Here is a 131131-nt window from a genome sequence, read left to right as displayed (position 1 = left end):
CCCCCTACCTAAGCCTCCCTGTGCCTTATCCCCTAACTGCCCCCTCCTGAGACCCCCCTACCTGTACTCTGACTGCCCAAAACCTTACACCCCCAACCCCTAGACAGCCCCCCCCCGAACTCCTGACCCATCCAACCCTCCCCCTGCTCCCTGTCTCTTGACTACCCCCTCCAGAACCACCCTGCCGCTTCTCTGACCCCCTGGCCCCCTTACCGTGCCGCTCAGAACAGAGTGCTGCAGAGCAGCGCGCTCGGCAGCAGGGGGAGGGGAGCAGGGTCCGTGCTCCAGACTGCCAGAGGCCCGAGGCGAACAGCCGGCCGGCGATCTGCGAATGCAGGGAAGGGGGGAGGGAGGGAGAGAGAGGAGGGGAGTGGTCTCAAGTTGCAGGGGAGTGGAGGGGGAAGTGGAGGAAGGGCTCTGGCTGCCAGAGCCCCGTGCGAGTGGCACGATCTGGCCGGCTGCCCTGTAAGCCACGCACGCTCTGCATGGGGGGGGAAATCCGGACATTTACAAATCCCCCCCGGATGCTATTTTTAACTCAAAAAAGCCGGACATGTCCGGGGGAATCCAGACGAATGGTAACCCTAGTGTTGGCAGACTCTGCTGGCTTTAAAGGCTATGCATCCCTAAGCTGTATAGTGGAGGTTGGAAAAATGCCTGCAGAAATGCCTAATATTTAGTGAATACCCAGGGAAGACATTTGTGTCCATTTTTAACATGCAAGAGGCAACATAAGTTATTTTTAGCATGCAAATGCCTTCTTTTGCAATTGAATGAAGGCTACATAAAATGTCAAATTTAGGGAATTTTGCATTTAGGGCTAATTATCATCAGTGACTTGCAATGTGGATAAAAACTTTAGTAATGTGGATCTGCGTGGATCTGTGTGGCCAGTTGTTAGCTATACGATAAAGAAAAAATTATGTCTCTAAGGCTAGCAGGATGGATGACTTCACTTCAGAGAGTTTCCTAAATCTTTAACATGTTGTATACATTTTAAATAATCTTAGAAAGAGGATACCATATCATTATCCTTTGCTTATGTATTTTGATCTTAATAGAAACCTAAACAATTTGCTAATAAACATAAATCATGACTAAATTGAATTTCTGAGATTTTATTTTAACTTACATTTAACGAGACATAACTAGCTCACAACTGGAACATACCTTCTGTAAGAACAAAAACGTCTTAAGGAAAGGTCATAGTTAAACTATCGGCTCTCTTTGAGGCAGGGACCATGAGTAGTTCTGAGTCTGTACAGCACATTGCACAACAGGGGACTTATCAGAGCTTCTGCACACTATCAAAATATAAGTATACAATAATAATAATAAGAGTGTATATATTTGAGTGGTCATATTTCGTCATGACTAAGGCCCTACTTGAATCGTGGGGTCATTGTCAAATAATTGCAGCTGAGTTGCAGACAAGACATGGAAAATGGACAAAAAGTAATAATGGGCCTTTATTAATTGCAGTAATTTGGAAAAGCCAAAGAATATGAATTTGTTTAAGAAAAATTTGCTGGAACAATATAAACACTCAAGTATTATGTTATGCCTGCTCATTTTTTTTGATAACCAGAAATTTTGCTGCAACTATATTACAATTATTAATGCGCAGGGCTGACAGCGGGAGCCCCAGATGCCAGCCACCTAGGGCTGACAGCGGGAGCCCCATCATGCACAGGGCTGACAGTGGGACCCCGCCCATCAGCCACACAAGGATGACAGCGTATGGCAGGACTCCTGCTGTCAGTCAGCCAGCTGACAAAATTGCAGTGGAAGCCTAATATTGTGGGATTTACAATTTCCGCAATATCACAGATTAAGTAGGGTCTTAGTCATGACTTTTTTAGTTAAATAGCTTCAAGAGTGTGATGCTGTCTTCAGATATACAGAGTACCCAAAACCAGAAAACATGTCTGAGAAGACTCCACAAAAACTTGGTGCTGTGCGGGGATGCCAGTATCCTTCAAATTATAGTAGGTGAGATATATATGTGTTCTACATCTGTGAAAAGATTTGATCAGAAGTTTGGGGATGGGGGAAGGGTTTTCAGCTCAGCACTTACATACACACCCCATTAGAATCTAGTGTATCAAGAGCATACTATGTTCTATGTCCTTTAAAGACCATAGAACCTCTTTAGGGGCCAGATCTTGCACCCACTGGTGTATGAGCAGGATATAGATACACATTAAACTTGGGGCTGTCCATTGCTTACCTATTATTTTACACATTTCCCAATTAACACAGGACTCAGTTCTGCAACCCTTACTCACACTGAGCAGTGCTTACTCTCAGGAGTAGTCCCATTGAGTGCTACTCATTGCCATAGTCAATAAGTGGGATGCCCCTGCAGTTGTGAAATAACAAAGAGGGAGCCCGGTTTGCTACCCCAGTCATCTATGGTGAGGGGAGTGTGTTCAGCTGCTGTTTCCACCTCTCAACTCCATTTCAGACAGCGCCACTAGCACCAGCTAGAAGGAACTCCTTCCCTGAATTCCGATAGCACTCAGTAGGCACGGAGCCTAGCCAAGATGTTGATCTTTGGCCAAGCAATGTGCCCTCTGTGTAAGAGGATCTGGACTTGGTTCAAAGGAAATTGTAGATGGTCAGCATCCTTCAGGGACCAGGACTTTTTTGTATAAAAGCTTGTGAAACTACAGGTATTCTTCTTATTCATGTAACCGTCTACTTTTATTTTTAATCTTGCTTGAGTTATATCCTACAGCAGGGAGTTAGCCCAGCTTACTATATGTTGGATTCAAAGTAATGAATGTGATTTTATATACTGAAGGACCAGATTATCCCTATGCAAGGAAAAACTTGCACAGGGACTAGGAGGTTTTCATGACACCAAATTTCCATCACAATGTTCCATTTGATGGGTCTGGCTTCTGGGAATGGTTGGGAGTAAGACCCACCAACCCAGTGGGTATCCCAAGATCTGTGAGAAAATTCCATAAATCTTGAGATATCCATGGAGAGAGTGGAAATTCACACAAAAGGCTCGGTATCTGAGACGATCAGCTTTAACGCTCATCTGGAAATGTGTGTGTGTGATGCCACAAGGTGCAGCCATCACCCACCCCTAACATGTATGCGCAGACCCTCAGATCCCAAGCTCTGCAGACTTGGAGTGGATGGATTTAGATGGAATTGGGTGACAGAAGGGAGCATCTTGCAGAGCCATTACTATCCTCTTCTGCCCATCCTGTCCAGGGTCTGTTAATTTTGCTTCCATTTGTTCATTTTAGTGGAAGACTTCAGCAGCCTGTACTTGAGGGAGTTCTGTATGCAGAGAAAAGAAAATATACTCTCTGAGGGTGGTAGAACTCCCTGCAGATTCTGTCCTTTAAAGTAGATTTTGCAGATTGGAGTATACGGATCTGGCTGTGGGCATGCATTTCTAGAGTCAGACAAATATTACCAAACATGGTCAGTGTTCAACCCATGTGCATGGCTATTTATGGGACTCTAGTTAAGTGTTTTGGGGGCTGCTCTGCAGTCTGTTCCACCGGACCCCAGTAGAATGAATTTCCTACTCATTTCTTTTTTAAAAATAGCATTATTTATCAAACAAAAATTACATGGATATCATCTCTATGTGGCATGCATATATTATTTTACAAAGTTTACCATACTTTCTTTACCAGACATAAAATAACCATAAACATAGACTGGGAAAATAACCATAATTAGCATCTTATGAAGAATAAACAATCTTCTAAATCATCTGCTTAATGTGCAGAGTCCAAGCATCTTAGCCAATACATTTGTGACAAAGAAACACACTAGACACAATACAGAGGTCCAGTAATTATTATATATTATTCCATAATGAAGCTTGTAGCATGAGTAAAGGGGCGGGGAGGGATAGCTCAGTGGTTTGAGCATTGGCCTGCTAAACCCAGCGTTGCGAGTTCAATCCTTGAGGGGGCCATTTAGGGATCTGGGGCAAAAATCAGTACTTGGTCCTGCTAGTGAAGGCAGGGGGCTGGACTCAATGACCTTTCAAGGTCCCTTCCAGTTCTAGGAGCTAGCTAGGATAAAGCAAGAGGCTAAAAAATGGTGTGACAGCCCATGCATCATGTTCAATAACAGGTGTGCCATGAAATGCTGCCATGTGCACACCTCTCACATGTTGTTTAAGCAATTCTATTGTCACAGATAGAGTGTGGCAGTCATGCCTAGTGGGTGGAACCAGTCAGGCCTAGTGGGTAGGGCCAGAGATGGAATTGGAAGCCAGGAACCAAAGCCAAGGTGCAGGCGTAAGAGCAGAATCTGTCATAGCAGCCAGCTGAGGATCCACCTAATTGCCCAGAAAAGTCTGGAGGGGACACCAAGAAGTGCACCTCGACCAGTCAGGGACCCTGGAAGCACTACCAATCAGGCCCTCCATGGCTGTCACAAATCCTGTGGCATTTGGCTTCACAAGCATCACAGCCTGTCAGTTGCTGGTCTGCTGTGGCTGGCAACAGAGAGGCTGTTAGTGAGGAACCAGCAGTTGCAGGTTCTTCCCTTTGGATCCTTACATCTATTCTATTGCATTCTCTAACAGTTGGAGCCTGGAAGGAATAAAGCATATGGAGTTTAACGCTATTTTGTCTGCCGCATTTGAAAAACTATTTTTATGGATAACAACAATCCATTCATTGATTTTTGCACCAGAAGTTCATGAGGGAATTTCACAAATCTACAGGATGTGCCAAATCCAGGTGGCTTTAGCTGCATATATCTCTCAGCTTTTCATCAGTAGATCTCAAACCACTTTCAAAGAAGGTCAGTAATCATTATCCCCATTTTAAAGATGGGAAAATTGAGGAACAGAGAGGTGAAGTCACTTGCCCAAGGTCATCCAGCAGGCTAGTAGCAGCCAGGAATAGAACTCAGGTATCTTGAGTCCTAGTCCAGTGCTCTATCCCTTAGGTCACACCAATTTAAGTACTACAGTTTACATTTGTCTCTTTAAAAACATGTATAAAACACTAACATGAACCAGATAATTACCATATAGGAGGGTCCAGGACTTATTCTCCACTCTCCTCCCCAGCTCCCCTCTAGAACAAAAAATCAATTATTTATTCACACTTTTTGAGATCTATTACCTTCTCAGTATGTGCAGCCATCTGCCATCAATGGCAGTTTTGCCTGCATATTGAGAGACTAGAGCGTTTAAAATTGGTTCTATCTCAGAGAGCAGCAAAGAAAACTTTAACTTTCTGTCCAAACCATGTCCCTTTTGGATATCTGTCATTGCAAATTCAGAAGACCCGTGGATCTGGTAACTTGCACTTTTTGGAAGATGGTACAATATTGGTGGATGATGATGTAAAGTCAGAGACTGCTATCAGTTCCTGAAATACTTAAGAATACTATCAGGGACTTTAGCTGAAAATGTAAGTGAATTGGAAGTGTGGAGAGAGCTTTTACAAAATCTAAATGTCCTAGAACTGTTTTAAGGAAACTATTTTTCATTTCAGTAAAACGATTTTTGTTTGAATATTAAATATGCAGTGTTTGCAACTCCCACATTGCAGCACTGTGCTAGTGCATGAGAACTGAAAAGCAAAATTGCCAACTGGCCAAATCCTACTCCCACAGAAACTAATGGGAGTTTTACTATTGACTCCAGTAGGATCATCACTGGTCCAGAGGGCTGAATAGAAATAAAAGGAAAAGTGAGTCATCTGTTTTCATTGCCCTTGCTGAGTGAATTGCAAACAGAATCTTGGATATTTAAAATTCTTTCAGTTTTATCCATCGAAGGTGCTCCTAGTAATACAGTTACGCAATATACATGATTTTTAAGCTGACAGTCTCCCTTTAATGCTCTATGTTTTCATTACAATATTGCAGTATGGATCTAGGGCAGAATCAGGCCTGGATTAATTCAATTTTGTTTATTTCAGACTTGCTGTTTGCGTGTGTTTTCATGGTTATGACTGAATTAGAAATTCAAGCTCTTTTTGGAAGATGAATGCAAACACGAGTTGAACTCTGTTAAAACTCTTAATATAGTCCTTGCTCGTACACAAGGAATTGTGTCAGTTACTCAGCTGAAGATTCTAAGAGTGTACAACAACTCAAGGGTTGCTCAAGTGTTACAAAAGGTAATATTACCCATGCAGTCATCTATATTGCAATAGGCAATGTATACAGCAATGAGCAACTACAATCTACTGGATTGCGAATGGGTCTAGAAATGAAAATACCTAGGTTCTTTTCCCATCTCTGCCACTTACTCACTGTGGATTAAATTCACCCATGTGCAGAGGGCTGGTGTCCAAGGTCTATGTATCACTTAAAATCCAATTAAGTGGGTCTTAAAGGGTGCATTGTGCTGGTCTTATGCATAGGAATGAGTTTCACCCTGTGTGAACCTGAGCAAGTCACTTAGTTTTTTTATACAGTAGAACCTCAGAGTTATGAACACCAGAGTTACGTACTGAGCCGTCAACCACACACCTCATTTGGAACTGGAAGTAGGCAATCAGGCAGTAATACACACACACACACACACACACACACACACACACACACACACACACACACACACACACACACAAGCAAGTACAGTACTGTTTTAAATGTAAACTACTAAAAAATAAAGGGAAAGTTTCAAAACAAAAAGTTGACAAGGTAAGGAAACTGTTTCTGTGTTTGTTTCATTTAAATTAAGACAGTTAACAGTAGCATTTTTCTTCTGCATAGTAAAGTTTCAAAGCTGTATTAAGTCAGTGTTCATTTATAAACTTTTGAAAGAACAACCATAATATTTTGTTCAGAGTTATGAACATTTTGGAGTTACAAACAACCGCCATTCCTGAGGTGTTTGTATCTCTGAGGCTCTACTGTACCTCACTCTATATGGAAAATGGGAATAATAATGTTTGCTCACCCTTGTAAAGCACTTTGAGATATGTGGAAAAGCACTATAGAAGGACAGAGAGAATTTTTGTTATGTTGCAGATTATTCACAGGAGGACCATAATGGTGACTTGTCATGAATCTTAATTTGCATAAAATGCCACAGATTGCATCTGCCCTCATTTATGGGAGTATATCATATGGTGTAAAGGTTTCAGCATGCAGTGCTCTGTCTGACTGGCCTGCCTCACATTAAGACAGAGTATTGCATGCTGGGACTTGTAGATTCTACCTGTCATACCATTTTTGTACAGGTGGGATTGATCATAGACCACATTGCAGAACTCTGCAGCCTGCATTTGCCTAGAGACTGCATTGTTTGCATTATCACTGTCATATAGCATTCTTTGCATCATTTCTGGCAGCACTCTCACTACAAATGACATCACTTGCCCAAATCTGCTCTTATTGCAGTAGCTGGCAAAATTCCTATGGACTAGAATGGGAGCAGGATTGGATCCAATAAGGTGAATACACATCTCTAATTACACTGTCAGAAGCAAATGGTCATGATTACTATCCAGCAGTCCAAAGTCTGCACAGGAGGCTGGTGGTATTTCAGAGTGAGCTGACTAAAATAACATCTAAAGATTTAAGAGAGACAAGATGGGTGAGGTAATATGTGTTATTGGCTCAACTTCTGTTGGTGAAAGAGACAAGCTTTCAAGCTCCACAGAGCTCTTCCTCAGACAAGTTTATTACCTAAAACAACCTTTCAGGGTTACCCGAAGAAGAGCTCTGTGGAGCTTGAAAGCTTGTCTCTTTCACCAACAGAAGTTAAGCCAATGACAGATATTACCTCACCCACCTTGTCTCATATCCTGGGACCAAGATGGCGGCAACAACACTGCAAACTTAAAGACATAGAAGTTACATACAACACCAAGTAAAGATGATAGTTTGAGGGAAATCAAAAGTAGGCAGAGCCTAGTGTGTCCACCTGTGAGATACTTCAGGAATTCAAGAATGAAATTTTGTCAAACTGCAGGAACACTTGCAGTTCTTACTGTAGAAAAAGATCTCTACTGATCAAAAAAAAAATGTGATACAACCATTGGAAGCTAGTAGATTGTTATGAATATTTCCAATTAAAATTCCTGTGTTTACTTCATTTCCCCCAACATTCTTAGGAAAGTTGATCTGCCGAAACAACACTCTGAAAAATGTTTTCTACTCATTGCATACATTTTTGAAAAAGGGGGTTGCTGTGTTTCAATGTGTATGAGTCAATGTTACTGAATGTTTATCAGAATGCCACTAAATAAGCTATGTGAAAAGCGTAAAGAGCTTGGAGGCAAAAAAGAAACAGTTTTAGAGGTAGTAGGTACCACTTCTAGTGTAGGACCTGTACTGAAGTTAGTTCCTTTTCAAACTTAGCAGTGAAACAATTAATAAAGGAACCCATTAAGGTCTGATTGTTGCTGCTAAAAAGGAAGGTTGAATTTCAGTCCTTTGAAGTAACTGAGAATGATTCAGGCCTCATTACAGAGATATAATCTACATTCATACATTTATGTTAGTGATTCAAATCTATTGGGACAGATTGAATTCCGTTAAATAGTGCATCTTTCCTGTGGAACTTTTCTCAGGCTTTCTCAGGCTAACCTAAGAGGTGACCTAACAATACAAAGTAGTGGGGTATTTAGGGATTCAACTGTGCTATAAAAGAAAGGCTATACAGAAAGTAGAAAAAGGAATGAGATATAATCTAAAAAGCTATGTCAGCTTTTCATTTGGGCTCTGTTTTGTAAATGCCCTCCCTGTCATCACACAGCATAGAAAAGGACTCTATCTGTTGTAGTGGTTTTAAGTACTGCACTAAGTATTGCACCTGCCAGAACCAGATTTAATATGAAACTTCTAAAGTTGCAATTTTTATTTTTGATTCATGCAACCAAGCAGAAGTTATAAATAGGTCTAAGCAGAATTTCTCACCTGAGCAGAAAATTCAGCTCTGAGGCTTTAAATAATATTTTAAGTAAAGCCTTTTTAGCTTCCAGTGATATTTTCTCTTCCCAGTGCAGAGAAACTCTAAAAAAAATTGCTGCATTTTGTGACATTTGTTAGCCCAAAGGGCTATAATATGATGGTGTCATCAAATGTACAATTTAAAAGACATGTATTTTTAGTTACTTGTCATTTTAAATTTTTTGAATCAGCTGAACTTTTGGCTGAAACACAAATCCCGCAGAAACCCTATACCGTATATTTCAGACATTGTGGGTAACCCAGGTATAAAACTATGAGCTAGAACATTGAAATTAACATTGTGACCACATTAAAGTTGTCAGCCATTCATGATAGAATAAACTTTTTCTTTTTCTTTTCTCTTTAAGATTAATAACTACAAAAATAAATCCTAAATCAAATTAAGCCCCAACATTTTCTGAAGCCTTTACCACAGTGAAAATATGAAGAATAAATATTCTGAAGTAACATAAACAACACCATAAAACATATTGATTCCAGCATTAAATGGTTCCATTTTTAAGGTTGTTTAAATGTCACCCGCAGAATCTAAGCACATAAATTTAAGAGCTGACTCTTTTGCCACTGAGTAAACATCAAAATTGGAGAAAATCATTTCTAATTTTTTACTGTGAAGTTAACAATATACTAAAGAGCCCAGCCTAATGAATCAGTCTAATTTTATACCTATTTGTCTTTTATGTATTTTCTGCTGTTCAAGGTAAGATTGATTCCAAATGCACAATATAATGGCAGAGGCTGTTTTCCTACTGCATTCTATTGATCAGCATTATTTCCCTTTGACTATGCCTGTTTCAGACAAGTTCTATGTTTATGCACAGGATAACCCATTTTGTTTCCACATAATGTCAGTTTCCCTCTGTAATCTATTCTCTTACTTAATAGTCTTTCGTTATCTTGCATTTTATACGGATTGTTTTACATTAGTGAATGCTCATGCACAGTTTAATGTCTTGTGTACCGACTGTCCCTAATCACGAGCAGGGACACTCCCTGGTCCCTTATTAAGGTATAAAAACATAGTGCATCACACAGGGATGCCTGTTAATTGTTGGTTAAAAAAAAACCCACAGAAAACCATTCAGACAGATTTTATGGGGAAAACATTGCAATCCCCATAAAAGCCCATTTTGCTTTGAAGTCCGACGCGTGATTCAGTCAATGACTCATGTTAGTAATTAGAAATTATAGGTCATTTAGATCCCCGATTTCATTTGAGACCAGGAGGGTGAGGGGAGATAAATCTTGAGAGGCTTAAAAGGAAGAGCAGGCTAAAGTGTGAACTTTTTATTTCAGCAACGGAAGCGAGAAATCAATGGTACATTAAAGGGGGGGGGAGAGACCTCCAGGGAAGCTGGCAAAGGGGAAGGAAAGGGAGCTAATTGTGTCTCTTCCCTTTTACTCTCCTTGACCAACATATAATCTTACTTTTCAGGGCTTGTCTGCACTATATTCTTCTAACCAGTCTCGCCCCCGATCCCTTCTCTAACCCAGGAAGGGGGGTGGGAGAAGTCAGCACAGCACAAGCTCCAGGTGGTTCTCTCAAGCACTTCACTGCCAAAAAAATAAAATAAAACCCTGCGCTAGAAAACAAGCATTAAAAAAAAAAAGGAAGAAAGGAAAGAAGGGGGGTTTCCCTAGAGTGGATTGGTTCAGCCTGGAAGACAGGGAAATTAGTAAAGCATGAGTCTCCAAGCCATGCTGGTGGCCAGCACTCGGAGGAGAAGAACGCTTTAGGAGCAATTAGCAAAGAGCTGAAGCCTGCTGCTTCTGCTGCAGACGGGGAGGAAGCAAGGGCAGTTCCGTCCGGAGGCTCCCTCCACAGCAGGCATTTGCTCACTCCAGCTGCAAAAGGGTTTCAGATGTCCCACCGCTGCTTGACCCCCTGCAAACAAGGGTTGACCACCAGAGGCACATCCCACCTCTTGCTTGTAATCACTGACATACACTGAGGCTACAGCTTCCAACCTGTTTACAACCAGACGGGGGAGAGAAGTTGGGATTTCTCTCTCTCTCTCTCTTTGGAGTTTTTTTTTTTTTTTTTTTTTTTTGGGTACTTTCTGAAGGATTCAAAGCAAAACAAAGAAACTGCCTCCTCTGGGCTGTCAGTGAGAAGGGACGAGTTGTACAACTGGCTTGCGCTTTGCCAAGGAAAGGGGGTGGGGAAATCAGAAGAAGGTGCAAAAGCCATCAAGTGTGTGTGTGTGTGTGTGTGTGTAGGGGGTGGGCTTGGGGCAAGAAACCCCTTCCAGTACCCCCTTGGGTTCTAGTCGTTATTTATTTTTGCTATCGTTTGTTCACTCTGCTGTCATCTATTTTTCAGACCTTTCTGCATCTAAGATGGTAAAGAAAGGAGGGAGGAAGAGAACGAAATAACCACGGGGAAGCCTCAGACCAGGTTGGGGAGGGGGGGTGAGAATAAAAGGAGAGAGGATTAACCACCACCACCACCACCACACAAAAACCCCACCAACTTTCTTCTGTGAGGGAGGACTCGAAGGATTAAAAAGGCAGCAACTTCTGAGGCGATTTGTCCCGAGTTATGGATGTTGGTGCACTCACTTCAGGCCAGATCAGAGCTCAGAGGGCTCTAACCAGAAGCAGCAGCCACCAGCTCTCCACTTGCCTTTTACCAGGTTTTACCCTTCCAGTATGTTTCTTCTGGTGAGACATTTTCCAGCGCCCAGCGTTTCAGTACAATGTGCAAATGGATACTGACAAATGGTGCCTCAGCCTTTTCCCACCTGCCTTGCTGCGGGTGCTGCTGCCTATTCCTGCTGCTCTTCTTGGTGTCTTCTGGGTCTGTCATCTGCCAGGACATGCGGTCCCCGGAGGCCACCAACGCGTCTTCTTCATCCTCCTCCTCCTCTTCATCCTTCTCCTCTCCTGCCAGTGCGGGGAGGCACGTGCGGAGCTACAATCACCTCCAGGGAGATGTGCGCTGGAGGAAGCTCTACTCTTACAACAAGTACTTTCTCAAGATTGAGAAGAACGGCAAGGTCAGCGGGACCAAGAAGGAGAACTGCCCGTACAGTAAGTACTGATTCCCCGAGAACTGAGCGCCCAGAGGGAGCCTAATCAATATCACCCCTCCCCCCCAGAAAAGCCCTACACAACCAGGACAGTCACCCCACTACTAGTGCATCTCGTTTGCTCACATGCCACCCCCCACCCTGCCATCCAAACTTTTAGTTCTCAAGAGCACTTGCTTGGGAAGGTGACAGGGAGAGGTGGGGTGGTGTCTCTTTGGACTCTGCTCGCTGCATCCTTCTCCTATCTGCACATCTCATCTCTCTCCAGAAATTTGTTTTGCAAATGGTTTGAGTGAACACAATTGGTTTCCTGGGCTGGCAGAAAAGCAACTTAGAAAGATTTGTAAAGGGGGGAGGGAGGGTATTTTCTACTGAGTCTGAAAACAATTATCCCCTGTCATTAGAATGGTTTGATGTGAACTCTAGTTTAAAACAATACATTGATTCCCCGCCTCCCTTTAAGCCCCACAAGATTTATCTACTTCTCTCTTCCCCGCCCCCCATCCTTCCACTCCCCATCCCGTGAAAAGTGTTTTTCTGGTTTTGATTTCTGTCCCTGCATGTTGTTGGGTTTTGAGCGATTGCAGCCCATGAAGTTAACTTTTAAGGCACCACTGCTGCTATTTGTCTTTGCCCTGCCTTCTCTCTGGTAACATGATGCTCATGTCTGCGTTGTCAATAGCATATGTGCTGCTTTGTGGTGTCCTGTTGTACTCTTTTCTTCGGAAAGCTCTCATATTGCAGCACTGCTATACTACTATTGCATCGTAAACATCTGGGGCTGTACTCATACGGACCTCACACACATTTCATTGTCATCGTTTCTTAAAGAAGAAATATTTTCAAAGTAAAAGTCACAAGGCAGTTTCAGTGGCTGTAGTTTACCCCGTAGAGTGAACGTTTCTCTAATACTAATTAGGCTTCTAGTAATATTATGTCTCTGGTAATATATTTCTGGTAGTCAGTCTTGAGAAATGTAATTTTTGTGCAGGCAAGAAAATGAATAATCTCAAGTGGAGTGGGGTGGGGAACTGTAGTAAATACCAATGTACAGTACATTGTAATGTAATCTTAAATGCCAACACCCGTGTGTTGGAAAGGTAGTCTGTGCTATACCAATGTTTGAGAAAGCTACTTTATTTGATCCTACCGGTGAAGAGCAGCTGGTTGGGCTTAGGTTGTTTTTGTAAATCCAAATATACCTAGGGATATATGCCCTGCTAAACTAAAAATAAATGGGTAGCTAAATGAGAGCTGCTTGAAACAGTAAGTAAAGTACAGAGTGTGGTTTGGCAGGATGCCATGTTATATGTTTAAAAAAAAAGATTACAGTTAATTCTCTGGTACTTGTATTCTTTCTTTACACCTCCATAATATGCATTTTTTTTCATTTGAGTTCTTGTGTCATTGCTTCCACTTGCTACAGCTAGCAACTTATTTTCATATTTTATATTATCACAAGTGTTAATTCTGCAGTGTTAGACCTATGTTGTAATGCTTTAGGGGTCAAAGCAGATTGGCTTTACCATGTAGTCTTTTAATTTTCATAGAAAATAGTTTTATGAGATACAATTGTATGCTGAAGACTTCATTTTGGTAGGTTAGCCTGTACATCTAACTGTTACCATTGTTGTACCATGTTTCTTAATAGTGCAGAGTACTGTGCTTCTCAGAAATGTTTCTAAATGTGTACTCCTCTACTTGTAAAATAAATAGGTTTTGTGTGAGCATATTGCTTCAGGAAGGGAATGGGAATTAATGTCTGATTCTGCAGACATTAATGCAGGTAAGTAACTTTATTCAGGTGAGTAGTCCTATTTTAATCAGTACAACTATTCATTTGTATAAAGTTACCTACATGTGTAAGTGCCTACAGGATGAGTCCCTAACTGAGGAAAGAGAATAAAAGGAAACAGAAACATACACATGATCAGAGCCCCAATCTTACAGTCCTTAGGTAGGAGCAACTCCCCTTAATCTATCTGGCATTATGCCTAGGACTTTTTGTTTTTCATCTAACACATAATAAAATTAGAAGGTAGTTGATATTCTTGTTGGCACGTCATAGATATTTTCAGATTTGCAGAATGTTTGTCCACAGTGCCAAAAATTAAATAAAACATAGATTTGTTTACCTGTTTTCCCCCCCATGCACATAAGAACAGCCATACTGGGTCAGACCAATGGTCCATCTAGCTCAGTATCCTGTCTTCTGACAGTGGCCAATGCCAGGTGCTTCAGAGGGAATGAACAAAACAGGTAATCATCAAGTGACATAAGTCAAGCATTAATTCAGAACTACAAAATAATTATAGCTTGTTATCAGCAAAGTTTACATAAAGTAAATGAAGGGCACAGTTTCTTCAAAATGAATAACTTGAGAGTGCTTAAATGAAGCACAGTACTGGAATACCTTTAAAAAGAAAACCCATCTAGATATATAATATTTTAGTAAATATTTAAGTTTTTGCTATCAGATCAAAAAAGAGTCAAACATCTACACTGCTCTTTAACTACATACCAATGCAAATTAAAATGTCTTCATGAAAGTGCACAACTGTGTTAAATGATCCCCACCTATGTTGCCTTGAATTTCAAGAACATCCATATCAAAACATTGTAAGTGAAAAGCATAGGTTCTGTGAATCATAATTTAACATCTGGCTATGTAATCAGAACACCACCATGATCTCCAGACGGACTGAGTCAGTGGCAGTATTTTGTATCATCATTAAAATATTGTCTAAATGTGTAATTACATGTGACTAAACCTCTGCCATACCTAAGGAGTAAGCCATCTAGCCAGCCCATCAAATTGTAGTCTGTTAAATATTAGGGTGTTTAACCTCTGAAATAAGTTCCTCATCCAAAATCACATTTCCCTAGACAAATAATGATTACTATTGACACACATGGCTTTATTTTTTAAATATGTTAATTTGGGGATTAACTTCTTTCACTCAGATGATAATATTTAAAAGCCAGTTATACTACAAAAAATGTTATCTACGGGGCTGCAAGCTTCTGATATGCTGCGTAATTAGACAACAGTTTTAATGGCTGCTTGCCAGTGAAATGCTATGAAGTAAAAGAAACAGTCGGAGAAAGTCAGGATAAACCTTCAGAAAGTACAATTTAGTTTCCAGTTCCTAAAATGGCTCAAGAAGCATTCATAGCTTTGATCTATAAATATTATATAGTATGCACTAAATAAAGGTTTACTTTGGCAGATGTTTTCCAACTTGATTACACCAGAACTGTTACCTCAGCCTTTACATACCTCCAGGATAACGGAACGGGTGAATGATGACTATTCTGCAAGAAGTCTGGGGGAGCTTGCATAATTTATCATAGCTGGAGTATATCTGTCACTAGATATACATAGTATAGTTTAGGTTTTGTTTTATTATTCTTTACATCTAGAGCTTTGCCCTTGAAACTCTACCACTCAGCACTAGTTCTTCTTACCTCAGTGTTGCAGCTGCAAGGTCCTCTTGCTACAGCTCCTGATAAGTTCATTTCTAGAAGTGAATAAAACAGCTGTAGTGCTCTCCAGTGACTGTGAGCATGTGTGAAACAAAAGCCCTGAGTAATTACAAAAGTATTGCCTATAACTTGACATCTGAGATGGCTAAGAAGAGTTTTGAGCTTTTAGCATATGTAAAGATAGAGGCATTGCTGTGTGTAGACATATGGCCCAGTTGCACCTTACTGGAATTAGTGGGATTGTGCAGGGCTAATGGAGAGTGAATTTTGGCCCATATAACATATGATGAGTTGGCTAAGGTAAACATACATTAAGTCTTTTTAGTATTACACTGTCCAAAACAATAAAAAATTGACTAAAGAGTCAACTGTCTGAAGGCCTTGAAGTATGCAAGATATGAATGTTAATAGGGATAGCAGTAACTAGGGAAGAGGGTAAAATATGAACTGCATAGTTATTAAGTCCTGCAGCCTAATAGAAATTGCAGAACTGGGCTTGCTTATTTATTTATTTATTTATTTATTGAATTAAATCTATGGGCCTAGTCCAAAGTTCATTGAAATCAATGGAAGATTTCCCATTCACTCCCGTGGGCTTTCACTTTCAGTAAGGCTCAATGTGCACAGTGCTGTACAAAACATACTGTAGAAGGTGGCACAGTGACCACCACAAGGAACTTACACTCAAATTAGGCTGGCACCATAGGGGTTTCTGAGCTAGTGTGAACGGATTCAGCTATATTTAAATCAGTGGAATCACACTGATTTACAGCAGATGAGATTGTATCTTATAGTATACCTACTTATTGACTTCAGTGGGCCCTTGTAGTCTTTGCACTGACTTCAGTGAACTTTGGATCCGATATATAATGCACAAAGAAAATCTACATCAATGTCACCTATGTTAACAGTGGCACATTAGATTAAGGATACATGACTATTTAAGAAAAATCTACTAATTTCATTGTCTCTTGTAATTGTTTACAGCTGACAAGCCAATGTTTAACTGTTCCCAGGTGTAATAAAACCATTTAATTTGATTGTAAATAACAGTGAGATAGCTGCAATAAGATCAGATGCACAACTTTAAATAGAAGACTAGAACATTGAGCAAACAGTGCTGTCTTAATACTGGATATTATTAAAACAGACTGTATGAGATCACTTTAATTCTTTCAGAGTTAGTTTAGTATATTAAACAATATTTTTTTTAAATGAAAGACTGCTTTCCAGGATCATGTATTTCCCTGGTATCACTTTTTGCAAAGAGTTACTACATGTTGTTGACAGTTCAAAAAAATTTTTAAAAAATTGACCTCAGGAAATCATATACTGCTTCCTAATAAATACTTTTGTTTCCTGGGAAGGAAATCTATATATTTTTATTACTTAACTGGTATCTCATTTAAGTCTAGGTTGTTCCTGGAGTTCAGTTACATAATTTATAACCATCAGAATACAAGCACAGACACTTGGGATTTATGTATATGGAAGGAATTGTATTATTTAATGTCTACATGACACTCTCCTGTTACCTTGATTGCATTCCCACCATGTGGACCCTCCACACCGATAGTGTAGCCTTATCATAAATTTCTTAACATTTACAGTTGTAAGGAGTCTTTTTTTTTCTTTTTGTCTTCATAAATCTGATTTATAACCACTTGCGAAAGAAGACTAAGACAGCATTAGGTGGGGATCACCCTGACAACCTAAGAAGAATATGAGACCAAGGACAAGTAAGCTTACATATTCCACACTGCTATTTCAGTCTTAACTTGGTAAGGACTGTAATATGTGGCTCAGGGCAGTATGAAATTTCTCAAACATGTTCCACTATAGTGTAAGAACCTCTGTCTTGAAATAAGGCATTTTAAAATGTTTTCAAGTGCCCTTCTTGAGTCTCCAATTTTATGTGCCCAATCCAGCTCCCATTAAAGTCAGTGGGGGTCTTGCCACTGATTTCAGTGGGAGTTGGATCAGGTCCTGTAGGAATAAAATTTTCGCTCGTCTACAGAGCCTTATCTGTTGAAGGAAAGCTTATATTTGCAAGCCATGTCTTTCCACCCTTTGTGTCTTCTCAAGATAAGCTATTGGTGGTTCCCAATTATTTTTATCACATTGAAGATTCGTGAATGTTAAACACAAACAAGGTAGAACCTCCTTCATGTGAGTGCTAATGGAAAAAAAATATTGTGTTTTTTCTCAAAAGTTTTCCAGCTGAGGAGGTGGAAATGGTGTCAACAAAGTCAATAGAGAGATTAAGCAGCCACTATGGGAGTAGTTCTAGAGTCTATCCATTTTTCTCCTAAGCTTGACTCAGAGACTTTAATTACTCAAAAAAATGTATTGAATTAAAATTACAGTTCACACACAAATCTAATGTCATCAATATTCTGTGCAGCTGCAGCAAGAAGTGGAGTGTTAAAGTGCATTGTTCCAGGGTATTTTTTTAAATCTTATTTCTAAAGACTTTTATGATCTCGTTTGCCTTTAAAATAGTACAAATGTTCCTTATAGTTGTATAATTCCAAAATTTGTCAACATTAATAGTGGATATTATCTTGTTGGAATTAAATGAAAAATTGGCATCACTCACTCCAGGATATGAAACACAACTTCTTTGATGTGTAATGGAGGGAGGATTTACAAATGGACTCTATACCAATATACTTTAATTTCTATGTTGGCATATGCACTATTATTACTAGTCAGACCATGCATGGCTAACAAAGAGATTATCCTTCTCTTACCCCAAAGCTTTATTTAATTGAAAAAAAAAACTCTCCAGTATTTTAATGTCTATGGCTTCTTATTATTTAGATGCTTTATTTTTTCTGTTGAATCAATGGTATTTATTACTTGGTTTTGTGGACTGGGAAAATCATTTTCTCACAGTACTAGTTGCCTTTGTTGCTAGTGCCAACTCATTGTAATGAACAAAGAGGCTTTACAATATGGAATAAAGAAGAAATCAGACAGAAAACATGCCATCCAAAGCTTTAAGAAGAAATCAACCTGTTTCCTGGAAAGCCGTCTCTGTCTATAAACACCAAAATCCTCAAGGAAAAAAGTTGTGTACACTTTCATCATTGAATGGATTATTAAAACTGAATTAATTATTTGAGGGGGTACAGTTTTACACAAATGTGAGTTTCAATTAATTTAAATGTGAGCCAGGTCACATGCAAAACAATAGCTTTAAAGGCACTCTTTGCTTTTAAATCAGGTCACTTTTGTTCTTTCTTTGAACATTCTGTTCTAATTGGAACAGTAAATCAAAGAAAACACTTAAAGTATATTCCCATGTAAGGTGGAGAACTGGACAATACCTTTTTACTGCTACTAACACGTGCATCCAATTATTGCTTGATAGATTCATAGTGTAAGTAGTAAAGCATTACCTTATTTTATAGTTAGGCTAAAGAATTATTAGCCTATCTCCTTACATGTTTAGCTCTAAATAATCTGTCAGTATTGTATATCTTCTGTGATTAAGGAGGAATTTTCACACACTGGGGCAAGTTTCAAAAATTAAACTATGCTGAAACAAAAAGCTGTTTAATTTTTCCCTAACTTTCCACATAGTGTTTCTCTTGATGCTTGTTTGCAGCAACAATTTGTAAGAGCAACTGCTGCTTACCAGCAACATTGCCTCTGGGAACACTTTCCCTAATGTGAAGTGTCCACTCAGCAACATAGCCACCACATAAGAGCAACATTTGTGACATTGTGACGTTACATACTCCGCTTACATGCATCATTTTTGTGTGTGGTAAATGCCAAGACAAAATGCCAAGAAGTTTCTAACTGAAAGAAAAAGTACAGATTATTCAAGACTATCCAATTCCAGGGGCTACTCAAAAACAAGTTGCAGTCAAGTGGGAGTTGCACAGCTCGGTTGCATGCAGAATATGGAAGCAGAAGGATAATTTTTGGCTAAATACGAAGTCGGACAGCTGAATAGCTGCTGTAAGAGTGGGTGTGAAGGAAAAGCCCCTGATGTCGACCAGCTCTCTTTATACGGTTCAAGGAGAAGAGGACACAGGGATCACAGCTTGCTGGACCCACAATCAAGGAAAAAGTCCTTCAGCTTGCTGCTTCATTTGGATTAAACGATTTTGACAGTTGGTTTACCAGATGGAAGAAACGCTTCAATGTCACTTTCAAAGAAGAGCATGTCAAAAAGCAGTGGGCGGACAAACCAGCAGCTTAGCAGTGACAGTATGAAAAACTTCCTCACATTCTTGAAAAGTTTTCCCTGCTGACATCTACAGTGCTGATGAAACAGGACTTTATCTGAAAGGCTCTGTGACAGAGGACATGTAGGGAAAAAAATTAAAAGCAAGAAGGAGGGAAAGCTTCAAAGGACAGGGTAACTGTGCTTGTCTGTGCCAACACGGATGGGAATGACAAATGGCGGCTGTTCATGATTGGGAAGGTAAAATGACCTAGATGCTTTCTGAAGGATTTCAGGAAACTTCCCCTCAGTTATGTCAGTTCAGGAACTGGCTGGGTCACAGGTGAGATTTTCATCAGCTGGCTAAAAAAGTGGGATCGTCAGCTTCGCTCGCAGAGCCCTAAGAGATGCCTCTTATTGGATAACTGCTCTGCACACCCCAAGGAGTAGTTCTCACGAACATTCAGCTGGAATTCTTACCCCCTAACACTACATCTTTGATGCAACCTATGGATCAAGATGTGATTAACAACATGAAGGGACATTACTGATCAAAAATCACAAACCGGATTATTGTTGCTCTTGATGCGGACCCCAACAGTCCTGAAAACTAAATTTGCTAGCTTGCATTCATCTTGTTGCTGAGGCATGGCAAGATGTAAAGCTGACAACAATTTCCGACTCTTTCAGGAAAGGCAAATTTGTTGTGCTAGCGGAAGGTGTGCTAGACAAGGCTATTGAAGAGTTTGACAACCCCCTGAACGATGTTCCACTGCCGGTCAACATGGAAAAAGAGGACTTAGTAGCTGCTGTGGATGAGGATTTGCTCATGTTCAGAGAGCTAACCAATGAAGAAGTACTGAGCGCTGCTGCAAGGCCAGAGAAATAAGCTTGGGTTGATGAAACATATCATAATCGAGGCAATAATCAAGAGAGTGAGGATGATTTTGATGACAGTCCACCGCTGACAAACTCCAAACTATTGGAGGCTTTGCACACACGTTGGCACTTTTCACAGCTAGAAGGACTTGGTGATAGGGTCTACAGGTCTCTTTTGGGACATTGAATCACATCTTCAAAACAAAATTGTGACTGAGAAGAAGCAGGGCAAATTAACAGAGTTCTGGCACCAGAAATGAGTGAGTTGCTCTATTCTTAATTTACAATTTGATACTCACTGTATAAATAGAATACACTTTGATGTGGAATATACTTTAATTTAGGTTATTACAGTATTAGTACTTATTTGCATAGCAGACATCCTCATCCAGGGTGACTTACAGTGCATACAAAGTATTACAGTTAAGTGCGAGTACAAAATACGTTTACAAGTAAGAGCAAGAGACTGTGTTTGTTGTCATGGTTGATGTTTGATCTTAAAACATAAAAATAAAACTTGATACTTTAATAAGTTAACTCAATTAATACCACTTTTTGATACAATATAGTAGTAGGCTACAAATGCAGAATATATATTAATGTAATACTGTAGCAATAATAATAATAAACATACATCGCATTGTTGCCATGATAGATTGTTAGCATGTACTGTAGCTGTTTTACATATCAAAAAAAGCAGATTGCCTTTGGTCAGACGACACTCCCCATAACAGCAGCAGCCTCTTCACAGCAATATAGGAAAGAGCACAAATATGTTCCTACTTATGAGTATCTACTCTAATGAGTGATTTTCTCTTTTGCCTTGACTTAGCAATGTTGAAAATCTACCATTGTGTGAAATCCTACTTAAGGGACTGGAGTTGCTCTTCGTTTAAATGCAGAGGTGCTGGAACTAGGGGTGCTGCCACATTCCATGGCTTGAAGTGGTTTCCATTATATGCAGTTAGGTGCAGTGGCTCTCAGCACTCCCATTATACAAATTGTTCCAGCACCCCTGTTGAAACATATTGTTCCCGACACATCATCCCACTGGGGGCTCAAAGGGATGTTGCCGTGGAATGATCAAACGGTCTCAAGAAAACAGTGTAGAACCTGGGGAAATGTAATATTTTTGTAGGCTCCCCACCCACCCCCACAAATTTTGCAGCTGCAGAGTCTGCGTGTGTGGAGGGCGAGGGACGTATAGCCAGCAAGGTAGGGCATGGAATGTTTCATATGCAGTCACGAGGCAGGTTTGTTGCAGATAAGGCATGTCACTTTTTTAATAGCACAAATACTCAGCTCAGTCTGAGTCTCCTAAGGCTTCTGGAAACATCTAGTGCATACTGGACATGCTCAAAGAATTAACACAGGTATTGGTACAGTCAATTTCATACTAACTGAATTGAGCTAAATCATTATAAGATAGGTGTAAACCAGTTTAAGTGTGTCCACATTGGGGTTTGGACAGGTTTAACTGAATTGATGTAAAAAATTATTTTAGTTAAACTGGTTCAATTTTTGGGTGTAGACAAGGCTGAGTTTGAGAAGGATTCTGGAAACATTTTGATATACACTCAGAATGATCTGAGGCTCAACACCGACAGACCCCAGTCAATGTTGGCTGGGATCAAACCTAGGACCTCTGGAACTTAATGGATGAGCCAACAAATTAATATTGCTTAGCCAAGGCTCTAGTAGACTCATCCATCTCTAGCTGGTTTAGGTTGCCACTAGAGGGGGACAGAGTGCCACACCAAGCAGGTATGGGTTACATTAGCACAGTCACTCAGATTATTCTAACATAACTGTTTTTATAAATTAAAAATATGTGAGCTACTGTGCTAATTAGACACCACCCTCACCCTGAACGTGTGAAGTCACAAACCCGTAACGGATGTGTACAATTTCTTAGAGCAGGGGTCGGCAACGCGGCTCGCCAGGATAAGCACCCTAGCGGGCCGGGCCAGTTTATTTACCTACTGACGCAGCAGGTTCGGCCGATCGTGACTCCCACTGGCCGCGGTTCGCTGTCCCGGGCCAATGGGGGCGGTGAGAAGCCACGGCCAGCACATCCCGCGCCGCTTCCCGCTGCCCCCATTGGCCCAGGACGGCGAACCATGGCCAGTGGGGGCTGCGATCGGCCGAACCTGCTGTGTCAGCAGGTAAATAAACTGGCCCGGCCCGCTTGGGTGCTTACCCTGGCGAGCCGCGTGCCAAACGTTGCCAACCCCTGTCTTAGAGTAATGTGGCTGAAATTGTATTCACTGCAGCTTCTGTACATGCCACGCAGTGATAGCCAGTATTTATGTAGGCTCTGGTCCATCCACACACAATGGGGAATTGGATTGTTCCTTTTCCCCAGAATCTGTGACAATATGCACTATTGCTATGTCCTTCTACCTGTAGCTGATGTCACAACTTCAGTATTATGAGTACTGGTGAGATGAAATACACAAACTGAAAGAAAACACCTTGGTTTAAATACACTGCCCTAGAAGTTATCAGCTATGTAGAGCATTCACAATCAAAAATCGTTGCTAGAAGAGTTAAGGTTGAATTTTTTTCAGTGCAATGTAGCCAGCACTCCTAAGTTTAATATCTTTGTTTACAACAATCTATTAATTTTTAGAAAAATGAACAAACTTGGAAATACTGTGTGAAAATGAAGAGTAAAGTCTGTTCCCCACTGCCACAGAACCCGTATCATTCACTATCAACCCATACACACAACTTTAACATTGTCCCATTGTTTTTGTCTGTAATGGAAATATTCTCTACACTGTTGCGATTGTGTATTGTTTGTTAAAGTGTAGTAAAGTTTTCAAAAGAAGCACAATCCTTCAGTATACTAAGTTATGTCAGAGTTCTGCAAAGTTTCTGACTAGTTAATATGATGGTGGAATAGAAGAATCTTTTTTTATAAATGATCTGTCTAGTGTTATGAAATATCTTTATTGTGTAAGCCTTACTAGTTTGTATATTCAGGTATTTTAACTACATGTGTATCAACTATGATATATATTTGTAGCGAGTAATGAAGTATATGTTAGTCTTCCAATGTATGGGAAATGGATCAGTTTAATAGGAAATGGAAGTTTAAGGCCCTAAGGAGGGGAGACTTTACCTGCAATTCTAGGCTGCTGGAAGTGCCAGGAATGGATTCCAGAACTGAGTGCACGGAGCCTTTTGTTTCCTATGCTTTCAGTGACATCCCCTTTCCCCCTCTGGGTCCAAGCAGCACGGAGCAGGTAGCTGTCTGATTCAAATGCAGAGAGCAGAAGAGCCAGACCTGGGGAGGAGGGCCAGCATAGATTTGGACAAGGAGCTTGGGGGTGAGAGAGGCTGACTGGAGGCCACTGAAGAAGATTGAAACTGGGAACCAGGGGACAGAGGAGACTAGAGCTGATTGAGCAAGGAGACTGGGACTGGGAGCGGGTAGGGGGAGACTTGGACAGGCTGAGCAAAGAGACTGGGAGAGAAATGGGAGGGACTGAGAATGAGTGAGCATGTATGGGAGAAACAGATTGGATGAGAAGCTGGGCAAGGAAATTGGGACTGGGAACTAGTTAGCTGGGAGACCATCCTTTCTCTTCCTCCAATCCCCTGCCTCATTTACTACAACCTTCCAGGTTCTGCAACAAATGAACCAGTGGGCTTACAAATACCAGTCTCCTTCACTATATAACCAAGCTTCAACCCCAGAGCGGTTCCTCCTCTGCACTGACTGAGGCAGGATCCTGTGGAAAAAAATTGTATGTGATGATGTAATTAGAGACTGTGTCATACTGCATGTGCACAAGGGGGTAGAATTAAGGTTGCTTAGGCAGTCTTAATTTGGGCATTTCCTAACTTTTCACTGCTTGACTTTGCAACCTTAATGATGTTCTTTTAACATAGTTTTTGTGTGTGTAATATAGAGAGAGACCGAGGTGAAGACTTCAATATACTGTTTTATTACATTATGTGCATTTATTATTTCAGTCCTGCAAACAGTTAATCAAGATTCCCATCTAAGTACACAAACTGCCAGGAGGTTTATTTCTTTTCAGATCATTCTAAAGATGAGATGAAGTTAGAGGTCACAAGAGGTGAATAATAGCTTTCAATGCAATTTGCAGACTTCAATATCATTGACTTCTGAGGAAGTAAACAACAAGGGATTTACTGTCTCATCAAATGACCATTTTTAGGCAATCATGAGCCAAGATTTTCTTTTTGTATATAACCATACGGATGATTTTTTTTCATGGTATGATTTATGTTTTCAGACAAGTAGTTTAGGGATATTAAAATGATGTTGGGGAAAGGGAAACAAAGATCTCTGAAAGTGAGGGAAATTGCCCTAAAGTATCAAATAAAACTTGGTAACCTCTCTAACTGCTTCTGCTTCACAGCTTCACTCATTCAATGCACTGTGCAGATCATTCAATTACATTGCATAGCACAAACTAACAATACATGCACTCTCTTTAGTCAAAATTAGTGCAATACGTTGATTTATTGATTACACTGCTCTACAGCCAAAATGCTTCTGAAATAAATGTAGTCAAACTTTACTAATTCTGGGTCACTGAGAACGAAAATGATCCTTAAAATTGTTGATTGGCTCTAGTTTTCAAGATATGCTATTGGGTCAGTATATACGACCCTTGACTTGGGAATGGCGGAGGATAAGTGAGTTATAAAGGGAAGGGATCTCAATTTAAATCAGAAATGACTAAAATACATCTTTGACTGGATCTATGAATAAATCTATGACTGGGTTTGGACAGTACTTGCTTTTTAGGCAAAACAATGAATGATGCAATCTGAAGCTGGTATTGTGTCATACATGATATGAATTGCATCATGTTATTTATTCCTAGAAGTCATGGATGATGCAATCATAACGAAGCTTACATCACTCTGCTGAACAAATTGCCCTATATCAGCTCTAGAAATCATCTAGTGTCGTGCTCTCTTATTTGTCAGTGTTTGATTTTGCAAAGGGACACATTTCTGTTTAGCCAAAGTGAGCAGAGATGCCTCCTACTTGTGTGAACAGTGCAGATAACTTCTGCTATGTTTGTGGTGAAGTGACTTTTGCATCACAAAAGCGCAGTATAACCACTATGGTTAAGAAAGCCTATCACCTTTATTTTGGCTGCAAAATTGGAGATCAGGACAACACATGGGCCCGACACGTATGCTGCAACACTTGTGCAACAAATCTTTGCCAGTGGTTGAACAGGAAAAGGAAATCTATGCCTTTTGCAGTGCCAATGATTTGGAGAGAGCCAACAGATCATACCAACAATTGTTACTTCTGCATGGTGCCTCCAGTTGGGAAAGGTGTGTCAAAGAAGAAAAAGTGGACTGTATTATCCAAACATTCCATCAGCTATACACCCAGTACCCCCCGGAGAAGGACTGCCGGTTCCTGATGCACCAGAATCATTCTCACTTGAGTCAGACGAGGAAGAGGAAGAGGATGAAACTTCTGGTCCTGAACCATCAATGTCACAGGACCCACATTTTCTCCCATCCTCCTCCTCTGAACCACACCTCATAACACAAGGTGAACTGAATGACCTTGTCAGGGATTTGGAACTACCCAAGAGTAAGGCAGAGCTGTTGGGTTCCAGACTACAGCAGTGGAATCTCCTGGCAGGTGATGTTAGGGTTTCCATGTTCCGTGACCGTCAAAAGGATCTTGTCTCATCCTTCTTCATGGAAGGTGATCTTGTAGCCTGCAACAACATCGATGGTGTGATGGCAGCCCTCAACATCATTCACGATCCAGATGAGTGGAGACTGTTCATTGATTCATCGAAGACGAGTCTTAAAGCTGTTTTACTGCATAATGGCAATGTTTTGCCATCAATTCCAGTTGGTCATGCAGTCCATATGAAGGAAACCTATGACAACATGAAACAACTTTTGAGGTGCATAAACTATGACCAACATCAATGGCAGCTTTGTGGCAATTTGAAGGTTGTTGCTCTCTTGCCTGGTCTGCAGACTGGATACACAAAGTACTGCTGTTTTCTCTGCGAATGGGATAGTCGTGCAAGAGATTCCCACTACATCAAGAAAGATTGGCCACTCCAACAGTCATTGGAGCCTGGGAGGAAAAGTGTTCAGCATCCACCACTTGTTGAATCAAGGAAGATTTTGTTACCACCCTTACACATCCAGCTGGGTCTGATGAAGAACTTTGTCAAGGCCATTGACAAAACACAAGCAGCTTTCAAGTACCTCTGTGGAAAATTTCCAAGGTTAAGTGAAACTAAGATAAAGGAAGGTGTCTTTGTTGGTCCTCAGATTCGTGAATTTCTTCGAGATGATGCATTTGACCATGCACTGCGTGGCAAGGAAAAGACGGCATGGAAAGCCTTCCAGTTAGTGGCAATACATTTTCTCGGAAACAACAAGGCAGACAACTACAGGTTGTTGGTGGAAAACCTCCTAAAGGCATACAAAAGCCTTGGTTGCAACATGTCACTAAAGATACATTTTTTGCACTCTCATCTAGATTTTTTTCCACCGAACTGTGGAGCAGTGAGCGACGAGCACGGCGAGCAATTTCACCAGGACATTGCAACATTGGAGAAACACTATCAGGGCAAATGGAGCCCATCAATGCTTGCAGACTATTGCTGGACAGTGACAAGAGATTCTCCATTTAATGAATAAAAGAGACAAGCCAAGAAGCGCCGAGTAGACACTGAATAGGACTAAACTATGTACATAATAGTTTTTTGCCTTTTGTTTCATAATAAATTTTATTTATATAACCCTTTTGCTGATTTTTAAAGTGTTACATAAACAGGAGAGGTGAAATATTATCGTGTAAAGCAACCATAAACACATGAAAAGACCTAGGTTTACAATTTATGATTAAAACTCTACTATCTACACAATATACATAGACGTAAAATGTAAAAACTTAAATATCTTAGAAACAGTAGCCAATCAGTTGTTTTAATTGTCATATTTGAATTCAGCACATCAAAATACATAATAAATAGCACATTTTATCTCTGAAGCAGACGACTTCTCAAAAACTGTAGACCAGTGTTATAGGATCAGCTTCTTGTATTAGCTGGACATAAATACAAACATCAACAATATAATAGCCAGTGACCAAACAGTATAGCTACAGATGCAAATGGGTCTTGTCTTTATAACAAGGTGAGCCCAAATCTGATTATACAGTACAACAGTGTTACATTCATGACAGACAAGGTGTGCTAAACATCAGAAATGGTTGTATCTTAAAGACCTACATTTGGGATGTTTCAAGACTAGATCTTAATTCTGTGGGTTGGGCCTCTCTGTAATTATTATAAAACATTTCTATAAAAACATAAATGTAGACGCTTTAGAAAATATGCCATGAGCACAGCTTCTGTCTGTTTCCCTTCCCTATATACTCCTATATGTTTTAGTCACAGGAATTTGATCATGACATCAATTTTTGACAATGTTAGGCTATTCCAAATCAGTCTACACCTCCTTGAAGTGCTAAATATATCTTAGAGTTGGGGTCTCCCTTTTTTTCATTATTGTCATCATGCCTTTGGCATCCTAGGGCTTTATTCTTTTGGCTGAATTTGCCACAATTGAATATACTTTTACACACACACACCCTCTACTTGCCTTCTCTTATGGCACTTACGGTATAACTCTTCTTTGAAATGACAGTCCTCTAGTTTATAATCTATTTGACTGCAGTGAAAACACTTACAATAAGATTATTCAGTCTGACACTTGGCTAATGTAACATTAATCTGGTGTACATCACTCTTGGTCATTTCTTCTACTTCTCTTGCTGCAGTCTTCATTAAAATAGACACATCTGCAGCTGGAAAACACGGAAGATCAACTTCCGTTTCTCTGTGTCTTCATGCCTCAGACCACACACCAAACAATCCATCCAGATTTGCTCAAAATATATCATGCTTGCTTAATTTCTACAGTTCTACCACACAGTCACTTGTGGACTCCACATGTTGCTGATTCTGCTTAAGCAACAGGAAATGTTTTGCTATGATAAGAGGATTTGGAGACAAAGACCTTGTAAAATACCTATAATAATCTCTGTGAAACTCTGCTCTATTGACTTCATTGGTTTTGTGAGTGTACGCAATAATAGATCATACAGGTAAACAGGGGTGTTAGCTTTTGTATCTGCTGTGCTATTAGCATAATAAAATCTGCTCTAGTCTTTCAACATATAATTCATCATAGGGATCCATATGTCCAATAAACCAAGCCACCCTGCATAGGCTCAGAAAGATATTTAGTGCTGCTTGAAATAAAATATTACAAAATTGCTGCTTCACTGACTAAGGAAGTGTCAACAGCGATCGCTTATCCCAGAATCCCATCCGTATTGCCAGTTTGTGTCATTTGTAGGCTTTCTTGAAGGGAAGCTGCCGGTGTAAGGCCCATACTCACACCAGGAAAGTCTTGAACGATATTGACAAGCAAGAAGATCAGTACACAGGAACATCCTGTAACTTGCTATTACATTATAGGCAATGTAGCAAGTGATGCCTATGGTTAAGGTGGCCCAATGTTTCCCATTAGATGCGCAAGGGGGCTGAACTGAGGTACAAGGAACCTTAAGTCTGGTATTTCTTAACTTCAGAGTGCTTGACTTTGCAACCTAAATGTTCTTTTAATGGGTTTTTTATTTAATAGATGGAAACGCCCTTAGAAACAGCTCTATCACTTGTTACAATACATTTACAATACAGCACCAACAGGACTTTGATCCACGTGTTTTCTGCCTTTCCATAGTAAACAGTCAGCCACAGTCAATATAGTAAGTACCATGTTACCTCTGCTAACTGATGAAAATTGCTTTTCTAATTAAATTAGGATAAAGCCTCACAACTACAGCATAAGCATTATCAGCTGCTATCCATACTGTTTTCTAATATGTCATTTGTGGACCTGTTCACAAAAAACCCCCTCAGAAAATGTATATGCCATTCCATATCTGCTTTTTCATTGAAATTTCATTTTTTGCAAAATCTTCCTACCTGCTGTAGTCACACGTGTACATGAATAGGGATGATTTCTGTTCAAGTTATAGTCTATACTGTTAACCAACACTTAACAACAGTAACACAAGCTACTGTACTTTATGGGCCTAATCCTGCTTGCCTTACACACACAAAATGCCCACTGATCTCAGAGGAGGTTTTATATGACTAAGAAAGGCAACGTTTGGTCTTAAGAGTGCTTTCCCTGTAATCAGGATGCCACAGCCATGCAACAAGCATTAATCAAAATGTGTTCAGTTGAACTTGGCAGTATGTAACAATTGACACTAACCACAATCTGCAGCATATTAGCAATGTGGCAGGCTCGTTGAACTGATCGTTCTAAAGCAATATGCCTGGGGTTAAAAAAATCAAAATGTCTACATAGGGTTTGAGATAACAATTTGTTATATCCTGCTGAGCTACATCTCAGCCTGTATTTGGCTTAGTTCCTTTACATGCTGCCATTTTATGCTCTTTCCTGGTATCAAATGCTCATAAGAGACTGGAATTTTCCACCACAGAATTTATTTTCATGTAAAAGCTTATTAAATGCCATACTAACTGCCAAAGTAATTTTTTTTTCTTTCATTGAATTTGATGCAAGAACATCAGAATTACCAGACTAGAATAGACCAATGATTCATCTAATCTGATATAGTGTCACTGATAGTGACTAATGCCACGTAAGTGTAGAATGAATAATGGATCAAACTGTGCAAAGCTATAACACCAGGGACAATGACCCCAACTAACAATTTTTATGCCCTGAGACATGAGATTTGACAAACTTTAAAATGGTTTTTCTAGCTTTCTAGTGCAACCTGATCATACTGTAAAGCCCCAATTTTATTAATATAGATCTGATGCACAACCGGTTATATGAACCATTTTCCTGCTGCCAATTTCTTCTTTCTGTCATGACTTCACTCCTTCAACCAATGTTCACACAGCTGAACAGGTTTGAAAAGACAGAGATTTGTCAGGAAAGGAGAGATGGAGTTATATCTGTTACCATTCATTATATACATTATCCTTGAATGACTAACTTATACACTCTACCTACTGTAATTCTGAGATGTTCAATTTTATGAACATTTTGATTTTATGAAGTATTCAATCCCCAATTAGTTCATAAAATCGGGGTTATACTGTATACTCAATATTATTTGTAAGGGAATTGGACTCCCTTGAATGGGAAGTCATGGTCTGAGTGAACATAGTTTTTCTTCTGAAACATACTTCTCATAAAAAACATTTGAAATATAATATTAGTGTAGTAAGGAAGAATTATCTACCTATTAAGTATTACAAACATATAAATTAATTTGTCTACCCTATTAAGTAAAATATATTGGTTTCATTTTTTAAAATTATAGGTTATGTATTAGATGCCAATAAAGTTTTCTAGCACTGCTAAAAAGTAGACTAATTTTCACGGGAAGCTAATTTTCATCTCACTTTTTTTGATGATTCAGTATATCTGTCCTACTTGTATGCAACCAGCAAAAGCCAGAGAGATAGTCTAAGCACTAGCTTTTACAAGTTAAATTTCTAAAATTCCCTGGAACTGTAAGTTTTGTATCCTGTGCAGGGCTGCCCAGAGGATTCAGGGGGCCTGGGGCAAAGGAATTTTGGGGGCCCCTTCCGTAAAAAAAAGTTGCAATACTATAGAATACTATATTCTCGTGGGGGCCCCTGCGGCCCTGGAGCAAATTGCCCACTTGCCCTCCCCCAGGCGGCCCTGGGAAAAATAAACATTTAAAAACTTTCCACATCTCGGCACAAACCCAGTTTTGAGAAAACTTCTTTCCAGGTCACCTTTACAAGGTATCACTGGTTCTCAGCATCAGCTAGTGCTAAAAGGCACTAAAGCTCATTAAAAGGGTTGGACAAATATTTTTGGAAAACTTTTTTTGGATCGAAAACTAGGGGTTTTTAAAAAGCAGAAAAAAATCATGGACAATGTCTGCTTTCCTTCAAAATTTGTTGTGGTTTTTTTTAATTGAAAAGCTGAAATTAGTCTGCCAAAACTTGAACATGGTTTGGGGTTTCAGAAGTGTGTGGCCAAATATTTGCTGCTTGCTGTGTTTGATTGATTGATTGTTTAAAGAAACAATAAAAAAATTCTGCTTAAAAAAAAATCCAAAACTTTTGAACCACCTCAGCTTGTGACCAAATGCCTGAGTCCATCCAGTCAGAGATTCTTCCAGGTTTCAGATTCTCTGCTGGCTTCCTTGAGTTATATCTGTCTCCATAACTTTGGGTTCATTTAGATTAGAACATAAGAACATAAGAATGGCCATACTGGGTCAGACCAAAGGTCCATCCAGCCCAGTATCCTGTCTACCGACAGTGGCCAATGCCAAGTGCCCCAGAGGGAGTGAATCTAACAGGTAATGATCAAGTGATGTCTCTCCTGCCGTCCATCTCCACCCTCTGACAAACAGAGGCTAGGGACATTATTCCTTACCCATCCTGGCTAATAGCCATTAATGGACTTAACCTCCATGAATTTATCTGTTTCCTAGAGACTGGCTCCATGGGGTCCCTCACAAACTGGAGACAGTTACTGTGGGTTTGTCTTTAGTATAGCTTATGTACATACTCCATGAATTGAGCATTTGAGCTTGTTCCAGAATCTGGGATGAGCCTATGTGGTGAAAACTGAAATGCTCAAAATAGCACATGCATATGAATGGACACGGGGTGCTAAAATTAAATTAACCCAGGGGCTCTCAAACTGGGGGTCGGGACCCCTCAGGAGGTCACGAGGTTATTACTGGGGGTCGCGAGCTGTCAGTCTCCACCTCAAACCCCGCTTTGCCTCTAGCATTTAAAATGGTGTTAAATATATAAAAAAGTGTTTTTAATTTATAAGGGGGAGTCGCACTCAGAGGTTTGCTATGTGAAAGGGTCACCAGTACAAAAGTTTGAGAACCACTGAATTAACCACTCTGGAGCCTCGAGGAATGCAGGGGAGGGGGGAGTCTCCCTTGGTAGGGTTGGGAAGGAGGTAGATGGTGTATGATATTGCTCTTCTCATGTGATCCCTCCCCCATGGCTCTCTTGGCTCTATCACTGTTAATCTAAAGTGGCTAATTTTAAATGAAGCTACCCTCCCCTGACATGAATCTCCCTATGGCACTGAAATTAAATGTAGACTATAATTTGGCATTTGAGAAGTGAAAAGGATGGTAGCTCTAAGGGAAAAGATAACAGCTTGGCTCATTGTGTTAAATAGCTGTCTGCAAGCCTCAAACTGCTGAATGAGCAGTTAGGGTAGGGAAGGCTGTGCCTCCCCAAAGAGTCTGGCCCCTATCCGACACCCACCCACTTCCTGCCCCCTGACTGCCCCCCTCAGAGTCCCCGACCCATTCTGCTCCTTGTCCCCTCACTGCCCCCCAACCACCACCCCGGGACCCCACCCTCCATCAACCTCCCCGTCCCCTTACTGCCCTGACCCTTATCCACCCCCACGATCCAACACCCCTGGTTTCCCGTCACCTGACCGCCCCCCCAGCAGTGCTGTCCAGGGCCGCTCCTGGGTTACTGCCTCCTCTCCCCTCTCTTGGAGCCTCAGCGTGCCACGTCAGGAGCTGCCCTGGCCCCTGGACAGCGCTGCAGTGGCGTGGTTCCAGTGGGACCGGAGCTCGCAGCCCCGCCCCCTTACCACGTGGCTCTGACTCAGCGGGAGGAGCTCAGGCCCCGCCGGAGCCAGGCCATTGCAGCGCTGTCCAGGGCTGCTCCTGACGCAGCGCACTGAGGCGTCGGGGGATGGGGGAAGGCGGAGGCGGGGCCGGGGGCCCCTGTGGGGCCCGGGGCCTGGGGCAAATTGCCCCATTTGCCCCCCCCCCCTCGGGCGGCCCTGATCCTGTGAACCTGTGAAGCTTAATTCAACCCTTCACACGTTCATAGATTATGAGGCTAAAAAGGACCACTGTGATCATCAAGCCTGACCTCCTGTGTAACACAGGCCATAGGACTTCCCTGAATTAATTCCCATTTGAACTAGAGCATATCTCTTTACAAAATTCTTCATCTTCATATGTAGATACATTGAGTTTCTTGCAGATTTCAGAGAAGAACAAGGTCCAGTCACCTGTATATGAATTTTCAAGATCCCATGACACTTTTCATGAAAGTATTGGTGTTTGCCTCGGTGTTCTTGGCCAAAATTACGTCCTTCTCTTCTGGGTGGCTGCATTCTCCACCACGGTGACTAAATCTCAGTGGCATTGTATAAATTCCAAGACTGACGCTGCAAGTCTTCTGTACGCGGAACTCCTATCACATACTGGCAAATATGCAGTGATAACACATGGCTAATAGAAGGCCTGCAGGGATGAGTTTTTCCAAAGGAATCCTTAAGGGCATAGCTATTTAAGTATGTTCTTGCATATTTCACAAGAGGTCCTTGCACTGCTGATATAGGATCGACTTCAAGGCCTTGCAGAATCAGGCTCAGTCTGTAAAACTCAGAATAAAAAGTGCTATATGTTATCATTCCATTATTTGAGCCCATGACTGAATTCCTTCAAAGGACAATTTATTGTACATATTCTCTTGCCATAGGGTACTTCTGCTTTCAGATGGAGCTGTTTGCTGTCAGATAAAGGCTGACAAATGTTTCAATGATTACAGGATGTCTAATAATAATCCCAGCATTTAGTCAGATAAAGGATTTTCCTCCTTTTTGCGTCCCAGTAATGAATTCTAGCTAACATAACCTGGTATCAGTTTTTTGGCATTCCTTATACTAAGGGTAGATTTGTTTTCTGGTTTTGAAGGAGAGCTGATATTCACAAGTCATATGTCACAAGCCACTAAAAGTGTCAGAACCCCATAGCAGGCCCTTGGTGGCTTGTTAATCTCTCCTTTTTAAAGGAAACAGACTAATTCACTTAAATATAATGAGAGCCATGCCTGGTATACCCTACTTTCTAAACAGTGTCAGCTATACAAGACCTGCCTTATTTCATCACCTTTTTTGGCTCCAGCAATTAAACATTAAGCTAAGAAGCATGGTTTTTTCTTTTTGTTTGAGCTATTTCAGATGTCAAATATGTGAAAAATGGAGGATACAGTTTTTGTAATGGAAAAATATACAAATGTTTTGGGAGGTTTTTCCCACCCTAAATTATTGTCAGCATGATGTAAAAGATAAACCTGGATGTTAAATGGAGAGACCAGATGTATGTCTAACCTTTTGCCCTCGTTATTCTAATTGGCTTCCATTAGGAGAAAAAGAAGTTAAAATAGCTCTAAACAAAAATAACTGATGGTAAAATAAACTTTTCAACTGGATTAGAGTCCTTTATTAAAAAAAGAAAGTATTGCAGTATCCTATACTAACGGTCCAAAATTCTACATTTTATAATAGTGATACTGTTGTACTTTGAGCTATTATGTTAGAATACTCCATGTTTAGTTTTCATGAGATGGAGGGGGCAGCAGGATCCCAAGCAACAGTAAAAAAAAAAAAAAAAAACACACAGATCAAAATGTTCAAATCCGAAAGTTCCAATCTGGGTTCTTAAAGTAAATAAATAGGTGCCAAACTATAGATTTAGGCGCCCAGACTGGAAAATGTTATAGTTCCTTTCACTTTCAAAGTGCTCTGGAAACATTAAGTGTTTAATCCTCATGACAGCCCTGTATTATTTCTCTTATTTTACAGAGAGGGAAACTGAGGCAGGGTGTTTAAAGGGTAGAGCCTGCCACTCATTTTCCTTCTATGTAGTACCTTATTTCACAAGAACTCCCAATGATTAGGGCTTGGATGTCTCTGGATAAAATGTGCTCTTCCTTTCCCTTTTTCCATTAACAAAATGAATGTTGATGACTGGTTACTCAAATGATTATAACTTCCCAATGCTTTATGTAGTACATTTGGTTTGTCTTACATATTGACAGTGTCCTATAACACCTTACAGAATTATATACTACATGTACAAAGTTGAAATATAGAAACACATAAGTAGAGGGAAAGAGAAATGAGGAGAGAAGGAAATGTGTCCAGATGATTTTGAAAACAGATGAAGAGTCAATACGAGAAAGAAGTAGTGGAATGATGTTCCAGATAGAGGGAGCTGAAGAGAGTGTCTTGAACTAATGGTGGCAAGGCTGTATGAGAGTAGTGAGAGTAGATCAGTGCTAGCTAAGGGGAGAAGGAAGGAGGGGAGCAAATATCAGTCCATCAGATGTCCTGGGGAAGTCCATGGTAGATCAGAGTTTGTTTTAGCATGAAAGCACAGAATAAGATAAAATGTATTCCAATTTATTATTTTTAAGTGCTGACAGTGTGCTTAGCACTGGTCAGTAGATAGATTTCAAGACAGCCCATGCCCCAGTTACCGCACACTCCAGAAGACAGGCATAGACTACAAGATGAATTGGGAAATCCAGAAGAAGCAGTTACCTTAGCTACATTATTTTTATCCCTTTTTGCAGTTGTTTGTTGATTTTTTTTTGCAAGAAGAGTGGATTCTTAGGAGGGATTTAAACAAGGGAGAAGGTGAGGTCACAGTGGGGTAAAAAGGTCATTGCTTGCATTGAGGGAAGCAGCATGAAAGAAGGTTTGAAAATGAAAGAAATAAAGAGGGTATTGAGGCCAGGAGAGTAAAGGGCTAGAGGGAAACCTCATATAAGATGATATCCAAGATTTAGATTGGAGAGCATTTGTATAGTGCTTCGAAGATGACTTTCTTCTGACAGCTTCAGCTAGGACAACTGTGACATTGCTAACATAAGCATTCCCTTGCTAGAAAGTGTTTGCCCATAATCCCTTATAGTGCTCTGATCTGATATCACTTAGAATAGTGGAAGGAGTTGGCTTTGTCTGTGAAATGTTTCTGTGACCCAGGGCTGGAAAAGAGAACAATGGGTGAGAATCTGCTGCTGAGACATTAGAGAAAGCAGGTTTTTATTTTAAACATATGTGTTAATCATGATTCAAAATGAGGACCAGGGAGAAAAATCTTGAGGTGGCATAGAAGGGCCAAGGAAGAAAATTATTTACACTGTAAACATACCATATGAATTAGTCATGGCTCAGAATGGATGGGGAGTGGGTGAGTTCAAGCTTTACATTTGTAAAATTATGGCTAAAAAAGTTGAGATGAGTTTTTCTTTTGAAGTGGAATAGTGAAGGGAAGATTTGTGTCTGTGTGTGTTAGTGAAAGAAAGATTGGGGCTGTTTAGAATAGAGAGGAGATGAATCAGAGGGTTCATGATGAAAGTACCCAAAATAATGAATGGTATAGAGTAAGGAGATCAGGCACTTCCATACACTCTGTCATAATACCAGAACAAAAGGGCATTCAGTGAAATTGAAAGGCAACACATTTTAAACCAATTAAAAGGAAATACTTTCCCCCACAATGTACAGTTAGCATGTGGAACTCATTGCCACAAGTTATCACTAGAGCAAAACATTTATCAAGATTTTTTTAAAGGACTGGACATTTATATAGATAATGAGAACATCAAAAGTCATAATAGAAAGGTTAAAAATAAATGTTTGAGAGGGATAAAAAAATCTCATGCATCATGGCATAAACCAACCTCTAATATATGGAGTTTAGGAAGAAACTTCTCCTTAGGGGAAGGTTATCCCATAAGGCAAACTATCCTGATGCAAAGGAAATATAGGAAGAATAGTAGGAGGTCAATATGGCTCTTTAATGACCTAAAAATGAAAAAAGGAATCCTAAAAAAAAGTGGAAACATGAACAAATTGCTAAGGAGGAGTACAAAAAAATAGCACAAGCATGGACAGAGAAAATCAGAAAGGCAAAGTGGTTTTCAACCTTTTTTTCATTTGTGAACCCATAAAAAGTTTCAAATGGCGGTGTGGACCTCTTTGGAAATTCAACCTGTGGTCCGTGGACCTCTACCATAGAAATCTTGGACTGAAAACTGACTGAACAGAATTCAACTATAAATGTTGCATGTGCTTGGCACCACATTTGATGCAGCGTGAGAAAGGGCACTGAACTGTGGGCTTCTATGATAACAACAGCACTTCTGGGTTTTGACCTGTAGGCGGGGTATTTTGATTAATCGGAAAAATGGAAGGCCTTTTCTGGGATCTGAAACTTTATTTTCATAGTCACCTTTGGCAGACCCTTTAGACATAATCTGTGGACCGCCATGGGTCTGCAGACTACAGGTTGAAAACTGCTGAACCACACCTACCAAGGGATATAAAAGGCAACAAGGAGGTGTTCTTTAAATATATTAGGAGTAAGAGAAAAACAAAGGGACGTGTAGGTCCTATGCTTAGCAGGGAAGGAGAGCTAATAACTGATGACATCAAGAAGGCTGAGGTGTTTCATGTTTGTTTTGCTTCAATCTTCACTAGAAAGCATAATGGTGACCAGCTACTCACCACAATTAATATTAACAATAAGGGAGAAGGAACACAATGCAAAATAGGAAAATAATAAGTTAAAGAATATGTAATTAAATTAGATGTATTTAAGTTGGGAGAGCCTGATCAAATTCATCCTAGGGTGCTTAATAAACAAGCTGAAGCAATCTCAGAACTGCTAACCGTTATCTTCGAGAACTGGAGAAGGGAAAACCTAGTACCTGTCTTTAAAAGGGAGAGCAAAGAGGACCTGGGGAATTATAGAAAAAATCAGCCTAACTTCAATACCTGGAAAACTATTGGAACAAATTACTAAGCAATCAATATGTAAGCACCTAGAGGATAATAGGGTTATATGGAATAGCCAGCATGGATTCGTCAAGAACTAATCAAGCCAAACTAACCTAATTTCCTTCTTTGACAGGGTTATTGGCCTAGTGGATAGGGGAAGCAGTAGACATGATATATCTTGATTTTAGTAAGGGTTTTGACACAGTCCCACATGACCCTCTTATAGAATCATAGAATCATAGACTTTAAGGTCAGAAGGGACCATTATCATCGTCTAGTCTGACGTCCTGCACAACGCAGGCCACAGAATCTCACCCACCCACTCCTGTAACAAACTCCTAACCTATGTCTGAGCTATTGAAGTCCTCAAATCATGGTTTAAAGACTTGAAGGTGCAGAGAATCCTCCAACAAGTGACCCGTGCCCCACGTTGCAGAGGAAGGCGAAAACCCCCCAGGGCCTCTGCCAATCTGCCCTGGAGGAAAATTCCTTCCTGACCCCAAATATGGTGATCAGCTAAACCCTGAGCATGTGGGCAAGACTCACCAGCCAGACACCCAGGAAAGAATTCTCTGTAGTAACTCAGATCCCACCCCATCTAACATCCCATCACAAGCCATTGGGCATATTTACAACTAATAGTCAAAGATCAATTAATTACCAAAATTAGGCTATCCCATCATACCATCCCCTCCATAAACTTATTAAGCTTAGTCTTGAAGCCAGATATGTCTTTTGCCCCCACTGCTCCACTTGGAAGACTGTTCCAGAACTTCACTCCTCTGGTGGTTAGAAACCTTCATCTAATTTCAAGACTAAACTTCCCGATGGACAGTTTATATCCATTTATTCTTGTGTCCACACTGGTACTGAGCTTAAATAATTCCTCTCCCTCCCTGGTATTTATCCCTTTGATATATTTATAGAGAGCAATCATATCTCCCCTCCGCTTTCTTTTGGTTAGGCTAAACAAGCCAAGCTCTTTGAGTCTCCTTTCATAAGACAGGTTTTTCATTCCTTGGATCATCCTAGTAGCCCTTCTCTGTACCTGTTCCAGTTTGAATTCATACTTCTTAAACACGGGAGACCAGAACTGCACACAATATTCCAGATGAGGTCTCAACAGTGCCTTGTATAATGGTACTAACACCTCCTTATCTCTACGGGAAATACCTTGCCTGATGCATCCCAAGACCGCATTTGCTTTTTTCACAGCCATATCACATTGGCGGCTCATTGTCATTCTGTGATTAACCAATACTCCGAGATCCTTCTCCTCCTCTGTTACTTCCAAGTGATGCGTTCCCAGCTTATAACCCAAATTCTTGTTATTAATCCCTAAATGCACGACCTTGCACTTTTCACTATTAAATTTCATCCTATTACTATTATTCCAGTTTACCAGGTCATCCAGATCTTCCTGTATGATATCCGGGATCCTTCTCTGTATTGGCAATACCTCACAGCTTTGTGTCATCCGTGAATATTGGCACATTCCCACTTTTTGTGCCAAGGTCAGTAATAAAAAGATTAAATAAGATTGGTCCCAAAACCAATCCCTGAGGAACTCCACTAGTAACCTCCTTCCAGCCTGACAGTTCACCTTTCAGTATGACCCATTCTAGTCTCCCCTTTAACCAGTTCCTTATTCACCTTTCACTTTTCATGTTGATCCCCATCTTTTCCAGTTTAGCTAATAATTCCCCATGTGGAACCGTATCAAATGCCTTACTGAAATCGAGGTAAATTAGATCCACTGCATTTCCTTTGTCTAAAAAATCTGTTACCTTCTCAAAGAAGGAGATCAGGTTGGTTTGGCACAATCTACCTTTTGTAAACCCATGTTGTATTTTGTCCCAATTACTGACCTCAATGTCCTTAACTACTTTCTCCTTCAAAGTTTTTTCTAAGACCTTGCATACTACAGATGTCAAACTAACAGGCCTGTAGTTACCTGGATCACTTTTTTTTCCTTTATTAAAAATAGGAACTATGTTAGCAATTCTCCAGTCATACGGCACAACCCTTGAGTTTACAGATTCATTAAAAATTCTTGCTAATGCGCTTGCAATTTCATGTGCCAGTTCCTTTAATATTCTTGGATGAAGATTATCTGGGCCACCTGATTTAGTCCCATTAAGCGGTTCGAGTTTGGCTTCTACCTCCGGTGTGGTAATAGCTGCCTCCATATCCTCATTCCCATTTGTCATCCTAACATTATCCCTAAGCTCCTCATTAGCCTAATTAAAGACTGAGGCAAAGTATTTGTTTAGATATTGGGCCATGCCTAGATTATCCTTAACCTCCACTCCATCCTCAGTGTTTAGTGGTCCCACTTCTTTCTTTGTTTTCTTCTTATTTATATGGCTATAGATCCTTTTACTGTTGGTTTTAATTCCTTTTGCAAGGTCCAACTCTACATGGCTTTTGTCCTTTCTCACTTTATCCCTACATATTCTGACCTCAATAAGGTAGCTTTCCTTGCTGATCCATCTTCCACTCCTTGTAGGCTTTCTGCTTTTTCTTAATCACCTCTCTGAGACGCTTGTGTTGTCAGATGCTACCGGTGTGGTGCTCTGCTTTCTCCTATGTTGATATCACTCGGCTGCGTGCGTGTGTTCCCTGTGTGCAGTCCCAGCTCTGCAGATAGCTGACACAGCAAACCCGACGAGAACCCCCAATGACCACAGACTCTAGTAAGGTATGAAGGCACCTCGGCCAGGTTTATTGCGACCCTGACACAATTGCAGTTCCCCGCAGATTACTCAGTCTAAGGGGCATACTACAAGAAAGTGCCGCTCGGCAATGGATTCAGCTCAGTCAGTGGCGGGACTTTCCACTGCCCCCTTGGCCGGACAAAGACACCACCCCAGGGATACATTCTTATACACAGGTACAAACAAGTTACACATCACTACTGACGTATTGAGGTGCAACCCCTCTACACAGCAAGGTACAACCCCTCTACATAGTAAGGTGCTGCCTCTCACCTTGTACATGTTGGTTCGATCAAAACAACTCTATCCATCATTTTACCCTTTTGCCCCGTCATTGGGATGGGTCGGCCTGTTCCTTGTGTGTGGAATGTACAAGTATGTGAATGTTCTGATATCTGGTGTTCAGTACCTTTTAGGTATGTCTCTTTTTGCAGCATCAGCCCTTTCCTTGCCAGCTTCTGTGAGCAAGGCCTGCCTCTGGCTCACAGCTTAACTTTGCTTTATGTTAGCAAAGTCATGACCATTACTTTAGTTCAGGCCTTAGGCCTCACACCGGGCCTCTGATACCAAGGTTTATATCTCAGGGCCTCCTCGTACTACAGCTTGCTCATCCAGCTTGGTCTACAACTCCTGCCTCTGAATTTTTTTCCCTTTCTTAGGATCCAGGCTTCTGATAGTTTCTACAACTTTGACTTGAAGTAATTCCAGGCCTCCTCCACCTTTAGATCCACAGGTTTTTCAGTCCAATCCACTTCACTAACTAATTTCCTTAACTTTTTTAAGTTAGCCCTTTTGAACAAAAAAAAAAAACCCTAGTCACAGATCTATTTTTGTTTATCCTTCCATTTAGTTTGAAATGAATTAGCTCATGATTGCTCGAACCAAGGTTGTCCCCTACAACCATTTCTTCTATGAGATCCTCACTACTCACCAAAACGAAATCTAAAATGGAATCCCCTCTTGTTGATTCTGCAACTACTTGGTGAAAGAATCCATCTGCTATCGCATCCAGGAAAATCTGAGCCCTATTATTATTACTAGCACTGGTCCTCCAGTTTATATCTGGGAAGTTAAAGTCTCCCATGGTCACACAATTCCCATTAGTATTTACTTCATTAAAAATATTAAGAGGTCTCTATCCATATCCAAATAGGATCCCGGCGGTCTGTAGCACATCCCAAGCACTATTCCAGGGGAGGCTCTAGTAGCTTTCTTCCCCAGTGTGATTTTTGCCCAGACAGACTCTGTCTTATCCATTCCATTACTTCTTATTTCTTTTCAGTCTACCTCATCATTGATATACAATGCTACTTCACCACCTTTGCCTTTATTTCTGTCTTTCCTAAACAGCACATAGCCTTCAATACCTGTACTCCAGTCATGACTACTATTCAACCATGTTTCTGTTATCCCTATAATATCTTCACTTCCTGCACCAGTAGCTCTAGTTCCTCCATTTTGTTACCTAGGCTCCTCGCATTAGTGTACAAATATCTTAATTTTTGCTGTTTGGCTTCGCTCACATTGTTTACCCGATTAGGCACAGACATTCTAGTGCCAGTATCACCTGTTAGACTGGTATCTACACTACCCTTTCTCCTTATGTCCATTCTCCTACCCACGGCTGTATCTTTTCTTACTTCATTTTCTTCCCTCTCAATGTTAAAAGCTGGCGTGGAGATTACCTGGACATCTCCCAACCATCTCCCCCAAATTCCTAGTTTAAAGCTCTCTTAATCAGTTGTGCCAGTCCATCCTAGAAGTCTATTTCCCTCCCTACCCAGGTGAAGTCCATCCCAAAAGAACAGTCCTCTGTCAATGAATGCTTCCCAGTGGCCATACATCCCAAAGCCCTCCTTATAGCACCGCTGCCTGAACCATCTGTTGATCATCATAATCTTGTCACACCTTTGTTGCCCTTCTCTAGGAACAGGTAGAATCCCTCTGAAGATCACCTGAGCCTCGATTTCCTTAAGCGTCTTCCCCAGCCTGGCATAGTCTCCCTTGATACATTCCAGTGAGAATCTAGCCATATTATTTGTTCCCACAGGAAGGACAATCAGTGGATTCTTTCCCACTCCCATTAGGATCCTCTTCAGCCTCAGGTCCACATCCCGTATCTTAGCACCTGGCAGACAGTACACCCTTCTGTTCTGTGGGTCAGCTCTGGTTTCAGGCCTGTCTGTTCTTCTCAGTAAGGAGTCCCCAATCATGTAGACTTGCCTTTTCCTGGTGATGGTACGATTCTCCGGTCTATCCCCTGTTCCCTCTGGCTGCAAGTCCTCTCGATTCCTAGTCTCCCTTGCAATCCTCTGCAACCCATCCCATATCCTCCTGGGGCTCATATTTGGTGTTGTTATCTCCATTGACTCTTCCCCTCTTCCTATAGGATTAGTGGCTTTTCTCTTCTTCCTTGCCCTCCCACCTTCAGTGACCACCTGCTGTGCCCCTTCTTCATTTTCCAACTCCGCAAACCCGTTCCTGAGCTCTATTTCTCCTTCACTAGCCTGTCTTTTCCTCTGCCTGGCTTTCTTAGTCACATGCCTCCATTGTCCACTTTCCTCACCCAGCAGTCTCCCCTCAGAGTTCTTTGGTCCTGCTTCCATCTGCAAGTCTGAGCTTTTCCCTTCAGCCTCCTCATGTCTGTGCTCCATCATCCACTGGAACCCCCTTCTAAACTCAACCAGAGTTTCCACCTGCATCTCTAATCCCCGGATCTTTTCTTCCATCAGCTCTACCAGGCAGCACTTCATACAGACGAAACTCTTTTCAGGTACCCCCTCCATGATCATGTACATGTCCCAGCTTCCACATCCAGCCATCTTCACTGTGTCTTCCACTGCTTGGGTCACTATCACTGCTGCCTCTGTATCTGTCATAGCCTTCTCACCTAAGTCCTGTTAATCTGGGAAACACAAACCAAAGCAAAACACCACCACCAGAGCAAAACTAACCCCCAACGAGCACCAAGACACTGCCAGAACACCACACACTCCCTTCACTAGCCTGTCTGTTCCTCTGCCTGCCTCTTAGTCTTTCCCCAAACTCCCCTTGTAAACTCCCACTTAAACTTCCCTGTTTACAGCTCTGTTTGTTGGCTCCTGTGCCACTGCAACTGTCTGCATGAATGTGGTTTAGATGCCATTACTGTACGGTGGGTACACAACTGGTTGAAAGACTGCACTCAAAGAGCAGTTATCAATGGTTCGCTGTCAAACTAGAAGGAGATATCTAGTGGGGCCCTGCAAGTCTCGGTCCTGGTTCCAGGACTGGTCAATATTTTTATTAATGACTTGGATAATGGAGTGGATCATATGCTTATAAATTTGCAATTGACACTAAGCTGGGAGGGGTTGCAAATACTTCGGAGAACAGGATTAGAATTCAAAACAACCTCGACAAATTGGAGAATTTGTCTGAAATGAACTGGATGAAATTCAGTAAAGACGACTGCAAAGTACTATACAAGGAAGGAAAAATCAATTGTAAAACTACAAAATGGGGAATAACAGGTGAGATTGTAGTACTGCGGAAAAGGATCTGGGGGTTATAATGGATCACAAATTGAATATGCGTCAACAATGTGATGCAGTTATGAAAAAGGCTAATATAATTTTGCGGGTTTGTTAACAAGAATGTCATATGTAAGACACAGGAAGTAGTTGTCCCATATACTGACCACTGGTGAGTCCTCAGCTGGAGTACTGTTTTCATTTCTGGGCACCACACTTTAGCAACGATATGGACAAATTGAAGAGAGTTGAGAGGAGAGAAATAAAAATTATAAAGGGTTTAGAAAACCTGACGTATGAAAAAAGGTTAAAAAAATGTGCATGGTTAGTCTTGAGAAAAGAAGACTGAGGGAAGAACCTGATAACAATTCTCAAATAAATTAAGATCTGTTATAAAGAGAATGGTGATCAAATGTTCTCCATGTCTAGTGAAGGTAGGACAAGAAGTAATGGGCTTAATCTGCAGCAAGGGTGATTTAGGTTACATACGAGGAAAACTTTATAACTATAAGGATGAGTAAGCTCTGGAATAAGCTTTCAAGGGAGGTTGTGGAATCCCCATCCTTGAAGGTTTTAAGAATAGGTTAGACGAACACCTGTCAGGGATGGTCTAGGTTTATTTTGTCTGTCCTCAGCACAAGGGGCTGGATTTGATGGCTTCTTGAGGTCCCTTACGACCCTACATTTCTATGATTTAATAGTTCTATAACTTTATTTCTTGCACTTTCCTCCGAAACAGCCAGTATTGACCACTGTCAGAGGCAGGATGCCAGGCTATACAGATGACTGGTTTGATTTGATATGGCAATTTCTATGTTTCCTAACCATGGCTCAGAACAGGGACCAAGACTTCCTTGTGAGGGGAAAATAAGAACTGTATTAAAAGGGGCACTATAGGTTGAAAATCATAGATTTACTGAGACTTTGAACAGAGAGGCAGTGGCTCTATATATAAATTATACATCCCATAATCTCAGTTCTTTATCAATTGTATTTCTTTTTTTCTTGAATTTGGGAAACCAAAGTAGCCAAATTGCTCATGCTGTGATTTCAGTTTCTGCCAGATATATCTTTTCACTACCTTATAAAAATACTCTTTGGGGCCAACCAAGGAGAAAATACTCATTGATTTGTGGGCTGTGCAAACCCTGAAAAGATGCCAGCTTTGCAGCAGGCTAAAGTGGCCAAGGGAAAAGACCAGCTTGGGATGGAGAGAAAGAGGACATAAAAAACTAAATCAAGTACAAAAAACCCCAACTTTGTTCTGGGAGCTGCAGAGCAGCTTGGTGGTAGGGGGAGCACTACGGGTAGGGGGAGCACTTCCCATCTCCTGAGTTCTGTCCAGGTAGCTATCTTAGCACCATCACCATCTCCTCCTTCTTTGCACGAACCCTAATATTGGACTAATACAGCCCACAAGAATTCCTAAAGCCCTATTGTTGGAACTTTTTGAAATTATTGAAACAAAATGTTTCAGTTGATCCAAACTATCTCTCCTCCCCCTCCAGATTCTCAATTTGTGAAAAAAATTTAAGAGTTCAACTTTTCATCCTGATTAGAGATGGGAAATTTTTCAAAATCTCAAAATTTTTCCCAGGATGAGAAACCCATTTCCCACACACCTCTGATAAGCTTACTCCACAGAATACCATCATGTATTTTGTATATGCCACATATTTTACACAAAGACTTTTATAAAGTGTGATGGAGTCTTTACAAATTGTATTGGAGCTATTTTGCAAATCCCTTTTTTAATAAAGCCAAGCGGGCTCAGTGTGCAACTGTACTGGACTCTGGGAGGAAGAGGAAAATTATAACTAATGAATTTTAAAAATCTCTTAAAGTTACATGGAATTACTTTTGCAGATAAAAAAATGATATAATTGTGAAGTCCAAAAAACTTGGGACTATCTAGGGATAGAAGCAAGTGCTACGTATCCTTTTGGGAAGTTGGGAATGGACCCTATCTGACGATATACTGCTGTCATTCATTACTAGTCCTCATGGTTCATCAAAAAAATCAGACCTTAACCATATCACTGGTCAAGAACTGAGTATTACCCAACTCAGATTAATGTAATATTGAGGTGGAAGATGCAATATATGGGATTTAGAAAGAAACATTTTTCCAGTAGCTCACGTACAATACTAAATTAATTAATGGATGGTGGGGAGAGGTTAATTGCTGAGCGTGTTGCAATGGTAGATGTAGTCCAGGCAGAAATGATTAGGGAGCAAGTGAGTGAGTCAAAAGTGTGTGAAAAACTAATTTATCATGGCTCTGCAATGTATCACATGGATATCACCCACATCATAAATGTGGCACAAATATTTTTGTACATGCTGTCCCCTAATCTTGAAATCACAGCACTGGAAGGTGTTTGTTTGTTTGTTTGCTTTGGTTTGTTTTTTCATTTTATGGCTAGAGTTGGGTGGAAAATGATTTCCCTATCCCACAGAAATTTGAGATAGTGAAATTTTTCCTATCCCAAATGGGGATGAAAAGCCAAAATCTCAAAAAAAATTGTAAACCCCAAATTTGGAGAAAAATATTGTTTTGGGTTGGTTGAAATGTTTAATTTTAGTAATTTTGAAACATTTTTCAAAATGAGTTTAAATTTTGAAATGAAAAGGTGTTTTGAACCAGAAAGGCATAATTTTTTTGTTTAGAAAATGTTGAAACAAAACATTTGATTATCTTAAAAGTGTTTTCCAAACAATTTTGGAGTAAAAAAAATGGTTGAAATGGATCATTTCCCCCAAACAGTTTTGTTTTCGATGAAACAGCATTTTCCAATGAAAAAACATTTTGGTAGAAAATTGCTAGCCAGCTTCATTTAAATTCAAAGTACGAAGGAAACTGGAGAGTGAGCAGATGCAACTCTGATCCGTAGTATATGGTATTTGTCCCAAGCATAATCAGGCTCCTAATGGATTACCGTACCCAGTGCTGAAGTGAACACCAGAATTGGCACTAACCGGCAGCTCCGTGCCCTTGTTGGCAGCCTTATTGAAGAATTCAAGGAATGCATTGGCACGGTGATTGAAGTACGCTCAGTCCTCGAGAGCTGGGATGAGGCCCATTGGAAGGGCATTGTGGGGAAGCTTGTATTACCCTTTCTCAGACTGTAGATAGCCTGTGGCCTCAAGACGTCAATTTCTAGTACTGTCCAATCATCGTGTTTCACAAGCACTGATATTCCGTTTGTGCTATGGATTTGGTTGCATGTTTAGGCTTAAAAATGTTAAAGTGTGTCCATGCAGCAATATCTGCACAAACTTAAATCCTTGGCTTGGATTTGTACATTTGGCTTCTTTACACCTACAACTCAGGCATGTGCAAAAGTAACCATGCTTATTAAAATGTGGGCCATTATATCTATTTTGTGTATGATTGATATGTTTTCTTTCTTTTATTTATAAAATAATTTAAACGGGAGAATCCTTACCATAAAATGCCTACCTTCTGCAATGTAACTAATTTATTTCCAACCAATTTAAGGTCAGGTTGTGGCCTGCCCTGTGTGCAACACAAGGGAGTAAAGGAGCATAAGGCAGCTGCTCATTCCTCTACTTCCAATGCATGGGGCAAACAAGCTCCACAGAGTGGCTTGCTCCATACCCCCAACATGCCCAATGGTGAAGTTACATTGGTGCACTGAGGAATGTATCTACCACCAGGTATAGACTTGTTATGGTTTATTCCCTCCCAAGAGGAGCAGAGCAACTCCAGGGTTGCTTCAGGGACCACATAACAACACACTGCCCCTTACTCTGGGCAGATTGCAAACTGATGAGCTAGCCTTTAATTTTATAAAACTGCATATTTTTCATGGAGAATAAAGAACATAACACATTTTTACCAAGAGCAACAATGTTAATTAATCTTTGCACGAACGTGTTCTGCATGTTGCCACCTATTTGCATTTGATATGATCTACACAGGTATATAATTTCTGTTGGGAGGGGAGGAAGGAGAGAGAGGAAGACAACACCTAGTTAACAAATGCTTTTTTTCCTGTTGTGACAGATCTTTTCCATATAGAATTTCCTGAGGCCAATAGGCACAATTTGATTTGTTCATGACTTTTGATATAGATATATCAACAGGAGATATTCTCAGCATGCTGACTTTTAAAGATGTCATGGGTAGAGTGAGGACCATTACAACTGATGTGTGGAGATAATGGACAACATATGTTTTTTTGGGCAGGGGTTCGGGGGGGAGGGTTTCTACTGTCTATATGTCTGGCTTTAATCATTAACTTCTACATGAAATGTTGCAATTGTTGTTTGAGAGAGCTGTTACACTCTTCCACAGAATGGGACTGTGGATTATAGGTGAAACTGCATTAAGAGGCTACAGAGGTTAATTATGCCTGAAAGTTTCCAATACTATCCACATCAGTTGACACTCCTAGTTTACTACATAAACAATCTGGGGGAAGCTATCATTAGCAAAGCAGGAAAGCAGCCAGTTGTCTGTACCCTGCACTATCTCTTTGGTTTTTGAAGCTTCTTTCTCACATGGCCCTCTACTACAGATGAGTTAGTGTGTATTCAAACAAGTATGTCAGTCAGCTATGTACTCTCTGTGGCATTGTAACAGCATCTCTTTTGTATGCACATGTAATAAGAATCTCAAACATCCATCAAAACATTTAATACGTTTAAAGTTCCACTCTATCAGCCCCTGGCTTGAATTAAAGGGACATGACTAGATTACAAATTGGCAAATTTAATAAAAATAGGTCAAAGTAATTTTGTGTACTACACCTGCACTAGAGTTTTCTTGACAATTTTTGAGGTTAAATAATCACATTTTTCTATTTTACAAAAGTTATTTTCTCTCCTTTGATGCTGTGTGAAAGATCCACACAAACAAGGAAACTGACTATATCGGTGGAAATAGTCCAAGTGGCTATACAAAAAGTGTTATTAGTGTGAACAGTAAACAAACTGATAAATCACATAAAATGTTTTCACTGATCTTTCAGTTATAATTATGCTAGAAGTTAGTTGTAACAACAGAAGGTACAACATTTTCAGATAGAAGAGCAGTTTTTAAAATGATGGTATCCCTTTAAGGCTGTTTAATTTGAGTTCCAAACTGCATTGAAATCCATTATTATCTCTGTTTAATACAGAGAGAAATGTGTATTTATCCCCCTTTCGCAGACATTACCCCATCTCTTTTATCACTCATTTTCTTGCAAACTAACACAGTTTTCTTTTTTTTAATGGAGTGGGGGCAGTTTTACACTTCTGAGAGCAGAAGAACAAGTTGGGGAAGGGCTTGGAAGGTCAGCCAGGGAGTTTAAAGTGTGGCAATTCACTTCTGTCTCACCTCATTCCTGCTCCTTCAGAGCAGCAGCACAATAATCTTTTAAATCTGTTTGATTTGGCTCACATGCTTGAACCAACTTGGACATTGTTTGCATGGAAGCCACCTTGAATTAGCCTGCATAAGAGCACAGTGAAAAGAATCACAGAACACTCAACAATTCTCCAGCTTTTGGATAATTAACTAATAGAATTTCCAAAGAATTCCTTTACACTAAAAATAATGGATCCATTGAGTTAAAAAAAATGAATTAGAAATAACAATATAATGTAAAATGCTCATTATGCTGAGATATGATGTGGGACATTTTTAGCTGTCAAAATGTGCTTAGAAATGTATAACAAATGCCAGCGTGATACTGTGAATTATGAAAAGGAAAAGGTGCAAGTTCTGCTATGCACCGCTGCCAGTAAATGTCTACTTCTGTTTATACGTTATTACTACAAAAACCAAGATAAGATAGTTATTAGCCAAATGTTGTACTGTGCTGTCCAACTTTGGTTCCTGAATTAAAAACCATGAATGCCAAAAAATGATGTTTACAACATCTACTATGTTGTGTAATAAAGGAGTGTTAGGTAGTGCAGCTAATGAAATTATTAATCTTAATGACTTGGCAGCGTGGTGTTAAATTGAGTTTAATACTGCTCTCATGGAAAAGATCTTAGTTCATATTAATTGAAAAAGACTCCAAACGTTGTTGATATTATAATGCCCAGGATGAACAATTATTAGTTTTAATAATAATTTGCTAAGAAGACAACTTGCAAATCATTTGCTTTATAACAGAGGTGTCCAAAAGTGCAGCTGCCTGAAATATTACTCTTGATCACCCTTATTTTAGTATAGGGGGAGGACTCTGGCAAATACTGGCCCCAGTATACAAAGACAGCTCAGATCCAGATGGGTGCATACTGAGATTAGGGACTTGGAGACCACACTACATATTGAGGTTTGAGGGCCAGATATTCAGTGGCATATGTTGGCGTAGCTCCGTTGAAGTCAGTGGAGTGATTCATACCGACCAAGGCTTTGGCCCTGAGAGTGGTTGCTATCTGTTCCATGTTGTGCATATTGGGGGCCCTGTTCTGCAAACCCTAATTTAAGTAAGTAGTCCCTACTTCCACTAATAATAATGTCATTCCAGTCAATGGGATAGTCCTTGTGAGTACAGACTACACAGCATTTGCATGACTAAGAGTTTGCAGGATCAGATCTGGGCTCTTTGCAAGCTGTCAAGTGACACCCTCAGTTGAACAGTCTGGACACCCCAACTTTCATGATACGTGTGTTGTCGATTTTCCCATTATCAAGATGGCCAGGCAAGTGTTTCATAAGTACATTTTGATTAAGAATGTGGCAAACAAACTCCATTCCTTCTCTCATTGGTATGACATCTTGTTGGATGCTAGCACTCAATCACTCATTGTTTGAACTCAGGAAATTGAGTTGCTTGTTATATTTATTTGTTTATTTCATTATCACAAATGGGAATCTCTCTGAACTTATACTTTGCAAGTCAGAATGATGTCTAGAAAAAAAACCTAGATCAGTGTCTTAAAGATATGATCTAAACTCCAGCAAGTCAAGGAAAGAGATGCTGTTTTTTAAATAGAGCTCTGTAAAATTTGCCAGTTGTAGTCATGTAAGCATTTTCTGTGCTATCGTTCTGTCAGGATGTATGCCTCTCCTTCCTCCAAATTTTGGTTTTTACCTTGGGTTTTGATTGTATCCAACCCCTTAAAGCCAAACTCAGTCAAGATTTTGTGCCAAAACCAAGAATTTGGCATGATTCCCATCCAAAGCAAAAATGTCAGCCTGGGTTCACCTGACAGTTTTGTGAACTTTTGACAAATTTGGTTTGAGTTTGTAACAAAACCCAAAGTCAGGCAAATTTCATACAGTTTTTTGTTTTATTCTGAATATTTCCAACAGCTCTAACTCCAAACAGTGGATTAATTTCTTTTTCTATTATTGATTGTTGCAAGCATTCTGCTGTATCCACAGACAAGAAGGCAGGTGAAGAACAGCAACCTTGCCTTAAATGTATTCCCTGGCTTTGAACAGTTCAGACCAGATCCTTACTATAGTACTTGTCTGACATCTTATTTCTATTATTTTTTAATAGAAAGGACTTTTAAAATCCTTCATAGAGAAAACCAACCTTTTTAATGTCCCATATTATTTTTACAGTGTTCAAACATGGGTAGGTATCTCCACATTAAAAAAAAGAAGACCTGATCCCTGCCCTGAAGAACCCACAATCTAATTTCAGACACAACAAAACAGTAGGGAGCAGATGTGATAGGAAGGACCAGGGCTATAGCAGTAAAATAAGGCATGTGCACAAACCAATGAAACTAGTTATTGTTTAATAACAGTAAACAAAATTAAATGGCATGGTTGACTAGCTTCTCATGAGTACCTCAATAGAAGCAGAATTTGAGTTAGGAGAGAGTAGAAGCCTGGCAGACTAGTTCTGGAAGGTTGTTACTCTTAGATACACAGAGAATGGCACAGATAAGGTGAGAGCCCTGGTGTTGGGAGATCAGTGGGTGTGCTCATTAGAAAAATAATAGGTAAACTGATAGACATGACCTTCTTAGCCAAGGTGGCATTGCTGCTGAATACCTTTGTTTACTTTGCCTAACATCCATTTGACTTGTGTTATCTAGCTGCATAGTTTGCTCCAGCATTAACAGTTATTTTGGTTATGTACACCCACACGGGCTGCTGTGATTTTGGAACAAAGACTCAAACTAATTTATAGAACTTGGCCACATGAATTAGGAGCAAGGGCATTCCTGTTAGAAACCTGACTTCAGCTAGTGTCTGCCTAACCACTGTTGGGTCTAATGAAAAGCAATGGAGACTGTATTCCAAAGTGCAGTGAATCATCAAAGGTAATAAAATGGAGATTAGACCAAAGCAGCATCTGGGAGTGAAGTTTTAAGTAGCAGACAGGAATGTGTACTAATTATTGGACTGTTAATATGTTACATGTGTCGGTTGAGAGGAGATTGGTGTGACTAAGGGCAGGCAGTAGCAGAGCCAGTAGCCCTGGATTTTATCCATCACAGATTCTGTATTAAATCTCCAGCTGCTTTATAACTTTTCTAATACAACATATTCCCATGCAAAACCTGTCTGCGGGACAAAGCCCAACACTTCTTTCAGATGTCACCAAATTTATGTAAGTGCCTAGAACCATTTGGTTTCCTGCAGAGGAGGATGGAGAGCTTAAATGAGACAGCTGGACACTGTTTTCCTGCTAATAAAATATTTGCACATCTTAGACTGTGGGGAACTCAAGTTCATTGGTGTGTTTTGATGGCCTTGTTCCTATGTACCTAGGAAGGATATTTTGTTGAAGTGATGTTGCTGCATTGCCTTCTTTTGGCCCTGAATAAAATGGTCAGTCGATGCTCAGGCCCGCTGGCAGCCCCAGGGTAGAACTGTCAATGGGCCCCCACGCCCGCCCGGACGCTGTCTGGGCGGTGCTGCGCCTGTGCAGGCTGGTGCCCAGCGAGCTACCAGCTGCGCTGCTGGGCACACTCTTCCAGCACGGCCCAGGCTTCCACATGCCCACCCAGTAGGTTGCCAACTGTCTAATCATGCAAACCCAAAGACCCTTGCCCCACCCCTTCTCCGAGGCCCTCCCCATCCCGCCCTTTATCCAAGACACTCCCCCTGCTCACTCCATCCCCACTCCCTCCGTCGCTTGGTCTCCCCCACCATCACTCACTTTCACCAGGCTGGGGCAGGAAGTTGGGGTGTGGGAGGGGGTGCGGGCCCTGGGAGGGAGTTTGGGTGCAGGAGGGGGTGCAGGGTTGGACTCTGGGAGGGAGTTTGGGTGTGGGAGAGGGTGTGGGGTGTAGGCTCTGTGGGGAGCTTGGGTGCAGGAGGGGGTGTGGGCTCTAGACTGGGTCAGGAGATTGGGGTGAAGGAGGGGGTCAGGGGTCAGCGCTTACCTCGGGCAGCTCCCGAAAGCAACCGGCACATCCCCTCTGGCAGCAGCTCGTAGGTGGGGGACCAAGGGAGTCTCCGCTGCCCGCAGGCACTGCCCTCGTAGCTCCTATTGGCTGCAGTTCTAAGCCAATGGGAGCTGCAGAATTGGTGCTCAGGGAGGGGGCAGCATGCGGACAAGCCGGCCGCTTCCGGGAGCAGTGCAGAGCGAGGGTGGGCAGGAAGCCTACTTTAGCCCCCTGTGCTGCCAGCAGCGGCGGCCAGGGGTCTCTGGACAATTGCCCCCTTCCCCCATCCTCACCCCCCCGTTGGTGGGCCTGAATGCTATCAGGAACAAGTACATTTGCCTGAAGAAAAAGCACTCTTCACCCTGGACTGTTCTCTCCTTCTTACAAATATATCATTATTCTAAGCACCCATCTGTAAGACTAAATGTCATACTAACCCAGCCTGTTGAACAGTATAATATTTAGCACTTGCACTTTATATTTTCAAAAATTGCAGAAACAAACTAAATAATGTTCCAGAAGCACAGAAAGCAATAAAATTTTAGTAGGGCTTACCATGTTGTTAAGCAATATAACTTTAATCAGTTTATATGTATGGATGAGACATAAGCTTGAAGATTAGTTGCACAAATGGTGTACTAAGTGAATTGGTCACTTTTCCTATGGAAAATTCCTTGACTCAAGTTTCTGCAGTCACCAGTCACTTGACTGCTTTAAAAGCACAGAAGAAAATTCACCTAAATAGGGTTATTATAGTTTGCACCATTCTCATATTTTGTTCTTCCACCAGGATTGCTTAGGGTAAAATTATCTCGTTTACTCCAAGGAAGTCCTTGGGATTACACCTGATAACTGAAAGGAGACTGTGTCCTTAGTGCATTAGTAATCAGTTTGAGGAAAAATTCCTGTGAAACTATAACATGTACTCTCAGTGAACGTGGTCATAGACTTCTAGACACTCTAATGAAAGCAAAGGAAACACATCACTCAGAATTGGCCTATGTTTATAAATCCAAACAGCCTCTGTTTTCTGTGTATGTGAGAGCAAAGGGAGAAGAGTTTGGTATGGAATGGAGAACACACAGGTACTAAATTCCACCACCTCCACTACCACCAACAGCAACAAAAATGTCTTGGGATACAGCTCAGTTGCTTACGGGATCTAGATCCCCAAGTATCAGTGAGAGGTGTAGAATAAAAACCTAGTGATATATATTCTGTAAGCTTTTTAGGGCTGGGACTGTCTTTTTGTTCTGTGTTTGTATGGCCTCTAGCACAGTGGCATCCCGGTCCATGACTGGGACTCATAGTTATTACGGTGATACAAATACTAAATAGTTGAGTAGATAGAATAATAATCCTGGAGTTGGGAGGTGGCAGTTAAACACAGCATTCAGATTTACTTGAGAAACGTGCTGTCTCTACCTTAGGGAAGAGAAACATTTTGAGTGCCTTTCAGTGCTCTCCAATTTTTATGTTTTCTTTTTTTTTATTTCTCTAATTTAACCTATGAACTTGTTCCATGAAGAGCAGTCACTAGGATGCAGTATCACAGGTTTGCTGCTGTCCAGGCAATATAGGCTTAAACGGTGCAATGGCAGCATCCAATGCACCATAGAATTTGCCTTAAAAGGAGAAGAGTGGTGGAGCTCTTCAGTGGTACACAGGTTTTGCTCATCCTGCTTTGAGTTAGATACAGCCTCACCAGGGCCGGCTCTAGGCACCAGCAAACCAAGCATGTGCTTGGGGCAGAACAATTTCAGGGGCAGCATTCCAGACACCTTTTTTTTTTTTGCTTCGGCAATTGCGCTCCCGGAAGTTTTTTTTTTTTTTTTTTTGCTTGGGGCGGCAAAAAACCTAGAGCCGGCCCTGAGCATCACTATTACATGCTACCACAAATTGGCTCGGATTCAGTTTTGTGACTCACTGTCAGATGTCACCAGCCTCCAGTGGTGTGCAGGGCTGGAAGATAATCAAGAAATCCTATTGGTTTGGGGCCAAATCATCCCCTATGTGTGGTGTTATATAACATATTTTCATTTGGTCATATATACCCACCCACTTGATTCAGGTGGTAACAGTGGGTTAGTCCACGCTCCACTCTCAGTGGAACAACCCCCAAAAGGCCATTCTACAAGGTTAGCTCCCACCCACCCCATGCCATAGACCCTGCCACAGTTGGCCAAGTGTGGGTGGTGTAGAGCCGGCTATGCAAGCCAAGCATTCCTTATGAAAGGTGAGCCCTTAATTGTCCTTTTTAGCTAGTATCATAGGGGTAGCCGTGTTAGTCTGGAGGTGTAAAAAGCAACAGAGAGTCCTGTGGCACCTTTAAGACTAACAGATGTATTGGAGCATAAGCTTTCGTGGGTGAATGCCCACTTCGTCGGATGCATATGACATGCATCCGACGAAGTGGGCATTCACCCACGAAAGCTTATGCTCCAATACATCTGTTAGTCTTAAAGGTGCCACAGGACTCTNGAACACCTTGGTCTCTGAGACATCTCAGCATCCCAGGATGTAGGGGACTGAACCCTCTGCTAGTTTGAGAGACCAGGGCTTTTCTCTGGAATTATGAGGAGACACCGTGAGTCCAAAGTACACATATCACATTACAGCATATAGGCTAAATTCAGCTCTGACATTTGCAGACACAGATATCATAGCCTTCAGTGCTGGCATTAGGGCCAGACCCTAGCCTGTCAGAGTGGCACAAAGGGGCAAGAAAGACTAGCTAAAAAGATGTATTGGAGCATAAGCTTTCGTGGGTGAATGCCCACTTCGTCGGATGCATATGATATGCATCCGACGAAGTGGGCATTCACCCACGAAAGCTTATGCTCCAATACATCTTTTTAGCTAGTCTTTCTTGCCCCTTTGTGCCACTCTGACAGGCTAGGGTCTGGCCCTAATGCCAGCACTGAAGGCTATGATATCTGTGTCTGCAAATGTCAGAGCTGAATTTAGCCTATATGCTGTAATGTGATATGTGTACTTTGGACTCACGGTGTCTCCTCATAATTCCAGAGAAAAGCCCTGGTCTCTCAAACTAGCAGAGGGTTCAGTCCCCTACATCCTGGGATGCTGAGATGTCTCAGAGACCAAGGTGTTCTGCACAAAACCTGCTGTAACAAAGCTATGTCTGACGACAACCATTCCTATGTAAATCACTCACCTACACACATAGCTAGACCCAGCACCCTGAGGGTTGTGCTCAAGAACACAGGCCTACTGCAAGCTGAAAGAGAGTTCCTGTAGTTGCTGCAAACAGTAGGTCCCATGCCCTCTCTGTGGGTCAGACAGTAGAATTCACATCATTCACTCACACATATATGCAAAACCAGTATTTAACAGCATGCTTCCATGCTGCCTTCCAAACCAAGTACCCACTCCAGCTCCTGAGTGCACCCAGTCTTGGGGGAGCCACTTTTGTGACTGCCAGTGTCCTTTTGCTCTACCCCTCTTGAGGGCAAGAGGTGTTCACTGCATAGTGGGCAATAGTGTGTGAGTTAATGTTGATCAGATTAGCAGTCACATATCCATGGAATCCCCATATAACTGAGTGGGTGATAATACTTAGGGTAGCCATCCTCTTAGCCTGTAACCACGACAGCAGTTTTCATCAGTGCTGATTTATTTCTTTTTCACTCTGCAATATTTTCATTCTTAATCACTACTAAAATTAGGCCTGAAATGTACAGGCCAATATTAACTTTTTGAACAAAAATAACATAGACTGAACCTCATAGCTCATCGGGTGCCGTCTGTTACTAATTGTTTTGTCAGTTTTATCATCCTGACTAGAGCCAGACTCAATTGAATGAAACTTAAATTACAAACCCCAAACTTGAGGCAAATTGAGTGCATCTCTGAGGTTTGCAAACCTCAGTCTAGTGGGAGGAGGGGAAGAGCCAGTGAAAGCAGGATTGCCCGGATGACTTTGTAGATCAGAATGTTGCAGTGATGCATACCAGTCAACATTTGTCAACTTCACCTGCTAAATCTATCTCTACTCTCCTGACGAATACATGGCCCAAAAGAGTGATAGTAGCTTAGTCATATTGGCGCTGATAAATGTAGTTTGAAAAGATTTTCTAAGACGGTATTTGGCATGTTTGGAAAACATTAAGGGCTGGAGCCTATCCCAGCCTGGAGCTCAGAGTTGGGTGTATAAGGAACTTCATCCCCTTCCATGAAGGGACAGAGCACAATTGCAATTCCTATGATTGGGTGCATGAGCAATGTTTCCCCTTTGGTGCATGTGATAGAAAATGGGGTGGGACAGGAGCAAGGAGAAACAAGGACAGTGAGGGGAGCCAGCTGCACCATCCAAAAAGATGGTGCTATGTGCACGCTCCCCTTGCAATCCAAAGACCTTGATGAGGGTTGTGTCTTCTGAGACACAATCCCTCCCAGGGCTCAGACATGCCTGGGGTCATTGCAGCTCCTAACACAGGGCTGCGTGTTAATTACACCCTCAACTTAAAACACAGATGTGTATCTGTCTATTCAACAGCCTCAGACTAGAACTGCAGTCTGTCCATAAGTTCTGACTCAGCCTGATAAATTTTATAACCGCTCTTAAATGGCTTTTTCTTTTCAATCTTTAAAAACGTTGCTGCAGATGTGGGCATCACCTTTAGGAGGACCTAAACTCTGGGGAGGTGCAGAATTGGCATCTAACCATATACTATGATGTAAGTAGTACCAGTGCTTTTGCCATGCGTCACTGTCGTGAAAACCAGGAGGAAATATTAAGTGAATCCAAATAGTTTACAATAGAAATATGCCACACTACACTTAATTATTCATCTCTTTCTTATAGCAGCACCACTGGACAAAAAAAAACAAGCAAAAAATGGGGCCAATCACAAAGGAGCAGCAAAATAATTAAATTCACACTTCCTGTTATTTCAGTGCAAGTCTATAAGACTGCCACACAAAGAATTGCAGTGGAATAACAAAAGGTGTAAATTAAGACAAATTTAGCTATTTTGATGCAAGTTTGTATGTAGACAAGCCCATCCTGAATGAAATTCTCCCTCTACTAGGAACGCTTCCATTAAAGTCACTTGAGGTTGCACTGGTGAAATTGTAGGGCAGATTTGTCTCTGTACATTTTCTTTTGTTTTTGTAAGTTAAGGACTCCCCAAGTATGTCCTCTTTTATAGTTAACCTGAGGTGGTCACCCTCATAAAAACAGCTGATCGGGTGTTAATACCTTGAAGACTCCATCTACTGTTTACTTACATTTTCTCTGTATTGATGATTTGCATTACGATAATGCCCAAAAGGCCCCATTATGCTACTTGCTGTGCAAACACATTGGACGGCACTGCCCCTCGCAGCTACAAAGAGTTTATGTTATCATTTAGAGACAAGACAAGACTGTAACAAGCAATGAGAGAAAAGAGGCAACTAACAATAAGATTTGGATTTGCAGAACACAATGTGAATAGTACACACACCCTAAAATCACAAAGGGTGAAATTCACTCGAGGCCAAAGGGCCTACAAAAAGTTCTGTGTACCACATATGCCCTTAACTTGAATGGGGATTTAGTACATAAGCACTGTGAAGTGAATTTCATCCTGGGCGTATTTGCTGACTAGGAGGATGCAGATCACCTTAGTCTCGTGGAATTAGACCACATTGAGCTGCATTTGTGTTGGCTCTAGAAAGAACTATCCCTCTGCCCTTCCAGTTACAAGTATAGCTTAATGATAGTGTCTGCTAAAAATAAGGTCATTTAGGAGATAAAACAAGTGCTTCTCCCCATTTTAAAAGGTAAAATCTGTACGTCTATTTACCTAACCTTTTAAGAGGAAAATTATGAGATCTGTACCTTAGTAATTAGAGAGACGTTAGAAAAGTTAACCTTAAAGGAGAAAAGGCTTCCTTGACTTTACTTTAGACAACCTACATTCTTCTAATGTTTCCTTTTTCATTGGAAAGCAGTAAACTACCCTTGCCTAAAACCAAGGTAAATGGGCTCTTAATGCAGTAAGTCAACATTAACTGCCTGACCTTCATCAAGCACATGGCATCTTGTCACAATCGCTTATCAGTGACAGGTGTATGGTAACAAAATGTTACTTTTCATTTTCTTTCCAGCAACTGGGCAGCAGCTAAAGCTAATTTTCCTGAGATAAAATCAGCATCATGTCCTCAAGGGATTTTGTGCATCTGTTTAGCGTGTTACACCATAGTAAGAAAATAGGAGCTGGAATTATAGGACCTGATGTTGTCCTTGAAGTCAATGGTAGTTTTGCCATTGACTTCCCTGGGAGTAGGGCCAGGAATATGGGTTGTATTTCACTGGAATATAACCCTCTGCTTTTTAAGATAAAGGGCATTTCTAAAGAAGCCACTGAAGTGTTTTCACAATCCTTAAGAGTTATAAATGACACCCAGATTTCATCAAAATTGTTTCTCTATTTAAAAAAAAAACTGTTGAAAAAGTGCTTTACTAGAGTTCACTTATACTGAGATTCTCAAAGATTTTCATACTGTGGAGCACATGTTAATAGAACAAGTGTCCCATGGATCCTCTCCCCTCACATTCACAACCATGCAAACCTCCCACTCATACGGATGCTGCGGCAACCACAGTAGCTACATGGAAAAGTATTACTAAGGATTGTCTACATTTGGAACTGCGGGTATGGTTCCCAACTCGAGGAGACATACTTGTGCTAGCTCTCATCAAGCTAGAGCACTCAAAATAGACTATAGCTGCAGCAGCGTGAGCAGGAGGATTGGCTAGTTGCCCCAAGTGTGTGCCTAGAGTCTCTGCATGTACTCAGGTAGCTAGCACTGCTTTACGTTCAATTTTTAGCAGATGAGAGCTAATGCGAGTATGTCTCCTTGACCTGGGACTCACACCTACAGCTCCAAGTGTAGACATACCACTAGAAAGTATTTAGGCCAGACCTCAGCTGGTATAAATTTGAATAGCTCCAGTGGATCTAGCCTTTATGTATTTTAATAGCCTTTTAATGCAGTTTCACAGCTGGAAATAAGGAGAAGAAGCTAGCAGCATATGATTGGCCAGTTCTCTGCAAACCACCAGCAATCTGTGGATCCCAGTTTGATAACCAATAATCTAATAGAATTCCAGAAACAAACAAATTCATTTCAAACACCAGGTAGGGTTGCTAAGTGACAACAGTGAACTTACCTATCATGTCAGTTACAAAACCCACACATTTAATAACGAGGAAAGGAATGAAAAAATTGTACCCTGCCCAAATAATAAACATAAATATGTTGGGCTGGGTCCTCCGCTGGTGTCAATCAGCATATCTCTATTGATTGCGGGAGAGCTGCTCAGATGTATGCAGCTGAGGATCTGGACCAGTATTCTTATCAAGTGCAAATAAATGCATAATTCATCACAACACACTTAACTCTGACCCCTGGCTTTTGCTTGTCTGGTTTTTTTTTTATGTGTTTTTCTTGGCTCAGTTGTGGTGTCTAAATATTTCCTTTTAAGGGTTACTGCCAATTGAGAAATATCATCTAAATATATTTATCAAATGAGATTCTTTTGGTAAGGTACTTATAATTACTTTTAGAGAATAATGTTCTGTATTGTATATTAACAGGAAAAGTGAATAAAATTGTTGATTCATGGTAAAACAACATATGGCATATAGGTGACTGATCAGAAAAAGTCACTAATGTATAATTTTGGTGTGTTTTACTTCCCAGAAGATTTTGTGTTTTGTGTGTATAATTTGAGTATGATGAAATATTATTTATTCTGAGTCAGAGTTGGGTTTGTGCAGTGATGAAATTCAGTTTACTGGAATAAATGCAATTAAAGGCCTAGTCCAAAGTTCATATAATTTAATATTAGGGTTTCCATTGACTTCAATGAGCTTTGAATCAGGCCCCAAAGGAATGGCAAATAAGGCCCCCTGCTCTCTTGAATTTACCCATGAAGAGTAGCTTGCACCTTTGATTTATGGCTGTAGGGTAACTCCAATGAATTTCAGCTCAAGAGTTTCAATTTCCATATGCAAGTTACTCCTTCATAGGGGATAAATTGGGCACTAAATTATAATAATGTAGCATTTAAAATGGTGATATGATTTTCATTATTGGTATATTGTTAATCCAAAAGATTGTTACAGTGAAATATAACTATACTGCTAAATGTTTTACAGATACCAATGACCATCTCTACCACCTCAGTGACTGTGAAGTAATATAGCTCCAGTCAAGGAAATTTACACATTTATATTTTTTATAAAAAATCACCTGAGAACTAAATGGCACAATGGGTTAATTCATTGGCTTTTCCCCCCTCTAAAGACCTGTGATAATAGGGTGACCAGATGTCCTGATTGTATAGGGAGAGTCCCGATTTTTGGGTCTTTTTCTTATATAGGCTCCTATTACCCCCCAGCCCCTGTCCCGATTTTTCACATTTGCTGTCTGGTCACCCTATGTGATAAAGTCTGGTTTGAAGTAAACCTTGATGGTTTCAGTCTTGGGGCCATTTCTCCATTTTCCACAGGACAAAGCCCTGCTCCATTAATTAGATCCAGGAAAGGTAAATAACAGTGGAGTGCAATGGGAAGCAGGTCAGTGTGTTAGCTTGCTGAGACAGTGGATTTGATACTGCTCCTATTCAAGTCAATGAACAACTCCTCTTGAATTGAAGGGGGGAAGGACTGGGCCTTCTCTGTGCCTGGCTATAGACTGTAGAACAGTACAAGAAAGGCCTTCAAAGATATTTAAAGAAAGCATTTCATAGCCAGAACTTCTATCTCGCTTGCCTTTCAGTGGTGTTTGTGAGCCATATTTAAACACATTACCAGCTAAATCAGTTTCTAACATAGTTGTTCACACTGGTTATGACTGTTTGTTAAAATGTGAGCTATTGTTAAAAAAAAATGTGTTTTAGCTTAGGAATGTAACCTTTTACTTATCCAGCCTGCTTTATCTGTTTCCCAAACACACTAGAGGATTCCCATCCTAACTTTCCAATTTTCCTCCTGAAAAATAATCCTGCATGTGATTTCAGCATGACTTTGAACTTGTCCTTGACAATACTGTGCGCTGAACACAACTCTGTCTCAAAAGCCCATATTGGCGACATGGATGGCATCTAAGATTCTGGTCTCACTGACATCTGGAGATGATTTCATCATGATGCCTCTTTCCTCTCGTCTCCCAACAATCCCCACTCACAAAACAACTTCCTACTCATCTTGCACACAGACACCAATAAATTATGGCCACAATTCATCCGGAGGTAGCATTTGTTGTCTGCTCAGAGAAACACTAGGTGGTGCCTGAACACAATGCTTCTTAGCACAACGCTATTGTTTATATAACACAAGTCCAACAATCTGAATTCTGCAAGCACTAGGTCCATAAAGTCCTGCCTGTGCTCTGCCAGCAACGTCAGTCTTTATTGCCCATGAGTCCAATTTTCTTGCAAATGCCTTTGAATCTTGTCTTCTTCTGCCTCTTATACATGGAAGGAGTTCTGTGTAAAAAATCTGCAAAGCCACCATGTTGTCCTCTTTCAAATCACTACTTAAAACTCACCTGTCATGGTGCCTATAAAACGCTGCTGTCTGTGATAGCCACTGATCAGGCTAATCGTAATAGCCACACTGTTTACCTTGTGCTTGCTCACCCTGTCTATTTCTTGTTTCCACCTGTTGCGTCTCATCATACACTTTGATTGTAAACCCTTGGAAGCAAGGTGTGTGTAAAGAACCTAGCATAATGGGACCGTAATCTCTGAGTGAGATTAGATGCTACCACAATATAAAAATATTATTAATAATTATAATCTATTTTTAACAGAAATGTTTTCAATGGTTTTGGCTTTAATTTATATTTTTTATTTTAAAAAATGGGTGGTGCTTTCAGCTCCCTAACATGCATGCAATTAGTTCTCCACACAGGGGTGTAGTAGACCATAACTGTAAAACAGAAAAGAACATGCCAGAATTTATGCAAATATATGAAAACGTGTGCACATTTACTGAGCTTGTTGACAAGTATGCAAGAATATGCAGCCCAAATTTTGCAGTTACATTACATTTTTTTCCAAACCAATGTCTACTTTGCTCTCCACTATCACCTATCAGTACCTTTCAACAGTACTTCAGATTGCTCCTTCCACTGTGTGAAATTCACTCCTGTGTATAAAGCCCTCATGAGACCTAAAACAAAATTAAGCTCTATTTTAAGTCTACTTCTCAGCTTAGAATAAAGTATTTTGTAGTGTTGGTAGTGTTTTTCCATAGATGCATTATCCATTTCTGCACACTTTGGGATGTCTAGTAGTGCTTGAAGAGAATAAGGACTGTGATTTTACTCAACTCTTGTGCCCATGTTCCTTGTATATTCCCCCTACTTTTGTGTGCATGTCTCAATGCATACCAAAGGATTGGTAAAACAGGAACATCTGTCTGTGTCACTGATTCACGATGTGGCATTGGCTAAATCCTTTGTGGCCCATTTCTCTCATCTATAAAATATAGAGGGGCAGTGGTGTGTTATTTTCTTAGTTTTTAAAAATCAAACTGGAAAAATAGAAATGCCATCGTTTGGCATCATTACTGACAGCCACAGTAGGTCATCATCAGAATTAGCACCTTTGGATCCACAGCACAGAGCTCTGCCACTTGAACTAACAGAGTAACTGGTAGCAGTAACGGGTTGTCATCCTCAGTGTGGATTAGCATTAGATGGGGATGGGACACTTCGCCAATGTGTTTCACAGATATTTGCTGACAGCACTGGAATGGTGAGACTCAGGAATAGTGTGTTCCATTCCTGGCTCTGCAGAGGAATGTGCTTTACAGGGCACAGACTCTTCTGCCCATTCCCCTCAAGCTTGATCCCTTCTTGAGCCTACCTGTCCCTGCCACTCACCCTCTCTCCCAACCCTCCATTCCCAGCCCCAGTCTCCTTGCCTAGTCAGTCCATTTTCCTCCATCCCAGATCCTCTTCCCATCTGTCTCTCTTCCCCCTCTTCCCACATACCTTCCCCATTACCATTGACTTCTAGTGGCAGTCTCCTTCCCCGAGATCCTCCTCCAGTCTCCTATCCCCCTACCCCACCCCCCATTGCCCCAGTTTCTTTGCCCAGCCAGTTTCTGTTCCCCCTCCCATTTCTTCCCCCCCACCTCCTATTTCACTTACAAGCTCCAAGTCCCAATCTCCTCTGAGGTCAGACTAGATGTTCTAATGGTCCTGTCTGGCCTTAAAAATCTATATATTTATTAATCCTTTGCCCCCCTCAGCTCCCAGTCCCAATATTCCCCCAGTCCCAGTATTCTCCCGCCACCCATCTCCCAGTCCCAATTTTCTTCTCCCTACCACGTGGCAGCCTCCAGTACCAATTTTGTATGCCCCCATCAGGCTCCTTGTCCCAGTCTACTCTGGCATTTGTCCCCTTTGCATTTGAATGGACCAGCAATAGGGAAGCTCTCTTTCCTGTGCTGTCAGTAGCCCTGATATCAGTTCTAATGCCCAGTTCCAGCATCACCCATACCAGCCCAGAGCTGCAATGGAAGGAAAGTCTTGCTCAAGCCCAGGCAGAAGCATGCTCAGTATGGACAGATTCTTTGGGGAAATTAGCTCCAAAGCTCTAGCAAATCTCTACTGCCTATCTTTAAACTGTGATTTTTTTTTTTGAAAGGCTTATAACTTGGCCAAATTTGGGTGAATTTTCATGGGGATGGCAAAAGGCACCTCTCTGCCACAAAGGCCACCACCACCATTCTTGGCCAAAGGTAAAAAGCCCTGCTTCATAGCATGGTGGTACTAGAGCTTCTCAAATAAAAGGTCACTAAAATTGTTTAAAGGGGACAAACAATATATTTTTCATTAGCTCTGTTCTCAGAAATGGCTAAACCACATTGGCTGAAATTTCCCCAGAAATCCAACCCGAGGCAGATACTTTGCATGGAAAATTTCAGCCCAAATTGGCAAAGTTATAGGCAACTGAAAATAGGGTCTTATAATGGGCTGTGTTGAGCAACCTAATATGCAGTGCTACCAGAGCTGCCTAGAATAGAATGAGCCATAGGATCATCTGCTGATTTTTTTCTAAAGAGGAAGCTGATTTATCTTATTTATCTATGGTAGCCACAGAATTATTTCATTTTCATTTACACAGCTTACATGGTTCAAAAGCCAATATTGGCCTCTGGTATTTGTATATACTCTCCACTGAAGTCAATGGGAGATTTGTTCATGAATCCAACCACTCTGCCAGGGCTAAATCCTCAATGGGTGTAAATTGGCATCACTGATGTAAACCCTGGGTGTAAATTGATGTAATCCATGGGTGAGATTTTTAAAAGAACCGAGCGTTGCTTTAACTTTTCTCCCATTGAAGTGAATGGTAAAGCTGTTCAGAGTTAGGCCATTACTGATTGCTTTTGAAAATGTGTGTGGTTTTTGCATGCTTTGCTGACCAAAAAGATATTACTACAGTTCATACTACAAAACCAATACCCTTATGGAAGAGTGTGTTGGAATTGTATACCATCAACATCCGCTGAGCTCTGATCTTTATTACTGAGGATGGTTAAAGAGAACTGAGCTTGTTTTTCAGATCATAAGTTGTTTGCAGTGCCGTCAATTAAGAAAAAAAAATCAACTTGTAAACTGAATCCATATGATGTGGAGGTCTTGTAGGGGGCCAAACTGAGGCTGAGCACCAGCTGGCACATTTCCATGGAAGTCAATTAAGTCATCCCTACTTTTGCCAGCACTGAATTTGGCTCGGAGAGAGAATAGCTATGAAAGCCCTTTATTTCATCTTCACAAAGTCACTTTTCAGGCACTTAATTTCAGAACTACATTCGAGCAGAGTTGGCCAAACTATTTATAGTGAACAAATTATCTGACAAATTTAGCCCTCGTTCGTGTTTGTGAAGTATCCATGAGCAGACTGCTTTTTGATAATGTATCTATGATGGATCTGCAGTTACTCTATGACCATATTTCAGCCCAAAGGTTATTTGCAATTTGCTTGCGTCAACTATAGTCAACTAGCCTTTTGTTGTTGTTATTATTCATTGACTATCTAAATCACATGGTAGTGTTTTAGCCTTCACACTGAGAAGGTTGTGAAGGCTAGGACTATAACAGAGTTTAAAAGAGAACTGGATAAATTCATGGTGGTTAAGTCCATTAATGGCTATTAGCCAGGACGGGTAAGGAATGGTGTCCCTAGCCTCTGTCTGTCAGAGGATGGAGATGGATGGCAGGAGAAGATCACTTGATCATTGCCTGTTAGGTTCACTCCCTCTAGGGCACCTGGCATTGGCCACTGTCGGTAGACAGGATACTGAGCTAGATGGACCTTTGGTCTGACCCGGTACGGCCTTTCTTATGTTCTTATGTTCTTATGTGTTTCTGCTCACTGATTGGATGACTGAAAAATTATAAATGGGGGTGTTGTTGCAAAGTATTCTGGCATCAATAGTGGACTGAACACCTGTATTAATATGTAGATACCCTTATCAACAGGTGAGTATGGGTATGTGCACAAAGCAGCCATTAGCCAACATTCTTGCAAACAAAACCTGCCTGCATGGAGGTTTGCTAAAAAGAAGAAAAAGGGGTGTGAACATGGCTGAATGGAAAAGGTATTCATGATTAGTAAAAACATACGCATACTTTTTCTCACTAGTCACTTACCTCTACTGACAGCACTTATTTGCTTCTCCTGACCCGCTCCTGTCACCAGTTGAAAAAAAGCTTAGGCCAGATCGGTCTATTAGACAGCACTGACAGCTGTCTTGTGGGCAGAAATATGAGAAGGGAAGATGAGTAGTGCTCCATGTCTGTGCTGAATTACATGCAATTTTAGGCGAAGCATATTCACCCTATACCCTGAAGCACATGAAGTATTTAAAAAAGCCTGCCCTTATTCCGCCCATGTAGCATGATTCTATGATCATAACTTTTCTGTTTCTTGACACCGTTCAGTACCAGAAGTACAGTGCTTCAAAAAAACCCTTCTGAGTGGGACATATACCTGGAAATACAAAACAAAACAAAAATAAAAATAAATTCTACAGACAATGCAGCTTTTAAATACTCGAAATAACTTGCAAGTCAAGACAGTTTAACCAGTCTGTTTAATGATTTGGCTCTTGACATATGAAAAACTTGGGATCACACCTCTAGCTTTATTTTTACATCTATAGCCTAGGAATAGACATCTAATATGTGTGGTTTGTTTCAGATTACATATTGTTTTATTTAGTTGCCATAATAAAGTCATTCCGTAGGTAGCATACAAATGTCTAGAACCAGAGGCACAATGAGTACAGATGCAGAAATATACATGCACTTACCTATTCTTCACAAAAGTCCCCTATATTTTTATGCTCCAATTGAAGTGTCATGAGCAAGAAGTATGGGAATATTTTTGCAGATGCGAACCTGGATAAAAATTTAACCTTTAGTGATTCAGTTCCATTGCTGAACCTAAAAGTAAGGTTTTTTGTCATTGTTTTAAGTAAAGGGGCAACAAATTGCAATTTTTCTGCCTTATTCACTCAGAGCTGTTCAGAGCAGATAGTCTGTACAGTTAAATATTGAGCAATTTATAAGTAGAAGCTTTAGAACCAATAAAAGATAGGTGAAATGGAGCAGGTCCTCAAGGAATCAATTCTGATGCACTTAGAGGAGAGGAAAGTGATCAGGAACAGTCAGCATGGATTCACGAAGGGCAAGTCATGCCTGACTAACCTAATTGCCCTCTATGATGAGATAACTGGCTCTGTGGATGAGGGGAAAGCAGTGGACATGTTATTCCTTGACTTTAGCAAAACTATTGATACAGTCTCCCACAGAATTCTTGCCAGCAAGTTAAAGAAGTATGGGCTGGATGAATGGACTATAAGGTGGATAGAAAGCTGTCTAGATCATCGGGCTCAATGGGTAGTGATCAATGGCTCCATGTCCAGCTGGCGGCTGGTATCAAGCAGAGTGCCCCAAGGGTCGGTCCTGGGGCCGGTTTGCTTCAATATCTTCATTAATGATCTGGAGGATGGCGTGGATTGCAGCCTCAACAAGTTTGCATATGACACTAAACTGGGAGGAGTGGTAGATATGCTGGAGGGTAGGGATAGGATACAGAGGGACCTAGACAAATTAGAGGATTGGGCCAAAAGAAACCTGATGAGGTTCAACAAAGACAAGTGCAGAGTCCTGCACTTAGGATGGAAGAATCCCATGCACTGCTACAGACTAGGGACCGAATGGCTAGGCAGCAGTTCTGCAGAAAAGGACCTAGGGGTTACAGTGGACAAGAAGCTGGATATGAGTCGACAGTGTGCCCTTGTTGCCAAGAAGGCTAACGACATTTTGGGCTTAATAAGTAGGAGCATTCCCAGCAGATCAAGGTATGTGATCATTCCCCTCTATTCGGCATTGGTGAGGCCTCATCCAGAGAACTGTGTCCAGTTTTGAGCCTCACACTACAAGAAGGTTGTGGAAAAATTGGAAAGAGTCCAGCAGAGGGCAACAAAAATGATTAGGGGGCTGGAGCACATGACTTATGAGGAGAGGCTGAGGGAACTGGGATTGTTTAGTCTGCAGAAGAGAAGAATGAGGGAGGATTTGATAGCTTTCAACTACCTGAAAGGGGGTTCCAAAGAGGATGGATCTAGACTGTTCTCAGTGGTAGCAGATGACAGAATAAGGAGTAATGGTCTCAAGTTGAAGTGGGGGAGGTTTAGGTTGGATATTAGGAAAAACCTTTTCACTCGAAGGGTGGTGAAGCATTGGAATGGATTACCTAGGGAGATGATGGAATCTCCTTCCTTAGAGGTTTTTAAGGTCAGGTTTAACAAAGCCCTGGATGGGATGATTTAGTTGGGGATTGGTCCTGCTTTGAGCAGGGGGTTGGACTAGATGACCTCCTGAGGTCCCTGATATTCTATGATTCTATGAAATAGCCAGGGAGAATGGCTGAGCACAGAGTAGAATTGGTTCATGGTGATTTTGGGAGGGAGTATATGTTTTTTAGGACTCCAGAAAGCAGAGGATATTGAAAGGCAGTGAAGTCTAATAGTTTTCATCCAGGACTGGGAGACAAGAACTCCTTGTTGTGCCACTGATGCACTGTGCAGCTTTGGTCAAATCCTTTATATCTCGTTTAACCCATCTATAACACCGGATAATAGTGCTTATCTGGGCTAAGATACCAATGTGATCATGTGTCCTAGAAATAACTTGGATATATATTGCTACTTATTGTATTGTAGTGCCTAGAGACCAACTGAGAACAGGGCCCCATTGTGCTAGGCACTGTACAAACACAAAATAAAAGACAGTCCCTGCCCTGAAGAGCTTACAGTTTAAATAGGCAAGACAGCCTAAAGGTAGTGGAAGGGGATGGAACATACATGCAGAATTGGCAGCAAATGTCATGTTAGTTCCTCCATTTTTACTTTTTGGGACATGGGCTTTAATTAAGAGGGGATTGGGTAAATGGAAAGACCATTGTCTACACTTAAAATGCTACAGCAGCACTGCTGCGGCGCTGCAGCTGAGCCGCTGTAGCACATCAGGAGGGGTTTTTCTGTCAGCATAGATAATCCACCTCCCAGAGAGGTGGTAGCTAAGTCAGAAGAATTCTTCCATCAGCCTACCACTGTCTATACGGGGATTTAGGACGGCTTAGCTATGTTGCTAGGAGGTGTGGATTTTTCACACCCTTGAGTGATGGAGGTGGGTCGCCCTAATTTCCTAGTGAAGACCTGCTCCAAGAAAGGAAGAGCAGCCTTTGAAGAGAGGAGGCAAGGAGGCAGGGCAGGGGGGAAAGGGAGGGAAGAAAGAAATGGAGGGGAAAGGCATGAATTGGGGGTGAGAGGAAGAGACTGTGAGGGAGGAGTTTCAGAAGGTATTTTGATCTGATTTTCATAGTAGCAGTTAAAACTGAGTGAATAAATTCATAGCTGATGATTTACTCAATTAATTGAGCCTCCTTTTCTGCTTATCGGTTGTCCACAAACAGATTGTGATTTCCTCAAATGTATTTGCTATTCTAATATAGTTGAGAGCTAGTTTTTCAGGTCTTCTACTCCAAGTGCATTGATCATGAATGTTCAAAATCTGAGCTGTGTTGCTTTAGTTGCACTTGGTCAGATAAGTCACATAAGAAAAGTTTCTCTTCAAATGTACACTGATGAATGTCACAGTTTCAATGGGGTTGTTCTTAATTTACACCTTGGTGGTTTTGCTTCTTTTGTTGGATGAGTTTGTAAGCACTTCTAGCACTAAGACATGCATGAGCAAATTTTGATTGTGTTTCCAAACATGACTAACATATGCAGTTTTGAAATACACTTCCTTATTTGTGCCAGTAAAACAGGATCTCTTGTATGTTTGTAGAAAATCAACACTAAAGTGGCATGACTTTGCAAAAGTGAATTGTCTGAGTTGAATATTTATGATTGCTTTTTGGCATTATTCACCCAGCACTAATTGTAGTCCAATTATTTTGCAAATTGAATGTATAGCACCATTTCATTCTATAGTTTCAGCCCATACTGCCCATCTGAATTCAGTGCGGTATTTTGACTGAGCACAGATGACAAAACTGGCCCACTCTCAAAAGAGTTGAACACATTTGCCTACATAATTAACTTTTTAAAATTAAAGTGAACAAAACAACTAGCTATTTTGTTGTTAAATTTGGCAAATTAGCAATACAAGCCTTCCATAAAATAGTCAAAAAAATTGTTGAGGTACTCTCCTTGTTTCTTGAATTTTGCAAGTCATGTTCATATATGACTCTTTGGTTATATTTCTCAGATATTTTGCAAGTGTCTCTCAATTTTAGTCTTTCTCCTCTCCAAGGGATTGATATGATGACCTTACTCACATGAGTAGTACCTTCATTCTTGAGTTGGAGTCAATATGACTACCCTAGAAGTGGTGGTATCAGAATCTTGCCCTAAGTAGGCAGAATTATTTTTCTCTTATTACAAAAATTCTTGAAATTGCATCAACAAAAAGGGGGATTTTGATGATTTTTCTCCTCTCCCCACAGCTAAATTTGCTAGTTTCACTTCATTTACAAAGATCCAGGTGAATTTTCCACAGTACTTCATTTTATTTTTTTAAGCAACTGAGTAGGTAGTCTCAGTATAGATACCTCCCATGTGCACATCAAACTTCCAAGTTATATTTTCCACCCTCTTTAAAATAAATAAATAAATAAAATCCTCATTTCTTTTGTCTCTAATAGATGAAACGGAATACACACTAATCACTGAACCACTAACAAATTAATAGGGTACTTAGACTCAGATGTTTGGGCATTTTTGATAAATAAAGTTGTACTGAAGCTATATGTTGCAGTTCAAAGCTGTTAGGAAGCTTTTGTTACAATTTAGCCTTTTCATAATATATGCTTCTTTGAACTCACACCGCAATGGTGGAAGATGAGGAAAGGACTATAGTGATATTTTGAACACATCAAAGGCTTAAGAAACTAAACATGCAGGACAGATGCTTTCGTCAACCTGAACTGTATCTGGTTTCCCAATCTTTAACACTACATATTGCATTGTCCTTTCTAAAAGTTCATGTATTGTGGGGAACTCTATCAAGTTTCCCTAGATTCTCATGAAATTCTTTTGTTTCCAATTCCTTCCACCTTTGATCAATAAAAGATTTAAAAAGATAAATAAATCTCACAGAATCTCTATAGTCATCTTGTCTGAAAGAAAAATTCAGGCAAAGATACATATCCCAACTAGATAGTGATTGATTCTTACTATTTCTGACAATAAATTCCTGTCTTGCTCCCTCACTTTTAGGTGTCTCTTTCATCGTTTTCACAACTAAAAGTATGTCTCATCTTTTCTTTCCAAAGTACAATTCCTATTTGAAGCCGACTAGCAATCAAATGTATGTCCTGCCTGTTTCTATTAGGTTTTCTTGTGGGGCTCCCCTCCCATCATGTAGTCAGAAATCCCAATTGACTAATATGTCCCTCTGTTACCTGAAAGAATGTGGGTTAATTAGAGAGGGAGAATAGTCTTGCAGTAAAGGCACAGTACTGAGTAGGTGGACAGGAGGGATCCATGACTGAATTTTTCTTTCAGTGATCCATCCCCTGCCGCATCCCTGCCCATCCTGGCTAATAGCCATTGGTGGACCTATCCTCCATGAACTTATCTAGTTCTTTTTTGAACCCTGTTATAGTCTTGGCAAAGAGTTCCACAGGTTGACTGTGCGTTGTGTGAAGAAATACTTCCTTTTGTTTGTTTTAAACCTGCTGCCCATTAATTTCATGTAGTGACCCCTAGTTCTTGTGTTATGAGAAGGAGTAAATAGCACTTCCTTATTTACTTTCTTCACACCAGTCATGATTTTATGGACCTCAGACACATCCTCCTCAGTCACCTCTTTTCCAAGCTCTTACCCTCTTTTGTATAGTGGTTTGAGATCCTCTGATAAAATTATTTCTAGAAAGCTGTGGCTGCATCTGCAAAATATGGTGCTTCCCCTGATATTCTTATTTCCAGTTTTCTTGTTGTCACACAATAAGTCACTGCTGAAGAAGATGAAGAAATGTGCAGAGCTTGCCATGTGTGCAGAACTAATCTTTCTCCCTTTTATTGAACCTGTTCGATTGTCATCAATTGATTGTACATTGCAAAGTTTCCTAACTGGGATACATGAACATTTTCTAATAAATGATCTTCCCAAGAAGCTGACAGATAGCCGATAACATACTACCTGTGACTTGGTAACAACACACATAAAGCCATGCCTATGGATGTATGACATTGTCACATATCGAATGAACAGTCACCAGACTGCTCTGAGGGGATCCAAAAGCAGAATCCCACATGCCCTTAGTTTGCTGTTCCTCCAAAAGCCTTCTCCCTGGTTCCTCCAGGGAGTCCTTTTTAGACCCCTGCATTGTCACCTCTGTACCTCTGTCCTGTTCAAGAAATTTCCCTCTCCACTTTATCAGCCCCTCATAGAGAAACTTGGTCAAACTGGCTTCCCCGCTTAGGCAACCCATTGTTCAGTCCAGAGTACAGTTGCTAAGGTTAAAGTTAATGACTTTCCAGGTGTAGTGACATTAAATGTGACTAGGTAATGTAATAGGTAACACTAGCAACTTTAGCAGAAGGTAGCCTGTGTTTGTAGATCCTTCTCTACAGTAGGGGTTGCAGAAAGGGGGAGTGCCACCTCCCTGCCATGCACCCCTTTTCCTCTTGACCCCACAAGTGGCTTAGATTTTGAAGGTAGGCAAGGGGTGGGTTAGAAGGGCAATAGGTTTCCTTTGGATTCCACCACACTCTCACAAAGCAAAGTCTTGCATGTTACTACTTTCCCTTTTATGGTGTGGAAAACCTTCCCAAGTGTTTTTTGGTGGCAATCAGCCACTGAGGAAGCCCCTGGCAATATGGTCCATGCAAAAGGTCCTGTGTCCAGAAGCCACAGGGGTGAGGATGGTGAAACACCTGATCTCTTTCATGGCAGAGAAACCTTTCCTGACCACACGGGCTACCCCGCAAATAAGGGAATGGAGTCCTACATCAGAAAGTCCATGCATCCTTTCTGAATATGTAAGGGGATTCAGCCACAAAACCTCACTTAGCAGCTTTATATAGTTTAATTTGTAGCTATGTCTTAGTTGAATTATAGCATTCAATAAATTCAATACACTATAGCTATGGTTATAAGACAATTTCAATCATAACCCTTGAACTCATTCACTCACAGCTTTACCAGAAATGTTCCTTTTCTGCAGAAATGTTCTGTGCTTGATGTCTGCTGAAGTGGTGTATGTGTGCGTGAGAGAGGGAAGACAGCTTACCTGCTCTGGAATTACATCAGTCTAAAAAAATCCAGTTCTCATTGTAGACAATTATTGCCAGACTTTTACAGACAGACAGTTCAAACAGTACAAACTTCATTTTGAAATTTTTCTACAAACAAGGCCCAGATAGCTCTCCGTCATCGGTGGGTGGGAGAAAACACTAGGAGGTTTCCCTTGTGGTGGTTTCTAAGGCCCGGTCTACATTAGAAACTTTCGTCATGATAGTAATGTTGGTTAGGAGCATGATTATTTTTTCAACATATTTATACTGGCAAAAGCTCTATTAGAGGCAGTTATACCGGCAAAAAAGTGCTTTTGCTGATATAAGCTGCATCTACATGAGGAGGTTTTGCCAGTATAGTTATAACACCATACCCTTTCTAGTGTCCGAAGATGTGTTTTCTAAAGGCCAGAGGAGGGATGAGGGAGATTTGGGGTCTCCTATTCATGGTGATGAGAGATTCATCTGTACCTTTGTCTGGAAATATGATTTTAAATGGGATGCACATCACTAACTGACCTATAGTATTTTCCATGAAGTGAAACAATAATGATGGTGCTGATGATCTCATGAATTGGCTAATGTGTACTACTACCCTCTATTGGACCGACTCCAGTGTACATATAGTCTCTAACCTGTTTACACCTAAAGAAGCTTCTCCTTTAGTTTGAATAATAGGGGGCTATGCTGGTGGAACAGAAGGATCTAGTGTCTATCCCCATTTTTGCAGAGTTACCACAAATTTGTTACAGTACTTTACACATACTGCTTTCAATGTATAGATCTCATTGAAAATACTCTTCGCTAAGTATTCCCACCTTTTTCTCTCTCTCTTTCTCTCCCTTTGAATTTGATAGACCCACTGGGATTTTCTTATCTTGTTTTTGCTAAAAATGTGCATGGACTAAGACTGTCAACTTTGCTTTATTCCATTATAATAAAAGTAGCAGCCTTTAATCATTACCAGCAATATTAGTGGCACACCAGTTTTTACATCTCAAATATGCTTCTAATTTTCCCAGTCAAAGGCAAATTGTTGATGATATCTTAATTTTCTTTTCTTTTAGGTAGTTAATGCCAAAATGCAAGGTTATGATCTTGAACTGAATATTTCCCAGATGTGTGGCAAGGTGAAAGGTGGAACAGCTAACAGAACCTGACTTCCTATCCATGTTAGTCTAACTTAGGTGAATTTTAAGTCAGAGTTAATTAACCAGTCAGACCTCCACAAGCCTTCACCTTCACAGCTGCTTGAGATGAAAGCTTAGAGCTTGTATAGATGTAACATATTCCACATGTTGGAAGAGAAATCAGAATCAGCTGCCACTGTCTCCTTACACATAGTTTATGGTGCCCTGTTAACCACCTTCTTGTCAAAAGTCAGTGATCTTCTAAGAGTTAAATGCTTCTAATGCATTTACAGATTCAGGGCCTGTTCCTGCTTCCACTGATGTCAATTGCAAAATTCCCCCGAGGTTAATTTAGAACACGATTAACGCAATATTTGGAAGGTATTGAGCATCCTTAACTTTCATTACCCTCAACACTCACAGAAGTCACTTGGCACCTTGCAGTGGCAGCTTAATGAAAGACAAATGAATACTGGAAAGAATCAAGATCTGGAAGTATGGGTTTTAATAAAACACCAGCAACACTGGAATTGTTAAAATGGAAATCAAAGATTAATTTTAGCTGGTTTAAAGTATAAATAAGTAAAGACCACTATTAGTAGGAAGCAGTGTGATCTAGTGGTTAGACTTCTGGCTTATATTTCCAGCTTTGCCACTATCCTACTGGATGACCTTAGGAATGTCACTTCACCACTCTGTGCCTCAGTTTCCCCCATCTGTAAAATGTGGGAAATTATACTGACCTCATTTGTAAAGTATTTTGAGATCTACTGACAAAAAGTGCTATGTAAGAGTTAGGTAGTAGTAGTAAGCCACTATAGAATTCTCAGTTCCTAAAGCATTGGGATTTACTGGTAGGCAATTTTGGTCACAAAGGCTCTGAAAAGCCTTCCCAAAATGAAACCAGCAGGAGTTTCCCTTCCCTGCTCCCTTCCAGGGAATGTTGTTATATGTGCTATACTCAGTGATTTTTCTTTTAACAGTCTTAGAACAACCTCTTGAGGTGTTAATTGACCAGGTTTGAGTGATTTAGAATGACATTACAAGCTGGTGCTATGACTTACCCTAATCATCATGTCCCTGTGGAGATGCTTTGTGGATAGAGATTTTACTCTGTTTCAGACGCTGTGAACCATGTACAGTAGCGACCTTCTCCATTCAGTCATTATAGTTGGGTGCTTTAGCATAGCAATAATCCCATAAAACAGTTGATGCCTGTAATAGACTTTGGGACCTAAAGGATTACCAGCTTTGCAAATACCACTCAGTAACTGGTGAGGAGAATTGAGCCTTAATGAGTTAGGATCTATAGTTAATGGAAGTAGTAACCACTTCTGTTTCTGAGGGTAGTATGTCAGGTGTTTTCAAGGAGGCATTGATGAGGGCCTCCACCAAAGATGATGATCTTGTCAATTAGAGACCGGTATCACATCTCCCATTTGGGGGAATACATGAAGAGGACAGTATCCAAACAGTGGTATCAATATCTAAAGTCTTCAGATTTTCTTGATTCTGGACAGTTTCATTTTAAATCTAGGTTTGGGACTGAAATTGCACTAAGGATATTGATTAGTGATCTATATCACTAGATATAGGGTTTGAGCATTGGCCTGCTAAACCCAGGGTTGTAAATTCAATCCTTGAGGAGGTCATTTAGGGATTTAGGGCCAAAATCTGTCTGGGGATTGGTCCTGCTTTGAGCAGGGGGTTGGACTAGATGACTTCCTGAGGTCCCTTCCAACCCTGATATTCTATGATCTTCTAACTCTTGTTGAGGTCAACATAGCCAAGCTGAGTTTGTTGGATCTGTTAGCTGCCTTTTGTACAGTTCCCTCAAAGGTGGTGTTGATATGTCTGAGGTCCCTGGAAGGAGTGGATGGAACTGCTTGGAAGTGTCTTCTCTCCTTTTTATACTGAAGAACGCAGAGGGAGATTTTGGGTGAATGTTTGTCTACCTCTAGGCAGGGGTGAAAGTAGTTTAAAGGACTTACCGGTACACCGGAGTCCTGAGTGGGGCGTGGCCTCAACCAGAAGAGGTGGGGCCTCAATGGGAAGAGGCGAGGCCTTTCGAGATTAAAAGGTCCAGGGGCTCCAGCTGTGGCTGGGAGTCCCAGGGTCTTTAAATCACCCTGGTGCTACCAGCTGCAGAGGCAGCTGGGAGCCCCGTTGTTCAGGGGCGAATTAAAGGGCCCGGGGCTCCTGGCCGCCACTGAGCTTTGGGCCCTTTAAATCACCGCGGGAGCCCTGCCGCCACTACCCCAGGGTAGCAGGGCTAGGGCTGGGGTAGTGGAGGCAGGGCTCTGGCAGCAATTTAAAGGGCCAGAGGCTCCAGCCGCTGCGGGGAGCCCTGGGTCCTTTAAAGCGCCGCCGGAGCTCCGGCAGCGGGACTTGGGTGGCGCTTTAAAGGGTCCGGAGCTCCTCACAGCGGCTGGAGCCCTGGGCCCTTTAAATCACTGCCGGAGAAGCCAGTCCAGTCCAGCACGGCGTACCGGACTGGACCGGCTTACTTTCACCTCTGCCTCTAGGGCAATCTTAGGATGGATTTTGCAAGGTCTCTTGTTCAGTAAGAGGTTTTGAGAAGAGCTAAACAAAGGAATTTGCTAATGGTTATTAAGGAGAAGTTCTATGGCCTGTATTATACATAGAGAGCTGCCAGTAGTATATTCTTCACAAGGGTCCCTTGTCTTCCTTCCTTCCCAGTCTAGTCCTTGTTACCTGTTTGCACACAATGTAATGCTCTCATTCTTTCATGGGCACCTGACAAGGAAACCAGCTGAGTGTGTGTGGGGCAGAGTGATGAAGGAGTTTGTTAATTACAGTATAATGGAGTAAAAGTGAAGTACAATTGTACATATGCATTTCAGTGGATTTTCACAATGTGTTGTAATTGTTCATTATTGTGTTGTTTTAAACATTGGAAGGGACTTCCATGACAGACACATGTATGTCTTAAAACATCAAAATAAATAAAGTAAATAAATATTCTTTTACTGCTTAAAGGCAACCGCTGTAATTTTAGTCACATGTTTTAACTTACTCCAAGCTATTTTGTTGGTGGTTACTACAAGAAGAAAGGCGACTGCATTGTTGACTTGAGGGAAAGCGGGAGTGACTCGTCAGACATTTAGATGACTGGGTGGCAAGAACATAATGAATCACAAAAATGGGCGTTGGGGGGAAATGTGGGCATTGTGGGTCATATTTTATAAAATGGCTACTGATTTTGGGTGCCTTCATTTATCAAAGTTCATCTTGTGACACCCAAGAGCATGATTTTCAGAGGAACTGGACACTCCATACCTGCAGTAGGAATTACAAGGTCTCTGTCCAGCTGAAAAGCAGGCCTTGTAGAGTATTGCTTAGTTTGGGCGGGGGGAGGGGAGGTTAAGTACCAGCCATTTCAAACGTATAAAACCAGCCCAAGCCCTAATGTGATTAATCACATAAGGTGCAATTTATAAGCATAGACTGCCAGCCAAGTAAAAGAGCTCTGAGGGGGGAACAGAATTAAATTCACAACTGGAGGCTAAAAGTAGGGCAGCTCCACAGGTTATATACCATCTCTGGGCACACCATGCAGGGTTTGTGGCCTCTGAAGTCACATGACTGCAGGCCCAATGGGCATACTCCTGCCTTAACCTCAGCCACTCTCCACCATGGTTGCCTATGTGTAGAAATCACTGAGCCTGTCTTTAATGTACAGCGACAGGTGTTGGGTTTGTTTTCATGGCCACTCAACATCTGCCCATTCCCATGCAGTGATTCTGTGCGGTCCTCATCCTCAACAGCACTGCATGAATTTAGCCCACTGTAATTGTTACTTGGTTGCCTTTTTTGCTATCAGATTCCAATGAGCAGAGCCCTCACACTGAATATGGCTGCCAACATTTTTGGTAGGTTGAATGAAAGAGATGGAAAGAATATATGAAACCACAGTTCAAGTGCTGTCATTTAACTGGGTTGCAGGCACAGGTCTGTGAATGTGTGTGCAGGAGTGTAGATAGTCGAAGTCAAGAAAAGTGTCTTCAGCAGCTTAGCTATTGAAACAGAATTTGTACAAACTGAGAAGACATGCGGCACAAGCTTGTGCAATTAGATCATGTAGTCCAGTGCACAGAACAGAATAACTGGCTGCTATCTGAGGATGTCAGCAGGCAAGATGGGGAAACAATACAAAAGTAGACTAGAAGATAATGAGAACAGAAGGGTGTCAAGTGATCATGCTCTTCAGATCAGCCTTTTAAGTTTCAGTCAAGATTGACGACTTTGTCATCCCATGTTTTGATGAGGTGTTGAATGAATGTTTAAGAAGACAGCATTTATCACTGTTCATCAGAGTTTAAAAAAAATGTGTTTGTACTAAGGGACTGAAGATAGCAGATTCAGCCAGGTTAGGAGGCAGTCAAGTATTAAAGATGAAAACACTGTGAAAGACATATGTCAGGTGCTTGTATTATACCAGGCAATTGTTTACATCTGTGTGCAAGTGTGCAGGCCTTCTTATTTGCTTTAACATTGCTGCATACCTTTGATGATGAAGAGAGTATATTGAACATGTGAAGACACAAATCTCTATAATTTTTTGATTTTCTAATAAATAGCAATATAATGAACGCATTCCATACAATTCTAGAATGCCATATTTTTATTAGTTGTAGTCTGAAATAAGTGTGATATGTCATTCCATATTCTTTATGAAAATATGCATATGATATGAATATGGTATAACTGAGATATACTTTATGCAAGATGGCTCATGTGAGATATCATTGGAAAGGTTATGATTTACCTAATGTAATTATCCAATTCATATACCTGTATCATTTCTGTATCTGAAGTTAGGAATATTGACTATGTGTCTGTATTTACAGAGTCAGGTGGACTTGTCACCTGATACTAAAACATTACCTGGGATTTCTTGTAACTTTCCACTGTAAGGGAAGGGGGGGGTCTAGTTTGGGAAACAAAGGATTCCTGCCTTATGTAAATCCTATTTAATGGTGGGTCTGAACAAGAATATAACTGGAATTCTGAACCACAGAAACTTTGCAAACTGCCTGCAACAATATCTAGGGTGAGAAATACTATTTTGTAACCAATTTCTTTAGTGAAACTAGCTTAGTTTGTGTGTGTAATTTTATTTTCTTAGTAAACTGCTTTGTTCTGTTTGTTACCCCTTTTACCACTTAAAATCTGCCTTTTGTAGTTAATAAAATTTGTTTTGTTTATTATTAAACCCAGTTTCTGTAATTTCTAACTGGGGTGGGGGGGCAAGGAGTGTGCACACCTCTCTCCACATTGAAGGAGGGAGCAAATTTCAATATATTCTACACTCCAAGGGAGGTGGATATCTGAGTGCTGGAGCAAGTCCCTTAAGCTGAGTCTTTCCAGAGCTGATCTGCAGCTGGGTGTGGCTCTGCCTGTGTGTGTGTGTGTGTTAGAGCAGTGGTTCTCAAAGCTAGTCTGCCACTTGTTCAGGGAAAGCCCCTGGCGGGGCAGGCCGGTTTGTTTACCTGCCGCATCCGCAGGTTCAGCCGATCGTGGCTCCCACTGGCCACGGTTCTCCGCTCCAGGCCAATGGGGACTGTGGGAAGGGTGGCCAGCATGTCCCTCGGCCCGCGCCGCTTCCCACAGCCCCCATTGGCCTGGAGCAGCGAACCGCGGCCAGTGGAAACCACGATCGGCTGAATCTGTGGACGCAGCAGGTAAACAAACCGGCCCGGCCCGCCAGGGACTTTCCCTGAACAAGCAGCAGACTGGCTTTGAGAACCACTGTGTTTGAGGAGGTTTTAAGAGCCTGGATCAGCAAGACAGGTTAAAGGGGACCCATGCTGGCAGAACAGGTAGACTCTATGGTATCTCAGCACATCAGGTGGCTTCCCAAGGGATCCAACCCATCACAATAAGTACACAGAATAATTTGTATAAGAGAGAGTTAGCAATGGAGAGAGGCAGATTTGAACTGATAACTGGAGATATCCCAGCCAGACAACATAAAAGCTGGTTGAACAATTTGCAATTAAATAGTTTGTTCACCTAATTTTGCCTCTTTCTCTGCTTTCAGTTCATTCAATAACAAGTCACAATAGTCATTTGCTATGCATGATTGCTGGCCAACTTGCGTCAGCAGATGTTATCCTATAGATTGTTTGAGAAGTGCCCACTATGAGTAGTAGCTGTTCTCACTGCATGATTAGTCCCCTGAATCTTAGTCCCCAAGTTGTTTTTTGTTGTTGTTCCCTTGCTGGATAACCCAGCCTTCATAAACAGGAGTTTCTTAATAAAAACATGTGGCTTTGAATCTGCCAGGGACTGGGTGGGTTGAGAAAGGGAGCATTTTAAGGAAAGAGAGCAGCCAGAAGATACGCAGGAAGAGGGAATTTTAGGGTATATTTAAACAGCCATTTTTGTCGTTTTCCTTGTAGTACCTCTTAACCAAACAGAACATTCCACGGATTGTCTTACTGCAGCGCTACACTACATCTGGCTCTGAGGTGCAAAATTAATTCTGCCCCTTGTATCCATTATGAAGTTCCCAATATTGGAACATATAACCACTAAGTACCTGGCAGTACCAGGAAAATGCTGAAGAAGGTGTAGCATTATCAGAAAAAAAATGATGAGTATGCTGATGGGAACTGCTACCTGAGATAATTACGTGAACAAGAGTTACTGTGGTTGTGCAGTGGTAGAAAGTGTTGTGAACATGTGGCCCCCAGATTTTAAAATGCCATGGGTTCCTTCTTTCATTATGAGGCAGAGACAGACAGACTATTAGAAGAGCAATAACTAATTAATGTAGTGGCTTAGTGCATTTGGCTGGGCCCCGATCCACATGCTAAGTTGTGTCACGGCTCTTGGAGAAAAGCATAGCAGTAGCAGGGCAACAGTGGGAGTTGAGTGGCCACGATCCTTTGAGGATAGCCTGTAGTGCATTGGAATTGTCTGTGCTGCCCTGAGCTGCTGAACTACTCAGCTGAAGCTAAGGCCACATATATGGCTGATGGCTATCTGGTGAAATAGCACTGTTTTGACTGCTAGTACAGACTCTATTTGTAGCTCAAGAGGTATCGGCAACTGGGCCTTTTTCGTGTAGCTGCACAATATGTAAGCTGTACCCCCTCTAGTCATTACTGAGTGTCTGTTTAGTATGACAGGTGCTCTATTCACTGAATAACTCACGTGCCTGTCTGCAGATAATATGAAGAGGTTGGCCTTCATTATAGTGAATAGGCACCCACATGAGAGCAACTGACTAGTAGCACCAGGCATGCAGCTAGAAGAGGGAGGTAACATGAAGGAACTCTCTGGCTAATAATAATTTCAACTTCTTAATGTGCTCATTGGTGAAAGCCTGCCAGTGATTGTCTTATTTTCAGAGAGAACACATGCTGCCTTTTTCTTGGACACCATTTGACTTCAGTAAGTTGTGATCCTGAGGGAGACAACTATTAGAGCCAATCTACATTTTAATTCATTTCCTATGAAATCTGGCCATTTTTCAAAAGTGGAAAATTTTGCAAACAGTTTTTCTATGAAAACTTTTCTGCTTTTTGTTTATCATTTTCAGTTTTTATTTCTTGCCTTTCAGTTGCCTTTTCAGTTTCTGATTTTGAGTTTTCAGAAGGTTTTCTATTGCCAATTGTCATTAGTTTTTCTAATATGAAATTTTAAAAACATTTTCAGAAGTTCCAGTTTGACAAATGGATAAAAAGATAAAATATCATGCTGAAAGCTTCAAAATATGAAAAATCAGTCCATTTTGAAATGCAGCAGAATCCAGTTATCTTTGACATTTTTGCAATGAAGCTCTTCTCCCCGTACTGCCCAGTAGAAAAACAACACAAAAAATAAACCAGCCATCATTTCAGAACTCTCTACTTTTCACATCTAATTTTAATTGTTTTTTCTTTGTTTCATTTCAGTACATAACAATTGTATTTAGCGGAATCTTTGTATGTATTTGAGAGCTGCAAATGTAAGTGACCCTATTTTCCAATCTAAAAAAAAAAAAATAGCTTCAAATTCATTTCTACATCCTTAGGTGCATATTTTTGAAAGTCTTGGCCCAAAACTAAACAAAATTGTTCTCTCATTTTAATGTGGGGCAGAGCAGCCCAAGGCAAGTAGCCACATCAAGTGCTGTCAGAGAAGCCAGGAGAAGATTGCAGGCCCAACTCGATAAAGGCTATAAAAAGCTGATGTAAAGACCCACACAAAGGAAACCATTTACAGTGCATGCCAAGATTTATTAGTCCTACAAAACTCATGCTACCCTATTCTTGAGTATAATCTACTGCTCAATTAGGCATTACTAGGTGAAAATTGATGGGCTGTAGTATTCAGAAAGTAAGCCTAGATACTCTCAAAGTTCCTTTCTGGCCTTGAAATCTTTGAAAAACAGAGACTCTAAGCCAAATGTTATGAGATTCCCAATAACTTCAGGAAGTCTTCATCACAACCCTAGAAAAAATTATTCATCGGGGGCCTGATCCAACTCCCACTGAAATTAGTGAGAGTCATTTAATTGAATTCAGTGGGAGTTGGATTGGGCCCTGTTTTATATCCAGTAGAAGCAGTCTTGTTTCAAATGAAATAATGATCTTTTCTTCCACTATTATGTCTTCAGTGGAGAAATGTATGCTCATAATAATAACCTCCTTTAACCTCCAAACTTCAGCTTGTTCGAGATCCCAATTCCATATAGCATGGATACATCAAGGGGGCTGTATAAATTATAAGGCAAAGGAAGAAGAATTTTTTTAGATACTTGCCTTGCACATTAGCAGAAAGGTGAAATTCATGCTGAATGGATTTTGGGGGTTCACTTCAATTTGGACTATATAAGAGGGCAGGCTCCCCTCCTGTCCTGAGATCCCACACAAACAGCCTTGGACACTTTCTGTTTGCTAGCATCTCCATGAGTTTTAGTTGTATTCCTGCCACCAAACCACCATCACAATCCCATGCAGCAACTGTTGCTGTAGTTTTCTCTAGTCCTCAGTCCTTCTTCCAGGAAGAGAAAGAGGTCTCACCACCCTGAGCTCTTACTTCCTCTCGAAGCTAATGGACTAATTAGCTCCTTAGCATATCACTCCCTCACCCAGTCTGATTAAGTAATTGAGTACTCAACTCCTCCATCAGGCCTTTTTGGGGAAGGGAGAGCTCGCGAATTAATGCTTAAGTGATCAGAGCACTGGATCAGCTATTGGCCCTCAGCACTCGGACACAGGCTGATGAGCTGTGGTTCACCAGTGAGATTTTTACTTTGTGACCAAATTGTCTTCTGATGTTTTATTTGACTTAATTTTAGATCATTCTTTTAGAATTTTCATTTGCTAGCACATATTGGTACAAACATTTTAATGTTAATTTGTAAAGCGTTTCCAAAGCATTGAATCTAAATTAGAGGTTGCCACATTTGTTCTGTGGATTTGGAGATATTACATGTGGTCATATACAATAGAAAAGGCCCTCCATATTTGTTCCTATGTAATTTTGTTGAGGTGGTATCCTAAGAGAGTGCCTCTATCATGATCCTTTGGGATGCATGTGCACAAAATCCCTGACTAGTCTTTGCCTGTAGTTGATGTTCCTGGTGCTTTTTTCCACTGTCATTTGCCCATATATACTCTGGTCCACTACTGAACATCCAAGAATAAGAATCCTTGTGATTATCATTTGTGTAACACCAGAAGATTGACAACATTTCTTTCTCTTAGCTAGTTTGTAAATAGTTGTGTTATTCCCTTTGGTGCATATTTCTGACTCCTGTTGCCTGGAATGGGACTGGTGCATGTACATTCAAAATCAGGATTTAGTTCACAAATCAAAAAACTGCTAAGTGATGGGAAACTTATAAAATTATCACCAGATCAGTGAAATCTATGGGCCTTAACCAAATCCCTTTGAAGTCATTGGGACTTTGGATCAGCCCCTAGGTGAATTTTCATTGAAAAAAATTTGAAGGTTTTTTTTTTTAAGCTTGAAAACATTTTAAATTGAAATATGAATCTGCTCTATTGGCTACAGGTAGATTGTAATGCTGCAGTTTATAGTAATGCACATCTGGGCCTAAGAAAACATGAGTGACATTTAAAAACGTGCAGAGACTTTTTTAGAAACAAGCACACAGCATATTACATCATCTTTTTAGTGACTGTGTAGATACAGCAACTTTAAAAATCCTTGTAAGTATTGTTGCATGTGGTGTTCATCCACTCTCGTGTGTGGCCTATTTTGGCTAAATGTTTAAATATTGAATATTTTCTAAGTAATATATCTGAATCGAATGTACCTGAATTCTAAACCGAATCATTGCAGCAGGGCTTTCAGACAGAGGGCTATGTGGGCTGTAGCATCTAGACAAATTAGAATTTGCTTGTCTGTGACTAATTTAAAATACTGTTTTTATGTCTCAGTACCGTTGTTTATTTCAGTAGCATGCTAACTTGCATTGCTGTTATGCTTGGGCTAGCTACATACTGCCCTGAGTAAGGGGTGGTGTGTAGCTTCGCCATCCCAGGAGCAGGACAGAGGATAAATTGTGACTGACAGTCACCATTCCTCCCATGGTTCCTCCATTACCACTATCCTTTTGTGAGTTAGCTTACTTATGTCTGGACTTTAGCCAACTACTCTGGTTGGTAAGTAGGGGGGTAGAGCCAAAGCTCCTCTGACTCCCACTTTCCAAACCACTTGAGAATTAAAGGGAGAAGGGACTTACTTCTCCTTATCCCTCTGCATGTCCGAGTAAGGGCTGTGATAGCCCTTCATGAGTTTTCTATGCTCTTACACTGTTGAACTCTATGTTGACATTGTAATAACATAAAAGGTTCAGAGATTCTGTTCCCATAACCTTCCAAAAGTTTGGATGCTAGTCTCAAGTTATCCAAATGCATGCAACTGAAAATTGGATTGGAAATCTCACATGATCAGGATTCTAACAAGATATCCCGCATGTTCTGGCTTGAGTTGGGCTAGGCATGACACATCAATAGCTTTCCTTGTGGTATTTCAGTATTTCCACTTATGATTTAGAGCGGAAAGTAGGGAAGTTCTTTGAGAGTATTAAAAATAATTTAAAAAGCTTCTGATTTTTTTCCAAACTCAAAGGTTCGTTCTTGGGTCAAGATTTGGGATATGGTTTAGGATGAGACTTTTACCCCTAATTATAACATGGTGGTCTTTGCTGGATTTGTAGGGAAATATTTTTGCTGTGATCCTTGTATCATAATTTGCCATCTGACAACTACATTGAAATCATTATGATTACAGTCAGTCAAACAGGTTTGTTTTAATGAAAACACTTCTGAAAGGCATGTCTTCCTCAACTCACTCTGTTTCCTACATTTATTGCACCTAATTCTCCATCACCATACACCTTGTGCAGTAATCTGTACTTATGCAAAAGTGAGAATAAATTACACACATTCTGATACGGTGTCATTGTATACTCACTTTGCACAGGTGTGAACAACTGCACAAGTTGTAAGGAAGTGGAGAAGCAGGCACAGTGTCCTCATCTTCCTCACTCCCTCCCCCTTTTCTTTCCATCAATCCGGCTTCCTCCACCAAACAGGGCAAGTGGATAATTAACTATCCACCAACCAAACCCTTTCCCTGAGGGACCCATCAATAATAACACCTCCACCCCTCAAACATGAATTGGTCCCGCTCTTGAACTGACAAATGCCTCATGTCATTGCTTAATCTGCTCCCCACCACCACCCCTATAGACCCGGAACCAGGCAACCTGGACCTATAGGGGGAACCCTTCAGGGCAACAGACACCAGCGGCGAATAATAAACATGGAACAAAAATTCCAACAACATAGTCTGGTAGAATCCTACTGAAAGGCTCCCATCATCCAGCCAACAACAGCAGCAGCTGCTGCCACCATCGAAGCTGTTGTCATCAGGCAGCTGACCAACTGTTTCAACAGCCATCTGACATCATCACATTCCATCCAGTTGGGCTCATTCTTCTGCGGGAGAGAAGAGGGAACTGCAGAGATATGTTTGTGCAAGATTATAGTTTAGAGAGGCTCCCTCACACAGGGCAGTATTATGAATACAGGAATTTTGAGATGTGCTGTGGAAGCAGGGGGTGTGGAGAATACAGTGTAGCAGTGTACAGAAGTTTACCACAGATGCCCTCTATGGCTTTTTGAAATAAAAGTTTTATTCCTTTCTCATTTGCTGGTTTGCTGTTTTGCGAACCCCCAGATCTTTAGATGGTGTCAGAAATGCTGAATGAGAAAGACTGAATTTGTTCTGAGGTTAACTCCTATGTTTGAAACTGAAAGCAGAGGAAAGGGGAGCATGTAGAGCAGCAAATAGAGAGGTACAAAGGCTTTTGTATGTATTTTATGAACACAGTGGCAGCTTGGCTACCTTAGGAGGGAAGAAAGCCAAAAATGGATGTGCGGCAACCTCCACCCAGTCTGCAATTGCCAGGCAATGTTGCAGAAAACTGGAAAAATATTCTGACAGAGATTTGAATTGTATTTAGCAGCAATGTGGGCAGAGGAGAAAAATGATGAAGTAAAATCATCAGTCTTTTTTTCATGTTGGGGAGAAAGCATTGGATATTTTAACAACTTTAAGTTGAAGAAGATGAAAGCATGATGTTAAGTAAAATACTAATTAAATTTGAGGAATGTTGCATGCCAAAAAGGAATGAAGCCTTTGAAAGAGACAAATTTTTACATATACGCAAAAAAATTCTCAACAACCAGTCTGTGGGCTGGTGCCGGTTCTTGAGATCTCCCTGACACAGTTTAGGAAGGCAGCAAGCTGCTCCCTGGTATCAAAAAGGTTGCCACAGAATTAAGGAGACTCAGTGAAACCCATGACTTTTGAGCTGACAGAGCCTCTGGTCAGAGATAGAATCAGTTGTGGCTGTAAAGACAACATGTTAAGAGAGAGAGAGAGAGACTGCTCTGTGAAGGAGATTTAACTTTAGAAAAAGCATTCCAGATGTGCAGGGCAGCAGAAACAGTGGAAGCACAAGCCAAAGAGCTGAATTCACTAGAAGGGGTTATCCTCATACAAGTACAAAAGAATATAGCCACTAAAGGTCAACTCAAAAAGTGGAACCCACTGTGAAAATTACTGTTAGTGAAGAGACTGGGTACATACGGTCATGTGGAAGGGGTGGATCACAGATGTGAAGCCACATCCCAGTCAAAGATGTCCAGCAGTTCCTGAGAATGGTTAATTATCTTGGAAAATTCATACCTAATCTATCTACAAAAGCAGCAACTTTGAGGAAACTCCTAGAAAATAAAAATGAATAGTACTAGGATTCAGAACAGGAGGAATCATGGGAAGTTTTGAGACAACAACTGATACAAGAGCCCATGTTGAAGTTCTACACTCCAAGCAGGCCTATTGGAATTTTAGCAGATGCTTCACAGTCTGGGTTAGGTGCAGTAATTTTACAGAAACACAATGATTGTTGGCAACCAGTGGAGTATGCATCAAAATCACTGACTGATGAGGAAACCAGATATGCACACGTTGAGAAGGAGCTTTTAGGAATATTGTTTGCCTATGAGAGATTTAATCAATTTATTTATGGCTAGACTGTAGATATTGAAATGGACCACAAGCCCCTGTTAGAATTATTTGGCAAACTGCTAAATGACTGTACCTTAAGGATTCGAAGAATGATGATAAAACTGCAAAAGTATGATTTGATTATAACCTATACGCCTGGTAAATTCACCTGCAGATGCACTTTCCAGAGCAATGATTCCACTACAAAACCAGAGAAGACTGTAGAGATAGAGATGCAAGCCTACGTAGATCTGATTGTAAGTCAATTCCTGTAGCTAATGAAAAACTGCAACAAATAAGAGGAGAAACAGAGAAAGATGAATCACTGGGGATCCTTAAAGAAGAGATAATTCAAGGGTGACCTGAAGAAATAAGCAATTGCTATCCAAAAATAAGAGACCATTGAAACTGCAACATGAACTTACTATGATAGATGGGATGATTTTCAGGTTCAGCAAGGTTGTAATACAAATAAGCCGCTGGAAAGAAATGCTGTGGAAGATCCAAAAGTGTCATTTAGGAATTGAGAAATGCAAACAATGGACACGAGAAGTGATATATTGGCTGCGGATCAATCATGACATTGCTATTGTGATAGGAAACTGCTTTTAATGCTTGAAATACAAGCCATGTCAACATGCAGAGCCTCTGAGACCTCACGCAGTTCCACAAAAGCCTATGAGAAGGTAGGCACCGACTTATTTATCTGGCAATCAAAGGATTATTTAATAGTCCCAGATAATTAGTCTCTGTATCCAGCAATTTGCTCACTACACAGTACTAGTACTAAGTCAGTAATAGCCAGCATGAAGGGAATATTTTTCAGACATGGAATTCCAGATGCAATCTTTAACAATAATGGGCCACAATTTTCCAGCACAGATTTTAGGCACTTTGCCATTGATTGGTTTTCATCACAAAACATCAAGTCCAAATTACCCCCAATCAAATGGATTTATGGAAAGGAGTTTACTGGTGGTGAAAGACCTTATGAAAAAGACATTCGACAGCAGAGGTGATTTCTATAAAGCTGCATTGGCTTTTCTCCAGCTCAGCTGTTAATGGAAAGAAGGATCTGATCTAATTTATTAATCCCTATAATTTACTGAAATCTAATGACAACAAAACCATATGGAAGATGAAAGAAAATCAGAAATAGACGCAGAAATATTATTTTGACAAAAGGGCCTGTGATCTCCCATCTCTTAACCCAGGTGATAGAGTGTCCCTGAGGAATCATGCCTGTAAAACTTGGGGCCAAAGGGGTACCATTAAAGAACAGCTGAATCCAAGGTCTTATGGAGTTCAGACAGACCAGGGGGATACATTTAGCTGTAATTGAAGATATCTAAGAGTAATCCCAGAAAGTTCCAAAACATTGACAGTAGATGTGGACTCTGTCATTTACCAACCAACTGATCATTTATCAATGGACAAAGGAGAAACTGGCAAGGAGCAAGACAACAACTCAGACTCTGATGAAAGGCTGATGCTGAGAAGATCAGAGAGGGAGATCAAGTGTCCTGAAAGACTCAAGGACTTTCTAACCGGCCTGGAGAATGGGGTATTTGAAGAAAGAGAGTGGTAAAGACTCATTCCAGAGAGTTGTGCTGGTAAACCTCTCCTCTCTAGATAGTTGACACGTTAGGTATATGAATTGTAGTTTACGGAAATGTACTAGTCAGGTTGAGAATTTAATGTATGTGTTATTAGACAGTTGTTAGTTGTTTATAGTGAGCTAGTTGGATTTTTAGGATGAAAGATGTAAAGATTGTTTGTGCAAGACTATAATTTATAGAGGCTCCCTCATAAGGGACAGTATTATGAATACAGGAATTTTGAGATGCATCCTGGAAGTGGGGGAATAAAAGTTTTATTCCTGTCTCATTCACTGGTCTGTTGTGTAATGAACCCCAAGATCATTACAGGAACAGGGAGGCAATACCTATGGGGAGAGAACAGATAGGAAACATAAGAGATCACCATCAAAAGGGTAGGTGGAGGGCTCAGAATTGGGGGGCAGGCAATGGAAGGTGGAATTATTCTGGAAGTCTAGGTTTACAGACACATAAACTGCAGTTTTAGAGATTTTACAGGTGCTTATTATACAAATGACAAGGCAACAGAAGAATGATTGGCCATCCTACACCTCAAAGAAAGAGGTCCTGGAGTCTTATAATCCTTTTTGACTGATACATCCAGAACTCTCTTAGCTGCATTCAATTATTAGTGCAGTAGTGTCTTGATAAAGTATCAGATACTTTATTAATCACAAAAAATACTGAACTATTTCCTAAGGAATCGTGTGATTAAATTCCACACTCGCCCAAAGATTTTCTGTAAATATTTTCAGTTCAGATGCCCAGCACTTTTATAAGACGCAAGAAGTTTGCAAATAGCAATACAAAACCATATAAGTGCTATTTTTTACAATTCCTCTGTGTAGTGTGAGATGGCCAGCCATTCTTCTCTTGCCTTGTCATTTGTATAATGAACACTTGTATAAACTATAAAAATACAGTTTATTTAAGGTAAATATATTTGGTTCCTATGGAGAATATGTTTCTAGCCTTTGGGAACTGTAAAGTGAGCACATGCATGGCTACAGGGCACATCTCAAGTTGATATTGTGAATGTTTCTAATTATAACAAGTTGGAAATGATTTGGGTATTGAAAACCACGCTGTTACAGTGGATGTGGTCAAATGGGATTAGTTGTAATTGTTGCAGTTTATAGAGTTACGACTGTAAAATAATAGTCTGATATCTGTTTTAAAACCATAATGGAGGCCACAAAGATTTTTTTCTTTTTCTTTCCAAATTCCTACAAGACATAAAATTGAATTGAGCAACTACTACTGAGATTCCCCAAAATAGCTTCATTAGTTTTTCATAGTGGTTATTATGAAGGCAAATTATACACAAAATAATTTCCACTTTACATGTTTTGTAGAAATTAAAAGACTAAGCCATGAAAATGCCACAGTCTGTTTATCTGCCATGATGAAGCTTATTGTACTTGTGGAATATGAAACTTCTGTACCATATAGGGTCTAATCCTGCAAGCCCTGGATGTAGTATCATTATTTATATCGCAGTAGTGCCTACAAGCCCCAGTCATTGTGCTGGGCATTGTATAAATGCATGGAATAATGGTTGACCCAAATGGGAAGTTGATCCATAATGTATTTTGCCACAAATATTTCCCTTTTCAGACTCAAAACAAAGAGTTATTTTCATTAGATGGTGAAAAGAACTTTAAATTGGGATGTTCTACTGTAAGAATCTGTTTCTTTCTTACCCAGGCCATCTTATGACACAATGACTTAAGTGACTAGTACTTGTATGTAGATATTTTCATCTTTTTAGCAAAGGTCATTGGTTTGAATCCATTCCAGGCTCATCATTTCTGAAAGTCAATATGTGGCTGTTTTGTGACCTATGTCAAACAAATTGGTGGTCTCATCTAAATTTTATTATGCCTATGGCTGTATCACAGAATAAATGGGAAGATTCCATTGCCTTATATGGACTTTCAATCAGGGCCCTGAAACATAACTTCTCTAAAGAAGAGACTATAAATTAGGCCAAATTGCATAGGGAAAGAGGCAGTGTGATCTAGTAGAGTCAAATTCTGAACAGACCTAGTGTGCAGCTCTATTGAAGTTTCCAGGGTTGTATTGGCAATGGGGGGGGGGGGAAGTAAGCACAGAATTTGGTTGATGTTACCCACCTGGGAGTAAATTAAGAACATAGGATTAATTTCAAACATGAATCGCCACTGAAATCTCTAGAAAGACTGTGCAGATGAGAATTTATGAAGTTATCATTTGGGACATAAATCATGTTTTCTATCCATGCTTCCAAGTTTTTCAAACATACTCTCTCAGTGAGAATAAATCCTGTACCAATGGTGATGAGAAGAAACTGATAATAGTTCAGAAGTACCCAGCCACATTTTAGGCAAGCATTACTGGGCACAGTCAAACTAATTCCAGTGCAATAACATTCAAGCTGATGAGTTAGTTTCTGCTCTATCAATGAGGATAAAATGGAGTGTGAGATTATGACCACAGTTTACCAGAAAAATCTGTTGTATTTGATGTTAGACTGAGTATGGTTCATTGCACTGTATGCATCAAAGCACCGTATCAACGTACAATATATTGTGCATCATTCAAGTGCAAAACAGGACTGGCTAATTCAATTCCAATTTTGTACTTGAGCAATATACTATCCAGTTTCAAACTGCACTTGAAAATTTCACAAATATGTTATATTGAAAAGTGATACTATATTGGTCAATAGAATGACATTTTATTTTAACATGTTGCAAGTCTTACAAGTATAATATGACAAAATATAATTCAGTTTAATCAATATTGACATATCTTTATTAATAAAGTCCCTTGAAATGCTAATGTAGATTCTTTTTTTGTTAGAAATGGATCCAACCTGGTTTTATTTGAACCACACTAGGAATTACAGCAGTTTAAAATTTCCTTATAAATAATGGTCTGTGTTCTCCCCATCACTGTCTGGCATGGAAAGAGCAAAAACATATCTTTCACACAGAAAAAGGGAGCAGCTGGCAAAGGGAGTACTTGCACCACATATTCACCCCACCCAAGGGTTGTCATCTACAGTCCCTCCATTTAGTGATGCTTGTTTCTGAGCTGGAGTACTTTCAGGGAGGTGAATGGCCAACAGGGGAGTGAAACTAGAAAGCTGCTGTTCTTCATAGAATGCTCTTGTAGGAAAGCCAAAGAGAAACTCTGAAGCTATATGAGTGTGACAGGTGAACATGTCAATAAATCTCAAAAGAGCTGCATAAACATTAAAGACCAGATCCTCAGCTGGTGTAAATTGCTTTAACTCCACTTAAGTCAATGGAGCTACACTAGTTTAGGTCATCTGAGGATCTGGCCCTAATTAATTAATTCTCAAACTCTCCTCTGTGGTTAGTAAATAAGTATTATTGCCCCATTTTACAGGTGAGGAATACAGGGTATGGAAAGGTGAAATGACACAATGTAGCCTCCACTGTAACTTAGTAGCAGAGTTAGAATTAGAACTTGGGAGCTCCTCACTCCTGTCCTGTCCTTATTTCCCTTTGGCTATGCTGCCAAAGGGTACATCTTCACTATAGAGTTAAGCCATGTTTACACTATGGGCACTAGAGTGGCATAGGGCAATCCTGTAATTAAGACACAGACTAGTGCAGTGGAAGGAGTTTCTTCCATTGCTGTAGGAACTCCACCTCCCCGAGCGATGGTAGCTAGGCTGATGGAAGCATTCTTCCATTGACTTAGCTGTATCTATATTTGGGGTTAGGTTTGCATAGCTATAGCATTTAGGGGTGCGGATTTTTCACACCTGTGAGTGCTGCAGCCATGTCAATCTAAGTTTTAAGTATAGAACAGACCTTGGTTTAACACCTCTCATTAGCCTGGCTCGAGGGAGAGTGGCCACATCAAAAACAACACTCATAGTGATTGGGTTGCCAGCACAGAGTAGCCATCACTAGCTCAAACATCAGCAGCATCCCCGATAGGCCAGCTAGTTTGAGTTTAAAGTACCACCTAATTCAAGCTAGAGATTTGTCTATGTGAATGGGAATCAGTTGGGGGCAACACTCAAGTTATACCTCAAGCTGACTTTACATTCAAGGGATCCCCTAAAGCATGTGTATGTTAATGTTGACTGAGATATCATAAGCTTTCACTGATCTGACTGCCCATGTCTTTTCCTGACTGGAACTAGTCAGGAAGCTCCAGATTCCCAATGAGTCCCTACTTTTACTGTTTTTCCTGCCTTTGGAGATGAGAGAGTTGAGATCTGGATATTATTGTAAACCTCTTTCCCTGCTCCTCACTGGCAGTGGATCTGCACTATTCATTGCATCTTCATTCAGTGTTTACTCACACTATAAGTGTTTAGGTTCTCAGGGGAGATTAATGTAGACTTCAGTAGATAATCAGGCTCATTTCACCATAATGGAGTTCTTTTAGATTACAGAATTCTGTAATCTACATTATCCCGCACCACGATGATTTATCTTATTGCAGGGGAAAATGTGAACTCACAAGACTTATGGCAGAAGGAAGAGGGCTATTTCAAAGTTTCCAATAATATGGACCGCTTCAATTGTTCATGCCTGTCAGGGTTTATATTTTATTATAGTTATAGATTTGAGTCACACATATCTGTTATCACCCCAAATTTGTAATAAGAGATTTGATAAACAGAGTAATTTAAATAAACAAAAAACAGAGACCAAAGGATAGTTTGTAACTCTCAACGTGGACAAGACAGAGAAACTGGAAAATTTCTAATTCTTCTTTCTGCTTCAAAAATGGCCTTTCATTTTCAGAAAGGAAATTTGGAAGGGCCTGATTCCACCATTATTTCCTGCTTGTGGCTATTATTAAAGTCAATTAGACTTTTGTGCATGCAGGAACAGCAGGATCAGGCTAGTTGTGGCAGGTTGTGAGTACAAAATCCAACTCCTAACAGGTCAATGGAAAGCCCTCACTCACTTCTGTGGCTGCTGGATACACCGGTGAAGCCACTTATCCTTCAGTGAGAAAAAATATTCCATAATATTGACTGGGTCCATTTGATGTTTTTCTTTATTTTTGATAAATATTAACACCAGCTTGTTCAACATTAAAAATTACCTGATAGTTCTCTCATACATAGATTCATAATGCTTTTAATATGCATGGCCCAAACAACAGATTTCCTCCATGCTAGAGGCAGAATTGAAATTGAAATTAATGGAGATATCCCATCTCCTAGAACTGGAAGGGACCTTGAAAGGTCATCGAGTCCAGCCCCCTGCCGTCACTAGCAGGACCAAGTACTGATTTTGCCCTAGATCCCCAAGTGGCCCCCTCAAGGATTGAACTCACAACCCTGGGTTTGGCAGGCCAATGCTCAAACCACTGAGCTAATTCCTTTACTACAGACCAAATAGCATTACTGCAAGCTTCCTAGTATCACCCCACCAATGTACCCCACTCACAATGGGCTTTTCCATGTATGTAGCACAATTATCAAAGAAAGGCCCAGGAAAGGATGCTCTTCACATAAGGTCTCCATGCCAAGCCCCACTTCAGACTGAGATAAATTAGGTTCTATAGTCTTAATGTACTCAATATGGTTTTTAAGGACAAAAAAATAAACATTTCCAGCTAATGCAGTGAATGCCTAGTTATGTTTTCTTCCCTAGTTGTGATTATAATATGGAATTTTTAGGGGATTGGGAAAACAAATGGATTCCCCAGCACCCCACCCCTTATTTCTGAGAGCACTTGCACCCCTTGCACACAAGGTTTATCACAAGCTTGGAGGGAAATTGTTGTGGGTTCCCGTTGCTTCAAATGTTGGCAGCTCATCACTGTAGAAAACTTGCTGAAACCTGGTTCCAACTAAATTTGTTCCTAAGGTTGCTTGGCCAGTGTAGAAGGCCTAGGATTTGTTATTCCTAAAATTTCCAACCATTGCTCCACTCATGCAGTTTTTCTGGTTGTATCAACTTGATGAGCACTAGTATAGGCAGGCCACTATTTTAGCATGTTAAAACCAGTTTAACATGAGCTATATTTAACCTGAATTTAAATATGGCTCCTAAACAAGATATTAATCCCAATGTGGACACGGTCAGTTTTAGCTCCATCTTCATCCCCTCTGGCCTGCTACTGACACTGCAGGATGACATTTTTGTAGTGGTTTTGTTGATATTGAGACTTGCCTAATAGTAACAGGAACCACCAACATCACACATGGGGCAGTGACTTGTCACACTCACAACCCAATATGGATTAAAATAACCTAAAGATAAAAGACTCTGTATCCCATTACTGGTCCTTTGAGCCATTCAGTATCCCAGAAAGCTTTCTTCTTGAACAAAAAAAATGCTAATCACATTTATTACAAACAGAGCAGAGTGTTTCTCTGCCATCCCAAGATAATGTGGACGTCAAGGTTAGTCTTACTATATCCCAGAATGTCAACACACTTGCCAAAAATGAATTTATCAGCTCAATGCAGCTGAGAGATTTAGTTTATCTAAATGTCCTACAAGGAATAAATAGTTTACCACTGTTTTTGAAGATTGGGGCAAATCTGACATTCTATTGACATATGCTATAGATTTAATTTAATGCTGTGGTTCAGATGTCTCTTCTGATAACTTTTAGTGAAATCTATGCTAAGAGTGGAACTGTTTAAGTATTTTATGGGGGTTTTAAATGCGGGGTTAGCAAAGGAAACATGATAATTGAAACAATGTTTGTATATTCTCTTGTAGTGATTTGGAGAGGAATGTTACTAAAGCTTGTTGGTTGGTTCTGAATATTAACTGGATTTTAGCAGGATTTGAAGGGATTCATTTTAAATTTGATCTCTTTTTTCTATAACAGGCAGATCACTTTCTTTAATGAAATGATTAAAAGTCTTTGAGCTGAGCCTCTCATTTATTGATTTATTTTATTTCATTTTTGTATTTTAGGCATATTGGAGATAACATCTGTGGAAATTGGAGTTGTGGCTGTTAAATCGATTAACAGCAACTATTATTTAGCCATGAACAAGAAAGGAAAAGTCTATGGCTCTGTAAGTATGTTGCGTTTGTTTTCAAAATGGACTGCAGGAGTTATAACCATAGTTTCCCCCTACTGACTAGCTCAGTTATCTGTAATTTTCTAGTAATTAGAGCTTCAAGGAGTTCTTCATCAAAATTTCAGGCTCTCATAAACCAGCTCACCATGGTTTGTTCATTAGGCTAACGTTTGGCAGTGGCTGCTGGCATTCGTCATTGAAATGGCCTGTTCTGGTGTCTGGTCCGGTCAGGTCTCCCACTAAGTAGCAGCCAACACAACATGAAAACTGCAGACACTTTGGGGAGAATCTAAAAAAAATTAAAAATTTAAAGGTATTTTATTCTTTCCTGTCTACAGTACAATCCTGTTTGTCAATAATTTTGGGGGAAGCATCTGAAACCTCATAAACAGGGGTTTCAGATGATGGAGCAGCAGCGTGGAAGGTATTTAAAGGCTGTACACTAGGTTCCCTACTCTAGAGTGCACTGGACAGCATACTGGTCAGCTTTTCAGATTCACCAGCTTTAAAGGGGCAACACTAATTATTGCACAAGAATACAGTAGAGAGGGGGATAATCACATCCTCAGGAACATAATCAAACTTTGGTTAATCAGAGTTGGATAAACCTGTACTTACAAATACATATTCTATCTTTTATAGGTAATATATGAATTATCACCAATCATTTTCACAGATACACATAATATAACCCCATGGGTGAACTAAACTCTAGTTTACACACATACTACATATATCTATAGTGTACATGTCAGGACCCTGGTCTCAAATTCCAGTTTTGAACCCAGGCCCGGTGGGTCCTCAGGAAGCAGCACTGGGCATCCGACTGCACCAACTCTTTGACTTACTTTGGAATTCAGACTTGGGTAGGCTATCTTCTAGGATTCCTCAGCCTGAGTGGCTCCCTGAGTGGCCACATGATCTTGACCTGATTGGCTAGTGACCATATATAAACTTGCAGGTAGAGCATGACACTGGCATTTGTTTAGAATGGCCTGCATAATTCACTAATGGGTCTGATGGCCAAATTTATGCCAGTAAAACTTTTTTATCGTCTGTGAATTAGGATGAAAATTTGGATCAGAATAGAATTCTGCATCTGGGAAAAAGGAGTCAAATGAGTTATTTTTATTTTTATCAGAAATATTTGCCAGCCTTTTTGATTGGTCTTTTACAGCTACTATGAGCAGGCAAAGGGGCGGGGCTCTTAATTTGATTTATTTATCGGATTCAGGACTGACCAGACAGAAGGAGAATTAGTGTGGCTTAGAGCTGTTGCTTAAGTTAATGGCCACTTGCCTTTTTTTCTCCACTGAAGCAAATGATGGAATATTAAAGCAAATCCAAGCAGTCTTTAGGTTTCTAAATGTGGTGAATATAAAGAGCTATTTTGGGAAAGAGAGAGTATATCCCCTGGAGATGTTTTTCCAAGCTTACATAACTCTGCTAATGGACTACTACTGCGACTCAGAGCATTTTAAAAGTCAAATTGAGTGTGACTGATTCAGTCAACTGTGCGAAGAAAACAAAAGTATGTTTTCTGTAGTTTATAACTGAGGCCTGGTCTTCACTAAAAAGTTAGGTTGACCCATCATCCTTACATCGTTCATGGCTCTGAAGAATCCATATCCTTGAGCAGTGTAGTAAAGCCTACCTAACCCCTGGTGTAGACAGCGCTAGGTCTACAGAAGAGTTCTTCCATCAACCTAGCTACCACCTCTCGGAAAGATGGATGACCTACACTAGTGGAACAACCCTTCCTGTCCCCATAGGTAGTGTGTACATTAAAGTACTGCAGCGATGCAGCTGTAGCCCTTCAAGGGTAGAAAAGGCCTGAGGAGAGGTGAAAGATTAAGCCAGGGTTTGAAAGTTCTTAGTTGTATCTAAGTATAATGAACTCTTGATCAGTTTTTAAAATGGAAATCTACAGGAATAAGTCATGAAGATTTATATGAATTGTATAAAAAGTAGTTGTCGTATATTGTCTCTATGTATCTTCAAATGTCTTGGAAACCATGTAATTATTTTAAAGACTCACTTAAACTATCTGCTATATAAATGTTCCTGCTTATTCAGGGCTGGTTTTTACATTGTAAATGCTCAAAGTATCTAACAACATTAATCAGAAATAAAATGTCTAAAGCATCTCAAAATAATCTTATTTGTACTATAAATAACACTTTATTATTTCAGCATATTCTTTCTTCTTAATTTTAGTCTTGCCATTTGACTAGGTGCCTTAGAATTACCATATGTAGGTAGGTAGGCAGGTTGTCAATGTTTACATGTTCCATTGTAGGGTTCTTGTGGGCTTCCCTGTAAATAAGAACTTCCTTTCTGCAGTGTAGGAATTACAGAAATACATACTGCTTTGTGTCTTACTGCACATTTCAATGTGCAGGGTTTCAAATGACCTACTTGCAAAAGACTTCCAATTTGTATTTAAGTGGCTTTATTGAAATGGCTTCCTTTTTTCAATATGGAAGCTATTTGTTTATTAAAGACATTCTTGTCATCACTCCTGAAAAGCAGATCTGTGTATGGTAAATATTACAGAAACAATTAGCCTCCCATGACAACATACTTGCCTTTTATGTTTTACATCCTCTCCTAGCAAACTGATACCAATTTTCTTGAAAAATGGAAACCATTCATCCTTGGAAGTGTGTATACAGAATTTGTTAGGTTCACTGTGAACATTCTTACAATATGGATATTGGGCCAGGCACTGAAGTCTTTCAGGTCCTGATCCTTATTTATGGTAAGGCCCTTTATACCATTCTGGCATGTTAAAGGGGCCTCACACCCACTTTAAGATCCATTTACACTGCCAGAGTGATTTGCACCCACTTAAAGTCTCCTTTTCAATGCCACAATGGTATGAATGGACTTTAGTTTAAATGAGCCTTTACAGTTTAAAATTTACAGTTTATAGATTCATTTAACATGTGCTACCAATAACTTGGATCAAGACACTTCAAAGATTGCATTTGCTTAGAAGTGCAACTTGGTGAATGAGTCCATGACTGCTACACAGAGAAACCTTATAACTAAGAAACTGATGTAGTATTGCTGCCATGTTCCGTCCCAGAGGTGGCTGCATGTCACTAGTGGGTGAATTATATACTCTTATTACTATATATAATTATTTATTGCCCAATCGGTTAGATTTTTATTTTGTAGCATAACTGACATGTTATAATGTGCATGCAGTTAAATATTTCCACAAGCAAACTGTATAATTTTATAATAATCATCTAGATTATGTTGAAAACTTGTAAAGCACTTTGAAATTCTTCAGGATATTATTGTATACGATATTATTTTATCCTCAACACTGTTAAAAAGTCTTTACATTCTGAACTGGCCAGTTCATTTTTCTCTTTTTACAGAAAGAGTTTAACAGCGATTGTAAATTGAAGGAAAGAATAGAAGAAAATGGATACAACACATACGCATCCTTAAATTGGAAGCACAATGGAAGACAAATGTTTGTGGCCTTGAATGGAAGAGGAGCTACAAAGAGAGGACAGAAAACAAGGAGGAAAAACACCTCAGCTCACTTTCTTCCAATGGTAGTAATGTCATAGATGAAGGAACTGTTTTATTGATGCAGTTGAACCAAAGGCTCTTTTGTCAAGTATACTTGGTAATCCTCTTGAAGAGTAAAGGCAAAGAAACAGTGCAGACGTCTGCTTGTTTGAAAAGGGGGGGAAGCCTTTGAAGGTTTTGTGCTCATTGCTGGCACACGAAGGACTTTTAATTAGTTCTGTGTCATATCTTATAATCAAGATACAAGCTGGATCAAATGGGATGGGAACTATTCCCAGTGTGAATAATGTTTTTTTATCTCTGTGATAGAACTTGCAGGACGTGAGACAATCTGTTGAATGATCTTCGGGGAAAGTTATTTATGGAATACTAACTCATATCAAAGACCTTCATTGCTCATTCAAGCCTAATGATCCAATGAACAGTTAAACACGCAAGCATTTACTGGAAGCACTTGGGTCATATGCACAAATAAAGAAGTTTCTGGAGTAGCCTCGTGGAAGAATGGATAGGATTAAGAAATATAAGCATATTAGAGTTAAACTGTTCTAACAAAATGAATAGTATGGTTTGCCTGTGTATTCTAACTTCATTCCTTTTTATTTCTCTCTAAGTTATTTATTTAATAGGATGTTAAATATCTTTTTTTGGTTTTAAATGATTTCCTCAGTTGCTTCCTTATTTTTCCCCCTTTTTTCAGCTTTTCTCACAGGGGTTGATAGAGTAAACTTTCAAAACCTTACTGACTGCCTGAGAACGGGAAACTGACAAGTCAGCATTGCAGTGAATATGTCCAATCTGTTTTCTTCTAAACTGTTTTGCACTGAAGCAAAAGGACCTGGAGCAGTGCTCAGATTTATCACACACATTGGATGTGTTTATGTTTGTGAATCCTACCTGCCATCACTCAAGAACAAACTTCAAGAAATACATTGTCAGGAGGGTTTTGTTGCTTGTATGAAATGGATGGAGAGGGCCAAATCTGTACTCAGGTGTATTTGTGTTTGGGATGTGTATGTGTATGTAATTCAGATCCCATTGATTTGTATTTGGGACTAATGTATAGACTTACTTAGGGGTCTGATCCAAAATTCATTGCAGTTAATGGGAATCTTTTCATTGCCTTTAGTGGTCTTTGGAAAAATTCCTAAATGTGGCTCATGCCCATTGATTTTAATGAGATTGCAATATTGCATGCATTTAAATACAAGCAGAATTATCCTGTGGAGCTGGAAGCACCTGAGAGCAGAATTTGGCTCCCGAAAAGTGAGTCCAAAAAGAGCACAGTCCTGCAGTCCTTATTCAGTTAACCTGCATAATTCAACCAAATTGTCCTCATTAACAGCTTGAAGAGTCGCAGACGTTTATTGGGATCATTTCCTGAATAAAGACAATAGGATATTCATGATCATGCATTTATCAGAGACTACTTTCAAATGCATATAACATTATGAGAGCCAGCTAAAGAACAGCATCCGTGTCCCTAGTTAGAATATCTTTCATATCCATCACAATAAATGAATGCTCAAAAAACACAATATCAGGCATTTTTTATGAAATGTTACTATTTCCACGGCTTAATTTGAGCAAATGAGTTTAAGCCTATTATGAAGTCTGGTCAACCTAAAAGAATATAAGGTTTGTTTTTTGCTTTACTTATTTCTGTAAATTTAGAGAGCTCATCAATATAACCGTATTGAGATTCATTTTGTTAGAGCAGATGAATAGAAAACAGTACATCAGCCAACATGTACCACTGTCTTCACATTGTATTCCACTAAATAAATGCATAAACCTCTCTGCAGTGTCCGTAGTGAGAAAAAAAAGTAGTATAATAATATTTTTTCTAAATACTTTAAGTGATAACTATGAGATTATATTGATGTGCAGTTCTATCTTCAGTATTGTTGGGGAAAAGTTGGTTTTATTTTTATTGTTTGGAAACTGTATTTTGATACAAAGGAGAGTTTTGCTACATGTGTCTTTTTTTTTTTTTTTAACTAAAGTTTTACCTGTAGAAAGGCTGGTGTTATTGTGATCTTCTATAACTTATTTGAGTCAATGCTTAACCAGCACTTCCAATGTTAATCGTTATTTAAGTATTAGCTATGTATTAAAAAAAAAAAAAAAAAAAAAAAAAGCAGCAGCTTTCCCATAACATGTAAAACATAGAGAACGGTCAGATTGTATTTCCTGTTCCTCAAAAAAAGTTGGCTGTTTTATAACAAAAAAAGTGCATTTGAGGCACAGCATTTTGGCTTGTAGCTAACATTGCATTTCATGGTATTTGGTTTCCAACCTATTTGTTGATGAATGAGATTTAAAAAAAAATCGACCTACAGTAGAATTTCAGATGTTAAAATTAAATTTGTAATTGAGACTGAATAGCAAAACTTGTCATATTAAGAGGGAGGTTTTCTTATTTAAATTTTTAAAGTAATAATTGCATATGACAATGTATAATGGACCACCCACAACAAAAATTAAATGTTTGGTTGAGCAAATATAGTATTGGATAACCACTTCAACAACATCTATGGTACAAACTAAGTTCTCATTTCACAGAGCCATTTACATGACTTAGGGGAGTGTATATGTAAACATTCATAATTACAGGATTTCAAAACACTAAAACAGCTTCTAGCAAAACATATCGCTGCTCACAGAGGCCAAGAAAAGAAAATATCACTTTTCTGAAGTGAGAAGAGATGGGGACAGGAGCCATTCTGTGGAACGAATGGTTGGTTCCTGATGGTTAACAAAAATAAAAAATTCTTGAAGGAAAATGATGGCCTGCACTATAGGCATGCTCTGGTATTTACTGTGGTAGAATTGTGCTGCAGACAGTCTTCCCTTTTATCATAAGAGGGATCTCCTGATCAAGTTAAAGAGGGTGGGTTTTTTGTTTTTGTTTTTTTAAAGGCTGATCAACAATGTACAGTATGTTATATTTAAATAAAAAATAATAAAATGCTGGGAATAGAGAATAAAAATATTGTCCTTGATTGTTTTATTAGCCTTAAATGATACTGCATAATAAAAACAAAAAATGGAAAAGGTCCATGTATGCTACAGGATGTGGTTTGGTGCTCCATAGCCCCAAAACAAAACAAAACAAAAATCACTTGAACATTTGTAAGGTTTCTTTAATTTTTTGCATGTGTGAGTCAGCTATCATCACTCTAATAACAACCAAATGCTTTAGATTCTTGCTGTAAGTGTCTAGGTCCACCTAGTTTATACAGTGGAAAAAAGCAATGAATTTAAAACAAGCATGTTTGATGAAAGAATGAAGGGCTTTAGGAGAAAGAGCATGAACTCACATTTATAAGTAAATGTTAGATAAAGAAAAATACCCTACATTTTGTAGTCTTCATCCAAGACTCTAAAGCTTTTAAAGTTCAAGTAAGGTTAGTAAGATGCAGTAGTGCAAAAACATTTGTACGTGGAAGTAGACTCCAACTTCATGTCAGTTATGTAGGCAAAAGTCTATATTAAATGAATCACAGCAAATTTAGGACCTGTTTCTGAAGTCAATCAGAGGTGAGGGTACCCCATATCTTAAAGTACGAGGTGTCATTATTTAGCTTTCTTAAATTAACTGTCTGGGATTATTCCCCCACTGCTAATTTTTTATTAAATTTTAGAAGGAAAAGAGCAACGCAGAGCACACACACACGCATGCACAAACATTTTCCCGCTGGAATTGTAATGTGGTCAAGGAGACTGCTTCGTGGAAACCGTTTCAAAGCAGTTGACAATGACAACATTAAATATATACAAGAAGCTACCTGTTTCGTACCACATTATGGCCAAGAGGTTCAACACGAAAAATGCATTGTTTTTTATTCCAGGAAATTATGGTTTTATATTTGCATATATCCACCCAAGAGATGTTTGAACCTAGTATTTAACATCATGGAAGCTCTTTGGGACTGTCTTTTGGGGGTCAGGGACTATCATTTGCTACTTGTTACTACAGCACTTAGTACATTGGTGCCCAGATCCCTGATTGGGGCTTCTACAGGCTACTATAATATAATTAATAAGAAGGAAATGGGACTACAGAAGTTCCTCATCAGTATTTTTATGGAAATTGCTTATTGCTTTCACATGAGAAATATATTGCATGTGATGAATAAACTGATATGCTGGTGAAATAAAAATGCACAGGTTTGGCCATTTGGTTCAGTGTGAAACTACTAGGATATCAATATCGCACTACCTAAAGGAAAGTACATCAGATACCTAAATGTATAGGGTACATGGCATGTATTACCATAGACAACATGTTGCAAGGAAATAGAAGAGCTTATGTTCATATTAGATCTTAGAATCTAGGATTCTCTTGGGATAAACTAATACATGAAGAATCAAAACATTCTATGTTCTTCATTACTGTTGTAAACTGAACATATGAATTTGTGCAGCATAGCCCATGACCTCAGCCGCAGACATACTATTTTATGGTCTGAATCATTCTACTTGGTTTTAATTATCTTATATAAATTTTAGATGGCTAATTCACCATTTTATTAATTTCGAAGTCATTTAGCCATCACTTCAGTAGTCCTTTTGCCTGTTGGCAATCTGCACAGAGGGTCTTTCTCTGAAGACAAAATTAATGCCAGCATTACACATTACATGAAGTAGATCCAACATACTATACATTTGTATGGAAGAGAAACCTTTTAAAAACTATTCAACTTTTATACAAAATGATTTTTTCAGGAAAGAGAAACATTTCCAGTGCAAGTTGAGCAATCAGTCTGTTAATTTCCACTCAGACTTAATTTATTACCATTTTAGATATTCTCCATCAAATATTTGTAACTTTTAAGTTTAGGAGAAGCCAAAGTTAAACATACAGCTAGTGGCTGGAGAATATCGGCAAGTATCACAAAAATGCTCAAGGATTACCAGGTTACTAACCATGCTCCTCAAACATGGGAGTTGAATGTTTAGTATTCAGATTCATTTTTCACCCCTCCCAAAGATGGTCTGAAGTAAGGCCAAATGAACAACCATATTTATCAGTAATCGCCATAACTAGTATTACATGAAAGGAGGAAGAGGAATAAACTCTGAATGGACTATATATTCTTCCATGAGATCCATGCGGTGGATGTAAGATAAACTGCTGATAAGATAATTTATATCCACGACAATGCAGAAATGCAGATTTTCAAGATACTTCCATACCACAAATTTCCACAGCCTGCACAAAGTGCCTAAACTGGCTTTGACCTATCTTCAAAAGGGGATATGGTTTGGCCAAAAAGATATATTTTTATCTCACCAAACTACTAACACAGATTCTACTGTCTCATAATGGTGAAAAGCAATGTGAGAAGGCCTTCAGGTGGATTAACTGGACTTCAACACCTTCCAGTGATGTCGAGATACTATGCAGTTAAGTGATCATGCTGTGACGGGTTGGACCACCTTCTGGGATGCCATCTGATATACTGGTGTTTCACTGAGCCTCCACTGCTCAATCAGCCTGGGTTTCCTCTCCCTGCTTTGATGAATTAGGCTCTCTGGTCTTTTGCAGCGCACACACACATAGGTAGGGCCACACCCCACTGCAAACATAGACTGAAGTCAGCTCTGTGAGAGAGGACTCCCCCAGTGCTCATGAGCACACCTCTTTTTGGGAGCTTAAACCCAAAATAATACTGTCTTGTGCTGTAAAGAAAAATCGGCACAGCACAAGCTCATAAAAATCCACCCTCTTCCTCAATGTGAAGAGAGATGTGCACACTTCTTGCCCCCCAGTTAGAAACTGCATAAACTGGGTTATATTATAAATAAGAAATAAGTTTATTAACTACTGAATTTTCAGTGAATATAAGAGATAGACGGAACAAAGCAGATTACTGAGCAAATAAAACAAAATACGCAAGTAAAGCTCAATATACTTAAGAAACAGGTTACAAAATGTAATTTCTCATCCTAAATGTTATTTTAGGCAGGTTGCAAAGTTTCTGTGGTTCAGAGTTCTAATTATATTTCTTTTCAGACTGGTCCCCTGTCTCAGTCTGGACTCCTCCTCCCTCCCCCCCTTCCCCTTCAGGTGGCTTTTGTAGTCTTTCTTCTTGGGTAGACAGGGCATGGAGTGGAGGAGTCCCGTTTGCCTTCCTCCCCACCCTTAAATAGTGATTTACATAAGGCGGGAATCCTTTGTTTTCAAAACTTGACACACACACACACCCTTTCCTTCCAGTGGAAAGTTACAAGAAGTCCCAGGTAATGTTCAGTATCAGGTGCCAAGACCACCTGACCTACTATGTCACAGTTACATCCCCAGACTGATGCCTCCCAGGAGGGAGAGAGATTAGTATCTTCATGGTCTTGTTGTTCCTTCCTTGTGGCCCATCAAATCTAATGTCCTGTCGTCTGGCGGGTATCTTCCCAATATACACCCAGTTATAATTGTTACATAGTCCATATTCCTAACTTTAGATACAGAAATGGTACATGCATACCAATTGGATAATCACATTCAGTAAATTATATCCTTTCCAATGATACCTTACAAGACCCATCTTGCACAAAGTATATCTCAGTTATGTCATATCCATATTATAAGCATATTTCCAAAAAGAATATGGAGTGCAACATCACACATGAATCTATAAAACTATATTGCTTAAATAATGTTAATGTCACAAAATAAGTATTAGCTATTATAGGAGTATCAAGTTGATTAAAATCCTTGGAAGGTATATCCTAAGAGAGTATATAATAGTTTGCCGAGAAAGCATTCCTGCACCTTTATGTTACATACTAAATTAGAAGGAAAAGTAATAGGAGTTGCTCACATGAGACCTAAGATGTGTTCTACAACTCACCTCTCAGCATGGAGGTACTTAAAAACAAAGATGAAAAGACCTATCAAAAATCACTGAAATATTCACACCTGCTCTGTGAACTACTAGACCACATTAAAAAGCATTAAACCTAAATTATGGAATAGACCTGCACACTTACTCCTGATGTGACTAACTCTGTGAATAGATATGGGATTGAACCAAAGTCCCAGACCCAAAACACTTTGAACTTTTAGGAGGAAGGGGGAATTAGAACTTGATATGAATTTTACAGCTGACACTTTTCTTTATAACCGGACAAACCAAAACCGCAGCGCTGAACATCCCCAAATTTGGAGCAAAGGCAAAATTCAGATCCAAATCTGGATCTGAATTCTATAGTATTAAGAGGCATGTATATCAGTGAATGGAAAGAAATACAAATCCCAAAACATGTTCTCTTTGATCCATCTAGCCACTAGCTTAACAATATCCAGCTAATTTGCACACTGATCTATTACAAACGTATATTTGATGTGTCATATTATTTCCACTTTGCTGACGTGTATGTTACAAACTACAAACTGCTGCAATCTTGCAGCTTTTTTTTTAAACCTTATTTCTTAAATAAGCTTTGACAGAGTTCAGAAAAAGTTACATAATTGTTGACCTTTGCATAAAATTTGACATTTTTTTCAAATTGCAACCGGAATAATACATTCCAGATAATCAAATTAAATGCGGTGACCTTGGTCTTCCCGCACACACATAAATGTGTACAAATATTATTAGCCTCTTGAGAATACTAATCTGCATATGCTCAGTTAGAGGAAAGGATGGAGTAAGAGCAGTGGAATTTTGAAACAAGAACACACACATAAATCTAGCCATTGTGGCTTGTTGAAAGTTTTTGGAAATTCAACATTGCTATAAAAAGTTGTCAACATTTCAAATTTTGATTAAAAAAAACCCTGGAAAATTGACAAGTTTTTCTGTGTAGTTTTTAGAGCAGCCAGTGTGGAAATTTCAGTGGCACTGTTCATGAAAATTTTGAATTTATGAGAGGAAAAAATATGAAAATATTTTATAATTTTTGGACCACTCTACCAAGCGCATTATTCTTCAGCACTACTTTGAAAATGTAGTTTTCAATTTACCTTTACACTAGTCTTTATATTCATAAATTTCTTTTGTGTTGGTTGCCTGGTATTTTTATTTTTTTTTTCTTTTGTAGATGTAAATATACAAAATATATAAAGGTTGGTCCAGGGGACAAGGCACCAGAATGGGAGTTGAGAGTCCTGTATATTTTTGTCAGCTCTGCCAATGGCACAAGTCATGTGACCTTGGACATCATTTAGGCTACTTTTGAAAATTTGGTCCTGTATTTTTGGTGTTCAAGTTTAGACAATTGTGGCCTGATTTTTAAAGTTGCTGATCATCCACAGCTCTATCGATTCCAGCATGTCTGAACATCAATCATCCATAGACCTCATCCAATGCTCACTGAAGTCAATGGAAACTCTCTTATTGACTTCAATGAGCCTTACTAAAGTCAAGATATATGAGAGGCAGAGGTACCCCAAATTAGTGGCCAGTTTTGAAAATGTGGATCTTAACATCTTGGAACTTCAGTTTCCTCCTATTTGTAAAACAGAGATAGTGTTGCCCACCCTGGTTTAACCAGGAGATCTTCAATTATCTGAAACTCAAAAAAGAGTCCTACAAAAAGTGGAAACTAGGTCAAATTACAAAGGATGAATATAAACAAATAACACAAATATGTAGGGACAAAATTAGAAAGGCCAAGGCACAAAACCAGATTAAACTAGCTAGAAACATAAAGGGTAACAAGAAAACATTGTATAAGTACATTACAAGCAAGAGGAAGACCAAGGACAGGGTAGGCCTGTTACTCAATGAGAGGGAAAAACAATAACAGAAAATGTGAAAGTGGCAGAAGTGCTAAATGACTTTTTTGTTTCAGTTTTCTCCAAAAAGTTTAATTGCACTTGGATATCTAACATAGTGAATGTCAGTGAAAATGAGGTAGGATCAGATGCAAAAATAGGGAAAGAATAAGTTAAAAATTATTTAGACAAGTTAGCTAGCGTTTAGTCACCAAGGCCAGACGAAATATATCCTAGAATTCTCAAGGAACTGACTAAAGAGTTATCTGACCCCTAGCGATTATCTTCAAAAAGTCATGGAAGACAGATGAGATTCCAAAGATCTGGAAAAGTGCAAATATAGTGCCCATCTATAAAAAGGGAAATAAGGACAACCTGGGGAATTACAGACCAGACAGCTTAACTTCAGTATCCAGAAAGATAATGGAGCAAATAATTAAGCAATCAATTTGCAGACACCTAGAAGATAATAAGGTGATAAGTAACAGGTAGCATGGATTAGTCAAGAACAAATCATGTCAAGCCAACCTGATAGCTTTCTTTGACAAGGCATCAAGCCTTGTGGAGTGGAGGGAAGTGGTAGATGTGGTATATCTGTGGTATATCTTTAGTAAGGCTTTTGATATGGTCTTACATGACCTCATAAACAAACTAGGGAAATCCAACCTCGATGGAGCTAGTATAAGTGAATAACTGGGTGTATAACTAGTTAGAAAACCGTTCCCAGAGAGTAGTTATCAGTGGTTCACAGTCATGCTGGAAGGACATATCAAGAGGGGTCCTGCAGGGATCAGGTTTGGGTCCGGTTCTGTTCAATATCTTCATCAATGATTTAGATAATGGCATAGGGAGTTCACTTATGAAGTTTGCAGACGATAGCAAGTTAGAAGGGGTTACAAGTGCTTTGGAGGATAGGATTAAAACTCAAAATGATCTGGACAAAATGGAGAAATGGTTTGAAGTAACTAGGATGAAATTCAATAAGGACAAATACAAAGTACTCCACTGTGGAAAGGTATCTGGGGGTCATAGTGGATCACAAGCTAAATATGAGTCAACAATGTAACATTGTTGCAAAAAAAGCAAACATCATTCTGGTACGCATTAGTTGGAGTTTTGTAAGCAAGACACAAGAAGTAATTCTTCCAGCTAGGCCTCAACTGCAGTATTGTATCCAGTTCTGGGTGACACATTTCAGGAAAGATGTGGACAAATTTGAGAAAGTTCAGAGAAGAGCAACAACAGGTCTAGAAAACATGATCCATGAGGGAAAATTGAAAAAAATGGGTTTGTTTAGTCTGGAGAAGAGAAGACTGAGAAAGGACATGATAACAGTTTTCAAGTATTTAAAAGGTTGTTACAAGGAGGAGGGAGAAAAATTGTTCTCCTTAACCTCTGAGGCTAGGACAAGAAGCAATGGACTTAAATTGCAGCAAGGGTGGTTGAGGTTGTTCCTTAGGAAAAACTTCCTAACTGTCAGGGTGGTTAAGCACTGGAATAAATTGCCTAGAGAGACTGTGGAATCTTCATCATTGAAGGTTTTTAAGAGCAGGTTAGACAAACACCTGTCAGGGATGGTCTAGACAATACTTAGTCCTGCCTGAGTGCAGGGACTGGACTAGAAGACCTCTCGAGATCCCTTCCAGTCCTATGATTCTATGCTTATCCACCTTTAATAGCACTGTGATTTCTATACTTGAAAAGTACTATGTATTACTATTATTGCATGACACTAGCTACTGATTGAATATTGCTATCTTAACTTGTACTGAGACAATGCAGACCTGAACAAAGCCCACCCACAGTTAGATCCATAATGGTCTGTCCCACCTGCCAGGCACAGGAGGATTTGGAATCAACTATGTAGTCTTGCTGTAGTCAAGTGGTTTGCTAATATTTGAGGGAATCACATGTAAATTTTCCTGATGGAACAATTTAGACCAGAATGGGGAAATAAAAGGGTGTATTGAGATTAATGACAACTCTGAATTTATTTACGACATGCCTTTCCTAGCTTGTGCTTTTTGTTTGGCTGATGGCTGCATCAAGTGGCAGCATGGTGCCACTAACATACAAATGTCAGCATTATAGTTCCATATAGGATGCTATTAACAAGCAAAACATGGTTTATATGAACCAAAGTCTTTAGAACCCATGGGTTCCAGTGGGACTACTCAGATGCTTAAAGTTAAACATATGCAGAAGTGTTTGCAGGATCAAAGCCTACATTTGGATTGTAATGACAATTATACTGTTGTTACAACCACAAGATTTGCTAGGGGTTATTTAGCATCAGACACCCATGTTACACCTCAGCTTCTCCTTTTAGTGGTTCATATAAGGCAGATGGAGGGAAGGACATGAGGCTTTTGCTGTTGTGCAAGATCCTGACTGCTTTTCTCAACTGGTAGTCAGTACTGGAATTATGCTGTTCTAAGGAAGTTTTCTTTTGCTAGTGAATGTTCTAGTGACATTAGAGACCCGCCATCACAACAGCAGAGGTGGCAGCCTCTCCCTCAGGGTCAGTTGATGTAGCTTATTAAAATGTACTGAATAGAGTGTTCAGTAAGCATGGACTGAGCGTTCATAAAAGAATCCAGGTGTAGATGTGAAGAGATAGAGAGATGCCTCCCTTCACCCTGGGTACAATATCCTCTATCTGGCAAGGATGTGTGAAACTTAATTAATTCATCTAGTTAACTAATTGTTCCTTAAATGCTTTGACCTTCTCAGATGAAAGGTGAAGTGTAAAGTACAACGTATAATTATCACTATTTATGATTTATTGCGTGAGAGAGGGTTCAGAGAGTGAAGGGGAATGAAGTAAACTCTTTATTCAGAGCTGAAAACAAACAGCAATTGGCCTTTGAAAGTAGCTACTGACACTCGTCTGTGTGTTTCTTTCCATTACTCTTGCTATATTTTCCCCTGAACTTCTTGTGTGGAAGCTCAAACAGCATTATCTAGCACATTCTTCTATTATTACATTTGAAATGAAATATATGTTTAGATTACTAACTCCAGGTCCCACTTTTAGTAATGCCGATTAAATTTCACACGTAAAAAGAGCACGCAATGAGATTGGATGCTACAAAGCCTGCAATCATATGTCGCTGAAAAATCTCATGCTTTGGAAGATGGACCATGAAAGAATTTGTGCTCTTTTTGGTTGCCACTGAAACAAAATTTTTCCATGCTTATGCAGTGTGACTCAGATTTGCCAGTTTTCTTCAAAACCTGACTCTCTGACATCTGCCACACAGAGTATCCCATTGAACCATTCCAGTTCTCTAAGTTTCTGCTATCTAAGGTAAATCTCTCCAGCTCTCCCTGCTGTCCTGACATTTTTCATGCTCTTGAGCCCCATTCATCTTTCTCCATCTTGAGTTCACGTTGTTTGACAAAAAAGCACCCTCTTATAGCCAATTGCACAGTCTGCATGCAATTCTTCAAGTACTTCCATGATCCTTGTTAACCACATTGTTCCTTCTTTCTCCAGCACTGCAGTAATGTGTCTGTTTCTTTCATTATATTCTGTCTTCCTGCTTTCAAATACTTCCACATTAGCCCTCACAATCAGTTCAGAATCGGGCAGCCTGCTCTTCTTTCCTATCTCAGGCTGGAATTTTCAAAGAGTCTTGGGGAATTTCTTTGGTAGCTGAGCCCCTAACTCTCATAGTCTTTCATGAAAATTCCAGCTTTGGCTCTCATTAGTTGCCACAAATATAAAAATGTTGTTTCTGGCATAGCATCTCACTTTTTAAAAGAGCAATCTTCTAGAGAACTGAAGGGACAATATATGTTTCCTTTAAGAAAGGAAAAGCATTATTACCCCTGGACTCATAACCACAGGGCGTATCTATGGGCCCTATATGCCATATACAACAATGAGAGAGAGAGTAAAGTAATAGCTTTTATAGGACCGTTTTCTGTAGGTGAAAGAGAAAAGCTTTCAAGATTGTTATTACCTCACCCACCTTGTCCTCTAATATCCCGAGACCAACATGGTTGCAACAACATAGTATACATGTATGACCCTTTAATAAACAAAAACAAAATGTCAAGCAAAGTTCAATAAAAGTGACATTTTTTCTCTATCAGCTCTCCAACTCCCAGGAAATAGAACCTGGGACCATCTGTATCAGAAGCTTAGGCCTCTCATTTGAGCTAAAGGCGTAAATGTATTAGCTCACACTAATAGCCTCTTATTCTTTATTTGCACCAGACTCTACAGGGGGATATGACACACTAATCCAACATGTTATAAATCTTTTTGCAAACAATAACATTCTTTTTGACTGAAAACATTTATATGAATTCACCAAGTTGAACTTCAAAAGAATTAGGTCCGTTTTTGTAAATCATTAAATGAATTCTTGAAACATGAACCTGGAATGACAATCCTGGAAACTGAAATCTACCCATTAGCCACAGAACATGTAAATTGCAGGTAGCAGCTTTTCTGTACTCTTCCTGGCTCACCTACCTCAGCTGACCTAGAGGTACAAACATTAGGCGTGAGAGGCTAGTTCAGTTTCCAGTCCCATTTAGTCTTGGGCATCTGTTGAGACTGCCAGTCAAGGCTGATGGTAGTGATTTGGATACCTGCCCACTGGGAACTAGATTGAGACCACCAACTTATTCTATATAGAATACTATACAGTCAATTGTACTAATAAGTTTTAATCAGTACCAACTGAGGTCAAATTCAAACCAGGAACCTATAGAGTCAGTGCACCCATATCCTATTCCAAATCCCCTAATCCCTCCAGTCCCCAAGAATTAGGTATACAAATTCATGCAGGACAGAAAGGAAACATAAGTGGTTAAAAATTCAGTAACCAAAAGAAGTTGAAGCAACTTAAAACAGAAGACACTGCCTAAGTGCAGATTTTTCAGCACAATACATTCCCTGCTGGGAAACTTCAGTGAACTACATAAGAGAGATGAAATCTGTATCTGATTCAAGCTGCTATTGCACACTGATTGCAGGAAACAAGAATGACCCAGTCAGTTATGACATGGAAAGGTCAATATCCACCTCCTTGTGACATTTAGTAGCTTGCACGAAAAACAACAGATAATTTCCGTGGATAGTTGTTATCTTCTTCAGGAGACCTCAAATGGATAATGTCACAACAAATAAACTTCTCAAGTAACCTACTCCCCCTCAAAAATGTGTTATCCCCTAGTGTCTGATGACTAGTGGATTCAATCCAAGAATCTTTACTCATTTCAACTACTATTACTAACAACATTATGAATTATCCAGTAAATCAGTTTACTCCAATTAAAGCTAGTCTTTGATCTGATGGCAGTTTAATAAGCTCTTGTGCTTATGTCTTATTTTTGTTTTGTTCATTTTAAAAGTGAGTGCAATGCTTGATAAGGGTGATAAAGTGACCTTGGATAGTAAAGTCTTCTATTGATCCACAACACAAGTTTGCCCTATACCACACTGTCAACATGTATCAACCCTGACCTGAAAGACCCACTAACAGAGGAGAAAGGGCAGTTTATTTTTATGCCCATTCAATTATTGCTGAGATTCTCAACAAGCCAAAGGTTCAGGAGACAGGTTTAAATGGAGACACAATAGCAGGACCCCATGGATACCACATTTTATTCTGCTGATTAATTATTGTCTATCCATACAATGCATCGGTATGTTGGCTACAAATGTTACCCTGAATATTTTAACAACCCACTTTCTTAAATGAAGTCAACTTTAACATTTTGCATATATATATATAAATAAATTTACACACACAACTCCTACTTGAAATTTCCTATCAAACTTGTTACATTATTTCCAGGGTTTTATCACAGAATGGAAGCATAAATGTCACATCCTGCTGTTTCTTTTTATATGACTTAGATAGGAAAAGCTAGCATTGTCTCACATGAAAGATATTGCCAACTCTAAAGCTAACAGTTCTTATAAATTTCTATTACTCCTACTTGTGCCTTAAAGTACATTACATTTCCTTTTACTCTGGTCTTCTATTACTTAGTAGTTGTAGTAGCAGAAGATAGTGCTTAGTCTCAGATAATGGCACTATCAAGGATAAGGGTTCCATCGTGTTAGGCACCATACAAACAAGTAACAAGTGAGAAAAGCCCTTGCCCCATTGATATTACAATATATATGTCAGACAGGATGCAACGGGTGGACAAGACAGCCAACAGAATGAGGAGTGAGGGATAAGGTTATAAATTAAATGAACAGAGTTTAGCATAAAAGAAAATGTCTCTGCTTGCCCAATCAGTGCCAGATAGTGGTGATCTGTGGCATCGTAGCAGAGGAAGGTTTTATGGAGGGATTTAAAAGAGGATAAAGTGGCGACTTAAACATTTTTGATTGGGAATTTTTTTCCCACGCAGACTGGGCTGTATGGGGAAAAGCATGGAGGTGCTTAAATGAGCAGCTGATAATCAGAGCTGGCATAATTGGAGTAAGCTAGTATCTTAGATATATAGGACAGATAGATAGGATAGAGCAACATGGTAAAAAGCTTTAACAACATACAGGTGCGGTTGAGGAGGGAGAGCCAGTGGAGGGATGCAAAGATGGGGTAATAGGATCTGAGCCACAAGTGTAATCCTAACCTCAGTGTTCTGGATAGTTTTAAGGAGGGGCTCAATGTGGCTGGTCTCAAGGCAAGAGAGGAAAAGGTTACAGTAGGTCAAAGCACAAAATTATGAAGGCACTGGCAGTCTGGACAGACAGGAAAGGCTGAGTCTTTGAAATGTTATGTAGGAAAAGCTTTTACACAGCCTGGATGTGTAGGTCTAAATAGAGAGCTGAGTCCATTGTTTTATTCTTTTTCACTTTACAAATAATATGCTTGCTAACAGAGTTCACCCTCTTAGAAGACAGTCATGTCCAGACATGACACAGGCAAGTATTCTTAAAGCAGCCAATATATAATAACCAAGAACCTTTATCATCAAGAGGAAGATGAGAAATCTTTTAATTTCTGATGACTCCTTAACGACTTGGAACCTATCATTCTCCAAGAAACATCATTCAGTTCAGTCCAAAAATGACCTTTTCTTAGCTTGTAGGGAAATAACACCAAACTTATGTATGACCACAGATAACATAGTATTGGTAATATTGCTGAAATCTTGTTCAGTCCAGACTTCCTAAAGACTAACTATACAAGCCTAAGGGATTTCAGCAATACTTCACAATTGTTGTAGTGTTTCTGAAATATGTTTAACATTTTCTTCCAAAGTGAACTCACATGATTTTGGAATAGTTGAAAGATGTATGCATTTATTCTGATTCATTCCAAAAGTATTATTCAAATCCTAGGTGTCTGTACAAATGTTTAAAAATATAACAAAGCATAACATGAATAATCAATATCATGAATATACCATTTAGCAATAAAGAACAAACTCATCACAATACCAAGTAATTGGTCAGACCAAATCCTCAAGCTACTCCTCCCAGAAAAGCATAAGATGAACCTTGCAATGTGCCAATGAACAATAAATCTATGCTCTCTCAGACCAAAATAGAGGGAGAGAAAGTGAGTTCCAGAGTCAAGGACCTTTCCTGGAAAATGCACTGCCACCAGTTCTCTCCCTTTTAAATAAGAAGATGCTATTGACCATGGACTCATAGAAAGGTAGGGCTAGAATGGACTTTAAGTGTTAATCTAGTCCAGCCCCTCACACTGAGGCAGAACCAAGTATATTTAGACCATGCCTAACAAGTATTTGTTTAATCTGTTCTTTAAAACTTCCTGTGACAGGGATTCCACAACCTCTCTTGGTAACCAATTTCAATACTTAACTAACCTATTTTTACAGATAAAAAGTTTTTTCCTAATATCTAACCTAAATATTCCTAGCTGCAGATTAAGCCCATTACTTCAGTGCACATGAAGAACAATTGATCCTGATCCCCTTTATAACAGCCGTTAACATATTTGAAGCCCATTATCAGGTCCCCGCTTCGTTTTTTTCCTCAGGACTAAACATGCCCAGTTTTTTTAATCTTTCCTCACAGGTTGGGTTTTCTAAACCTTTTATTATTTCTGTTGCTCTCCTCTGGACTCTTTCCAATTTGTCCACATTTTTCCTAATGTGTGACGCCCAGAATAGGATACAGTTCTCCCGTCATGGACTTACCAGAGCTAAGCAGAGCGGGACAATGTCTTATATACACTTCTGTGTCCTACACAGGACAACCTATTAATACCACACAGAATACACTGCTCAACAGCCAAAATGCTTCTGAAATAAATGTAGTCAAACTTTACTAATTCTGGGTCACTGAGAACGAAAATGATCCTTAAAATTGTTGATTGGCTCTAGTTTTCAAGATATGCTATTGGGTCAGTATATACGACCCTTGACTTGGGAATGGGGGAGGATAAGTGAGTTATAAAGGGAAGGGATCTCAATTTAAACCAGAAATGACTAAAATACATCTTTGACTGGATCTATGAATAAATCTATGACTGGGTTTGGACAGTACTTGCTTTTTAGGCAAAACAATGAATGATGCAATCTGAAGCTGGTATTGCGTCATACATGATATGAATTGCATCATGTTATTCCTAGAAGTCATGGATGATGCAATCATAACGAAGCTTACATCACTCTGCTGAACTAATTGCCCTATATCAGCTCTAGAAATCATCCAGTGTCGTGCTCTCTTATTTGTCAGTGTTTGATTTTGCAAAGGGACACATTTCTGTTTAGCCAAAGTGAGCAGAGATGCCTCCTACTTGTGTGAACAGTGCAGATAACTTCTGCTATGTTTGTGCTGAAGTGACTTTTGCATCACAACAGCGTAGTATAACCACTATGGTTAAGAAAGCCTATCACCTTTATTTTGGCTGCAAAATTGGAGATCAGGACAACAGGTGGGCCCCACATGTATGCTGCAACATTTGTGCAACAAATCTTTGCCAGTGATTGAACAGGAAAAGGAAATCTATGCCTTTTGCAGTGCCAATAATTTGGAGAGAGCCAACAGATCATACCAGCAATTGTTACTTCTGCATGGTGCCTCCAGTTGGGAAAGGTGTGTCAAAGAAGAAAAAGTGGACTGTGCATTATCCAAACATTCCATCAGCTGTACGCCCAGTACCCCACGGAGAAGGACTGCCGGTTCCTGATGCACCAGAATCATTCTCACTTGAGTCAGAGGAGGAAGAGGATGAAACTTCTGGTCCTGAACCATCAATGTCACAGGACCCACATTTTCTCCCATCCGCCTCCTCTGAACCACACCTCATAACACAAGGTGAACTGAATGACCTTGTCAGGGATTTGGAACTACCCAAGAGTAAGGCAGAGCTGTTGGGCTCCAGACTACAGCAGTGGAATCTCCTGGCAGGTGATGTTAGGGTTTCCATGTTCCGTGACCGTCAAAAGGATCTTGTCCCATTCTTCTTCATGGAAGGTGATCTTGTAGCCTGCAACAACATCGATGGTGTGATGGCAGCCCTCAACATCGTTCACGATCCAGATGAGTGGAGACTGTTCATTGATTCATCGAAGACGAGTCTTAAAGCTGTTTTACTGCATAATGGCAATGTTTTGCCATCAATTCCACTTGGTCATTCAGTCCATATGAAGGAAACCTATGACAACATGAAACAACTTTTGAGGTGCATAAACTATGACCAACATTAGTGGCAGCTTTATGGTGATTTGAAGGTTGTTGCTCTCTTGCTTGGTCTGCAGACTGGATACACAAAGTACTGCTGTTTTCTCTGCAAATGGGATAGTCGTGCAAGGGATTCCCATTACATCAAGAAAGATTGGCCACTCCGACAGTCATTGGAGCCTAGGAGGAAAAGTGTTCAGCATCCACCACTTGTTGAATCAAGGAAGATTTTGTTATCACCCTTACACATCAAGCTGGGTCTGATGAAGAACTTTGTCAAGGCCATTGACAAAACACAAGCAGCTTTCAAGTACCTCCGTGGAAAATTTCCAAGGTTAAGTGAAGCTAAGATAAAGGAAGGTGTCTTTGTTTGTGAACTTCTTCGAGATGATGCATTTGACCATGCACTGCGTGGCAAGGAAAAGACGGCATGGAAAGCCTTCCAGTTAGTGGCAATACATTTTCTCGGAAACAACAAGGCAGACAACTACAGGTTGTTGGTGGAAAACCTCCTCAAGGCATACAAAAGCCTTGGTTGCAACATGTCACTAAAGATACACTTTTTGCACTCTCATCTAGATTTTTTTCCACCGAACTGCGGAGCAGTGAGCGACGAGCACGGCAAGCGATTTCACCAGGACATTGCAACAATGGAGAAACGCTATCAGGGCAAATGGAGCCCATCAATGCTTGCAGACTATTGCTGGACAGTGACAAGAGATGCTCCATTTAATGAATACAAGAGACAAGCCAAGAAGCGCTGCGTAGATACTGAATAGGACTAAACTATGTACATAATAGTTTTTTGCCTTTTGTTTCATAATAAATTTTATTTATATAACCCTTTTGCTGATTTTTAAAGTGTTACATAAACAGGAGAGGTGAAATATTATCATGTAAAGCAACCATAAACTCATGAAAAGACCTAGGTTTACAATTTATGATTAAAACTCTACTATCTACACAATATACATAGACATAAAATGTAAAAACTTCAATATCTTAGAAACAGTAGCCAATCAGTTGTTTTAATTGTCATATTTGAATTCAGCACATCAAAATACATAATAAATAGCACATTTTATCTCTGAAGCCATACGACTTCTCAAAAATTGTAGACCAATGATATTTGTCTTTTTTTTTTTGCAAATGCATCATCCTATTGATCTACTGTAACCCCCAGATATTTTTCAGTAGTACTACTGCCTAGTTAATTATTCCCAATTTTGTACGTGTGCATTTGATTTTTCCTCCCTTTGTGTAGTTCTTTACACTTTATTGAATTTCATCTTGTTGATTTCAGATGAATTCTCCAATGTATCAAGGTCATTTTAAATTTCAATCCTATCTTCCAAAATGCATGCCACCTCTCCCAATTTGGTGTCATCTGCAACTTCTATAAGCACTCTCCACTCCATTATCCAAGTCATTAAGGAAAATATTGAATAGTACCAGATCCAGGACAGACCTCAGTAACACCCCACTAGGTACAGGCTCCAAGTTTGACAGCAAACCATTGATTACTGCTCTCTGCGTACAGTTTTTTCAACTAGTTGTGCACCTACCTTATAGTAATTTAATTTAGACCAAAGGTTTTCAAACTTTTTTCATTTGTGGACCTATAAAATTATCAAATGGAGGTTTGGACCCCTTTGGAAATATTAGACCATATTTCCCTAGTTTACTTATGAGAATGTGGTGTCAGACTATCCCAAAAGCCTAACTAAAGTGAAGATATATCATGTCTATGTTTTCCCCATCCACTAGGACAGTAACCCTGTGAAGAAGAAATAAGGTTAGTTTGACATGATATGCTCTTGACAAATCCATGTTGACTATTTCTTATTATCCTATTATCCTTTAGGTGCTTACAAATTGATAGTTTAATGATTTGTTCCAGTATCTATCCAGGTATCAAAGTTAGACTTAATGTTCTGTAATTCCCCAGGTCCTCTTTGTTCCCCTTTGTAATGATAAGGATTATGTTGCTCTTCTCCTGTCCTCTGGGATCTCATCCATCTCCATGGATTCTTGAAGTTAATCACTAACAGTTGCCAAGATTGCTTCAAATGGTTCCTCAAGTACCCTAAGATTTTTTTCATCAGGCACTGCTGACTTAAACATATCTAATTTATCTAAATATTCTTTAGCCAGTTGTTTCCCTATTTTGGCGTGTGTTCCTTCACCCTAGTTGTTAATATTAATTGGGTTAAACATCTTGTCACTATTAACCTTTTTAGTGATGACTGACGCAAAATAGACATTAAACACTCAACCTTCTTGGTATCCTCCTTAGCTCTCCTGCCTGGCTATGTAGTGGACCTACACTTTCCTTTGTCTTTCTTTTGCTCCTCATGTATTTACAGAACTTATTATTATTACCTTTTATGTCCTTTGCTAGGTGTAACTCATTTTGTGCCTTAGCCTTTCTGAATTTTTCCTTGTATACTTGCACTATTCCTTTGTTCTCATCAATTAGTTGTCCATGTTCCCACTTTTTATTACAGGATTCCTTTTTGATTTTCAGGTCATTAAAGAGCTCCTGATGCAGTTATATTGGTCTCTTACCATTCTTCCTATCTTTCCTTCACATTAAGATAGTTTGCAGTTGGGCTTTTGAGAAATGCCCAGCATTCCTGAGCTCTTTTTTTTCTTGATTTTTCTTTCCACAGGACCTTACCTTACCTAATAGTTCTCTAAATTTGTTAAAGTCTGCTTTGGTATTATTCCTTATTCTGCTGTTCTCACTCCTGTTCCTTAGAATAATGAAATATATCATTTCATGGTCACTTTCACCCGTATTACCTTCCATCTTCAGAGTCACAACCAATTAGAATCAAGTCTAAAATACCTTCCCCCCACCACTTCTCCACTTTCTAAAATAAGACTTCTCCCCAACACATTCCAAGAATATATTGGAGATCAGAGACCTGATTGCTAGAATATCACTGGGAGAAAGAGGTAGTTTCTAACTAACCAGGACCTAAATTAGTTTAATAGATCTAAACCAGAACCTAAACTTCACCCAGAAGCTACTAAGGAACCAGTGCATTGATGCACCATGGTCTCTGCATGGAACTTTGCATAACAATTACATAACTTATATCACAAAAATAGCCTTTCTTGAAGTATAACAGTATACCTGTCTTAACCCTGGACTAGAATGCAGAAGTGCAGAAGCATGTGGAGAAGGAGTTAAATCACCCTAGCTGAATCACCCAAAAAACAAAACACGATTTCTTTCAAGTTTTGGGCAAAGCCTTAGGTTGGGAAGGAGTTCTTATTTTATCCAAACCATTTCTCCCATCCCTAGAAGCAAGTGCCTATTTGGTTTCAATTATTTATGTTGTCTTTGTTTCAGTCCCTCCCAGATTCTCCATGTTGTTAACATTTCACTGGTAACATTGTTGCACTCTATGTAAATAAGGAGAATTTTCTTAACTTGAGCCAGATCATGTTTAATACTGCACTGAATAACTAGGGCTGCCCTAATTAAATAGAGCACAGATGGCAGTCCTCTTGCAATACATAGAAATCTTGTGAGGTTTCCTGTTTTTTTTATTATTGAGCATGAAATACATAACAGATTTCTTGCCACCTAGGTAGAATTGAATGAGATACAATTCTCACCCTCCTCCTTTCCTTCACATTCGTATAGCTGTGCACACTTTGGAAAATCCACATGGAAAAAGCTTTTCCCTTTTCTAAGCTAACATTATGATAGCTATTTTGGAAGAATGATCACATCAAGATAGAATAAAGGTATTTTGCATGGCACATTAAGGTCAGGGATATCTTATGTGCCTTATGAGACATGTTTCAGCAAGAATTCATAGTATGAATGCTATTTCCTTCATATTCATTATCAGAAAAAAGGAGAGTGAAGGAACAAACTAATGAAGGCAGGTGAGATAGACTAGGAGAAATGGCAAAGGTTGGAATTGGTGGAAGGAGGTTGCACAGTGGCCAGGCAGCTCTATCATAATATAATTTTAGATTATTCAGTACTGAAGATACTGTCTATACTGTCCAAGAAAACTGTATCAGCACTAGACTTGGTTGAATTCTTCATTGCAAACAACTTCTTTCTCGAGTATTATCCTCACACCAGTCATGATTGGTAGGCCTTTGTTCATTTGTAATTATTTGATTAATAGTGCTTGAAAAATTTGGGCTCAAGGTTTTATTATTCACAGCAAGATCATGCACTACAAAGTCAAACACCTTACAAAAGTCTGAATGTATTACATCTGTGCCATTACCTTATCAACCAAAACTATTATCTCATCAAAGAATAAACTCAGATTTATTTGACAATTTTCCATAAAATTATGTCAATTGGCATTAATTATAATTCTATACTTTAATTCTTCATTAATTAAATCCTGTATCAGCTTTTACATTATTATGCCTGGGACTGATATCATAAAACCATAAGAACAGCTATACTGAGTCAGACCAAAGGTCCATCTAGCCCAGTATCCTGTCTTCCAACAGTGGCCAATGCCAGGTGCCCCAGAGGGAATGAACAGAACAGGTAATCATCAAGTGATCCATCCCCTGTCACTCATTCCCAGCTTCTGGCAAACAGAGGCTAGGGACACCATCCCTGCCCATCGTGGCTAATAGCTATTGATGGACCTATCCTTCATGAACTTATCTAGTTCTTTTTTGAACCCTGTTATAATCTTGGCCTTCATAACATCCTCAGGCAGGGAATTCCACAGGTTGACTGTGTGTTGTGTGAAAAAATACTTCCTTTTGTTTGTTTTAAATCTACTGCCTACCAATTTCATTTGGTAACCCCTAGTTCTTGTGTTATGAGAAGGAATAAATAACACTTCCTTATTTACTTTCACCGCACATCATGCTTTTATAGGCCTCTATCATATCCCCCTTTAGTCGTCTCTTTTCCAAGCTGAAAAGTCCGAGTCTCATTAATCTCTCCTCATATGGCAGCCGTTCCATACCTCTAATCATTTTTGTTGCCCTTTTCTGTTGCCTTTTCAGAAGGCCAAAAAAGAATGTGAAGAACAGCTAGCCAAAGACTCAAAAAGTAATAGCAGAAACATTTTTAAGGAAACCTGCTAAATAACCAGGGGGGCACTAATGGAGCACACAAGGACAATAAGGCCAATGAGGAGAAACTAAATGAATTCTTTGCATTGGTCTTCACGGCTGAGGATGTGAGGGAGATTCCCAAACCTGAGCCATTCTTTTTAGGTGACAAATCTGAGGAACTGTCCCAGATTAAGGTGTCATTAGAGGAGGTTTTAGAACAAATTGATAAACTAAACAGTAATAAGTCACCAGGACCAGATAGTATTCACTCAAGAGTTCTGAAGGAACTCAAATGTGAAACTGCAGAACTATTAACTGTAGTTTGTAATCTATCATTTAAATCAGTCTCTGTACCAAATGACTGGAGGATAGCTAATGTAATGCCAATTTTTAAAATAGGCTCCAGAGGTGATCCCGGCAATTACAAGCCAATAAACCTGACTTCAGTACCAGGCAAAACAGTTGAAACTATAGTAAAGAATAAAATTGTCAGACACATAGATGAACATAATTTCTTGGGGAAGAGTCAACATGGTTTTTGTAAAGGGAAATCATGCCTCACCAATCTACAAAAATTCTTTGGGGGCGTGAACAAGCATGTGAACAAGGGGATTGCTTTTCAGAAAGCCTTTGACAAGGTCCCTCACCAAAGGCTCTTAAGCAAAGTAAGCAGGTCAGGATTAAGAGAGAAGGTCCTCTCATGGATTGGTAACTGGTTAAAAGATAGGGAACAAAGGGTAAGAATAAATGATCAGTTTTCAGAATGGAGAGAGGTAAATAGTGTGTACTCCAAGGGTCTGTACTGGGACCAGTCCTATTCACTATTCAACATATTCATAAATGATCTGGAAAAAGGGGTAAACAGTGAAGTGGCAAAATTTGCAGATGATACAAAACTACTCAAGATAGTTAAGTCCCAAACAGACTGCGAAGAGCTACAAAAGGTTTTCACAAAACTGGGTGACTGGACAACAAAATGGCAGATTAAATTCAATGTTGATAAATGCAAAGTAATGCACATTGGAAAACATAATCCCAACTATACATATAAAATGATGGGGTCTAAATTATCTGTTACCAGTCAAGGAAGCAACCTTGGAGTCATTTTGGATAGTTCTCTGAAAACATCCACTCAATGTGCAGCAGCAGTCAAAAAAGCGAACAGAATATTGGGACTCATTAAGAAAGGGATAGATAATAAGACAGAAAATATCATATTTCCTCTATATAAATCCATGGTACACTCACATTTTGAATACTGCGTGCAGACGTGGTCACCCCATCTCAGAAAAGGTATCAGGCTAACCAACCTACAGTTAAATTACCTCAGTCATTCCACTTGCCTCTCTTATACTTAGAATTTCATATTTGATGTGTGTGACTGGTCATCCTAATCACATATTAATGTATGGTTCCTGGATGATCTAACTATTAGTTAGCTTTTAATGGTCCTGTGTATGGTGGCCAAGCAATTAGTCACAACAGTTTCACATATCCCAAATTTACTATTAAAAAAGAGCATCCATTCTGTTTTCCTTGTTCATAAATCATTAATAATAAAATTTTATATAAAATTTTGCAGGATGTCCAGAAAATCTGCCAAATGATGAATTTTATGAATTTCAGGAAAAGTGTACAAACCAATTAACTTTCTATTTTCTACTTTTCTACTATTTGTTACTTTTCCATAACTTTCTAGCTATTTATCTTTTTCTAAGAAACCTAAATGTTTTCCCAAGTTCCCTTAATCCTTGTTCAGAGCTAGAACACATTTAAATTAAAAATCCTCTCTCTTTGCCCTCTTCCCATTTCCACTTTGAGCAATGATTTAATAGGATTGTTCCTCATGAACCAATAGGTCAGGGTGAACCTAAACTGGCCAGCTTGACTGGTTTTCATACAGACCCTTGAGAGGATATCAACTATAGATGCAGAGACATAGTTTCTCCAGTTTTAACTTGTGGTTGCAGAGCCACACCAGACCAAGGCATTCACTTCCGACGCCAGTGGTCTCTTCTGAGTTGGACATGAGTCTAATAAGCAAGATGTTAGGGTAAACTGATATTTTTCATGTATTCCTACCAGAATTAGTTCACAAGAGGCTGTGTCTCTAACAAGCAGCTCACTGCAGCTCTAGTAATTTACAACAATCCCACATATCCCAAACATTGTATTTTAAATAGATGGAAATAACTAGTTTAGATGTCTTCAGTAATAGGCCATTTTCTGATAATTACCTTCAAACATTATACAGTCTAAAAGAGCAGGAACATCTGTTAAAGTTATAAGCAGCTTGTTAACTCAGTTCAGCATCGGGAAAGCTTTTTGCTCCTCCTCAGTGCCTTAGGACAAGGGTGGACTCAGAATGCAGTCCGCAAGACAATTGCATTTCTACAGTGCATCCACCATTGCTCTTAACTTTAATACAGAAATGTGGATTACAGAGACTTGAGGCCCCAGAAACTGTCTCCATCTTGATCTCAGCAGAGGCCATTCAGATCCAGATAGAACACTGTGTGTTAAAATGTTTATTTCATGTAAGCCATTTCTTCTTATTAAAGATGAGGGTGTTTGTAATCTGTGTGCCACTTGCTTGTAAAAAGGTAAATGCCTTAGGACTTTGCTAAACGTACTTAGTAAACCATGATCCAACATTCTGAAAGTAAAATCTAGCCACAATTTGAGAACCAAGTTAGGAAAACGTATATTGTCTTAATAAGGAGACATAGGTATAAATAGCAACAGAGGGTCCTGTGGCACCTTTAAGACTAACAGAAGTATTGGGAGCATAAGCTTTCATGGATAAGAACCTCACTTCTTCAGATGCAAGTAATGGAAATCTCCAGAGGCAGGTATAAAGCAGTGTGGAGATAACGAGGTTAGTTCAATAGGTGTAAATATGATCCTCAACATGCTAATGTTGCACTTAGCTATGCATTCTCTTCTGTGGCCTTATTCCTTGCTGCGAGGCAGAAGTAACTTAGTGGCTGCTCAGTAGCTAATTCATTAATGAAAGACCCAATATCCTTGTAGTCCAGTTAATCACTTTTTAGCTTTATGCTTATAAACACAATCCTGTACATCAGTGCTGTTTAGGATCTGTCCCATTGTACAGAGAATCAAAGTTTGGCTATCTGTATATACCATTTACAGAAGCAATAAAAGAAATTTTAAAATATGATTACTGACAAGTCTTCGGATTTTTTTTATATTAATGTTCCAAACTGTTTTCATTTTCTACTAGAGAGACAAGGTCGGGGAGGTAATATATTTTATTGGACCAACTTCTGCTGGTGAGAGAGAAACAGACAAGCTCTGTGTGGCTTGAAAACTTATCTCTATATACTCGCTATACCAGTAGTGGGCAACCTGCGACCCAGGGGCCACATGCAGCCCATCAGGATAATCTGATTGTGGGCTGAGAGACATTTTGCTGACATTGACCGTCTGCAGACACGGCCCCCCCGCAGTTCCTAGTGGCTGCGGTTCACCGTTCCCAGCCCATGGGAGCTGTGGGAAGTGGCAGCCAGCACATCCCTGCAGCCCGCACCTCTTCCCGCAGCTCCCATTGGCCAGGAACGGTGAACCACGGCCACTGGGAGCTGCAGGGGGGCCATGCCTGCGGATGGTCAATGTAAACAATGTAAACAAACTGTCTTGCAGCCCGCCATGCGGCCCACAGGCAACAGATTGCCCACCACTGCTCTATACTGATGTATCTAAGGCTACGACTACACTACGGGGGGGATCGATTTCAGATATGCAAATTCAGCTACGGGAATAGCGTAGCTGAATTCGACATATCTGATCCGACTTACTCCGCTGTGAGGACGGCGGCAAATCGACCGCCACGGCTCCCCCGTCAACGGCACTTACTTCTACCTGGGCTGGTGGAGTACGCGCGTTGATTTGGGGATTGATTATCGCGTCCCGACGAGACGCGATAAATCGATCCCCGAGAGATCGACTTTCTACCACCGATCCGGGCGGGTAGTGAAGACCAGCCCTTAGAAAACACTACTGAAAATCTAATGTCTGTTGAAAGGTCACCATAAATGACATAATTCTTGAGCTGTTTTCCTGTCATTGTTCCAATAGAACAGTGGTTTTCCAACTGGGGTACATGTACCAGTGCTCAATTTGTGCCAGGGCTGACCCCTGACACCTCTAGGCTTGGCAGTTCATAGCTGGCACCTCGGAGCTTTCCATGTCAGTTATGAAAGTAAAAAAATTGCTTGAGCACCGCCACCTAATGCTTGAGTACTGGAACCTCTTTCATTACAAATTAAGTTCTGTGCATGCCTTAGGGGTACAAAAGCCCTTGTCAGGAGGTACGCGTGAAAAATTCTGTAATTCTGTCCTTTTTCACAAGGTGATGCTCAAGCAATTTTACATGTACCAGTGCTCAATTTGTGCCAGGGCTGACCCCTTGCACCTCTAGGCTTGGCAGTTCGTAGCCCTGGCACCTCTGAGCTTTCCATGTCAGTTATGAAACTGAAGATACCTCAAAGGGCACCAACTTTCAAAGGGTGGGTGCTCAGCACTTTCTGAAACCTAGTCTCCTTTAAAATATATTAGCTTGGGCATCAAAAAATCAAGGCACTCAAAATCACTAGTCACTTTGGAATCTTTAGCTGGAAGTCTTATTCCTTTTTCGACATATGTGACTGATACAAACCCCTCCAAAAGAGTGTGAATTCCTTCCTCTGCTATGATGGTGAGAAATAGGGAAACAACGCATCCACAGAGCTATCTCAGGTGTGGAGACTTCTGTTTCAGACCAATGAATGGCAATTGTTGCGTGATAGAGCCTCATGTTCCTCCAAAACCAGCAGCAAAGCATCTTTGAGAAGACAGGAAATCTGTTTGCAGTACTAACCACAGACTAAGCCTTTCAGAAGATGTCTGATATCTCAAATAAAGACAACGATCCCTCACTCTCACAGACCTTGGGAGACAGGCCAGTCCTCGCTTACAGACAGTCCCCCAACCTGAAGCAAATACTCACCAGCAAGTACACCATACAACAGAAACACTAACCCAGGAACCAACCCCTACAACAAACCCCGTTGCCAGCTCTGTCCGCATATCTATTCAAGGGACACCATCATAGGACCCAACCACATCAGCCACACCATCAAGGGCTCATTCACCCGCACATCTACCAATGTGATATATACCATCATGTGCCAGCAATGCCCCTCTGCAACGTACATTGGCCAAAGTGGACAGTCTCTATGCAAAAGAATAAATGGACCCAAATCGGACATCAAGAATTGTAGCATTCAAAAACCAGTAGGAGAGCACTTCAATCTCCGTGAACACTCAATAACAGACTTAAAAGTTTCCATTCTTCAACAAAAAAACTTCAAAAACAGGCTTCAGTGAAAAACTGCAGAACTGGAATTAATTTGCAAACTTGACACCATCAAATTAGGCCTGAATAAAGCCTGGGAGTGGCTGGGTCACTACAAAAAATAATTTTCCCTTTGTTGATACTCACACCTTCTTGTCAACTGTTGGGAATGGGCCACATCCACCCTAATTGAATTGGCCTCATTAGCACTGCCCCTTCCCCCCCCACACACACACTTGGTAAGGCAACTCCCATCTTTTCATGTGCTGTATATTTATACTTGCTTACTGTATTTTACACTCCATGCATCTGAGGAAGTGGGTTATATCTCACGAAAGCTTGTGCCCAAATAAGTTTGTTAGTCTCTAAAGTGCCACAAGGACTCCTCGTTGTTTTTTCTTGTGGGAAAGGCACTGAACTGAAATTCAGGAAATTTGAGCTCAGTACCCAGCAGTCATAGACTCCCTGTCTCACCTTGGGCAAGTCATTTAATCTCTCTCTGCTTTAGTTCCCCAGCTTTAAAATGGGACTATTAATACTTCTTTGCTCCCTTTTTTTTATTATTATTTTTTTGTTTTTGTCTATTTAGACTTTAAGCTCTTTGGGGCAAGGATTTTCTTTTCCTGTATACCGCATTTGTCATTAAGGATCCCTGATCTTGGTTGGGGCCTGTAGATGTAGTGCACATTAAATGTAATAATAACAAAAAGTGAAAACATTTCTACCTTTATTGGTTATTGTAAGCAATGAGATTTTATGGTTAACAGCAGATAATGAGTATCCTCAGTCCCAGCCTATGGACTATGTATGCAGATCAGATAAGATAACAGTTGTCCCTTCTGGCCTTAGAATCTGAGACTCTGTGAACTTATGATACCACACTC

The 131131-nt window shown here is 40.1% G+C and overlaps 1 protein-coding gene across 2 annotated transcripts; it reads left to right on the top strand.

Moving 5' to 3' along the window:
• The first annotated feature begins 10644 nt into the window (after window positions 1-10644).
• On the top strand, window positions 10645-103614 carry FGF10 (fibroblast growth factor 10). Of its 2 annotated transcripts, XM_034774789.1 has the most exons (4): window positions 10645-11106; window positions 11252-11961; window positions 97813-97916; window positions 101315-103614. In XM_034774789.1, the coding sequence occupies exons 2-4, from the start codon at window positions 11628-11630 to the stop codon at window positions 101510-101512; spliced, it is 636 nt and encodes a 211-aa protein (XP_034630680.1). In that variant the 5' UTR covers window positions 10645-11106; window positions 11252-11627; the 3' UTR covers window positions 101513-103614. The 2 variants fall into 2 exon arrangements, with proteins under 2 accessions (XP_034630680.1, XP_034630679.1); XM_034774788.1 differs by having other exon boundaries at window positions 10645-11961.
• The last annotated feature ends 27517 nt before the right edge of the window (window positions 103615-131131 follow it).

This window comes from Trachemys scripta, chromosome 6 (genome assembly GCF_013100865.1).
Source record: "Trachemys scripta elegans isolate TJP31775 chromosome 6, CAS_Tse_1.0, whole genome shotgun sequence".
NCBI classification, from domain to species: Eukaryota; Metazoa; Chordata; order Testudines; family Emydidae; genus Trachemys; species Trachemys scripta.
Note: the sequence above shows the minus strand (reverse complement) of the source record. Positions and strands in the feature narration are given on the sequence as shown.

What these genes read in the sequence shown, in the direction of transcription:
- FGF10 (XM_034774789.1), top strand. Translation starts at nt 11,628, where the DNA reads ATGTGCAAATGGATACTGACAAATGGTGCCTCAGCCTTTTCCCACCTG. An exon ending in GAAGGAGAACTGCCCGTACA is followed by an intron (nt 11,962 to 97,812) that starts GTAAGTACTGAT and finishes TTTGTATTTTAG; the next exon opens with GCATATTGGAGATAACATCT. An exon ending in AAGGAAAAGTCTATGGCTCT is followed by an intron (nt 97,917 to 101,314) that starts GTAAGTATGTTG and finishes CTCTTTTTACAG; the next exon opens with AAAGAGTTTAACAGCGATTG.